General features: G+C 45.8%; 8 protein-coding genes across 12 annotated transcripts in view; 4 read left to right on the forward strand and 4 right to left on the reverse strand.

Annotated features, from left to right (window-relative positions):
* Nucleotides 1–4698: 4698 nt before the first annotated feature.
* Nucleotides 4699–6549, forward strand: LOC311321002 (muscarinic acetylcholine receptor M2-like; the record flags this gene model as incomplete). Its single annotated transcript, XM_084452869.1, has 3 exons — nt 4699–4863; nt 5141–6169; nt 6259–6549. The coding sequence occupies 3 exons, from the start codon at nt 4699–4701 to the stop codon at nt 6547–6549; spliced, it is 1485 nt and encodes a 494-aa protein (XP_084308995.1).
* Nucleotides 6550–30407: 23858 nt separating this feature from the next.
* LOC311320880 (putative adenosylhomocysteinase 3) lies at nt 30408–52182 on the forward strand (the record flags this gene model as incomplete). Its single annotated transcript, XM_084452748.1, has 14 exons — nt 30408–30508; nt 30635–30737; nt 30950–31044; nt 31295–31401; nt 31706–31822; nt 31970–32033; nt 32395–32483; nt 33233–33303; nt 33927–34021; nt 34144–34242; nt 34370–34438; nt 36565–36643; nt 38123–38247; nt 52063–52182. The coding sequence occupies exons 1-14, from the start codon at nt 30410–30412 to the stop codon at nt 52180–52182; spliced, it is 1332 nt and encodes a 443-aa protein (XP_084308874.1). The 5' UTR covers nt 30408–30409.
* Nucleotides 52183–57420: 5238 nt separating this feature from the next.
* On the reverse strand, nt 57421–66187 carry LOC311320717 (ubiquitin-conjugating enzyme E2 H-like). Its single transcript, XM_084452532.1, has 7 exons — nt 65975–66187; nt 62649–62725; nt 62473–62547; nt 61934–61973; nt 61737–61789; nt 58972–59100; nt 57421–57934 (listed from the first exon to the last, which is right to left on the reverse strand). Exons 1-7 carry the CDS (start codon nt 66025–66027, stop codon nt 57810–57812), a joined length of 552 nt encoding a protein of 183 aa, XP_084308658.1. The 5' UTR covers nt 66028–66187; the 3' UTR covers nt 57421–57809.
* A 940-nt stretch (nt 66188–67127) lies between these two features.
* On the forward strand, nt 67128–77033 carry LOC311321012 (kelch domain-containing protein 10-like). 4 transcript variants are annotated; one of them, XM_084452880.1, is made up of 11 exons: nt 67128–67224; nt 67733–67860; nt 68593–68688; nt 70396–70617; nt 71095–71249; nt 71611–71759; nt 72002–72086; nt 72263–72329; nt 73363–73410; nt 73594–73733; nt 74809–77033. In XM_084452880.1, exons 1-11 carry the CDS (start codon nt 67220–67222, stop codon nt 75016–75018), a joined length of 1305 nt encoding a protein of 434 aa, XP_084309006.1. In that variant the 5' UTR covers nt 67128–67219; the 3' UTR covers nt 75019–77033. The 4 variants fall into 4 exon arrangements, with proteins under 4 accessions (XP_084309006.1, XP_084309007.1, XP_084309008.1 ...); XM_084452881.1 differs by having other exon boundaries at nt 68596–68688; XM_084452882.1 differs by having other exon boundaries at nt 67171–67860; nt 68596–68688.
* A 133-nt stretch (nt 77034–77166) lies between these two features.
* LOC311320791 (uncharacterized protein) lies at nt 77167–90278 on the reverse strand. Its single transcript, XM_084452625.1, has 20 exons — nt 90182–90278; nt 88199–88366; nt 87917–88011; nt 87675–87783; nt 86654–86770; nt 86436–86497; nt 85880–85990; nt 85368–85559; nt 84776–84875; nt 84515–84656; nt 84218–84401; nt 83474–83573; nt 82917–83044; nt 82778–82815; nt 82531–82643; nt 79094–79242; nt 78854–78948; nt 78483–78561; nt 77690–77798; nt 77167–77561 (listed from the first exon to the last, which is right to left on the reverse strand). The coding sequence occupies exons 1-20, from the start codon at nt 90252–90254 to the stop codon at nt 77488–77490; spliced, it is 2238 nt and encodes a 745-aa protein (XP_084308751.1). The 5' UTR covers nt 90255–90278; the 3' UTR covers nt 77167–77487.
* An 8166-nt stretch (nt 90279–98444) lies between these two features.
* tmem263 (transmembrane protein 263) lies at nt 98445–102502 on the reverse strand. The gene is made up of 3 exons (XM_084453012.1): nt 102418–102502; nt 100130–100194; nt 98445–99931 (listed from the first exon to the last, which is right to left on the reverse strand). Exons 2-3 carry the CDS (start codon nt 100188–100190, stop codon nt 99630–99632), a joined length of 363 nt encoding a protein of 120 aa, XP_084309138.1. The 5' UTR covers nt 100191–100194; nt 102418–102502; the 3' UTR covers nt 98445–99629.
* A 2565-nt stretch (nt 102503–105067) lies between these two features.
* Nucleotides 105068–127885, forward strand: LOC311321300 (NAD-dependent protein deacetylase sirtuin-3). 2 transcript variants are annotated; one of them, XR_014630886.1, is made up of 9 exons: nt 105068–105216; nt 117205–117436; nt 119178–119381; nt 120436–120668; nt 120772–120872; nt 124981–125142; nt 125596–125808; nt 126914–127478; nt 127538–127885. XR_014630886.1 is itself a non-coding variant. In XM_084453250.1 (8 exons), exons 2-8 carry the CDS (start codon nt 117213–117215, stop codon nt 127145–127147), a joined length of 1371 nt encoding a protein of 456 aa, XP_084309376.1. In that variant the 5' UTR covers nt 105068–105216; nt 117205–117212; the 3' UTR covers nt 127148–127885. The 2 variants fall into 2 exon arrangements, 1 of the variants encoding a protein (XP_084309376.1); XM_084453250.1 differs by having other exon boundaries at nt 126914–127885.
* A 1046-nt stretch (nt 127886–128931) lies between these two features.
* Nucleotides 128932–144179, reverse strand: part of ric8b (RIC8 guanine nucleotide exchange factor B) — an 18116-nt gene continuing 2868 nt past the window's right edge. Inside the window, exons 4-10 of the mRNA XM_084453008.1 lie at nt 143459–143553; nt 141325–141475; nt 141015–141110; nt 135726–135870; nt 134128–134272; nt 133598–133717; nt 128932–130539 (exon numbers count right to left, since the gene is read on the reverse strand). Of these exons, the coding sequence (XP_084309134.1) occupies nt 130431–130539; nt 133598–133717; nt 134128–134272; nt 135726–135870; nt 141015–141110; nt 141325–141475; nt 143459–143553 (861 nt within the window). The 3' untranslated portion in view covers nt 128932–130430. The remainder of the gene's footprint in view (nt 130540–133597; nt 133718–134127; nt 134273–135725; nt 135871–141014; nt 141111–141324; nt 141476–143458; nt 143554–144179) is intronic.

The raw sequence follows: 144179 nt of genomic DNA on the forward strand, positions 1-144179 counted from the left end.
CTCCCTATAAATTGTGCATGGTAGATCAGATAATGCCTCCTAATATTCTCTCATTAACTCTGCTGCTCCTCTTCCCCAGGGGATCTTGGCAAAGATGGACTCTGTAGTTCCTCCTCCTAGTCTCCTATCTACACTCCTCTCTCCCAATTAGCCCCATTCCCTCTTCTCAGTGCTCCCTCCCCTCCTCTCTGCTCCCAGGGTGCGGTGTTGTCTGGTGTTGTCTGGTGTTGGTGGGTTGTTTCAGTGGGTTGTTTCAGTGGGTTGTTTCAGTGGGTTGTTTCAGTGGGTTGCAGCTGCTCTGAGAGGCAGGAGTCTGTATTTCTTCTCTATCCATTACACTCCTCTGCCGGGATGATGTGAAATGTCCCACTCCTCTGAATGTAGGACTGACAGCCTTCTGTGGCTACTAGTGGTGTAATGTCAGGTTATTCATTAGACTAGAGCATGTCACACACTGATTCTCTTACTAAAACATTACAGTATACACACAAGCACACAAACACACACACATGCGCAAAGGTGTAATATAATTTGAAAGCTTGTTTGACGTAATGTCACATGACACTGTGGTGGAGTCTGTCCAGGTAACACTGCTAGATTGAATGTTTCAGTCCTGGTCAGCCCCTGTAGTCCCCAGGGACAGACAGACAGAGAGACAGAGAGAGGAGCAAAGCAAAGCATTACCGGTACAGCTGTTGCAGTTTGCAGCTGTTGAATTTGATTATGCAACGCCAGGGAAGGGAGAGAACTGCTGTGTACTTTCCAAATGCCTGGCATAACGACCAGGGCTGCTGGTAATGGAGGTGTTCCTGGTGTGATTGAAGGGGGGGGGGGGGGGGGGGGGGGGGGGGGGGCAGAGGGGCAAAGGGAGCAGGGAGCAGAGCTGGGAGCTGAAGATGCTCCCACCAATCAGTAATTATCAAACAAACGACTAACCCTCGACACTTAGTACACAACAGAAACTTCCCTGAAACTAACTTGACTCGACTCTGCTGGCTTTTGGCTTTTTCACTTTGTTTTCCACTGCAAATAGTAGGGAGTTCAGCCGCCACACCCCCTGCGCCAACCTCAATGGGAGCTCCAGAATTCATCAGAAGGAAATTGTAATTTGTTTAAATTGTAAATTGAATTTGCTCATTTGAACATATACTTAAAGGACAATGCTCGTTTTTGACAACCTGGACCTTATTTATGACATATTATAAGACGTTTGACTCACCGAGATCACTTTGGTGTAGTTCGGAGGCCTGTAGAAGAAATGTAAAATCCAGCGCGAGCCAGTATATCCATGTAATGGCGGTGATCGGGGAAACGAGAATGCAGCTTCTAAAAATCTATTTTCTGCCGCGAAACGGTTGTTTTCATCAATCTGTCTGGATGAATCGCTAGTTGTGCTTACATAGAGAGCATAGGCCTGTTGTGCATTCTCGTTGCCCCGATCACCGCCATTACATGGATATACTGGCTCGCGCTGGATTTTACATTTCTTCTACATGCCTCCGAACTACACCAAAGTGATCTCAGTGAGTCAAACGTCTTATAATATGTCGTAAATAAGGTCCAGGTTGTCAAAAACGAGCATTGTCCTTTAATGAGCGAAACAGTGTGACACTGGTACTCAGCAATGTTATCGTAACATTTACTATGGCATGGAGTCATTACATTTCTCTATTTCACTTAAGCTTTAGCACCGTTTTACAACCAGCATAGGACAGCGATCTGCGTGGGCAGCATCTGTGTTTAATTGTGTATATAAAAACATTCCACATGAATAGCTGTCAATTTCAGTATTTATTGTGACAGTAAATGACAAAGAAATGATCTGTCGGTAAATTTCATTATATACCTGCATATACCTGCATCTTTCACTCAATCACGCTACAGCTGTGGCTACTGTCTGAGGTGTTAAGGCCAATTAATACTTTGTCGTACGACACTTTTGAAAGTGTCGACAGACAGAAATGACGTCACTGTCGACACTTTTTTGTGTCGGACAGGGGTGTCTTGCACCTACCAAACCTTCTAATGTTGCAGACGCCGTCACTTTCGTCGCACAGCTGTGATTGGATAGCTAGATAGAAGGCAGGTTTGTTGCCATGGATCAGACACTTCGCTGAAGTGGAGGTGATCAGACAATTCGCTGAAGTATAAATGATAAATATCGGTCAATATTTTTTTTTCTGTCGACAGACATTTGTCGTACGACACTTGTTAACAGTATAAATTAAGGTTTAGAATTCTACTGTTGTTTTGGAAGCGAGACGGGCACAACATGTTTTGGCACTCCCCTCATCTAACTCAACTTGAGTTTTTCAAACTGAACACAATCTATACCTGTATGAATTTCATCCCCTATGTGTGTTTTTCGAGTTCCCGTAGAGTCACATACAGTGGCTGAGTTTCCTTTGTCATTGGCCTGACCAGTCAGTAGTCTTAAGTGTTTTCACATCACCTTTTGGTTCACCCCAGCTCACTTGGCCAACAAAGTAGTTAACCAAATGACACTGGTCAAGTAAATAGGTACTGTACTCAACCAATCCTGAAGACAAACAGATTATTCAAGACTGAAGGCAAAATGGCGAACTTCCCTATTATGGACATACGGTACACTCCAACATACAGTGCCCCTGTGAAATGGATACACACACAGACACACTTTCCTGTCACAACACACACTGAACAAATTGAAGTTTGCAAATAAGAAAGGCCCCACCAGGGCATTAGCCATGTACAGTAAGCAGTCCGAAAGGGTTTTTGAGGAGTAATGACAGAGTGAGTCCTGTTGTAATGTGGTTAGAGCAGACTGGAGGAGTAGGAGGAAGCTCTCAGGTATATGATGCTATCACTCAGCCTAATGGAGCGTATGGGCATCAGCAGAATGATGGCTCTCCATGGCTCTACTGAGTGTCCCTCCATTGATTTTCTGATCAGAATGGATCTGATAATCACATTCCTCCCTGGTTTGTATTGTTGATGGTTCTTAGTCCCATAACCTGCCGTTTCCAGCAGCACTCCATGGATGGGGGCAGGGTGGTGGTGGCGTTGCCTGTGTCTGACAGAGTTACCTGTGGAAAAGCCACGTACGGAGCTATGTATCTGGCAGGGTTAGGGTTCGAGACTGGTCTGGCCACCACAGCAAGATAACCCAACTGGAGAATCCAATCTACTGGAGAACCCAACCAACTGTATCTCCAGCCCAGAGGGGTCTGGGCTAGCGATAGTGACACTAAGGCCAGACATTCCTGTCAACATATATCTGGACATCCTCCCCAAAGCTAACACAGGCGGCTTGAATCAAAATCCAATTCTGTTCCAGGTGCTGCCTCTTCCTGGGTGTGGGGCAAAACAATCTTTAGGATATAATTTCCTCGGGCCTGCGGGGTTAGAGAGATATCTTGACATTCTATAACTGGCTCTTGTCCCCAGATTAACGTTAGTCTCAAATGTCATCTTGAGCCTCTCCAGTGAGGCTCCATGCTATTGTAATAGGCTCTGTGTGGAGTTGAGGCTGACCTGCTTACACAGTCATACGTGACCTGTCAGGTCAAATCCTGTTATGGCTAGTACGTCCAGATCACTGCCAGGAGGGCAGTACATCCTGGCAAAGACACCCTGCTGCTACCATGCAACCCAACACAGAGGGAAGAAGAGCAGAGTACAGATCAGAACAGACCAGTACAGACCAGAACAGTACAGACCAGAACAGACCAGAACAGACCAGAACAGACCAGTACAGTACAGAACAGTACAGACCAGAACAGACCAGTACAGACCAGAACAGACCAGAACAGTACAGACCAGAACAGACAAGTACAGACCTGTACAGATCAGTACAGATCAGTACAGAACAGACCAGTACAGTACAGACCAGAACAGACCAGTACAGTACAGAACAGTACAGACCAGAACAGACCAGTACAGACCAGAACAGACCAGTACAGTACAGAACAGTACAGACCAGAACAGACCAGTACAGACCAGAACAGACCAGTACAGACCAGAACAGTAGAGAACAGACCAGTACAGTACAGAACAGTACAGAACAGACCAGTATAGACCAAAACAGACCAGTACAGTACAGAACAGACCAGTACAGTACAGAACAGTACAGAACAGACCAGTGAAGACCAAAACAGAATAGACCAGAACAGAATAGACCAGAACAGACCTGATATGTGGTCAGGGGTGATAGTAATATGACATCTACAAACACATCAGCAGGTGAATACACACTTTAAACAGTTCAACACTGCTCACATGTTTGTTTGGTAAATACATTTCTACGTGCCTGAGTCTCATACATATAGTGTTCTCTGTTTAGCTAGAATTATACAGAATATTGATACCAGTGTGTACTCCACTCCACTGGACATATTACAGAATTCAACCTGTTGCTGTTGGAGAAGGCCTTTATTTGCTCACCTGTTCTTTTTTTTAACACCTGTCCAAAGGAACACACACACGCACACTCATACACACACACACACACACACACACACACACACAGACACACGCATACAAACACACACACGAACACAAACGCACACACCTGCTCACAGAGCAGACATCTGACATTACAAAGGAACTAGGTTCAGTGGCAGCAGTCACTTCATTGTGGCTCATGACATGATGACCTTTGCGGTCCCCAGGTGTACTACTGGCGTCTGAGCCGGAGCGTTCTCCGAGACCATGGACACAATGCTCAACTCCACCTTCTCCAGCAACCTCAGTGTTTCCAACGCCAGCAGCGTGTTCCACGGGAGCCCCTACACCACGCCAGAGATGGTGCTGATAGTCCTGGTGACGGGCTCTCTCAGTCTGCTCACTGTCATCGGTAACATCCTGGTCATGCTCTCCATCAAGGTCTGGAACTGATTTTTTTCATTTTTATGTAACCTTTATTTTTTTTTTATCATATTTTTTAAGAGAGACCTAGTCAGGAAAACAACACACAGAGTTTATAAGTTGCAGCGTAAAGCTTGAAAGCAATCTTCTTTACTTGGTGTAGTCTGCTAGTGCTGGTCATGGTGTGCAGTGGTAGACCACTGATCTATCCATATTGTGATGTTACTACAGTAAGTAAAACTCATGGAATGTTGAATGTTCCTGTCTCAGAATGTTTATCGCCCTCTTCTCATAGGTCAACAGGAACCTTCAGACTGTCAACAACTACTTCCTGTTTTCGCTGGCCTGTGCTGACCTCATAATTGGCCTCTGCTCTATGAACCTGTACACCCTCTACATCGTGATTGGCCACTGGCCCCTGGGCCCGGTGGTGTGTGACCTGTGGTTGGCTGTTGACTACGTGGTCAGCAACGCCTCGGTCATGAACCTCCTCATCATCAGCTTCGACCGCTACTTCTGCGTGACCAAGCCGCTCAGCTACCCGGTGAGGCGCAGCACCAAGATGGCTGGCCTGATGATCGCCGCTGCCTGGGTGCTCTCCTTCATCCTCTGGGCGCCGGCCATCTTGTTCTGGCAGTTCATCGTGGGCGGGCGCACCGTGCCTTCCGGGCAGTGCTACATCCAGTTCTTCTCCAACCCGGCGGTGACCTTCGGGACCGCCATCGCGGCGTTCTACCTGCCAGTCGGCATTATGATTGGCCTATATTCGCGCATCTCCCGGGCCAGTCGCAGCCGAGTCAAGAACACCAGCAGGAAGCCCTCAAGCACCAGCCTGGGGGAAGGCCCATCCCAGAGCCAGGAGGATGGGTGCGAGGGCCAGCCTAACGACTGCACTGTGACTGGGGAGGAGGAGGAGGGCGGGTGTGGAGGGGAGGAAGGAGAGATGGTTCAGCAGCAGAGAAACGGCAGGTGTCCAGGCACCAGGTTGGAAACTCGAGAGAGCTCCACCAATGAGAGCTCCACCACAGTCAGCGTCCCACTTTCATTATCCAACCGGAGGGAAAAAGAAGCTACGCCAAAGCGGAGATTGAATGGCGAGACCAAGCCCAGTCGAGCCCAGCGCCCTACCCAGACCCAGGCCACAGGCTGCGGGCCTGACCTCCCCTGCATCAGAGGCTCCCAGACCGGACCCAGCACCACAACCACCCCAGATAGAGCCTCCACCCCCAACACTGAGAGGCAGAGCCTGGTCGCCCGTACGCTCCTCAAGGTCACCAAAAACGAGTTCAAACTAAGTTCAAACATCAGACCACTGTCCATGCATGTATTCTATTCAAACATATAAAGGGCAAATAAAGTCTTAAAACTAATGTTTTTGTCACCTTCCAGGTCACCATACAGAGGAGTCCCCAGAGGAAGGCGAAGAGGAAGGGCCCTCCCTCCAGGGAGAAGAAGGTGACGCGCACCATCATGGCCATCCTGGTGGCGTTCGTGGCTACATGGACGCCTTACAACGTGATGGTGCTGATCAACACCTTCTGCTCCAGCTGTATCCCCACTTGGCTGTGGACGCTGGGATACTGGCTCTGCTACATCAACAGCACCGTCAACCCAGCCTGCTACGCTCTGTGCAACGCCACCTTCAAGAATACCTTCAAACACCTGCTGCTCTGTCAGTTCAGGAACATACGGACTGCACGATGATGATGATGATGTGATGATGATGATGAGGCCTGTAGCAGTATGAAGGGCATGGGGAGATGGGGGTGGGGGGGTGAGGACAAGCATGTGGGTGTAGAGGTCACTACTGGGTCAAATGTCTCATCTAAACTTATTTTACTCACTTTAATTAAAAGAGTCGTTTTTTGACTTTGAGTGATACCCAGAACATTTTTAGTTTATTTCCCTAGCGGTTTCATTCCCCATGTATGTCTATAGGAAAAAGTATTTTTGCCCTCAAATGCGTCAAGCGTCTTGCAATACCGAGCTTGGCCACTGCATTCAAAATGTTTCATAGCCTCAGCTGTTCTTGGGGGCCCTGGTCCTCTACCCAGGACTACACTATCAAATGGGAGGAGTCTTTTCTGTGCTCTCCTTACCTGCTGGTGTGGTGGGCGTGGCTCTGAGGTGTTGTTAAGGAAAGTTCTGAAGTGGGTGGGGCTCTGAGGTTTGTAGTATTTGTCCAGACAGTGTTGTTGTAGAGGTGTTGATGCTGTCATCAGTGAATTAAATATAACTACTATTACTACTGTAAATATGAACTAGGAAGAGTAAAACACATGTTAGAATTTCCATTTTGGAAGCTGAATATGATTAGCCTCACACTCAGTCTGAATTGCCATGCCGTTTCACTTCATTATTCAGTCTGAACAAGCTCCCATTGCAGCTGTTTTCTGAGATGAGCGTTGCCGACAGAGTCCACAGCGAATAGCTCATCCTCTAATCAATCACATTGCGCAGTATAATTCCATCATCACATTCAAAGGACGGTTGGCCTGGTTTGAATTCAAACTGAATAATCACTCCGGATGAGAGCCGTTCGCCCTAAATCGCATTTCGAAAATTCAGATGTGTGTGTGTGTATTTCTTTTCTAAGGTAGGGTAAGATAATGTGATGTTGTGGTATATGTAATCCCTGTAACTGTAAAAGGTGGCCTAATGTAATCTTCCAGATCCCTCCCCTCCATACTCCTCCCTCTGTCCTCCCTCCTCCTCCTCCTCCTCCTCCCATTTCCTCATCCCTCCACCTTCCTCCTCCTCATCCTACGTAGATCCTATCCTACTAGTATTAAACTCAACAGTAGTCGTTTTCATGAATTGAGAATAAATGATAATGTGAGAAATGTGTTCCTTGAATGAATCTGTTCCTTTGTCCTATAATGCTGAGAGGCGTGTAGAGCTCCTTTCAAATTAGAGTCATAACTGAAGTAACATCCTAGAGAAACACGGACAGAACACTAACTCACAGGTCATGTCCTGTTTTCTATGCTGTATGGTGCCAGACTTCCTCTAACAGGCTTTCATCAGGGGCCCGTGCCGAGCTGCCCAGTTCAGCCTGAGTGGGTAGGCGTCTGACTGCTCATGGTGGTCTGCCATAGGACAGACAGTCGTTGAGGGTCAGGGACCATTTGAGATGGTGGGCTGGTTCCCTGGACACACACACATGTCCACTAGCCAGACCAGCAGCTGCATTGAACTTCTAAAATCATGTCTTCCTTAAGAAGCACTAGAAGCACTGAATAGGAGGCACTTACAAGCTGGACTGTCCCACCCTAGGGATTCCAATGTGTTTCAAAAACAGCGTGCTAGATTGTGTGATTTAGTCTCCATAAATAATTCTAGGGTCTGTCCTATTTTAAAATATATTTTTGTTACATCTTAAAGCAATACATCGCGATATTTGGACCTTTACAAACATGTCTAGTGCTAATTCTCCAATTAGATTTACTAAAAGTAAGCTGAATCGTCCAAACAGTTTACTCAGAAAGATATTACATTGACATTTATTACCTTTTAAAACTCGCGCCCCCTGGACGCAGCATTCAGTGGAAGTGCACATGCGCAACGTTGTGCTGAAACAACACAGTAGTAGCTAACTATTCCGGAGTCTATGGATATCATGCGTTTTTTAGCTCAATTATATTATGGACTCGATTATGGGTTCACGATATCCTCCGTGCCTTCTATCCCACCTCCGTCATGATTGGTCGTCTGATAAAAATACGCTCCACGTCATAGCAGATTTCTCAAAAAGTTGAACTATTTTCAACTTCAGGAATCCTCTCTGGCCAGCGCACAGCGCAAATGCGTAGCGCATTTCAATATCCGCCAGCATTTTGATCTTTTCCCATAGCTTTGAATGGAAAATAAGCTGCCGAAATTCGCAGCGCATTTTAAAAATACCCAGAGTGTGCACGCAGCCTGGCTGCATATATTATATGTGGATTAAAATAAACATTTTTTCAAAAATAATACATCCATAGGGCTTTGCGAAGGCTGCAGAGTAAAAGTAGGCTATTGATTTTCCATAAAAAATGATATTTTGTCTGAAATTATTATGAAATTTTGACGGCCCGACAATGACACTCTTATCATACTGTACCAGCCAATGGTATTAGATAGTTTACACTTTAGATGCATAAAGTACTTCTAAATAGTTTGTCAATCATTAACTTCCATGTTATAAAAAACCTGATGAACCATTAACAACTCATAAAAAACTTTTTTGTAATTGATATGATACGTAATTTACAAATGGTAAATACATTGTTTATAAAGTATGAAAAAACAGTGAATAATACATTAGCTTATTAATGAAGAATAAAACCTTTATAAATGTGTTAATAAATTGCTTACTAATGTGTAATAATGAATGACTAACACTTATATAACACTTACTATAAATGATGACTTAAGTATTTACTAATAGTTAATAAATGCTTTATAGTGTGCACTTATTATAAAGTGTTACCACAACGGGATATTAATAAGTCTCTCCTCCCTGTTTTGTGCGCGTTTACACCCACCTTTCCCTCGACCCTCCCATGAATGCATATGCATGAGTAGGAAAGCGCAACTTGCCCTTCTGTGGGCCTGCGCCAGGCAGAATGCGTTTTGACCCATGTGCGGTCGGTCTGTTCATACATACCATGCCATGTTGTCAAGTGCACCGTGCGTCGAAATAACGCTAAAAACGAGCACTAACATATTAGTAGCCTACATCTGCCCCTAGGTGCACTGGTCAATTGTCCAGTGAGATCGACAAACCCCATAGTCTAGTGTCAGATTTAAGGCTAATGTTTGGCTCAAGATAACTCCAATCCCCAGTGTTTAAGAGAATAAGATTTTCCAGACTCCCCCTTAGACTATCAAACTCCACACTCACAGTGCTCTTTCTAAACGTATCAGCCCAAAGGCCAGGTCTTACCCAATAACCTGTCTGGTTCAGAAGAAAGGACGCAACAAACAAATTAACAAGTGAAAATTCGCAGTAGCTCCCCCTGCTACAGTATCCTCACCAGCTCACCACGCAATTTATGGAGGCAGAGGGATGCATGTTGCAGAGGGGAGGGAGGCAAGCAGTCTAGAGAGTTCTACCAGCAGAGCTTTAACCCACAAATGGAGCACCCAGAGATGGGGGGGGGGGGGGGGGGGGTCTGGCAGCAGGGTCAGGTGGTCCTGGTGGGGATGAGCTGCCCGAGGAGGAGGGACTACCTCCACCCGCCCCACCCCTTCCCCAAAGCTTCATGGTCATGGAGGGGCTGGATAGAGAGATGTGGATCTACCTTCTTCGTGACTGTGCTACCTGCCATGCTACCTCATCAAGCAGGATGCCAGTGAAATAACGTTATCCCAACGAGAGGCCCCTAGGACTGGCTGACTTCCCTCAGATACCGTTGATGTTTCATGTATTCTGGCGGCTGTTTTGCATACAGATTTCTGTGCTTTGTATTTTATATGTATATATATTGTCACAATGATATACATATAAAACTGGTTGTAAAGAAAAAAAGTGTCTGTTTTAATGCCATCAGTTGTAGTAAGCCAGCAAGCTGGTAGTATGCTGAATATGATTGGCTAGAAATTGATTGATTGAGTTCATGCGGTTGATCCTGTACTTAATAATAATAATAATGAATTTTATTTATATTGCACACTTTAAAATGCAGGACAAATCTCAAGGTGCTTCACAGAGTGCAGTAAAAAAACACACAAAAAAAACATAAAAACATAAAGGGCAATAACTGGTTAAAATAATTTAACATAATTAAAACTAGGATTAATGACAAATATTAAATATGAAAATAAAATACATTGAATAATAATAATGATAGTAATAATAATAATAATAATAATAATAATAATAATAACAATAACAATAATCAAGTAGAAGGCAGCACGGAACAGGTGCGTTTTTAGACTAGATTTAAATACAGTGATGGATTCTGAGGCCCGGATGTTTCCTGGGAGCTGGTTCCACAGGCGTGGCCCCAGGGTGGAGAAGGCACGGTCACCCATTGTAGCCAGCTTGGTGCAGGGGACAGCTACAGCAAAGCATGTAGCATGTTCAGTTCGCTGTCTGAGCGGAGGGACCTAGATGGGGGCTTGGGGGAAATGAGTTCTTGGAGGTAGGTGGGACCAGTGTGGTTGATTGCTTTGAATACCAGGAGGAGGAGCTTGAAGGTGATGCGTTGGTTGATGGGAAGCCAGTGGAGGGAGTGAAGGACGGGGGTGATGTGTTTGGTGAGAACCCAGGCAGGACTGTTTTGGACATAGTGCAATTGCTGGATGGTTTTGGTGGGGAGTCCTGCAAGCAGGGAGTAGTCAATACGGGAGGTGACGAAAGCATGGACCAGTTTTTCAGCATCACGCGGGGAGAGTATGCGTCTTAACTTTGAAATGTTTCTCAGATGGTAGAATGACGTTTGGCAGACAGCTTTGACATGTGAGTCAAATGACAATGTTTGGTCAAGTTTGACGCCCAGGCTGGTAACCAGTGATGAGAGGGGTATGGTGTGACCGTTGATGGTGTGACCGTTGATACTTCATGCTTGAGTGACAGAAAACAATAGCCATGTTGCCATAGCAACAGTATGACCTCACTAGCTCCAGTACAGCAGTCCCAAGCCTGTGGAAGGGAGTGGGGACCTCTGCTGGTGAGCTACTGAAGTTCATTCCCCTACCCCTCACCCTAACCCGGGTCCGTATCCTCTTCCTACCCCCACCCTACCCCTGACCCCTGCCTCTACCTGGACCAAGGCACACTCACACACACACTGACATACACCAGTCCTGGGCTCAGATCCCCTTCCCCTCACCCTAACCCGGGTCCGTATCCTTTTCCTACCCCCCACCCTACCCCAACCCCTGCCTCTCTCGGGGCCCAGGCACGCACACACACACAGACACACATTAGTGTTTGCCACACCTCTCCCATGATGCTCTTAGCCTTTCTTGCTCTGAAAATGTAGTTTGACGTAATGTATTGCTCTACATATGGCTCCGTGTGCTACTAACCCTGTTCTGCCTCCCCTCTCCCTAGTGCCTCTCTCTCTCCCTCCTATCTTCTAACCAGGTCCAGTGGATGCCCCACTGTCACCAGTAGACCACCCTGAGTCCGATAGATACCCCTGTATCTGCTGCAGATGTCGTAGCAAATTAGTTAACACACACACACGCACACACAGACATACAACAGTCCACTTCCGGCCTTAGGCCTGGGCCCAGTACCCCTTCCCCTCACCCTAACCCGGGTCCGTATCCTCTTTCTACCCCCACCCTACCCCTGACCCCTGCCTCTACCTGGACCCAGGCACACTCACACACACACTGACATACACAAGTCCTGGGCTCAGATCCCCTTCCCCTCACCCTAACCCGGGTCCGTATCCTTTTCCTACCCCGATCCTACCCCTGACCCTGCCTCTATCTGGGCCCAGGCACATTTATGCACACACAGACATACACCAATGTTTGCCATATCTCTCCTATGATGTTGTTAGCCTCTCTTACTCTGAAAATGTAATTTAATGTTATTTATTGCTCTATAAATGTTCTTAGCCGGTAGACAAACATACTCCAGGAGCTTGCTCGATCGCCTCGTTGAGAGGGGTCAGGGAAGAATTTTTACAGCTCACTTATCTGGCCCCCGGGTGATTACTGTTTTTTTGCTTCCCTCTGGAATATGTAGGGGTGGGTCGTATGCCCACCTCCCTTGTTCTCTGTAAAGCGCATTGTGTTGCCTCTGGGTATGAAATGCGCTATATAAATAAAGCTTTGATTGATTGATTGATTGATTCTACAGGTAGGCAGCTAAAGACGATGATATCTGTTCTAGTCGGTTTTTAGCAGCTTTGGGACACCAGGGGTCAGTCCCCCCTCATATTGAAGTGTGTGTTCTCAGCAGGACGGAGCGTGTGAGGTATCTAGGCTTCAGGCCTCGAGTGGATCACCACCCACAAAGCCCAGGTCAACAGCTCATTGGTTGCTCCGAGGGAAACCTTCTATTTGACCCTCCCACCTCTCCAGCTATGACTGGAGTTCCTGCACTGGTTAGTGGAGGAGCGCGATGAATAGAGGATGAAGTGGAGGGAAAGAGGGGGGAGAGAGAGAAGCGTGCTCCCCAGGGGGAGAGGGCTCTGGCCAGCCAGCCTCCGTTCCCTCCCTTCCCCTCCAGGATGAGCCCCCACACCCTGGCCCGGTTCATCTTCCAGTGGAGGCAAACACCCAGACACAACCAGGATCAGGGGGAACAGGGACAACCCTCCCCAGGTTCTGGACCCAGAGTGAGGGGAGAGGCTGCTCTGGCTCAGCCCCTGTGAGCTCCACCAGTGGACAGCAAGGGAAACATCCAGCATCCCTGTTGTTTCAAATATTATGTATGTCCAGAATAAGTGAATCTAGAATATACTTTCAGGGATAATTTCTATAGTTCTTAAAGGTACCCCAAGGAGTTTATTTTTGGTTACGAAACAGTCTAATTTTAATGTGGGTGAATCTACATTACCCACACTTGTTTATGTGTCCATTTTCGACAAATGTAGTTTTTTCTATGTAGTTTATTTTTAGATTATTACTTCGTGGTCGGGTCGTCCAGAACTTCCTTGGAATGATGAAACGATTTACTGCAGTAGCCTACGCCACTGACAAGAGACAGCGCGAGCAAATATGACCGTTATATATTGTCAAAAGTAACGTTACTAGTAAGACCTATGTTATTACCTCGTCGGTGGTCATCGTTCTGTCTTCAAAACACCCGGCTCAGGTAGCTAAGTTTTACGACAGTGCGCGGGGAGACTCATGGGAAATGTGGTCCTTTTGGGCGGAAAACACTTCCGCTTCCGAAACTCCTCGTAGGGCCTTTAACTTTAGGAATGTGTTTCTAAAGTGTTTGGTCTCGCTACCCACGATGATGAGTTGATGATGAGTGATATTCCCTTCTGAGCGTGAAACGGGCATTGAGCATTGACCATGGAGTAAGTGAACCGCTGTACATCCCAGTCATCGTCAGTAAAGCCTTCTATAAGAACAAGTGACACCAGCAGTCACAGTGCTAAATCACACACATACACTGTACATGCGAGGGTTAGGGCTTGGGCGGGGGAGGGGGGGGGGGTCATCTAAGTGGATACGAACCCGGGTTAGGGTAAGGGTTTACTAAACAGCTGTTGTGATGTTGTTGCTCTCATATACCTCCTGATGAGGTCTTCCGCCAGGAAGGTGGTCTTCCGTCAGCCTCTGTGTGCCATGATGACTGTGGGGTTTACTGTAAACAACCCTAACCCTAGCCGCTCACCAGGCCTGTTCCTCTGCTGAGTTACCTTCCTTTTGGCCCTGCTGGACATGTGTTCATTTCAAACAGCAGCAGGGTTCTATGGTTTACAGTAGCAGTGTGAGTACATACAACAGATGAGTGATATGTACAGTAAGCTCGTCAGAGAATGTAAGCCGTCAACTTCACTTGTGTGAAGCTGCTCATCACCTTACAATATGCATAGATAGAGTAATTGATTGAGGAGAACAGAGCAGCTTATCTTCTTTTGGTCTGATGGTAAATTGCTGGGCTTGACGAGCATGTGACCTGAGGTTTGGTCCCCTTCCTCAGGACACACAGCCTGCCTGACATGCTGCAATGTTGTCTCTGATAACATGACACCAAAGTCACCGTGCATGAAAAGTGGGTGAAGCTGGACTGTGTGGGCGGTGCCTCGGCTGGGCTGATGGTTCCCAGTCCTGAGCGGGTCAGGTGGTTGCAGCTCCCAGTCTGTCGCTCCGTCTCTGTGTCGCTGTCATGGCTGAGGGAAGGGAGTGGAAGGAGGCTCTTGGTCCTGAAGAAGAAGACCTCCCCTTACCAGACGTATTCCCTGAGCCTCACACAGAGGAGCGCAGACTGGGAGATGACGACTGGGAGTGGCCTGGCTCTGAGGACGCAGTGTTGGAAGTGGGGGCATTGTTAGATGAGAAGGGGGGACTGGGAGAAGAAGCAGAAGAAGACGCTGGTCCTCCACTGGAGGCTAGTCACAATGGTCAGTCTCCGACATACAGCCTCAACTTGCTGAAGAAGCTGCGGGCTGCAGAGACCAGGTGGGCTGTCCAGCCTCCTCCCCAGATCAGAGATGGGGAGGGAATCTCCACCACTGGGGGAGAGCAGCCAGTGACTGAGGCTCCCAAGATGGAGAGGGTGAGTGTCTGAAGTAACTTAACAGGAGTTTCTCAGTTAGTACCTTGTCCCTTTGTTCACCCTCCTCTGGAGGAACGTGCACCTGCATACACTTGCACAGTTAACCATATCACTTCCGCTGTGAGGTAGTTATGAATGATTTACCTAACTCCCACACACCTGAGTCCAAATAAGAGTTCTTCCTATCATGGTTTGTGGTATGCGTTTATTGTATATTACAAACCAGGCTCACTTCAGTGCTGCCAGTGTGTAAATATAGAACAAACCCAGTAAGCTGCTCTGTTTTAGAGGAATGATGTGGGAGAGTATGAGTCTATGTGTGCCCTGGCGTGTTTGTATGCTTGTATTTTTTCACTAAACATACTTTAGAAGCAATTCCTAGTACACAGACGCACGCACGCACACACACACACACACACGCACAAATACAGTGGGTCCAAATACTGGGTGTGATCCGTGCCAGCGCAGCAAACACTCGCGTAACCGCGCCTGAATTGCGTGTATAAAGGTATTTTGGCAAGCTGATGGATAGGCGTGCATATGGGCACACGTTACGAGAGTATTAGTAGGGGGGATTATCCCCCCAAAATTGACCTAATCGTTACGCGGCAGATAAAAGCACCAAATTTGGTATACACCCTCTTTAAGATGTATCTAACAATTCCAGATGGGGTGCCCAAAAATTTGACCCACTAAAGGCTGTTTTTGGTGGAAAATCCAAAATGGCCACCAGAAAAGACCTAGGATTGCTAAAAGGTTATATAATCCTGACAGTTTGCATGATTGTGCTGATTATAACTTTCACATGTATAGTAAATAGACTAATATTAACACACTCAAAGTAACCCATGAAACATGTCTTAAATACATTTCTAACAGCTTAAAACACCAAATATAGGCTAAAAATATATATCAAAATGAGAGGACGTTCCAAATAAGACCTTTTCTGAGTGATATTTTAAATGTCATGTATAGATAATTGCTACAAAAAAAACTTTCAAAAGACCCAAGGAAAGATTATCCATAAATTATATATTGTGAAAATATTCCATGTGACCAGAGATCAAGTCCTCTATTGGGGCATAACTCACTGCAAGTGAAAGGGTAAAATTGTAACTTATAGATATTATGTAACGATGCCTCGCGATGCAGTTAAAAATCGTTTTTTTTGTGTCACGATTCAAATCGGTGCAGATGAACGGGCATCGTGATGCCCTTCTTTGAACAGCAGAGGGCGCCGGTCTACTTTTGACTTCACTGCATGAAGCGTCTGCGTCATGCGTCACTTATTTCTGACAGAACGAGAAACATGACAGCGGCAAACATGGATGTATCGAGTGAGTTCGAAATCGAGGATGCACCAAGCCCCCAGGAATCGAAATCTAAAGTGAAGGCCTATTGAACCGCGCCATCTTGGCTAGATTTGTAGTCACTTGGCTATTTCCGGTTACTTTTGACTTGCGCAGTTGAGCTTCTCTGGCCGACGCGCGTCCACGCACGTTCCCGGCTCTCCCCGCTTTGATTTAGCAATGAAAACCGGCTTGCATATTAACCTGTTTTTGTCAAATATATCAATTGGAGAAATTATTTTTTGATCCTGGCATCTTAGTTTTAACAGGTTAAATATAATTGAACATGTTTTGTTTGCTAGTAGATGGTATTCATTCCGTTCGCGATAACGTTATTGCAGCCAGGCTAAATTCCTCCAGGGAGCCAGTGACAGGCGAGTTGAAGAGCTTCACTCCCCGCCAGCAGGAGCTCTGGCCGCGGCTACCGCATCTCGGAAAACCCGCTGAGTTCATGGCTGCTATTTCACACTCGCCCTTGATCAATCACAATACCTGCATGCAGCACTTCCGATCTGATCTGAACGATTGATTCATTGTTACCATGGATCGGTATTGGGATTGATCAAGGGCGAATGTGAAATAGCAGCCAGGAACTCAGCGGGTTATCCAAGATGCGGTAGCCGCGGCCAATGCTCCTGCTGGCGGGGAGTGAAGCTCTTCAACTCGCCTGTCACTGACTCCCTGGAGGAATTTAGCCTGGCTGCAATAACGTTATCGCGAACGGAATGAATACCATCTACTAGCAAACAAAACATGTTCAATTATATTTAACCTGTTAAAACTAAGATGCCAGGATCAAAAAATAATTTCTCCAATTGATATATTTGACAAAAACAGGTTAATATGCAAGCCGGTTTTCATTGCTAAATCAAAGCGGGGAGAGCCGGGAACGCGCGTCTACATTTCAGAGAAATGTGAACTTTTTCGTGGACGCGCGTCGGCCAGAGAAGCTCAACTGCGCAAGTCAAAAGTAACCGGAAGGCCAGAAAAGCACAACTGCGCAAGTCAAAAGTAACCGGAAATAGTCAAATGACTACACATTTTGCCAAGATGGCGCGGTTCAATAGGGCTTCATTGTTGATAGCGGCCAGTGAATGGAGTGGCTGTATCCAGTTTATATAATACATCCATGGGATGCACCCACACGTTTCAAGTCAGATGTGTGGATGCATTTTGGCTTCCCTGTTTTTAGAAAAGGGCGAGAAGTTAACAGACAAAACAAAAACAGCATGCAAGTCATAATTTGTCTGCAAGTTCATCTTGTAAAAAAAATCGTGAGAAAATCGCATGTCAACCCTGCATCGTGAATTGCATCGCATCGTGAGTTGAGTGAATCGTTACATGCCTAATAGATATCACTATGAAACTTTACCAATGATTTACATACATTAGACATATTTCTTGAAATGAGGCATTGTGTAGCTAAAGTGTGCACATTTACATAACTTCGGGGACAGAAGTCCGAACAATGGATGAAGCCTGATTAAAAAATAGAATCAGAACCTGTGGTAAACACTGACCCCAAGGGGCGTTTCTTGGTATGAAACATTGAGGCTAAGCCAAGCTAACGTTACTGTTAGCTACTGTAATGCTGTGTTCACACCGGGTGCTAATTTCTCCAGTGGCGCGGCGAGTTTACATAGAAAGTCAATACAATTTGTGCGAACTGGGTGGCAGGCGGCGCGAATCGCCGAACGCGGCGGCCAGGATTCGGTGACATTCGCAAAAGTTCAATTTTTGAACCCATTGATCCTGTGGCGAGATTGGGCGAACTGGGCGGCGCAAATTTTCTAGCCGCACCCGGTGGGAACACAGCATTAGGTTAGCTAACTTTAGCTAGCTAGCTATGTCAAATTACTATACCTCACTGACTTAAAATGTTGGCAATTATCAAACAAATCAAGATGGACATTGACAAAATCACTGTCAATAGACCTAGTGACTCTGTGTAATATGTATACCAGCAATGTCACCTACCAGCTCCTCCACCCACCAGCTGTGGGGAGGTCCGGGCCCTTGTTGGAATGGGGGTTGGGTTGATGGGGCTGTTGGGTAGGGGAGGCGGGGGATTGTTATTGTCAAATATGCTGTAGAACACATTCAGGACGTTGGCCAGGCGTTGGTTGTTAGTGGACTGGGGGGATTTTGGTTTGTAGTTGGTGATCTGTCTCAGGCCTTCCCAGACAGAGGACATGTTCCCCTCTGAGAACTGATGTTGTAGTTTCTCAGAGAAGTGTTGTTTAGCCTCCTTCACTGCCTCCCTAAACCCATACTTGGCCTTTTAAACTGTTCCTTGTCTCCACTCTTCCTTACTTCCTCCTTTTCCAGCCTTAACCTTCTGAGTTTGGCTGTGAACCAGGGCTTGTCGTTGTAGCTGATCTTGGTGCTGGTTGGAACACATACGTCCTCACAGTAGCTGACGAATGACGTCACAGTGTCTGTACTCATCCTGGCTGTTACCAGCCTCTGTGCCTGCCCAGTCAACATAGCCCCCCTCACAGCCAGCCTGTTCTAGCATCGCGTGTGATTCCTCCTTAGCTTCGCTGGTCCATTTCTTGAATGTCATAAAGACAGGCTAAGGGAGTTTTAGTTTTTTTCCTGTATTTAGGGATCAAGTGGACGGTTTCGTGGTCCGAAATGTCCGGGTGCAATGGTTGAGAATGTTGTCCTCTCTGGTCAAGCATTTGATCTGCTGACGGTAGAAATGAGCGTTTTTATCGTCGGTTTACATTTCAGACATGTTGTCAAGACTGCAATGCTCTTTTCTGTCAGCAGATGTCTCAGGCAGGTCATTTAGATTTATATTTGTAGCATAATGTAGATTTATATTTGTAGCATAATGTAGATTTATATTTGTAGCATAATGTATGGGTTATAATTATGTGGACAATGATGACAATCACCTAAATATATACAATAATAACAACAATAACTGAAGCACATTTATTCCTATAGTTCTTGACGTGGCTTGTAAGCAGTGTTCCCAACGACTTTGTCGCTATATCTGGCGACTTTCCAGACTCCCTTGGTGACTTAATTAGTGAAAAGTGACTAGCAACAAATCTAGCACGTTTTTCTGGTCATTTGGGGAATGATTGTCTAACATATCCTGTTCCATGGTTCACGTTACAACCAAACTCACGAGAGACGAGTAGCCTACAGCAAGGGCTGCTGTCTCCTCCCTCTCACCACTCACACAGCACTCACGTGGCCAGTCTGACTAGATAGCAGCCCCACAGCAAAGATGTAAATAGTTTGTAGGTCTACATTCATTAGGCCACTGCATACGTATCTGTTAAAAATAAAAATAAAAAAGCTAACGTTATAGTTATATGGCAACAAAAAAAAAGCTTGTAAATACATAAATAGTTAGTTTGTAAACTACCTGGCCAGCCTTTTTTATTAATTTTGCCTATTTCAGAATTGCATATTATGCCAATTAGTTGATTGTCATCTAGCTGCTTCTAGCTACTTTTGGGAGAGCCAACAGCTGCTTCCGTTACAGAGGGGTTGGCATCACTGCTTGTAAGACTCTTCAATGGTGTCATTATAAGCAAATCAATAGCCTACAGTACACAACAATTAATAAACTGCCCATAGACCCAATGCAAACATTCAAATGGCAATAGACATTTTGAAAAACAGACACCTAAATAATATTTATATTTTATTGTTGTTTTAACATATTTTACAGTATCTGTTGTTAGTTGTTTTTGTTTTTTTCTAATTTGTAAGATTGCTTGCTGTATGTTTTATATGTAGCCAATTCATTTAACTGTAAAGTGTACTGAGACCATGCTGCATGAGGATTCGGCACTTTAAATTAAAATTGATTGATATGTAGTCCACATTTTCCATCTAATGAGAGAAATGACAGGACATGACAATGAAGTCAGGTGCCTATTGTCAGGGCAATAGGAGTAATACGTAGTGCAGATGGGAAGTGAGTTTAATAGCATTCGTGTTTGAGAGTGACTTTTCTGTGTAAATTGAGCCAAACATTGAGCATGTTTAAATGACAATGTAAACATATAATAATCTGGTAATTGGGGATAATCAGGTAATGGTAATAATCTGATTTGACGTGTTTACATGCACCTTATTAATGCGATAATCGGAAAAACCTGGTTTACATGATTCGGTAAATACGTTGGATTTCTTTCCAAGTTCATGACGTTAAACTCAAACTTCCTAATATATTCAAAACTTCCTGTCTTGTTTTTAACATGACATCCCAGTCCCAATGTCCACCCTTACAGATTCACAGATTTTGAAGCGTGTTCACGCTAAGTGTGTGAGGGCTTAGGGCTGTCCCACTGTCAAATCGTCAAGTGCATGAGGGCTCTCTCTCTAGACATTCTGAGCCCTTTATGCCCCCTTACCGTACGTCTGCACCTATGCAGACTTTGCCTAAGGGAATTACCCACAGTTCATCGTTGTGACTTGATCTGAAACACAGGGTTACCTGATGAATGGCCAATAGTTTGCTTATGACCACAAAATGAAATGATTTCAATAAGTTGAACAGAAATGTTTGGAGGGTAACACAGAGGGTTGTGATAATGTAAAGGGGATTTGACTCAACCCCAAATTAATTTACATGTAGGCTTATAAGAAAAAACATCACATCAAATTGAAAAGTAAAATAAAAAGTCCCACACCCACAGTAGTAAGAAATATGTTTTGACGTCAACGTAACGTGATGTCACAAATGCTGTCCCATTTTTATACCATTTCGAGCCCTTGCAGCCTCTCACACTCAACCACTGATGTCAATAAGTCTGTGATGGCTCAGAGCTTGAGGATGGACATTGAGACTGGGCCGACCACGATGTCGCCATTTGTGTAGGCTTTCTCCCATCTAGGAGATGAAGGATGGTCATGCCCTTCATTTCATTGATCATGAAGTTTGTTTCGTCTATGAAGGAAAATGGATTTAATACATTAAATCAACTCGTTTATGGGGCACCACCCTTTTCTGTACAGGGAAACAGATAACCTTTATCAATAGTCTAATTTATCTATCAATCTCAGTCTGCAGGAGGAGGTCATGACTCAATCAAGTGACCTCAAGATCATGTGATGACGCTAGGATGTGATCAAAAATTAATAATATTTATTGAAGTTATACTAATCAATTATCAAAATAATATTATAACACAATTCAATAATAGATGGAAAAACATGTGGTAATATGAAAACAGTAGAAATTAAAAGAATGATGTCAGATTATCACAGCCTATCCTACATCCTCTAAGCTTAAACAACACTTGGCATCACACCACATCAAAAGAGAATGCTGGTTGCAACCTGTGGTGTGTGGTGGTGTGTGAAGCGCGGTGTCCTGAGGTGTTGTCGCTCGAAGAATGGAGCCTGCGCTCCCGTTGAAACAGTGATGGTAGTGTTGCGCGAACGTTGATGTTCGCGGACGTTAAAGTTCAGTTTCAGACTACAAAAGTTGCAAATGTCTCATTCAAAACCTCTGCTCTCGCCAGAGGTGGATCGTTTGAAGAGTTTGTGGAAATTCCTAAGACCCTGGTGTCGACTACAGAGATCTTGGCTAGAAGTTCAGCATTCCACGGATACAGGCTGATTTCCATCAACCAGGCACAAAGCTTGGATCTGGGGTCATGTGTTACTTGGAGTAACACAGACCCTGGCAGTACTCCCGGTTATGGTTTCAACATGATATTACATTTCCCCAAAATGCATAATCAACTGATTCATGGTTTTAGCTTAAGATTGATACCAAACATGGTTAGGTGAATTTAGCAGCATAGAATCAGTTTTCTACAACGGAGAGTTTGGATACTTGATTCTGATTGGCTAGCAGCCATGGTAAAATACTCTGTAACCCACGGCTGCGACCGCATAACAATTAGTATTAATGTGCCGTCAATCTCATTAACGAGGCCTGGCCCCGCAGTGGTGGAATGAACTGCCAACTGATGTCAGGACAGCAGAGTTGCTGCCCATCTGTCGTCGCAGGCTCAAAACTCATCTCTTCAAGAAGTACTACAACAATCCTCCCACCTAAGCACTTATTGTATTATATTATATTGCACTGTACTTTAGATTGCAATTCTTGCACTTTGCCTTCAGCACTAGATTATGCTCTTAGTCACTTGTTTTAGAAAGAAGATGCACTTGTGAGTTCTGGCAAGTAGTAGTACATTGGCTCTTCCTACGTTAAATGCAATTATTGTTAGTCGCTTTGGATAAAAGCGTCTGCTAAATGACTGTAATGTAATGTAATGTAAAAAAAATGTTGATTATATTATTATTTTATGTATAATGTGTGCATATGACCTTGATGCAATTACACTTTTGTAGTTATATTTTGTACAATAAATGGATAGAAAAGAATGTGTTGTTGCTCTGAGTGTTTACCTCGGGGGGATGTAGGCTACAGAGTGATGCCCCTGAGATGAGTGGTAAATGACCCGCTACCATTAGCAGGTCCCATCAAAATCCCTTCTCCTCCTCAAAAGACGAAGGGTTAGCAGTAAAAGGTTTTGGTCGTACTGCTGCTTCACGAACAGAAGCAAAATTAGTCCGAAAAATGCACTAATAATGTGGTCAACCATCTTGCTGCTATCTGGAACGAGGACTACAGTGTTTTCCTCTGGTAAACGTAAACCCCTGTCCAATCAGAAGACTCCCCAGCCCCAAACCTTACGCGGACCTGAATAAATGCGATTAAAAGTGTCTCCCATGTAAACCCTCATTCGGAATGACTATTTCCCATGTAAACTCGCAGGAAAAACTTTCATTCCGAATGATTTCATTCCGATTATTTCATTCTGAATGAAAAGCCATCATGTAACCGCAGCCACTGATAACCTTTAGCAATAGTCCTTTTTTTTTTTTTTTTCGTGGGATCATCTCTTCTTTCCTCCGCTTGGCTGTCTGTGGAAATCCTGCCGCCATCAATGCCTTGTGTGAAAATAATTACCTAAAGGTGAGTGTTTATTAATATGAAATAGTTTAAAATATGTTTTTGTGATTAATGAGGTGTAAAGTTTTAAAAATGTATGTAATTTTGCAGGCTTTGAAGGTTCACGTTATTGCTAGCTAGCTGCATTAGCTAGCCAATTTGTATGTATGTCAAATGCATTTCAGAATACATTTATTATTATTAAAAGACATTTACTTTCCGTATGGAATGAATGAATCTTTAGTGATCATTAATGATGTTTGACACTTGTCAAATGTGTCAATTTCAGCAAAGACCTTGATTTTTCAAGGTGCCCACCCACATCCATTGTATGACCTAAACGGTGGTAGAGCAATTATCAGACTTAGTTTTGTCAACGTTTTGATCTGAACCATTGTATATGACCATAAGTAACCTTAAAACAGGGCTAAACACGCATTTTCCCTTTACTACTCCTTTAATACAGCTTTCACTTATTGTTGATGAGCAGAGTAGCCATCTTGATTGACGTCAATGTCATGTCGTCAATGTCATGATGAAATCGGGGTATATTTGTTTATCCCAAGTAAAATGGCAGAAATCCCGAGTTCAGGTGACATATTTGATGACGACTTTGACGTCAAACCCGGGAATCCTGACGTTTCCGATACAAATGGAACGCAGCATAAAGTAGGTGCGAGTGACGCGTTTGAGTATGGTTTGCAAAAATCACACCCCATGTGTACAGCACCTTCTCCTCTGTACTGGTGCACAGCCAACTCTTGTAAGGGAAGTAGATGTTGGCTCTCCCAAACGTAGAAGTAGCTAGATGGCATAATCAACTAATTAGTATAATTTGCAATTATGAAACAGGCAAAATGAATAGAAAAGGCTGGGCAGGTAACTATTTATGTATTTACAAGCATATTTTTGTTGCCATATAACTACTATATAATGTTTTGCAGAGCTTTGTCAACACAATAATTTCCCAAATGACCAGAAAAACTTGCTAGATTTGTCGCTAGTCACTTTTGGCTAATTAAGTCACAGAAGGGATCTGGAGAGTCGCCAGATATAGTGACGGTCGCCAAGTTGGCAACACTGGTTTAGAGGTTTGATGTCATCATGTCATCTTAAGTAGGCGCCAGTGACGCGTTTGAGAATGGTTTGCTGGCACAAATTACACCCCATACAAATACACACACACATTAACTACTTTTGCATTTTCCATGTTTGGTCTTTGGTCCAAGTCATGTCAAACTTTATTTATAGAGCACATTTAAAAACAACCGTGGTTGACCAAAGTGCTGTACAGTGGGCTAAAACAATAAAATTTAATAAATAAATAGCAAATAACAAGACAAGAACAGAAAATACATACATAAATTACTGGGGTGCTAAGCTCATCATGTAATGAAGGCCACTGTGAAAAGGTGAGTTCCAGAGAACATTCATAATTCACATCACATTCATTAAGTACCTCACTTTGTTTGTACTTTGTTCTGGAAGTGTCTCCTCCCACCTCTCTCTCTCTCTCTCTCCCACACACACGCACACTCCTCCCAGCTGCTCTCTCCTCACAAAGGCTACTTTATCTGGCCTCTCCACCCCTCCAACCTCTCTCCTCTCCCTCCTGTCACCTGGGCTGGGAGATGAAAAGGGAGGGAGTGGCAGCTCTCTCAGTCTTTACCTATCATGCCGTTCACCTCTGAACCCTCCCAACCAGTCAGTCAGCGGTCCTCCAAGGTCAGGGCGGTCCATACGCAGGTCCAGCACGTTCGTAGTGTAGTCACTCTGAGGGAGATTGTCCAGCATGAAGAAGTACAGTCTTGTCAACCTGACCAGAAACAGGGAAAAACAGGAGGCAGTCCAGTCCATCTGCATGAAGGTATCTCTGTTTTATGCAATAACTAGTCCTTCTGCTTCAAGGTATCTGCTTTATACAATAGCTAGTCCATCTGCATCAATGTATTTCTGTTTTATACAATCACTAGTCCATCTAGGCAAATATCTCTGCCTGTCTGGTTGTACTCTCTCAGTGAGAAACATACTGGTCCTCTGTCTCGATCTCTCTGGTATAGGTAAAGGCTTGTCTTAATGGAGGTATTCATACATTAGTATTACTATAATCTAAATGCAGATGAGATGTAGATTATGTTATGTTAGTACGTTATGGACGTCCTGTACCCGTCTGCTCTCACAGTTTGTCAGCTTAACTAGTACTGAATGATCTCTGAGCCATTTCAATGTTCTACTACCTACATGTAAAACATTAAGCAGCAGTCATTTGCTAGAATGTTAAGCCTGCACAGGAACGCACCTAACACACTTATTATAAAGTAATGTGGTCCACCATCCTGATGCTTCAAATCTTTTCAAGTCTCAAGAGTGTTTTTTATTTGCTTTGTCCTGTGTCAATGGGCTGGTCCCATAGTCAGTTGCTGGAGGCCTGCAGCCTCTCTGGTGGGGTCAGGTAGGACTGGCCTCTGGCCTCCGCTCGACTATCCTAATGTAGGACTGAGGGGAAATACCGCCATGTTGTTGATCTGATCCCTTCAGAGGAGATGGGAGCCAGATCTGCAGCTGTTTCCATTGCGACCATGTTGTCTGTGAAGAGGAGGATAGAGACTTTGTGGGCTGTGAAGTGTTAGTGGCCTCCCTGGTGTCAAATAAGACAATTACACTATATATCTGCTCCCATACATTTAAGTAACCAACAATTTGAGCAGGTAGGTCCATCCTCAGGATGAAATCTCAGCACTATAGCTACAGTGCCCTCATGTGGTAGACCGGGCTAACTGCATAACCCTAAGAGATGTGGATGAGATGACAGCAGCTCTGGAAGACAAAGAAAGAGAGAGAGACCCGAGGAGGAGCATGGTCAGGAGGAGGAGCAGGACATCAGAGGAGGAGGAGCAGGATATCAGAAGAGGATCAGGACATTAACAGAGGAGGAACAGGGTCAGGAGGAAGAGCAGGGTATCATCCGAGGAAGAGCAGGGTCAGGAGGAGGAGCAGATCATCAGAGGAGGAGCAGGGTATCAGAGGAAGAGCAGGGTCAGGAGGAGGAGCAGGCCATCACCAGAGGAGGAGCAGGGTATCATCAGAGGATGCCTCCGGTCAGCTGACCAGCTGCTCCTGGAGGTACCGAGGTCAAAGCGGAATCTCAGGGGGGATAGAGCCTTTTCAGTCGCTGCTCCCAAGCTATGGAACGACCTACCCCTGCACATTCCACAGGCTTCATCACTGGCCATTTTTAAAACTAGTCTTAAAACCCATTTTTATTCCTTGGCTTTCAACCTGGCATGAGACTTTGCTCCTGTTTTAATTGCTCTACTGTCTTTTTTGTTTTTATTGTTTCATTGCTTGTTACTGTTTGTATTTACAGTATGTATTTATGATTACTCATGTACAGCACTTTGTTGCCGCCATGGTTGTTTTTAAAGCGCTCTATAAATAAAGTTGAGTTGAGTTGAGAGGACGAGCAGGGTCAGTAGGAGGAGCAGGGTATCACCAGAGGAAGAGCAGGGTATCATCAGAGGAGGAGCAGGGTCAGGAGGAGCAGGCCATCATCAGAGGAGCAGGTTCAGGAGGAGGAGCAGGGTCAGGAGGAGCAGGCCATCAGAGGAGGAGGAGCAGGGTCAGGAGGAGGAGGAGCAGGATATCATCAGAGTATGAAGAGCAGGGCATTATCAGGAGAGGAGCAGGGTATCATCAGGGGAGGAGCAGGACATCAGAGGAGGAGCATGGTCAGGAGGAGGAGCAGGATATCATCAGGGGAGGAGCACCACACGCACAGAGCCAGCAGGTGGTTAATTGTCTGTAAAGAGTATACAAGTAGATCCTGAGCAGCAGCTCCAGTCAGACTCCTGATCCCACGCTACTTAACCCCTTCCCAGCTGTTTGTGAGCAGTTATCGTTGCTTAACTTCCTTTCTAAAGTTTGGTTCAATTCCAGATAAAATAAGTTCTCATTCGTTGGACAGGGTCAGAATGTGATGTCATTCGTTAGGAGAATGTCCAGCTAGTCAAAGGGGAGTGTTATTGTGCTCCGATGCCATACTGATGACTGGTCAGTCCAGATATCTCCCTGTCCTGCTGGTGAGGGTGTGTAAAGGGAGTAAGAGGTGAAATGGAACAGGGCCAGGAGTCAGGAATTCAGCTCTACACTCCTGACTCACCTATGACCTCTGCAAGCTAATCCTATTAGAGGCTGCTGAGTCTCATATTACAGCAGCCAGCCAGCAGTGTTTGTAATGTAATGAGTGTGTGTCTGTGTGTGTATACGGTGGGTGTTTATAATTGCCAACCCTTCTGAAAGTATTAGAATAGTCTAGAGTGTGCATGCAGGACTGCATGTGTGTGTATGTGAGGAGGCGGGCAGGCAGGAGAAGGTCAGGCGAGATGAAACCAGGCTGGGAGGAGGAGCCCAGGAGGGACTGGGAGGAGGAGGAGGAGGAGCTGGGAGGAGGAGCCCAGGAGGGGCTGGGAGGGGGAGGAGGAGCTGGGAAGAGGAGGAGGAGCTCAGGAGAGGCTGGGAGGAGGAGGAGGAGCTGGGAGGAGGAGCCCAGGAGAGGCTGGGAGGAGGAGGAGGGGCTGGTAGGAGGAGCAGCAGGAGCTGGGAGGAGGAGTCGGAAGGAGGGGATGGGGGTGGTGGTGCAAGGCTTCTCTAGCCCGCAGGCTACAGTAGCTTGATTTATGAAGTTGAACTTCAAGACTTGAAAGGGAGTGAATGTGGGAGTGCGGAGCAGAGACCGGGACCGAGGGAGAGACCAGGATACAAAGAGAGGCAGAGGGAGGAGGGGCAGAGAGCAGCAGCCATGGCCATGAGGGACTCGTCCAGCACCTGCACGGCCTTCCAACCCCCTGGCTGGATGGTGAGAAAGGGATGGAGGGAGGAAAGGTGCAGCAAGAGAGAGTGGCTGGGGGTGCGGGAGGAGGAGGTTACTGGGAGAATGTTACAGTGTGTGAGGTAGTTAGGAGTGAGGAGGACTATGGTGTCTATGATGGTTGCGTGGGTATTTCCTTCTCTCAAGGAAAGACTAACAGCACCCTCTCTGTCTGTCTATCTCAATCTCTATCTCTGTCTGACTGTCTCTCTCCTCCATCTACACAGCAGATACAGTTGAATGATCAGAGGCAGGAGTTCAACAAACGGCCCAGCAACAGCAGACGCCACTCTGTGACTCACTCCACCTCTCAGTCCTCTACAGACAGCTCAGGTACACCCAGACACACACACACAGCTCAGTCTGATCCCAGCAGTAGGAAAAACACAGAGCTGACAGATTAGTCCTAAGCCTCTCCCAAGTTCAGCCAAATTTATAAAAGTTGAAAGTCTAGACAGAAGTGAACTCTGTTTGATATGCCAAGCAGCTCCCAGTAGTTTTTGTACTGCCTACAAATCCACAGCAAAAAACCTCACCTTTCATGCTGAGTCTAATCTGTCCTCTGAGCGTTTCAGACACGCTGGTCTCAGCTCTGGGGGTTCACTTCAAAGAGAGAGAGGGAGGAGACAGAGAGAGAGGGCAGTGTTCTGATCTGCACTCCTGGACAGAAAAAAACAATGGGACTAGAAGAAAAACAAATCAAATCCAAAGTCGTATGTACATTTGATTCCATTCCATAACAGGCTTAACACCATTAAATGCAACATTAACTACAACATTAACTATTGCAACATTAACTAGAAATGGTGCTCAGAGAGCACAGACCTCCGCCCATGAATGCATTTCGTGGCTCTGTGCTCGCGCACGTGTGCAAGCATGATGTTTGGTATTTTTGCATTCATTAGGGATTGAGAGCTTTTGCATTCATAAGAGATTGAGAGCTTTGTGTCCAACTCCATGTCTCTGTGACCTTCCCATGTTGATATATGGCCGTTTCAATTCCCCCCATTGACAATGGATGGAAGGAATTTACCAAAAAATGAATGGAGATGAATAGCCGGCTGTGTTTGGGCAGCTCGTGGACCCATCCTGTGATTCAGATCCGCTCCAAAATGTAAAGGGTTCTACGTTTGCCCATGCTACACCGCTACACCAAATTTCATGAAAATCAGTGTGATAGTTTTTATGTAATCCTGCTAACAAAAAAATAAATTAACAAACTCATGCCACCGAAAGTATTACCTCTTGCCCTGTACTGTCACTGGAGCAGAGGTAACTACAACATTAATAACTACAACATTAACTACAACATTCAGAACTACAACATTAACTACAACATTAACTACAACATTCAGAACTACAACATTTACTACAACATTCAGAACTACAACATTTACTACAACATTCAGAACTACAACATTAACTACAACATTCAGAACTACAACATTTACTAGTCTACAACATCATTAATAGCTAGCCTACAACATCAACTACAACTACAACAATATTAACACAACATTAACTACAACATGCAAGATTATAAGAAAGCAGCTTGTCAGCCATGGAACCCAAGTCTTGCTGTTACCTGTACTGTTCATGTCCTAATCTACACTGCGGTGCATGTCTGTGTGTGTGTGTGTGTGTGTGTGTGTGTGTGTGTGTGTGTGTGTGTGTGTGTGTGTGTGTGTGTGTGTGTGTGCGCGTGTGTGCGTGCGTGCGTGCGTGCGTGTGTGCTCCAGCTGGCAGTGACAGCTCTGAGGATGAGTCGTCCCCAAGGGCCCGGCAGCAGAGCACTTCTAAGGGCCTCGCAGACTTCTGCATCAAAAACATCAAACAGGCCGATTTTGGACGCAGGGAAATAGCAGCTGCAGAACAAGGTGAGAGAGAAGGAGGCAGCGCCTCAAGGTGAGAGAGAAGGAGGCAGCGCCTCAAGGTGAGAGAGAAGGAGGCAGCGCCTCAAGGTGAGAGAGAAGGAGGCAGCGCCTCAAGGTGAGAGAGAAGGAGGCAGCGCCTCAAGGTGAGAGAGAAGGAGGCAGCGCCTCAAGGTGTGGACGCTATAGTCACAGCAAAACTCACAAACAGGAATGACTGTAAGTCGTTGTCATCACATACATTATAACGGACTGATGAGTAAGCATCCACCTGCTCCCTCTCCTTCTCTCTCTCCTTCTCTCTCTCTCTCTCTCTCTCTCCTTCTCTCTCTCTCTCTCTCTCTCTCTCTCTGTGTAGAGATGCCAGCTCTGGTGTCTCTGAGGGACAGTGGGGAAGGGGAGAAGCCTCTAGCTGGAGCCAAGGTGGTAGGCTGCACACACATCACTGCTCAGACCGCAGTGAGTACTGTACATACACACACACTCGTGCACACACACATAGACAGACACACACACAGACCACACATAAAGTCAGAACCGTGTGTGTGTGTGTGTGTGTGTGTGTGTGTGTGTGTGTGTGTGTAGGTGCTGATTGAGACTCTGTCTGCACTGGGGGCTCAGTGTCGCTGGGCCGCCTGTAACATCTACTCCACCCAGAACGCTGTGGCTGCTGCTCTGGCCACGGGAGGTGAGACAACACCACACTTTCCATCTTCTCCTCCTCCTCCTCCTCCCACCCTTCTCTCCTCCTCCCTCTCCTCTTCTCTCCTCCTCCCCCTCTTTCCTCCTCTGTCTCTTCTCCCCTTCCTCCCGTCTCTCCTCCTCCTCCCTGTCTTCACTTCATCCCTGCTCTCTCCCCTCTTCTCTCATCCTCTCTCTTCATCTATCCCTCCATCTCAGGGATCCCTGTGTTTGCGTGGAAGGGGGAGTCTGAGGAGGACTTCTGGTGGTGCATTGACCGCTGTGTCAGCCTGGAAGCCTGGCAGCCCAACATGGTAGAGATCACCACACCTGGCATTCACTGACCTGAAGTAATGTAGTTCAGGGTATACGGAGATATAGAATAGACTATAGAATATAATCAATTATTTTATATATATATATATATTGCTATTATATTAGGCTATACCCACTTCACTTGAGTCAAAGGGTTACTACACCACTGTTTACCTGAAACTCTCCTGATAGGATGATGTGTAGACTACTACTGTAGGCTACTACTGTATGTGTCCCTCTGTCTGTCAGATTCTGGATGATGGAGGTGACCTGACCCACTGGATCTATAAGAAGTACCCCAGCCTGTTCAAGAGGATCAGGGGCATCGTAGAGGAGAGTGTCACCGGGGTGCACAGGTCAGTTTTTAAGAGGGTCTACCCTCTGGATGGTGTTGCCTGCATGCAGCAAGCCATAGTAGTCTAACCCTGTCCCTCTGCTCCAAATGCTAACCCAGCGAAGATAACCCCAGGCTAGCCCTGCTAAGATAACTCAAGGCTAGCTGTGCTAAGCTAACCCCAGGCTAGCTTTGCTAAGCCAACCCAAGGCTAGCTCTGCTAAGCTAACTGTTAACCCCAGGCTAGCTGTGCTAAGAAAAAGGCTAGCTGTGCTAAACTAATCCAAGGCTAGCTGTGGTAAGCCAACATGTCCCTCTCCCCCCAGACTGTACCAGCTGTCCAAGGCAGGGAGGCTGTCTGTTCCAGCCATGAACGTCAACGACTCAGTCACCAAGCAGAAGTTTGACAACCTCTATTCCTGCAGGGAGTCCATACTGGATGGGTATACCACTGTAAAAGTTAACAAAGCACACACACTCACGCACACACACACAGGCCTTCCCACCATGCACCATCTGAAAGGGAAGTGTCCCTGCTGAGTCCATGACATTGTTTAGGCTGTGACCTTTAACCTCTCATCCTGCTCCAGGCTGAAGAGGACCACAGATGTGATGTTTGGGGGGAAGCAGGTTGTTGTGTGTGGCTATGGAGAGGTCAGTTAACCCACATCTGTCAAATGGCTTGTTAAAGTGTCCCCTACCCCAACCAATGCCCACCCACACCAACGTTGGATTGGTGTGCCATATTTGTTGGTCACTGTGCCTGTTGATGTTGGTTGGATGGATTTTGCAGATGAAATTTAAACTTCCAACATTCTAATAACAACTGCCAATTTAGAATGTTGGGTGCTGGGAGTTGGTTGCCATTGGTTGGGGCCGTGTGCAGACACCTTTAGGGGTTAACCAAGGTTACAGCAGACAAACTCAGATTCCTTCACTCACACATTCTCGTTCTTATACAGTACCTTGTACGTATAAGTCCTGACACCCAGTGATTCACCCTCTCTGTCCTCAGGTGGGTAAGGGCTGCAGTGCTGCTCTGAAGGCCATGGGCTCCGTGGTGTCCATCACTGAAGTTGACCCCATCTGCTCCCTACAGGCCTGGTAAGACCAGCAGGCCCTGAGGACCTCACCTGACACTTTAATCAATCAATCAATGACTAGATGATGAAAAGTGGTCTGGTCTATAAAAGTGTTAAATCTGAACTGAAGCCTAAAGATGAAGAGCCATATCAGAGTCAGAATCCGTTTATTGCCATGCAGTTTTTCCAACGTACTAGCAATTTGCTTTCGGTCGTGGTGCTTAAGATGAAGACAACATTGGACAGGGTGCAGAGACGAGACAGGACAGTGCAAAGACAGGACAGTGCAAAGGGCGAGTACAAAATGCTAGTGCAAAAAAGGATTAGCTAAAAAAATATATATATATACAAAAAGTAGTGCAGTCAGTGTACAGTATGTACAGTGAGTATGCAGAGTGTTATGTGTAAGTAAGTGTGTGCACTGTATGTGTATATGTGTGTGATGTGTGAGTGCAGTGCGACCCATAGGTCATGTACAAGTGTCTATCGACAGTGTCTCTCAAAGGTGGTGGAGTATGTGGGGGGGATGTATATAAATGTCATTTACATTTACAGTTGTGTTACTGTTTTGAAATCTCAGTATCTTCTGACTTTTACATTAAAAGAGGGTTAAATACACTAATTAGAAGTTGCACACTTGCAAGTGATGTAAATCATTCACACAAAATATCATTAATATGGTCTGTACATGTGTTACTGATCAAGCGCTCGCTCCCCAAAAAATCTAAATCTGGCCTCTACACCCTCACCTTCCTCTCTCTCTCCTCCCAGCATGGATGGCTTCCGATTGGTCAAACTGAACGAGGTCATCCAACAGGTGGACATGGTCATCACTTGCACAGGTGAGACAGGAGCCTGGGACATGAGGGGGGGTCAATGCAGAGATCTTAACATCAGCGAGGCAGGATGGGTGGACTACATCTGGCATGCGGATTAGGAGGCAAACACCTCCAGACTGTGATTTCATCCCGGCCACCGGTCCTTCCCCTCCCGGGATGGACTTACCCAGACCGGCGTGGGTGAGGCTTAATCGCCTCCGGATTCGGCGTCGGACGCTTCCGCTCATCGATGCACAGATGGGGCTTGGCATCCTGTGCGGCGTGCGAATGTGGCACCGAGGAACAAACTGCAGACCACGTCATCCAGGACGGTCCGATATACCGGACACCCAACGGAATGCATGGCCTGATGGTTGTGGACGACGATACGGTGATATGGCTCCTGGAGGTGTTCCCAGATATATAGCCCGGGTGACCCTCACCCAGGCTCGGGGTGGTAAAAAGATAGCCCCTCGGCCAGCCTGGGGAAGAGAGGACACAACACCTAACCCACACGACGAAGAACAAGAACTCCTCCTAACCCTAACTCTTCCTGGTTATGATATGAGATGAGGGGATAGTGCTAGGATAGGCCCCCAGGAGCCTGTACTCTGCCTGGGTCTCAGTTCTGGGCTGTTCCTCCTCAGGTAACAAGAGTGTGGTGGGGAGGGAGCATCTGGACAAGATGAAGAACGGCTGCATTGTCTGCAACATGGGCCACTCCAACACAGAGATAGACGTGGTGAGATGCCTGTGTGTGTGTGTGTGTGTGTGTGTGTGTGTGTGTGTGTGTGTGCGTGGGTGTGCGTGGGTGTGCGTGGGTGCGTGCGTGCGTGTGTGATGACTGACTCTCTTGGCTCTCAGGCAAGTCTGCAGACACCGGAGCTCACCTGGGAACGTGTGAGGTCACAAGTGGATCATGTGATCTGGCCAGATGGGAAGAGAGTAGTCTTACTGGCAGAGGTGAGGAGGGTGACCCCATACTAACGCGCTGGCTAGTTCTTCTGGTTTTTAGTGTCTAGTTCCGTATATGAGAATAACTGTGTGTGCGTGCGTGCGTGCGTGCGTGCGTGCGTGCGTGTTCTCTCAGGGTCGTCTGCTGAATCTGACCTGCTCCACAGTCCCCACCTTTGTCCTCTCTATTACTGCCACCACACAGGTCTGTTGAAGCACACACACAAACACACACACACACACACACACACACCAAGCCCCCAGGAACAGCTCTAGTATGTGAAGCAATTTGAGCACAGTGGCCAAGCTTGGTATTGTAAATCATGTGATGTATTTGGGGTCAAAAAGACATATAATTATCAAGTTCTAAATCGTTGGGCATATTATTTGTTTTCTTGGTACTGAGCCGTACCAAGCCGTTTTTGATTTGCACTGTGAACGTGCCTCAGGAACACTCAAAGCACACTCCTTGCTACTCTTCCCTTTCTGACATCAATGCAGGCTGTGTGGCTCGTTATGTTCGAGATAACAGATCACGGTATGAAGTACCGCCTACTGGCCACTCAACATACCCAGGATATTTTGTCAGCTGGCTTCACTAAGCCTAACAAGCACAGTCACACATAAGTGGTGATGTCACAATGGTGGTGAGGTCCGCAGGTTGTCCCCACCCTGGGGTCTATTCGCTTTGCAGTTCACTTTGTGGTTTCTGGTCTAAGCGCATCTGGATCCCTCTGTCCAAAAACGCTCCTAGACCATAAACCTACGATGCTACTTCATTTGATATGTCCATGTTTTATTCTAACTCGTAGTGACTGGCGAGACTAAATTCTAAAGATTCATAACACACATCTCACCCTACAATAGAGTGCATTCACCATTTCTGACTTTCCTGATGGCATTTCTGCATTTAAAGCTTCTTGTTGGAGTCGTTCTCTTAGTGGCAGCGATCAAGACTGAGCCTCCAGATCTTGAGACGTTCACCCTGATGTCTTTCATGGTGCCTAAACAGTGGGCTGCCACTCCACCAATTAGAGAGGACTTTGTCTTCATCACCCACAACTGCAACGTACTTGACTTGACTTCGCCACCTTCACCGGCCTTCAAACTGACAAAGACACCCTGATGTGACACAGATGGAGACCAGCATGTCCTCTCAGCTAATACCTTTGCGACACCCAACACCCACCAGATGATGAGAGTAGCCCTGGTCATTCCTGTGATTGAAACACCGACAAGGACAAGGATCAGGGCTCTGGACAGTGGCACACAGATGGAGACCAGCATGTCCTGGGACCTCTCAGCTAAGACCTCGGCTGAAATAGTCTTTGCTGTGGGAGGACCGGCCTAAGGAGCAGCAATCTTCTGCCTTCTAGGAGGATTTTGGGATTATCATCAGGGCAGTCCTTCAGGAGCATCATGGAAGGGCACTGAGGATCCAGGAAGTGCCGACGAGGCAATGGGAGGTGGATTATTAATCAACTTGTCTTTAGTTTCATGACTTTCATGAAAGAGTAATTGTGTTCTCTCCTCCTCAGGTTAAAAGCTGTGTGTTGACACAAATTAAAATGACTTGGCAACAATCATTCATTTCTCCATTGTATATTGTTTCGGGAACACAATGTCGTCTGTAGAAATTGTTTTGTTAGTTTGTGGGTACTTTATCCATGCCCGAGGGGAAGTTGTTGAAATGTTGTGATTTCGTTATAATATTTTTCGCACTTGTGATTATTATTATTTATTTATTTATTTTAAGTTCTGAAATGTACGGAGCCTTGGAGTGGCCAGTGTTACTACATTGAAATGCATTCATGGGCGGAAGTCTGTGCTTTCCGAGCACCATTTCTAGCTGCTTGTGCAGCGTTCGCCACCATCTTGCCGATGATTCGCAAGCATTGATGAATTGCAAGTTATTGATATTTCTCATCATGGATGAAGTGAACGTTTCTCATAACTGGGTTTGCTGCCGGTACTCGTGGCAGCAAGTACTACACGCTCTAGTCACACAAAGGCTCATTCATTTGGGATAGAAAAACCCTACTGAGCAGGTGCTGTGTCACAGAGCCACACTTCCATATGTGCAGTGGCCTACAGGAAGTAAAAAATTCTTGATCAATTTGCTTCATGCGATGAGCGATCAGTGAGCGATTTTTATTGGAATAAATGAGTGGCCATCTTTCAATGCCACACCCAGTTCTTTTAATACATCCATGAAACACACACTCACACCAACCATACGGTAACTTACTGAAAATTAAAACACTGCACGTTGAGTTTGGCAGCTTGTGCTTGTTTGCCATAGTGACAGTGACTTCCTTCCTGTGCGTCCAGGCGCTGGCTCTGATAGAACTGTACAACGCTCCAAAGGGACGATACAAACAGGACGTCTACCTGCTGCCCAAGAAGATGGGTCAGAGCCTCCCTCCTCCTCAGCACTTTCACTCACTCATCTCACTCTCTCACCCTCTCATCTAGTACACACCCTCTCTCTCACTCTTTCACCCTCTCATATAACACTATTTCACTCTCTCACCCTCTCATCTAACACTCCCACCCTCTCATCTAATACTCTCACTCTTTCACCCTCTCATATAATACTATCTCACTCTCTCATCTAACACTCTCACCCTCTCATCTAACACTCTCACTCTTTCACCCTCTCATATACCACTATCTCACTCTCTCACCCTCTCATCTAACACTCTCACCCTCTCATCTAACACTCTCACTCTTTCACCCTCTCATATAACACTATCTCACTATCTCACCCTCTCATCTAACACTCTCACCCTCTCTTCTCACTCTCGCCCTATGTTCTCACACACTACCCTCAATCAATTGGTCAAACTTTTTATTTATATAGCACATTTCATACACAAAGGCAACACTATGTACTTCACAGAAAGGGGGCTGGGAATATATATAATACTGATCCTTCCCCTAATTTTCCAAAGGAAAGCAAAAAAACAGGTCACCCTTAATAACTGTAAAAATTGTATAAGACCTTATAACAATCAAACAGGGGATTTACAAGTTTGAGCTATAACTCAACAAGACGATCGCGCAAGCTCCTGGAATAAAACACACTGAACATTTATAACTCAATAGAAAATACTGAGTTAACTAGATATAACAACCAGACAAGAGTGAGCATCAAAGTTCAGAGAACAAAGGGGATGATAACTTGATTGGAGACAGCTGGTGACACACAGTGAGCTGGAACTGGACATGAGGGAAACAGGGGGGACCTCTACAGGAAACAGGGGGACCTCAGGAGGACCTCTAGCAGAAACAGGGACCTCTCCGGGACCTGAGCAAAATACAAAAAGGAGAGACACTAGGGAGGGCAAAGGGAGACAGGGTTCTCTCATCTCACATTCTCACCCTCTCATCTCACTCTTACCCTCTCATTTCACTCTTACCCTCTCATCTCACTCTCTCATCTCACGTTCTCACCCTCTCATCTCACTCTTACCCTCTCATCTCACTCTTACCCTCTCAACTCACTCTCTCATCTCACATTCTCACCCTCTCATCTAGCACTCTCATCCTCTCATCTAGCACTCTCACCCTCTCATCTCACATTCTCACCCTCTCATCCAGCACTCTCATCCTCTCATCTAGCACTCTCATCCTCTCATCTAGCACTCTCACCCTCTGATCTAGCACTCTCATCCTCTCATCTAGCACTCTCACCCTCTCATCTAGCACTCTCACCCTATCATCTAGCACTCCATCCTCTCATCTAGCACTCTCACCCTCTCACCTGGCACTCTAACCCTCTCTTCTCACACTCACCCTCTCATCTTAAACTGAAAGGACTACAGAGTAACTTGATTGTCATGTTTGGTCTGAGTTTGGCTCTGAGACACGATGCTGATGTTTTCAGATGAGTATGCAGCCAGCCTGCACCTGCCCATGTTCAATGCTCACCTGACGGAGCTGACAGATGAGCAGGCCAGGTACCTGGGCCTCAGCAAGCATGGACCCTTCAAACCCAACTACTACAGGTGGGTCAGGACACATACACACACATGCATGTGTGTACACACACAACCATGCGCAACATCCACCACCTATCATTATTGATAACTGTTTTCATGTAGGTATTGATCCATAGAGCTGAAGAGTAACTCAGGCATTTGACCCAGAGATGGGAGGCTGGCTCAGGTGTGGGTGGAGCCCCAGACTGAAGAAGAACTGGACAGTTATTGTTGAGTCACAAATCACCAATAGCCAGTTCTTTGGCGTGCCCTAGTGGTCTTGTGGAGTATTACAACCACAGACATTCTAAACCTTTCCTTAAATCAGAATCAGAAACTAAACTTCTATTATGACACCTTCCTGCTGTATTTATTATCCTGAATCTTGTCCAGTTTTTAGTTTGGATGATGATTTTTGTAACTTTTTTCTTAAATGTCATACATACATCCATAGCAGAGAGTATCAACTTACATTAACATCGAAATATCCAGATTACTCTGTGTGTACTCTAATTTAGTGAGAATCTGAATAATAGTTTTGATATTGTTGAGGATGTGGCCAGTAATTATGACTAAATGCATCTGTAGTCCTATAAAAGATAAAGAAATGAAACAATCTTGGCTTTGGTGAGACAACTTTATTATTATTATTATTATTATTAATTAATTAATTTTGTATTTGCACTGTTTTTTGCGTTGCATTTGCACTGTCATGTCTTTGTGCTGTCCTGTCCTGCACCCTGTCCCATGTCGTCTTCATCAGCGTATGCCTTAACCCTAGTCAAATTCCTAGTATGTGTAAACCATGTACATGGCGAATAAACAGATCTTGAATCTTGAATAAACAACCAGAGCCAACCCATCTGTGTCTGTATATTTATGCCCACCAGGGGGTGCACATAATGTTGAAAAAAAATCCTATTCTGTGTTGACTGACTGCTCGCTGTATAAGGAGTGACCAGCATAACAAATGGACTGGTGACTGTGTGCAAGTCTGGGTCTCCTCTCTCTAACCTGATGATCTAAATGTTAGAGAGAACACCCATTCAATTCAACTCACACACACACATTCACCATTCAACATTTCTGCAGCTCTCAGTCTCCCCTGCTCTCTTTCTCCCCCCATTAGATCAGTGTTACTCTCCACTCCTGTCCTTTTCTCTCCATCCTCACCTCTTTTCTATTCTCTTCTCGACTCCCCTCTCTCTCTCTCTCTCTCTCTCTCTTTTTCCCTCTTCACTCATCCATAATGACCCGAGAGGACTCAGACAAGTGCATTATTACATTATTATTCTTATTTTAACACAGTTCCCAATGTTTCTATAGATGTGTAGCTCAGGGAATGACAAGCTCTAACTAACCCTAACCTTCACATAGTTATAATGACACAAGACAGATATGGTATCCCATGGTTGAATTTCCCAGCCATCACCAGAATCCCAGACCCTTCTAGTTGATCACAGAGCAGTCATTTTCCTGGATCGATCCATCTCTGGGATGGGCACTGAGCCCTGGATACAAACCTAAAAATAAGCCCAGTCCCTGGATTACTGTAATCTACTGTATGAGTGCATGTGTGTGCGTGTGTGTGTATGTGTTGAGGAAGGCTTGACCCAGGGTAAGGGTTCAGGTCAATCCAATGTGATTTTATTTGTTTCCTGAGGAGTTGAATCACATGAAATAACACCTCTCAGTGACAGAATCCAGAGATCCACTTTACGGACATGACCGCAGCGTGTCATCCTGTGTTCATCACAGCCTCCTCCATCAGTAGCGTCAGAGAGGGCACGGTCACACTGTCCATTACCCAGCCTCCCTTTCTGCTATGCTGCACTGAAACTCCTGAGGGAGGTGGAAACGATCCCGTATGAACCAGGGCTGCTTGTAATGAACATGGGCTGCTTCTAATCCACTGGTTGCTAAGGCATCAGATGGAAACAGATGGATGGCGGCAGTCTACAGACCTGCTGGACCTGCGGTGGTGGTCTACAGACCTGCTGGACCTGTGGTGGTGGTCTACAGACCTGCTGGACCTGCGGTGGTGGTCTACACACATCACATTGTAAAGACATAGAAATAGAATTCCCCCTGAAAGTGAATTTCATGCTTGCTGCAGGAGAACTGAGAACTGAAATCTGAAAGAAAGCCACCACCCAGGTACTGTAGGTCCAGCAGAGTAAGTGTGTGTGGGGGGGGTGTATTAGAGTGTTAGAGAGAGAGAGTATGTGTGTGTGTGTTTGTGTGTGCATATGTGTGTGTACTGTATTTAAATGTGTGTGTGTGACTGTGTTTGAGTGGAGTGCAGTGTTAGAGAGAGAGAGAGAGTTTGTGAGTGTGTGTGTGTGTGTGTGTGTGTGTGTGTGTGTGTGTGTGTGTGTGTGTGTGTGTGTGTGTGTGTGTGTGAGTGAAAGAGTGTATGTATTACATTTCATTACAGTAATTTAGCAGACTCTTTTATCCAAAGCGACGAACAATAATTGTATTTAACGTAGGAAAAGCCAATGTACTAGAGAGAGAATGAATCTGCAGTATGCCCCCTCCCCCTCAGGGGTTCCCCCTAAAGAGCGTTGATCCCCCTCTATCAGTACCTGGTCTAATCACCAGCCGCAGCTGTCAGTATGTCAGAATGCTTACCCCCTCCCCCTCTCTCCCTGCCCCTCCTCGTCTCCCTGCCCCCCATCAATGCCCCCAGTCTCCGCCACAATCCACACCAGCCCTAGTCTCACCATGTCAGAGTTTTGAGATCTCCTGAGCGCAGCGTCTAGAGACTGACTCGTGAGTCTACTCCAACCCACCCTAACCCACCCAGTAGGCCTATAGACAAACTACACTCCTATTGTCTAACCCACCCAGTACAGACACACTACACCAGCTCAGTGGCCTTGTGGCTAGAGTGTCCGCCCTGAGATTGGGAGGTTGGGGGTTCCCTGCTTGGCACTCAGCATCAAGGGTTGGATTGGGGGTAAGTCCCTGCAACATACTACTTGTACATCAAGCTGCCTGACGTTAAGGAATCAGGAGATAGGCTCCTGCCCTATGGGCCACTAGGCTCCAGAACCAGTTCTCAATGGCTTACTTACTTACAGACACACTCCAACCCTACCCTAACCCCCCTAGTACATACATACTCCACTACACTTAACCCAACAATCCAACAACCTGGCATCAGCCTAATCAGCCTAATCCACATCTGTCCTAACTCTGTCCAGTCCAGTTCAGCCCTGTCCTACTGTAACCCAGCACATTAGTTCAATGGATTGATTGATCAGTAAGATTGATTAGTTGATGGAGCCAGCTCATTGAAGGCTACACTAATAGTGAAGTGGTAATGCCTAATGGTGTGTGTGCGTGTGTGTGTGTGTGTGCGTGCGTGCGTGTGTGTGTGTGTATCTCTGTTAGTCTCCAGTGGGGTCCTGTCTCCTCCCACCACCTCTGGGGTGTAGGGTTACTCTGACGGCCTGATGTCATCATCACAGACACCCCAGAGAGATGACATAGCTCCACCTGTAGGACCAGGAAGGGGAGAGGAGAGGATGAGAACTCCAGCCCTAGGACCAGGTGGAGGGGGCAATAATAATAATAATAATAATAATAATAACAACTTTATTTGTGTAGTACCTTTCATACAAAAAAAATGCAGCTCAAAGTATTTTAAACAAATAAATTACATGTACAGAGTGATTCACATAAAAATAGTAATACAAATAAAAGTGCTTCACATAAAAATAAAATGAACATAAAAACAGGGAAAATAAGATGGATGAAACCAAATAAAAATAAGATTAAAAAATAACCTTATAATCAAGTGCAATACAACATTTTAGAAAGAAGTGCAGCAGTAAGCAAGGGCCTATCAGTAATTACACAAGGCAGGCGGTAGCAATCATCTCTTTCTCGAATATAATTTTTCATTTATAAGGCTGAGCGATCAAATATTTCAAGGATAGACAGTGGTCAAATATTTCGAGGATAGACAAAACTGAGTCAGTTTCTATCCTTGAAATATTTGAGCCCTTAGTCTTCAGTTTAATTTAATCAGTGCAACATTAAATTATTTTTTTATTTGCAACTTAAAAAGCAAGTGCAAAAGAGCTTCCAGCCTGTATCAGGAAACTCATAGCTAAAGTTAAATAGTTAAAGGCTTACATGAATAGATACGTTTTCAGCTTTCTTAAAAAAAAAAAAATAGCATTAGGGTTCTGGTTCTGATTCTAACTGGTTCTGATTCTAAGCCATTCAGAGATGCTTCTTGGATGGTTGTCATCGCTGAGCTGTTTCAGTAGGCCCTGGTGGAGCCTGGGATCTGGGTGTTGTCATGAGCCCAGGGAAGCAGGGTGAGCAGGGGTCCACTTCTGGAGAGCGCCCCCTAGTGCTCTGAGACTGCAGGGGTGCAGGGGGGTATATAAAGATTCACCCCCTCTCTGCTCCTCCTACAGTCACTCACACACCAGCCCCCCCCCCCCCTCCCACGATCCCACACATTCCAGAACAATCTATGCAGCATTCAGTGTATTGTTTTGTAGTGTTAGTTGGAAGGGCATCAGGTTGTTTCCAAATGTAGTTTCTCAGCGCTGGTGCGTAAAAGCTCTAGGTCGGTTGTTGGCAAGTCTAGAACCACCGGATCCATCCAGCCCACCAGTGTGAGTTCTACCATTGCCAAACACCGTAGGAGAGCAAGGATCCAACAGGCCAGAGCCCCTTCTAGCTGGTCAGTCCTCCAGCTGGTCAGTCCTCTACCTAGCTGGTTAGTCCTCTAATCAGTCAGATTAGTTACTGATTAGCCCTAGCTGGTTCTATCTTGTATTTTGTATTTGTATTGTTTTGTACTGTTTTGCACTGTCATGTCTTTGCACTGTCCTGTCCTGCACCCTGTCCTATGTCATCTACAACAGCGTAACCTTAACCCTAGTCAAATTCCTAGTATGTGTGAACCATATACATGACAAAAGAGAGACCGGCACTCATGGTAAGCTATATTAAATTGCCATTTTAATGGGCAGAAAGAGAGAATGTTTCGACGTGGAGCCTTCGTCAGCAATGAGGTGTGTGAGAAACGTGGACATATATATACACAAGCCTCAAAAAAGGGCACCAATCAATAACACAGTTGTAATTGCAGAAGGCAGAGCACCTGTGGAGCACCCATGGGTGCGCTGAGTGCAGAAGGACCCATGGGCGTGAACATCAGCCGAATTAAAGGTGCAGGCATGAAAACATGTAGCCTACCTGTATTCTGCACATACAGCAAAACGGAGACATGTGAATACGCACAATGCAGATAAAGAAAGAAAATAAAACCATAAAAATCATAATCTATAGTATATCTATAATAATGCATAGAGAATGTATACACACAGGTTTTCAACACATGAGATTTATAGAAAACAACTGAGAACAAGTTCTTCGTTCAAGCCTTTCGGGCTCTCAGTTTGCAGTACATGGATCCAACGGGCTTCTTTCTGTAATAGTGTTTGATCTCTATTTCCTCCTCTCTTAGGTGGAGGGACAACTTCAATACCTTGGAATTTGAGGGAGCAAACATCACCCACAGGAGAAATTGCCACCTGGTAGAGTAGATATAAAGTTAGTAGGAGGTGTATAGCAGCCTGCTCTGACCAGGATGTTCCTGAGGTTGTCGGACCTCCTCTTAGCAAAAATAGAGGGATCTTGGAAATAATGTCCTACAGAGGGGTCGCTCGATAAAATGTGCCCGTGTTTCTGAATGACTGATTTGATATCCTTAGAGACAGGAGAGAATGTGTTGGCACAGACTAATTTAGAGTCCTTTTTGGACGGGCCCGGTTTTGGGGTTAGTAGGCTCTGTCTGTCCCTGTTTTCAACTTTATCTAGGCAATTCTACCATTCTACCAACTGGGCACCTGGACACTTACTTATTTAGGAGTTGTGCGCTTTTCTGTGCCTCTTTTTCTGAACCATATACATGGCAATAAACAGATCTTGAGTCTTGGTTAGTCGTTAGCTGGTTAGTCCTCTAGCTGGTTAGTCGTCTAGCTGGTTAGTCCTCTAGCTGGTTAGTCCTCTAGCTGGTCAGTCACCCAGCTGGTTAGTCCTCTAGCTGGTCAGTCGTCCAGCTGGTTAGTTCTCAAGCAGCTGGTCAGTTCTCTAGCCCTGAATGTGCCTCTGTCTGTGCCTGTTTGTGTGAGTCTAACTGCAGTCTGTTCCTGTGCCTGTTCCTGTGTGTGTGTGTGTGTGTGTGTGTGTGTGTGTGTGTGTGTGTGTGTGTGTGTGTGTGTGTGTGTGTGTGTGTCTAAGTTTGTATGTGTGTCTGTGCCTCTGTCTGTGTCAGTGTGGAGAATGTGTCAGTGTGTCAGTGTCTCTGTCAGTGTCTGTAAGGGCCTGATGCTCAGGTTACTACAGACAGGGCCTCAGAGGTGGAATATAGACCTCCATGGCAACCGGAGATATCTGAGTGGACCAAGACAATCGATCACATCCATAGATCAGTCCTGCCGTTTCTTTCTCTCTCCCCCTCTCTTTCTCTCCCTCTCTCTCATACACACACACACACACACACACAGAGACAGGGGAAAATATTCTCTTTCGCACACACACACTCAAACACACACACTCACACACACATTTTCTCTCTCTTTCTCTCCTGTTATAGAATAGAAGGAGGGAGAGAGAGAGTAAATGACTCCACACTGGTCTGGTCTCAGGGTTCTCCTGTCCGAGTAGTAAACGTTAAAGTAATAAAGTGCTATCTTATCTTAAACATCTGAATCACTGAATCTATCAAACCTCGTCCCTCATAAACAGGTTGAGTGTCTGTCTCTTCCTATATTGGCACTACACATGATTGCTCAAACAGACGTACACAGAAGCAAAAATGTGCCAGTGCCAAAATAGGCAAAGAAGAGAGAGATGGAGAGGGGGGTGAGAGGTTCGGACCTGATCTAGCTCAGCGGTCTGGATTGTGGAGAGGAATGGAGATGGTGATGGAGTTTGCCATGTGCTGTGGGCAATGTGGTTCTTTCTCTACTCTGTTTATGGCCCTATGGTAATTCACTGATAGTGAGCTGTCACAGTGAATTCTACCAGTGCCATACACAGAACAGGAGGAGTGATCAGGCCCAGAGCCACTTTGCAGGCTACCACCAGGCCACTGCTGGACCAGGCTGGCAGATCAAACAGTAACACAGTCAGAACCCCTTCTCATGTTGCTGGTCAACTCTGAGGAATAAGACACCCGGGGATTATCATACACAACCTGAATCTCCTTTGCTCTGTTCCCAGCACAACCGGGATTATAAGCCCCCTATGCCATCTGCTCAATTGAGTGGTAGGCTGGTAGGCTACACTCTGCCTAACCCCGCTGCCTTCTCCCAGCGCAGCGTGCCCTCCCGTTCCCCAGGGTACGTCCCAGGGGCGGACGTGGAAACTGTAGCAGTGCTGCGCGCCTAGCCCGCTGTCCGCAGCTCGCGGATTGATCCCGGCGCTGTGGAATGATGCGCTAAGTGATTTTTGAGACGCTCCAAATGGGTCCCAGAGCTAGGGTCGTCTTCCCGTTTCCGGGAGAGATCGATAGCGCTAAAAAGCAAAGTTGATTCGGAGACGAGAGAGTGTGTGTGTGGGGGGGGGGGGGGAGGAGGGGGTGTATCCTTCTCGTTTTGAACATATCTTTCAGGGAACCATGCAGTGTTCCAGAACATTTACAGGCATGTGGGCGTTGCTTCCACACCTGTCAGAGCTCCCGATCCTGCTCGATAATCGCATTTGTCTGTGATGCTTATAAGCCTGATCTCCAACTTCCTTTATTTCAGGAACGGTTTGGAAACACAACCCCCGAGAGAGGGCACGAGATCGATCAGGAAAATAATCTGAGATTCAAATCAAATTGATAATTGTTTGTAGCCCATCGAAGAGATCATTGTCGAATCTATCAAATAGATTATAGTTTCAATGCTAAATAGGCCTAAATATTTGCCACAGTCAGTCAGGGTAGCCTAATTAGGCTAATTGCATTCAATTGAATCAGTTTATTGGACAGGCAGTTTACACATACTAGGAATTTGCTTTGGTCAATGGTGCATAACACTGGTGGTGACAACATTAGACAGGGTGCAGGGACAAGACATGACAGGGCAAACGAGCAGTGCAAAAAGCTGTTTAAAAAACACACAAAAAAACATTCATATTATGGCCATATGCTCTCAATCTAAAGATCAAGTCACATTTGAGAAATGTTATATACATGGAACATTTTTGAAGAAATGCTAGCCTTATAAATTGAAGAAATGCTAGCCATAAATCATTGATTTTTCTGATGTCTGCGCTTACCTTCAGCGAGCATCAGTCCAGTAGGCCTACAACAACTTTTCAGCGTTCCATCCATATGCAGAAAGCGCTCATAAAAATGGATGAACCAGTTAAAGCGTCCTGTAGACGAGAAAAAAACTACTGAACTGAACTGAAATTGAACAGAGGGCACAGCGCACTAACTTCGAGCACAATTCGTCTCGCCCTACAGCCCCTCCTCTCTCTCTCTCTCTCTCTCTCTCTCTCTCTCTCTCTCTCTCTCTCTGTCTGTCTCGCTCAATGATGGCCAGTTGCATACATAAGTAAAGCAAACCCCTCCTGACTTCAAAGCGATAAATGGAGAACAAGACTGAGCGCGTCCATATCTCCGTCTATATCTGCCCTCCGCATGGTCTGTCTGCGTGGCTGGGGATTTGCAGATGGAGAGGTAATTATGTGGTAAGCATCTTAACCCAGTGCCACTACAGTAATCCTCCCCCTCTCCTCTCTAGCCTGCCAGACCTGCGGCCTGCGCAGAGTGCAATGCTGTAGCACACAACACCTATGATGATCTATGAACGATATAGCCTAGTCTTTTACAATGAACATTAAATAACTATGCGTAGCCTAATTCATGGCCTACACTTTTGCTGCCCGAATTCTTTGCAGTGAACCTGAAAAGGCATAGGCCTGAGATATCAGAAGATCGAATGACGCTCTCCAGATGGTCAACACACCGACCCCGCACACAACAGCGTCATAGCTCGAGCATCAGCATAGCCTATAAACGTTCCTCCAGAACCCATCCATTCCCTGTATAGCTCTCTGTTCTCAACTACACGATTAACACATTTTCAGCAACCCAGACATTTGGCCTTACCTGCATGTGTTTCAGAAGAGGCTGCAACCAGCCACCCTGTGGGGAATGCGGAGCAACCATCCGAACTGGCGGTCGACAGGACATGCTCCTTGCAGTCCCTGAAAAGCTTGTTCTGTGTGGGCCTCACCCCCTCTATATACAGGTGAGTGCCACCCACACCGCCGGACGGCCCCGGATACCTGCTGTTGGTGATTAGACAGATGCGGAGGCCCGGGTGGAAAAACAGGCATCATCCTTTCAGCTGATCCAAGTGGACCTCGTCAGAGGGGAGAGGGTTCGGGTGACATCTCTTTTAGACGGGAGAAGAGGCGCTGAAATCCATCCTTCGCCCTATTGTCCCGTCCATACATTATAAAAGAGGCGCAGCCGGCGAGCTCGTGCAGCCACCGTGACCATCTCAGCCCTCAGCCCCAAGCTCGCCGGACACTGGACGCACAAATTAAACTCAGTGAAAAGTTGAAATTCGAAACGCAAATATGCACTGATAGATTCCACAGACAAAAGAACGGATATTTATAAATATTTCACGCCTTATTGTCTCCAATAACGAGCTGTTCGGGTTGTGATGCGAGCGTCCCTCCCTTCATCTGTCAGCGTGGTCTTCAGTGTAGGCCAGCGGAGAGCACCTGACACCGTGTCGAGTGTAACGCGATAGGGTCGGACTGGGCCAGAGCTGTGCGCACCGGGAGATGCTGCATGTCATGATATCTTAGACATCACGAATATTAATTTGAGTAGGCCATCTCATTTTCGTTTATTTAGCTTATACACATCAGTCAAATGCGGACAAGCCTAGTTTATATTTATAATTTGAAAAGGACTGCACATAAATATTCTGGGTGCCTCCTCTTATTCTCCTCTCACTCATCTTCTTCAATTATTATTTACGATGAGGACAACAGTGAAACCCCACGGCAAGAAGGATTTGCTGCTGGTTCCTAAAGCTCTCCTTTCTCAGCTCAAACCCTGCAACATTGCCGTATACGGGAATACAGTTAGCCTATATCACCACCAGCATCTGAAACACGTGTCAGGGCCCATCATCAATCAGAACCAGAAAAAGCAAATAAGTTAGTCAATATTAGCAATAATAGCAGCAACAGACATATCACAGGGTGGACTCTGTTCCTTCTAATAATTTTGTCATGGTTTGTTGGGAATTGGCCTAAACTAGGTTATTCATTTAAATTGCAGTGGGTTGTCAATAAGTGTGGCCTACTATTTTTCTATTTGCGTGTTTACTTGGTTTGCAGTGAATTAGATTTCTTTAAATTGCCATTTTGCCAAATGTTATTTTCTTCTCGTTGTGCGATTAAACTTGTCCCTCTTAACCCTAGCTAATTGCGTGGCACCAATTCACAATGAGAGACAGGACTATCAGCCAAGGAATGCGTGGGCGTCGGTCCGCTGGACCTATGGGAGTGGGCTGGGGGTTGGTCATTGTTTTGTACCAGAATATAGGCACTCCAGCGGGTTTGGAGAGGAAGAAAACGGAGAAACCGCTGACCAGAGGACCGGACCGCTACTGCAGAGTAACCGTGCACCCACAAGGCTTATCGATGCACACCTGGGCCTGTGTAGTAGGCAGCCGCGTAGGCTACTCAGATGCACACGACACTTCAGACGTTATAACCTACGGTGGTCGTATGTTGCAGTGGGTTCCCTGGGGATAGAGTGCTGGCTGTGTGGGTCTCTCGCGCATTAGCCTCGCGGCACCATTCGCTTGGTTTCCGGCGTAGAGCCCGCTGGTATCCTGTTACACAAATGCCGAATCGACCCGCCTAGTCTCGCTAGTCGCTACGAATTAGAATAGCCTAAAACATGGACATACCAAACGAAGTAGCCTATTCTAGAATAAGTTCTTATCGCATCGTAGGTTTATGGGTAGGCCTGTTTTTGGACAGTATCCACATAGACCGAAAACCACAACTGCTATATTGGTGGAACGTGTGTGTGTTAGTGGTAACCCTCAAAATTTGGAGATACCCCTCCCCGGGGTAGAACAAAACGGGACATTGTTTTTTCATATCTTTAATATGTCTCCTTCATGAAATGGATTGTCCCAAGTTTTACTTTTACTGCAAAAGTCATGAAATTCATCAATGAAGTGACTTACCCCATAGGCCAAAAAAGTGCAAAAAACGCCTTAGGCCTACCTGAAAGAGGGAATTCCAAGATAATCCTTTGTCATTTTCTACCAGATGGTTGTTTTTACATCATACTTGCACAGATGGTCTACAGGTAGTGTCCCTACTTCCCAAAGCAACCAGGATGCCAATATTTGGTTCTATTTTGAATCGGCAGCCTCCTATATAAGGCCTTATTATATGCGGAAAGAGCAAAATGTTATTTTGTATGAGGAATATTCACATTTAATCCTGGTCCTACTGTTGTATCAGGGATAGAACAAAACCTGACCTTATTTTTCATAACTTTGACTTATCCCCTTCATAAAATGAATGATCAGACTTTTTACTTGTTTTGAAAAATCCATGAAATTCTTCAATAAAGTGATTCACCACATTTGCAAAAAAGAGCCACTCACCCAGACTGGATATCCCGATCATAAAGAACCAATCAGTAAATCTAAGAATACCACACATAGTCTCTCAACACGTAAAACAAAACCAGTGCTGGATGTAAATGTATGTCTATATGTCGCGACATGTCTGATGTTTGTAATGCTAGAGTACCTGCCACGGTGCTTGCATGTGTTTTGTTATGTGAAGTAGACCACTTCTCTATGTGTAGCCTTTAAGGACAGCCTGTGGGAGACAGGGAATTGCCTTAAAGTAGACCAGCAGGATATTGTACATCCTGGGGTGCCTTCTCACATGTAAAACTGTGAAAGGTATACGTAGGCCCTTAGGCTTTACTAAGGAAGACCAGCAGGATATTGGACATCCTGGGGTACCTACCACATGAAAGACTGTGAACAGGTGTATGAGGCCCTTAAGACTTTCTTAAGGAAGACCAGCAGGGTTATCACCCTGGGGTTGCCCGCCCACGCGAGAGATCGGTGGAGGGTATTTCACTTCTAAGGATCGGCCGGTCCTTGAGAAGGCCCCCGTGAAAGACCGGGGTTTTGGGTGTGCTTGTGATTTATGCTTATTGCTGGGTATGGAAACTGGATGTGTATGTATGTGTGCATAAGGCCTGTGCGTATGTATATATATAGTCTAGGGAAGCGGTTAGGTCACTGTGATAAAATCATACTGTGTGAACCAAGACCTTATCTGCTCCAGCGGAGTGCTGGAGCCGTTCCTTCTCGCTCCTGACTCAGCCCCTCCCTTACACAGCCACAGAGCCAAACTACAGTAAGCCAGTCAATTGACTATCAGCGAGAGCAGAGTAGGCTTAGGGAGTCGGAGGAGGAGATAGAACACCGTCAATGACGGTCCGAGGTCTGTCTCATCTTACCAAAGTGAGCCCGTCCCACTGAGGGGGGCGGGGCTGACAATGCTGTCAGATAAGGACAGAAATGACGAGAGGTTAAAGGAGGAGCCCAAGTTTTCCGCCCCCTCCTCACAAGCTCAGGAGAGAGAGAGGAGGGATCGTACTGTAGATGTAACACTCCCACCAGCTGTTTCAAACTGGCGCCCCCTACAACCGGGGGGTGTTACTGTCGGTGCAGATGGCAATCTAGAATGCTGGTCGGCTAGTGTAAAATATCCACGCGATGTAGGTGATGTGAACATGGCTCAGGCCAGTCACCCGTTGGTCGGTGACACTCTAACTAAAGCAATCACCACCAAGGTCAAGAGAGTAGAGGAGAAAGCAGAGCTCCACAGATCCCATTCAGAGCTAGGGATGACATACGAGAACGCTGTCATCTTTGTGGGAGCAGAAGCTCAGAGAACAGCTTTCACCCTCACACGGCTCCCCCATTATTCAGAAGCTGATGCCGCTCCATGTCCGAGGCTGCCCTGTTACAAAAACCAGAAGGCCTGTGTGTAACAAAAACCTTGGACAGAAGCCAAAACATGTAGAGTTCCTCCTTGATGCGAGGGGGGGGGGTGGCTACCGTCACTCCTCATCGCTGTCTGGAAGGAACCGACACCATGGTGAGAGAGCAAGGCAGGCATGCATTGGTGAAGGGGGGGAGCCTATTTTGGGTAAAGAAAACCAGGCCATTCCTGCTGGAATTGGGATCTGTGTCTCTCACGACCTCTGTGTGTGTGGGACCGGTAGGATTACCCCTACTGGGCCTTGAGGTGTTAACAAATAGATTCATCCCCTCAGTTCCCACAAGGGAAAGTTAAATGGAGTTGGAGTTGGGTAAACAAACCTGACTTAGCAGAGTTGCCAATCTGGGCAAAAGACAGAAGTGATAGAAGGTTTCTGAAGAAACTCACAGGGCCTCCAAAAGTCCAGCGTGGCCTGTGTTGAAACCTTCAAGTGAATGGCGCCTCTGTGTGAACTACAGAGTGGCCAATGAGTATGGGGATAAGATAGAGCCCTATACCTGTGCCCACTGCTCGGATGACTGTAGCGCTGCTAAAGGGACAGGAGAATGGGTGTTAAGACCACAGGCAGGCTTAGAACGGATCTTCTAGAAATTAGTAATGATAAAATTAAGGATTTTGTGAAACCATAACCTCTAGGTCTGGTTTGAATGAGGGAGCGAGTGAGAGATATGCTGTTACAAACTGAGTTTTGGAATACATGATACTGTCGCCGTGTTCTTGTGTTTTCCTGTGTTCACAGGTGGAGTTGGAGAGAAGTTCGTCTGGGCTGACTCGGGACACGCTGACCGCGGGTGCTGGAGCAACAGGGAAGACCACACCATCTCGGGCGGAGGCGTCGACAGTCAAGACGGACACTTGAACTTTCACACCACACACCATATGTCATAATCTTTTCATCCTACATTTATAGCTTGCTGGTCGGGGACAGGACGTCAATGCTAGCAGTTGTGAAGTGTATGAGTTGCTGTTACACTGTGAATAAAACTCCACAGGTTACACTCGAGGTATACTCATTAAAATTGAAACAAAAGTGCGGTAGGACTGTGAAGCTGATTAATCAGTGGACAGGGAGAGCTACCAGCCGAGTTTAATATAGGGACGTGTATTTTGTTAAAAAGGTCATTTATTTCTGGGTCGGGGGCACTCGGATCTGGAGTAATTTTCCTTTCACAGCAGAGATACACACAGCAATTAAAGATCATCTCTCAGGGAGAAGACACTTCGATTTCGAACTAACAGACTAGGTTTCAGGTTGCTATAATGAAGGGTTTGTGTTTTATCATCCTGTGGCTCTCCGTGGTTGGACTCACAGTCAGCCGTGGAGAACCTTGCTTTGAAGTGGGCTTATGAGGTAGCTACGTCAGTGAGGAATGTGTCATCATGTTTTGTGTGTATGCAGATCCCAGACTCCAAAGCGAGCGGGGTGCCTCAGATGGCACATCCCTTTAACTTTACCCTAATGCGACGATACATCAACCGTCTCAGGTTATTGTCAGATGCAGAGCTGGAGAGAGGTATTGCTCAGGTAATGGTGTGTCTCCTCTGGAGGGTTTTACGGAAGACGAGGAGTTAGGACCGCAGAGATGGGCTCAGATCAGTCCACCAGTGCCTCTCCCGCAAAAGACTCAGGGTTATTTCTGTCTACAGAGAGGGAGGAGCAGTGAGTGTAGGGCACAGTCAGTGTCTGCACACTAAGCTTTGCTATACCCAGAAATGTGGAAAATTGAATTTGCGCACTCTAGAGGGTGTTTACTGGGTCTGTGGGGAAACGGCCTATTCGGTTCTACCAAGGAACTGGACGGGTTCCTGTTTTCTGGGGTTTACCTTGCCAGGGGTGGTTATTCACCGATATTGGGATTCAGCGTTGGCGGTACATGTTAAAGGGTTAGTCGGGGAAAGATCCACTCACCATTCGGACACCCGCCGTACTAGGAGAGAGGTTAAGGCGGGGGTTGTGGACGGCCTACTCACTCAACACGGAGTGTGGGAGGATATTTTACTTTTCTTTGCGCCGAGTGTGGGGGTCGAACTATTAGTGACGGACATTGAGAAACAGTGTAGTGGCATTCGGAACGTTGTCCAACAGAACCGAGGCTTTGGGTTTGATTAATGAGGAGATGTCTGGTATGCGGAAGGCAGTGATCGAGAATCGTATGGGATTGGATCTGATATTTGCACATGCAGGGGGCCTATTTTAGAAATTAAATCGTACATGTTGTTTCACCATCGCGGATAATCGAATTGCGTTGCAGAATCAGATTGAACAGATTAGAGCCATGACTAATTCTCTGCACATCAGCGGTGTCCCATCTCACAGATTTGTTTGGTTGGCTGCAGGGCAGTCCGCTCATCGCTTTCTTACTGCAGATAGCGGCACCGTTTGTTGTGGCTGTTGTAGTGATAGCGACACTATAGAGGGCCAGGGTCTCTGGTAGTCAGAGGGCTCTATAGAATGGGCATCAAAAAAGAGAAAAGATTGTTGATGGGCTTTCGAAACGGGGCCCCTGGTATTCAAGGGCCCCCGGGTGCCGGCCCCATCTCTGTTGATAGGTTACAATACTTTCAGACCTCCTGCTTCTGTTCGTTCACGTAGCTCCGATTCTAGAACTCTTATGTAGAACTCCCAAGTATGTGTGAACCATTACATGGCTTATAAAACAGATCTTGAATAGGTTGCTGCCACACAGTGGACAAATTATGTGATTTCGATATTTTTTGTTTGTTACAAAACAAGACTGAAAACAATTCAAGACACACTGAATGTAGGAGAAGTGTTCTTGGATGAGTGGTGGGAATTAATGGTTTATTTGTGTGTGTTTAAGGGAAGCACATTTAGTGCTTTTTAAAATGTGGGGAGTTCTAGACAAGTCCTCAATGTCATTGTCAGAGGTTCAAAACAAATAACAGGCTCCGTATCATCATTTCAAAATCATAAAGTATAACTAATATCCAGATACTGATGAACAGCTCCACACGATGGTCATTCTCCTGTTTCAACATCTTAACCACAGTGGTTAATCCTTTGAAGCCTACCACATTGTATTTTAAGCTTTAAAATACAATATGGTAGGCTTCAAAGGAATAAATAGGAATAGGAATAAATAATATTAATATTTGGAATCTTGGCACCATGTGCTGTAGGCCTATTGGGGGTGGCTGTGGCTCATGAGGTAGAGCGGGTCGTCCAATGACCGCAGAGTCGGCGGTTCAATTCCCGGCTCCACCTGTCCACATGTTGAAGTGTCGTTGAGCAAGACACTGAACCCCAAATTGCTCCCAATGAGCAGGCTAGCACCTTGCACGGCAGCTGCCGTCATTGGTGTGTGAATGTGTGTGTGAATGAGTGAATGATAGATCATTGTAAAGTGCATTTGGATAGAGGTGCTATATAAGTGTAGTCCAATTACCTTTGCATGTACAAGAATGAGACATAAACAATTAAAGGATTACATCAGTTTGGATCCAACTTTACTTTTCGCCAAGTGTCTCATATACAAGACAAAAAAACATCCCACTTTGATAATTGTGGTGTAAGGTTGTGATTTGTTCTAACTGAAAAACACACTTGTAACAGAGGGCTGTACATCCGTCTTCTAGCTCTCCAGGACAGCATTGGGACAGCTCCTCTCTGAGAGGAGACATACACTAAGACACTTTCAATTATGCTTCTAGATTTCAGATTAGATTTTGGCCCCAACTTGCTGAAGGAATGGGCCATCAATACTTAGCCTGAGCCTCAGAAACCCTTCTAGAAGACTCCCAGAATGCCTCTCCTGTCCTGCTGGGTTAGACAGGCGAGACCAGGACCAGCACTGTGCTGCTGGGTTAGACAGGTGAGACCAGGACCAGCACAGTCCTGTGTTACAGCTACAGCACACACTTAATGCCGGTTTATAGTCAATCGACCGACATGATGTCCAACAATAGAATGTTGATGATGTCAGTGGGACACACAGCCTGACATCACTGACTATACACCAACATAACAATGGGATAGAGGAGAGCCATGGTGACCAGAGCACATCTGCACAATAATATAATAACGAGTTACATTTGCATAAGAGAGAGTAGAGATGGGGGTGTAACTGGTCTTTTTGGGATAAAGGTGTATTCACCACCTCAGCTTTCCACGACAACTTGTTATCATACTATAATGGAAGGACTCTCTGTATGTTTGTCTGTATTTCTATATTTTGTCGAGAATCGGGCACTGTGTTAGGTTGTTCGGCAAACATATTGCTCAGGACCCAAGGAAGCGCAGTGTTGAGTGTGAAGTTGTCTAAATGTGCGGTTCTCAAGAAAGCTACAAGCAGCAAAATACCAGGGGCCAAGCAATTGGCCCGTTCCCAACAGGCACGTTTTGAACGGGCACTGCACTAGTAGAACTAATAAAACCAAGACATTAGAATATGGATTAACCACCTGGCAAACTATCTATCCCTACGCAAGTCAAACACCTATTATAGTTTAACACGAGCAATAGGCAGAGTTCAGACAGTTTAACAAGGACCTGATTTATCCAGTACACTGGTACATCTGAACACCACCCAGCACCACTCTCGCTAAACCAGCCTCCAGGCGGTGTCCTCTATCTTTTCTACAGCTATAGAAAGAGCCCTACAGCACTCTGCTTCACCATGCCACAATGTACAGAAGGACGTTCAGAATAACACTTAGAACGGAGAAGAGGAGGAGGAGTGTCAGACACCTAAACAGAACGTCTTGTGAAAGGAACCCCCTCTGACCATGTTCATCTCTGGTTCTCCCCTCTTAGGCATCAGTGGGTGGTGTGTGTGTGTGTGTGTGTGCGCGCGTGCGTCTGAATTAGAGAGTATGTGTGTGTCTGTGTGAGAGAGAGTGTGTCTGTATGTGTGTGTGTTGTAACTTATGAGGAGGGACTATGGTCCCAGTCTGGGCTGTATGACAACTTTGCACATGCACACTATCTTTCTCATTTACACACACACACACACACACACACACACACACACACACACACACACACACACACACACACACACACACACACACACACACACACACACACACACACACACACACACACACACACACACACACAGTCTGGCTGAGTACAGTAGGTTTGTAGGTTTCTGTTCATGTGCTGGTGTTTATGTTTACATGGTGAACACGGCATGTTCTCATGTATGTATCAGTTTCAATGACCTCCAGTCAGGTGGGTTAGCAGGTTTGCATGCTGGGGCCTGGAGGGGGAGGAGTCTCAGTCAGGACAAGTCATCGGGGGGAGGAGTCTGTCAGTCTGCAGGAGAGGTCATCAGGAGGAGGGATCTGTCATTCTGCAGGACAGGTCATCAGCAGGCGTCCTGCTATGCGGCCCGGAGTGAGACAAACACGTCCTGGGGAGGGCGTGGTCCTGGGATGGTGATGGCAGCTTCCCATGCAGTCCCGAGGGAAGGCAAAACAAAGATGAAAACGGATCCCGAAAAAGCAGCTTCTCTGCAGCGAACGATTTTAAAATGATAATATAGTATTGTTAAAAAGAGGGGTGAGGTGAGACGGGGGCAACCAGGGGTACAGCTGGGGCGGAGGGACTAAACTTCCTGCCTTCGCAGTCACATCCGTGTCTTCCCATGATGCACCTCACATTGCCAAGCTGGCGGCTCCTCTCATTTTAGAGGCTTGGAGCGTCCAGCGGAGAACTACCTGACCAAGAGAAGGGCTAGGGGGGAGGAGGGTTGGGGGACTAGGGGGGAGGAGGGTTGGGGGAGGAAGGCTGGGGGACTAGGGGGGAGGAGGGGAGGGGGGAGGAGGGTTGGGGGACTAGGGGGGAGGAGGGTTGGGGGCTAGGGGGGAGGAGGGTTGGGGGACTAGGGGAGAGGAGGGTTGGGGGACTAGGGGAGAGGAGGGTGGGGGGAGGAGGGTTGGGGGACTAGGGGGGAGGAGGGTTGGGGGACTAGGGGGGAGGAGGGTTGGGGGACTAGGGGGGGTGAGGGTTGGGGGACTAGGGGGGAGGAGGGTTGGGGGACTAGGGGGGAGGAGGGTTGGGGGGAGGGGGGAGGAGGGTTGGGGGACTAGGGGGGAGGAGGGTTGGGGGACTAGGGGGGAGGAGGGTGGGGGGAGGAGGGTTGGGGGACTAGGGGGGAAGAAGGTTGGGGGCTAGGGGGGAGGAGGGTTGGGGGACTAGGGGGGAGGAGGGTGGGGGGAGGAGGGTTGGGGGACTAGGGGGGAAGAGGGTTGGGGGCTAGGGGGGAGGAGGGTTGGGGTGCTGGGGGTCTGGAGGGGGCTAAGCAGGTAAGTGAATCCCTAAAGCATGGCTAGCGTTAGCAGGGTTAGCGTTAGCAGGGTGATGCTGTAGGCTGTCACCCCACCACTTCTCACATAGCGATAAAAATCCTTGTTTGTTTTCTTTAGTAATAAAAAACAGCCTCATTTAAATATAATAGTCTGCTTCTGGTCTTTAGGAAATTATAGTCTGAGTGGTGGAGGGGGGGGGGAGTCTCCCCTTCACTACAACTCCATGTCCTGAGCTTCGTCCTCAGAGAAGTCTGACATGGAGCTCTCTGACGAGGAGTCCCCCGCGCCCTCCTCCTGCTCCTTCAGAGCCTCCTCGGTGGCGTACTTCTGGATGTACTCTGGAACAGGGAGAGGAGGAGAGGGAGTCAGACAGTCATCTCATCAACAGTACTGTATACTCTGCTGTCCTTCGCAAGGGCCTCATATGTAGGGCTGTATATCATCTTGGATTTCGCGATACGATACGCATCACGATACACAGGTCACGATTCGATACGTATCACGATACAGAGGTCACGATACAATACGATACGATACGTATTGCGATATTGCATCATTTACTGAAAGATTTTAAGTGTTCAAGACTGAAAACTGAATGGCTCAAATGCACTATATAGATAACTCAAACTCAATGACTGGACAGAGAGCTAGCTAATAAATATTTTACATTTGATATCCATGCTTTTTAAACTGTCATCATTGTAGTATTTATGGTTTTTCAAAATTATTTATATGTATGCTTTTTTAACCTAATATTGTAGAATATGCTTTTTAAACTGGATTTAAAATTTTAAATAAAAATAAAATTAAAATTAAAATAAAAAATAAAAAATTTACAGCGCCCGGCTGTATCGATACTCCGGGCTGAAAGATCGATACAGTATCGCGAGACTACGTACCGCGATGCATCGTTGTATCGATACAATCCTACAGCCCTACTCATATGTAGTTTAGCTGGGTAATGTAGTACAATCTTGCTCTGTGATTGATATCATTTTGTACCAACATGTTTGTGATAGTACTAACAATGGTAGCATGGTAGCAGACAAGAGGATCCAGGGTGTCTGGGAAATGGCCAAACATGGCAGACACAGGCAAATGTATTCGGGTTTGATAAACAGACCTGGGACCGGCAGTAATACAATACGACCTGACCTGGACCCTATTGACCATAAAAAATGTGGGCCCTAACCCATACAGATCCGGGGTCGGGTCTCGGATCTACAGTTCAGGTAGACCCATGAAGATCTCTAGTAACTATAGGGCCTCATCTGTAGTTTAGCTGTGTGACTATAGCGTTACAGTACTAGGTTCCAGCAGCCATTTCCCTCACAGAGGACCTGGTATCTGTAGTTTTTATCAAGCAAAGGCCCACCTTTGATCTTGTGTTTGTAGTCCTCTGGCCGGTGTAGGTACATGGCTGCGGCGTCTCCGTTGAGCGGGTCGATGGGGTTGGGGTAGGCCAGAAGCTGGGGCAGGAACGACTCGAAGATGTTGGTGAGGTCTGTAGAAAGGAGTGTAGAGGAGGGAGTGAGCTAGTCATCAACATATATGTATGAAGTTCATCAGAGAAAACCTGACTTTCCCTTCTCCTATCAAATACACCTCAGTGACTACCTCTAGACATCCATGTACTTGATGCGTAGACCTTTGTGTCTGGGCCTGTTATTACTACAGCCAACCACCAGAGGTCTCTAATCTGCCATAATAACTGCTAGTCCTATTGGATCACAGAGAAGAAGAGGCATCTGCCCCTCTAATATTAAGTAATCAGGTATCAACCAGGGTGTCTGGGCTAGATAGCAGCAACTCCCCAAAACTAAAAACAAGGCACTTCCATGCCATCTTCTAGTCAAGTGAGTAAAGTTGTGCCAACTGCCCCACCACACTGACATAATATTACAATGTGCTCTCTGCTCTGCTTAGCGACCTTGCAGCCCGAGGCATGGACACGTGTTCAGTTATTACTGAGGACTGTAAGAGGATTAGGTTCTCTGTACCTGCACCTAAAGAGGCGTACAGTGAAGTCCAGTAGTACAGTGGAGAACATTACACTTGAGTGTAGTAGTGTACTTGAGTACAGTAGAGTACAGTAGAATACTGCCCAGCCTAGCCCATTCACTCACATACTTACCCCCTTACTGACCCTCAGTGGCAGAGGCTGACAGTGTCACTACTAAACCATCATGTCTGTCTGTCTGTCTGTCTGTCTGTCTGTCTGTCTGTGTGTCTGTGTGTCTTTGTGTCTGTGTGTCTGTGTGTCTGTGTGTCTGTGTGTCTGTGTGTTCTCTGTGACATGGCAATCTTCTGAACCACCATGGCTGGCTGGCTGTCTGTCTGTCTGTCTGTCTGTCTGTCTGTCTGTCTGTGTGTCTGTGTGTCTGTGTGTTCTCTGTGACATGGCAATCTTCTGAACCACCATGGCTGGCTGTCTGTCTGTCTGTCTGCGCTGTGGGTCATGGCCGATTCCATGCCAGTAGGGCACCATCCTCAGCAGGACGGGGCCTTTCAGTTCTGATCTGCAGGACGCACTGCTATGAGTCAACGCCTCAGGTTGCCTGACATTGCAACTCACTTGCTTTCACATGCGAGTTGAAGGAATGCAATTCAATAATATGACCATGAACAAAGTTAAACGAATTGTGTGATGACATGCATGGATATATAAGCTTCATATCAATTTACAGATCAGTCTTTGCAGCGGGATATAAGCATAATCTATTCACTTGAAGCACAATCTGGATCTATCCTCTAAGCATGGGAGTGTATCACCACTAGTGCTGGATCAATCGTCATCATTGCATAACTATTCAATGCTGGTATGGTCGACGTATATGAATTCCTATAGGGCTATATCCCCATAACAGATTTGGCCTACACACAATAGTAGTATCAACAGTATCAACATATATACAGTAGGTAGGCCTAAAACATGAGATGGAATAGCAATAATAGTAGCAACAATGTATAGTTTTGGGATGTTGTTCATCTTGTGCATGTTATGGCTTGGTTGGTACTGGACCCAAATGCACAACTCAGGAGACCGGAGAAAAAGGTAAATGCCCAACAGGCGTTTATATCAAAAATGTCAAACATGTCCACACAAGTGCTATAATGCACCAACATAGGGGGATATGATGACGATAAATTCCAATGCTTATTATTATTATTATTATTATCATATTCGACTTGTGAGTGTGCTTAGCCGTATTATCATTATTGAATTGCATTCCTTCGGCTCATGAGTCAGGCAATGTCAGGGGATGACGCATGGCCCTGCGCCCTGGAGATCACACGCCATGGCAAGGCCCGCCACGCTGGAGGATTGAGCCATACGAGCATGTTACGGTCATGGCCATCTACTGTCCCACCATGGCTGTCTGTCTACTCTCTGTGACATGCCCTGCTTCTCTCTGTGGGTGTGTCTGTCTGTCTGTCTGTCTGTCTGTCTGTCTGTCTACTCTCTGTGAGTGTGTGTTGGTGCAGGATGCCCTGCTGTCTCTTTGACCCTGTTTAGACTTGGTTTTAGAATGCATTTTGGACGATCAGATCACAAGTGGACAGCAAGACACATCGTCATTTACACCATGCGTCTCCAAATGTGTCCAGCTGACCACTTGTGTTCATATAGTAACCATAGTAACTCACTCACTCCTGCCTGCATGCGTGTCGCACAGCTGTTCCATGTAAACAAATCAATAATCAGCCGCTTTGACTTCGAGCAGATTCATACAAAAAAGTGTGCATGAAAGCAACTGAAGATGTTTGAAGACATAATAGTACATAATAGGACTATTCCATCGGTTTAGATTAGCGACTTGCAAAAGGGCACAGGATAAGGGGAAAAAGGATAAAAATTATCCTGCATTGATGACATGTTTTCTGTCTTTGTCGGGGACGCATCAGGATGCATTAGCGTTTAGATGACTAAAGATATGTGGACAAATGCATCCAGACAGTCTCGGCAAGTGGTTTGAGGACACATTTCACAATGCGTTTTGGTGGCCGTTTACACTTGTATTTAGCACTGTCCACTTATGATCTGATCATCCAAAACACATTTTGTGTGTGTGTGTTTAGGATGGCCTTCTGTTTCTGTGAGCGTGTGCTGGGTCAGGATGGCCTGTGGCTGTCTCTTACCGTACAGAGCTGTCCATGTCTGGTTGATCACGTCCAGACACACAGTCCCTGACCTGGAAGACAGACAGAGCAGCACTGGTTAGCGTAACGGAGATCCAGCTAATATAGAGATCAGGATATGTGGTTCGTTTTCAGGCATTATAAAGATCAGGATTCGTATCAGAGGCCCACGACCACAATCAGGTGAAAACACTTACGCTTCATCGATGTTCGGATGAAATATTTTATTCATGAATCCTGTGAGCAGAAGCACAAGAGAATCAGTCCCTGAATGACACCCGTGTCTGAGAGGGAAGACAGATGGAAATCACCCTAACCCTCACCCTACAAGCTATTACTGTACTGTACAACATATGGCTGCCTACCATTCTGGTAAAATATTTGTATTTATTTACTCATTTATTTTTGATAGTGTTATGTTTCTTATAATGTAGTATTTACACTATGCATGTGGTTGCTCGATTTTTTCCTGTTTCCCTCTAGAATATTAGGTACATAATCAGTATACAGTATGTACCCCCCCCCCCCCCCCTCTCTCTCTCTGCATCAAGTTTGATTTGATTACTGAAACAGCCTAACCCTAACCCTACAGACATCTACTGTAAGCAGCTTTGGTGACTTCCTCAGGACTTTACTGTGAGACAGTAGCAGATCTGTTCATATGCAATACCTATAGATTGTGGTTTTGAATGGGTATTTTTCTGGTAGGTTAGGGTTACATGTGTTCATACAGTACCTATAGATGGTGATTTGAATGGGTATTTGTCTGGTAGGTCCACTCGGACCTTCCACACTCCTCCCTCATAAGAAGCTGAAAGACAAACTTTGGATTAGGAACACATGAGCACAGCGTCTCACACAAACACACAAGAAAATAAAGACTCTGACTTAAACAGCAACAACAGTACTCACTTCCTTGAGGTCCGTGAAACTTGACTACAAACTCATTGAGTCCACTAAGGATGGTGACCTCGTGCTTGCTCTCAATGCTGGTGGATGGTTAAGGAAAGAGACATCACAGAGGAGAGACAGAGGGACAGACACTGGGGGGACAGAAACAGAGGGACAAACACTGGAGGAACAGAGACAGAAGGACAGACACTAGAGGGACAGAGACAGAGGGACAGACACTAGAGGGACAGAGACAGAGGGACAGACACTAGAGGGACAGAGACAGAAGGACAGACACTAGAGAGACAGAGACAGAGGGACAGACACTAGAGGGACAGACACTAGAGGAACAGAGACAGAGGGACAGACACTAGAGGGACAGACACTAGAGGGACAGAGACAGAGGGACAGACACTAGAGGGACAGAGATGGAGGGACAGACACTAGAGGGACAGAGACAGAGGGACAGAGACTAGAGGGACAGAGACAGAGGGACAGACACTAGAGGGAAGGACGCTGGAAACACAAGATAGGTTGAATTCACTTAGACACACTGCTGACTAAAGCAGAATAACAGGGACTCTGAAAAAGAAACTAGAGTGACTAAACTTGTATTTCCTCACAACCGTGACGATCTATTACAGCATCAGGGCTTTGACAGAGAGCGACACCCACTGACCCTGACAAACTCTCTGTCAACCTTGGAGAGACTGCCTTTCTCACTGTCTGTCTCTCTGTAGGTCTCCCTCTCTCTGTCTCAGTCGGAGTGTGGCCAGAGGTGAGCTGCACCCGTGTAATACAGTAGAGAGCTCCTCAGGGTGGAGGAGGTCAAAAACAGGATCAATAACAGCTATCCTCAGATCAATAATGCAGTGACCTGACCAGCGGCGGACCAGGATCACCATCCCACCTCTGTTCAGCTCTGCTTACAGCCTCACCATCTCCTGGGCTTCACTAGCCTTATCAGAGACATCAGACACACAGAAATCACACAGGAAGAGCACCGATCGTCTGGGAATTAGGCCTCCGGTTCAAAAGTGTCATTCTATGCATGCGAACAGCCCTGACAAAAGCGTTTCATGTCAACACATCTGGGAGTGGTGAGGACCGAGAAGGTGTCTAACAACAGCCCTGAGACCAGACCTGTATGAGAGGGTGATTGGTCACAAACGATGACACACACACACGTTACTCTGTGTTTCATCACCCTGAAATAACATCCCTGACGCCTCCTCTGACACATTTCCTCATGTCTCTTTGTTACAGGGTACAAAAGGTGCTGATCTTGAGAGCGAGACTTAGGCCCGGGGCTCTGCACACACAGCTCTGGGTGATATAGGCTATCATATGCGGAAAACCAGCTAAGCACAAACAGTCCACCCCCACTTTTTTTGAAAATGCACATTCACTCATTCTCTCTCTTCCACAAACATGTTCTTCATATATGTGGTCCAAGTGTGTGAGTGAGCCTGCTCCCAGCTCTGTGTGTCTGCATGATGTGCATGATGTGCATGTGTGTGTGTGCATGTGTGTGTGTGACCCTACTGAGAGGTCTGTATGAATGAGCCTGCTCCCAGAAAAACCCACCTGTGGCAGCAGCTCAGAGAACCACAGATGCCTGTCAGTCAGGAGACAGAGTGGCCCTCCTGTTTCTGGACACATATAGGCCTAGGAGCATGCTCCTACCAGGTTTTGATCTAAACAACCAACTATGTAAATATCTAGGCCTAAACATATATTACATATTTCCATGCAATATTAAAACCATAATCATTGTAAGCCACAGTGGCCTCTTTAACACAATACATTCAGGAGGACATGGTTCACACTCTGCCTAACCTCAGGAATGTCTCCTTCGAAACTAGCCCCTTGTGTAATTCTCTAAGAACGTACCTACATAGACCAATGTAGACCAAGTGTAGTGGAAGCATCACTACAGTAAGTATGGTCTGATTGAGGAAAATATAATAATCTGACTGTTCTCTAATGTCAGGATTTGGGCCCCAGCTTACGGCTCGAAGTATTTGACTGACACCCCACTGGTTGCCTCTAGTCCCTCCCCCCTCCGCCCGTGCTGCACGTTTGTTGGTACTCGATCAGCTGTTCCCTAAGTCCCGCCCTCTACCAGTTTCCGGATGGTAACAGGCTAACCAATCAGAACGCGAGCTCTCGCTGCAGGAGGACAAAAACAAAACAATCAGCAGCCAGAACCTTTCACGTCAACTTCAGTAGATCATTCTGATAACTCCCCCGTTTCTTAAAGGTTTGTCAAGCTGACAATACGTTGAGAGATCTGGTTATTAAGCTTGAACTTTAGTCAGAATTTGATATTTTAATCAAATTAGACAACATAAGCTACATTAATTAAACCTGAGTTCAAACACGATAGATGAAAGCTGAAAGCCTTTTGCAGGTTGACGACATGATGGTAGCAATAGACATCACCTAACATCAAGTACCATCGACATTCAAAACAATCATCCACACAATAGCTAACTAACATATTGTCAGCAATAAAACGTTATTCTCCCTTGTTATTACTCAATGTTGGGGAAAGACAGCTCACAGCTAGGCTACTACTGAAATCAAAACAGGATCACAATCTGGACAAAGGGAGGACGACCTGTTAATGGCTTGTAAACAAAATGCAGCAATCGAGCCCTCTGGGCTAGCTGCTCAACTGCTCTGTTGGAGGACAGTAGCTAAGCTAGTCTGTCTAAGTTGAGACATCGGTAGGAAACGTTGGCCAAACATAGTGACTGTGTCCAACGATGACTAGCGTCATATTCAGTTATTGTGATGTCCCTGTCATGCCACATGATGTAGCTAACATTAGCCATGATGATCGAATTGAGCTGGGCAGCTAATTAGCTAGGGCTAGCAAGTAAGCAAACCAACTGAAACGTAGTCTAGCTAACGTATGTCTAGCTAACTGCGTTGAGTAATGTGCAATTGTCTTATGTGATTCATGTTGAATAAGATTTTTTTTTTGTGTTGAATTTAGCACCTAGCTAGTTGTCTTGTTTTCTTTAGCTAGCTAGCGTCACGTTAGCAAAACACAGAACTGGCCGAGACTGGCTCGACCAACAGCAGAGATCCACCACAGATCCAGTATGCGGTGGAGACCATCATCAAAACATTTTTCCACTTTAGTTGTCAGAAAACCCAACAACATCCCATATGTTATTGTTTGCTCTTACAACACAGTCTGATAATGAACAAGCTCCCGTCAGTTACCAAACAGTAAATGTCACTTAAGTAAATGCTACAGAGCTGTCAAGAATAGGATTGTGCATGTCTGTGTCTGTTGTTGAGCTATGTTCTCAGAATAATCCCGAAAAGGATACAGTTTCACCACGTCGGTATCCATTCGCCTCTTGCCCGGACTTGGAGACGACATTTTTGTATCCTTTTACGAAGTGACAATATGAAAATTGCCTCCAATGCTATCGCTATACTTCACTTCGATGACACCAGCAACTGTAAATTAATCGTTCGCCTTTTTGGTTTGTCCATCGAACGAAATCTTGTAGATATTCTTCCAGCACTTTCTCTCAACACTACCGTCTGTCTGTCTCTGAACCCCTGTTCTGGAGCTTCTATCCCTCCGCCAATGACATCAATCCCAAGCGACATCGAGTGGGTTTGGAACATAGAAATACGCTAAACTAGAACGACATAGCTCTGTTGAGCTTTGTTTTTTTTATGTTATTATCTAACTGAAACGAATGACGCAAGGATGGTGCTATACAGTTGTTATGCACTTAGTTAGTTAGTTCACTAAGTAGCCTATGCATGTAGTCATAATTTATCGCCATGCTAATGTTGGATAGGTTCTAGATGTAGTATTTCTATGCTCGAACTGCAAAAACAAGCGCTCATCCAAAACTAGTCTTTTACATGCTGGCGTTTCTTAAGTGTTCGGACCTAAATGTATCTATAAAAGAAACTTGCAAGTGCATTAATTTCAGTTTATCATAATTCTAGATGCAGATTACCAGCAGCCATTACAACCTGCTTCAGTTTGGCACAGATGGCACAGAAGTCAAAACAGCATCATTGCTTTTCAGCATTTATAGATTTTAGGATCGTTTCATTTCATTATGGCATTTGATTAAACCCATTCGCATTCTCTGTTGAGTGGATTTAGATTAATTAGATTTAGAGGCTCTTATTAGCTTTGCTAGGCTACTGTAGATGCACTGTTTCTCTCTCTCTCTCTCTCTCTCTCTCTCACACACACACACACACACACACACACACACACGCAGGAGAACAAGTAGACTAAGCAATACTTAAGTAAGCCCATGCTTTATCTTGTGTTGCACCTCATGTCAATACGGCCATTATAGGTAAATGTAACCGTTGGACAGAGCATGTGAAGTAACAACGCAATCAAGAGTGATATCAGAAAATTGATATATTTGCTCTGCTTGTTGTGGCCTATCCTGTTGAGCTTTAAATCCAGATCAACACGTCAGCAGGCCTCATTCAGCAACTCAGGATCTGGAGGAAAGATTGGTACGGCATGTTGGCTGAGGGTCATTAATCATTTATTTCCAAACCAGTGATAACAATATCTAGGATCTAGCATGAGGTGAGTTGAATTATCGTGTTATGGGCTATAAACGGCAATTCAATTTAAACGCAAGTTTTAATTTGTAACTTTTTCTAAAAGCATTATTGTTTTGTGTAGTCACATGAAGTCTAAACTGGGGTATTCCACAAAGTTGGCTAATCGAGTAAGCCTGCATGACATTTTTTCTATGTGGCCTATTTGAAGACTATCCAGGTTTTACTCACTGCAAAAGTCAGGCTGGCTTACCCAGTTAGCCAGCTTTGTGAAATACCCCAAAGATAACTTTCCATTTAGATGTTATGTGCAAATAAAGTTCCCCTATTATATTATGTTCGCTTGTGGTATTTTTTTGCAAGGAATTTTAAAACCATTACAGACTATTGTGGCTCTTGAATGCAACCTTTTAAATTCTGATTGGTCAAGAAGCCCAGCCCAGCTGGCCTCCGGTTGCATGTGTGTTTTGTTTTGTTATTTTGGTCTTCGACCTCTGGGTTGATGCCACAATATTTATACTGGACTTTCGAAGTCTCCTTTTTAGACTCTACAATATTTCGATAGCGATGTCCCCTGCGGAAGAGGCTGAAAGTAGCAGCGGCTTGAATCAGCTCATCAAATTCGAGAAGCTGTCGGGGAGGCCTTACATCAGAGATTCAGGTAAACAAACCAACTACGTTACTAGTCAACGGAATATAAATGAGCTAGCTAACGTTAGCTAGCCACCGAATTTAGATACTGGCAAGGAACTGATTTTAGGAGAAATAACAAACCGACCTAAAAGGCAACGTGTTTTGCAGAGGTAACCGTTAGCTAACGTTCGTTAGCAAACTTCACAGGCCTGCAACGGTAGCCAGCAGTTTGCTGCGGAAGATCTTCTTCTCGCGTGTCTGGTGTCTCATTTGCTATGGTATAACTGCGAATATGCGAAATATGTTCTCAAATATGCCAATTTATTGGTTGGTAAATTCGCACAATGACATTTATTTTGAGTTTTGGGTAGGCCTAATATTGTGAATTTCCCCCCGAGGATTAATAAAGTAGGCTACCTAACGTTACCTACCTCCCTACTACCTTTCATTCTTGAATAGGCCTACCCGCCTGGTGGATGCCCCACTTGGTCATGTTGAAAGATCTTGGCCAGGGCAGTCAATGGTAGGCTGTGTGTGTCAGCTCCTTCAATTGGTAGCCTCTCATGTATTAGTGGTTGTAGAAAATTTCAGCAGCAAATCATCATTGTTTAATTGTCCTGGTTATGTATGGTTAGACCTGTAAGTAGCCTACGTTTTAGTTTTGTGATTGGCAATCATCCTCCATCTTTGTGTGTGCGTGCGTGTGTGTGTGCGCGCCCCTGTGTTTGTGTGACTCGTTGTGTCTGAATGTGGCGACCAGCAGGCACTAAGAAGAGGGCGCGATGGCTTCAAGCTCGGCGGATCTTCTCTCCCTCGTGCCCCAACCTGCGCATCCCTAACAGGTTTTTGAGAGAAGGTGGGTAACGCCCCCCCCCCCCCTAACCCTTCTCCAGATCCCCACACCCTCCTCCTCTCAACCCCCCAGACTAACCACACCCCTTTGGACTCGAGTATTGCAACATGCCCGATCTTCCATTCCTCTACTTGCTCTCAAGCTCTAATGTTCCTCTCTTCCATTCTGTGGCCTCCTTTCTCCTGCTCCTCCTGTCCTCCATGCTCCCTTTCTTCCTCCTCTTTCCACGACCACAGGAAGTGTCCTCCTCATCCTCCTTCTCCGCCTGTCACTGCTCTTTCTCTTTGAGTGACCGGCTCTCAGAAGTGTCTACGTGTCTACTCCTTCTCCTTTATCCTCCTCCTAGAGATATCTCTTCCCTCTCCTGGATCTCTCTTCCATCTCCTGGTGATAGTCCAGGGCCTACCTTCTCTCCTGGCTCCTCCTTTCTTTATATTCAGACAATCTTTCCTTTTGTCATCCTCTGAATGGCTCTGTTGTGTCCTCTTCTCTCTAGATTCCTCTGTGAGACCCCAGCTCTCTCTCTGTCTCTCTGCATGTGTGTTTGGGGGCTTGAGTGGGACCATCTGTCATCAGTGTTGTTCTGCCTAGAAGCCTGGCTTCTTGGAAGCCTGTTGTACTGTATTCATCTGGAAAGCTCATTGTATTTTGAATATTAATGTGATGGTAGGTATGATTATTATGAAAGTGTGAAGATTGAAGAGTAGTCCCCATCATCATGAATTCAAATCTAAACTGTTAGAGCCAGTACCAATAGAATTCCTGTCATTCTGTCAGGAGTATCAGGGATCCCATAGAGCTGTTGTCTGTCTCAGCGCAGGGCCTCAGTGACTCCAAAATACACACACACACACACACACACACACGCGCACACACACACACACACACACACACACACACACACACACACACACACAGAGGCCTATAGCATTCCTACTGATGATGACATTGAGGAACCTCAGGCCTACACTGGTAGTCATTACACAAACTGACCCCAGTCACTTAGCCTGTGTGCTGGCACCTGCACATCCACAGAATTAGGTCAGGTTATAACATACAGAGCTCGTGACGGGGGGGGATCCATGGTTCATAACCAGAGTTCAGAGCTACGATGGGGAAATCCTCACATGGGCAAGTGAGAGTAGATGAGCGACACAGTGACACCTGTTATAATCAGACATTCACAGCACAGCCATGTTCTCTGTTACAGTCTGATATTGCACAGTACTGCCATGTTCTTGGTAATCTGTGGAACAGATTATGGAATTACTGGAGGGATTATGTATTTAGGTAGAAATCTGGTGGAGACCTGCTTAATTACCTCAGTGTCCTTCGCCATTTTGTCCTGCGTCACCAGCTATGCTCTCTAAAAGTCAGAGAGAGCTTTGGAGGAACACATGGTGTATCTATTCAACACAATGTTTCTATTTGACCATTCTATGACACTCCCTCTTCATAGCAACTCCCGCAAGATAGATTTCTGAATCTGAACAAGCCCCTGTAGTCTCTAGTCTCAGTAAAGTAGTGGGTAAATCCCTGTAGTCTCTGTAGTCTGTAAGACTCTAGTCTCGGTAAGTAGTCTGTAAGACTCCGTAGTCTCAGTTAGTCTGTCAGTCAGTCCCTGTAGTCTCAGTAAGTAGTCTATAAGTTCATGTACTTAGTAAATTCTGTTCTTGTTCACCTCACTGTCCAACCCCCCCCCTCCCCCAGGTCACTCAGCCCCCCCAGCCCGTAGCGGGCACCGCTGTGTGGCAGACAGCACCAACCTCTACGTGTTCGGAGGCTACAACCCCGACTTTCACGAGGCGGGCGGCTCTGAGAACGAGGACTACCCACTGTTCAGAGAGCTGTGGAGGTTCCACTTCGCCACGGCAACCTGGTCTCAGGTCCGCACTGAGGGATACATGCCCACGGAGCTAGCCTCCATGTCAGGTGAGTTAGATACATACCCAGAGAGCTAGCCTCCATGTCAGGTGAGGCGTCAGGTGTCAGCTCTCTGCTCGGTCTGTCAATAAGACGATGCATTGATTTCTATATGACTAGTCCTGATACCTGTTGGAGCACACAATCACTAATTGGCCACATCTCTGTTCACTGCTTTCCCGTGCACGGTGTTGTCGATGTGTGTGCGTAATATACCGATGTGTGTGTGTAATAGCTCTCCTCTATACCAATGTGTGTGTGTAATAGCTCTCCTCTATACCTGCTGGCTGCTGGGGGTAGTGCTATCACTATCACTAATTTGCCATTTTGTCGGCCCTAATTACCAAATATGGAAAGAGATACAGAGGTTTGCTCATTTATGTGTGAGGTGTTGGGAACATCGATGTGACGTATGGGTCTGCCTGAGCTAACATACATGAGCCAGCAGTGAGACTAATGACCCGTGTGCGTCTCTCTGTCCTTCAGCGGTTCTCCATGGCAACAACTTGCTGGTGTTCGGCGGGACTGGGATCCCGTTTGGAGAGAACAATGGCAACGACGTCCATGTGTGCAACGTTCAGTACAAACGCTGGAACCTGCTCAACTGTCGGGGGAAGAAACCCAACAGGATCTATGGCCAGGTGGTCAGCCCCCTCCTCTTGGACAGCTCCTTAAGGCCCATTCACATGATAAACACAGATCGGCTTCACACAAGAGCACATTGTTTTTCAATGGAGGATGTGACAATCTTATTTTCAGTTCTGGCGCTCAAGGTTCTGTTTATTTCAACTTTGACCCTGTGCAGGCGCTCGCCTCTGTGCGCCAACCAACAGCACTTTCAACCCGACAAAATTGAGGATGAGCTATTTTTGTCTGTTTGGGACTTGACCTCTACTCGATACTGTGCTGACTCCACTGTTCTTTTGTCTTTCAATCACTCTCTCTCTCCCTTCATCTCCCCTCTACCACTCTCCCCCCCCCATCCCTCTCTCTCACTCCCAGGCGATGGTGATAATAAACGGCTACCTTTATGTGTTTGGAGGAACGACAGGCTATGTGTACAGCACCGACCTGCACCGACTGGACCTCACCACCAGGGCCTGGACCCACCTGAAACCCAACAACCCACCAACAGACCTGCCCGAAGAGAGGTGGGCAAGTCCCTCAGGGCCCAGACTGTCTGTAGAAAAACTGGTATTGATAACGTACCTCAATGATCAGCACTTCTCCAAGGAAATCATTAATACATTTTTCGGGGATACATTTTATATTTCTACAGCACAGTATTCTGAAAATTACAGCAAACATTGCTCTGGCACATTTGGAGCACTTACTCCCCACAGTGTCAGTGTGATAAAGCCAGGTGTGTGTAACATTGTCTCTGTTTGTTCAGGTACCGACATGAGCTGGCCCACGATGGGCAGAGGATCTACATCCTCGGAGGGGGTACCTCCTGGACCTCATACACACTTGACAAGGTAGAACAGAATTCTTCCTGGGGGATAGCTAGCAGGAGGTTGGCAGAAACCACCCCCTGGCTAAAACCCAGACACCTCAGAAGCAGACTGCTAGTCTAGCTGCTGTCAGCCTTTGGTGGAAACCTTCTCTTAACAACTACTTGTATTATATGACCTGATGTTCTCTCTCACACCAGATACACGCCTACAACCTGGAGACCAACTACTGGGAGGAGATAGTCACCAAACCTCACAAAAAAATAGGTGTGTGCTGTCATGTCCCAGAATGATGGAGAGAGGGAGTGGGTGGGGGTGTGGGAGAGGGTGGGGATGAGTTGGTGAGTGAGAGGGTGGGGATGAGTTGGTGACTGAGAGGGTGGGGGTGAGGGAGAGGGTGGGGATGAGTTGGTGACAGAGGGTGGGGGTGAGGGAGAGGGTGGGGATGAGTTGGTGACTGAGAGGGTGGGGGTGAGGGAGAGGGTGGGGATGAGTTGGTGACAGAGGGTGGGGGTGAGGGAGAGGGTGGGGATGAGTTGGTGACTGAGAGGGTGGGGGTGAGGGAGAGGGTGGGGATGAGTTGGTGACTGAGAGGGTGGGGGTGAGTTGGGACTGAGGGAGAGGGGGTGAGGGAGAGGGTGGGGATGAGTTGGTGACAGAGGGTGGGGGTGAGGGAGAGGGTGGGGATGAGTTGGTGACTGAGAGGGTGGGGGGTGAGGGAGAGGGTGGGGGTGAGGGAGAGGGTGGGGATGAGTTGGTGACTGAGAGGGTGGGGGTGAGTTGGGACTGAGGGAGAGGGTGGGGATGAGTTGGTGGGGGTGAGGGTGGGGGTGAGTGAGAGGGTGGGGATGAGTTGGTGACAGAGGGTGGAGGTGAGTTGTTGACTGAGTGGTTGGGGGTGAGTTTGGACTGTGTGAGGGAGGGACTGGTTGGGGGTGAGTTTGGACTGTGTGAGGGAGGGACTGGTTGGGGGTGAGTTGGGACTGTGAGGGAGGGACTGGTTGGGGGTGAGTTGGGACTGTGAGGGAGGGACTGGTTGGGGGTGAGTTTGGACTGTGTAAGGGAGGGATTGGTTGGGGGTGAGTTGGGACTGTGAGGGAGGGATTGGTTGGGGGTGAGTTTGGACTGTGTAAGGGAGGGACTGGTTGGGGGTGAGTTTGGACTGTGTGAGGGAGGGACTGGTTGGGGGAGAGTTGGGACTGTGTGAGGGAGGGACTGGTTGGGGGTGAGTTTGGTCTGTGTGAGGGAGGGACTGGTTGGGGGTGAGTTGGGACTCTGATGAGTGTTGTTCTGGTTGCAGGTTACCCTGCTGCTCGGAGATGTCACAGCTGTGTGCAGGTGAAGGACGGTAAGTGAAACACCCACCTCATCTCTGCCGCCAGGCTGGAAGGCTTTACTGATGATGACCGGAATGGACAGTCGGTTCACTTACTCTAGAGACAAATGTACTTATTCTAAGTCGGTTGGATAAAACTGTCTGCAAAATGAGTTAAATGTAAAATATCTTGCTTTCTATTCCTGCCTCCTCCAGAGGTGTTTATATGTGGAGGTTACAACGGGGATCTGATCCTGGCTGACCTGTGGAAGATCAACCTGCACACCTACCAGTGGACCAGGCTGCCAGCAGTGATGCCTGAGCCAGCCTACTTCCACTGTGCTGCAGTCACCCCGGTTAGTCCACACACACACACACACACACACAAGCACACACACAAGCACACACACAAGCACACCTTAGGCACAAAAACTCTCCTACCTTGTCCTTTAGTTCCATTCCTTACCTCCCCCTCTCCCCCTTATCCTCTCTCTCTCTGTCTCCCTAACACTTCCTCGCCCCCTTATCCTCTCTCTCTGTCTCCCTAACACTCCCCCCCTCCCCCTTATCCTCTCTCTCTCTGTCTCCCTAACTCTCCCCCTTATCCTCTCTCTCTGTCTCCCTAACACTCCCCCTTATCCTCTCTCTCTGTCTCCCTAACACCCCCCCTCCCCCTTATCCTCTCTCTCTGTCTCCCTAACACTCCCCCTCTCCCCCTTATCCTCTCTCTCTCTGTCTCCCTAACTCTCCCCCTTACCCCCTCTCTCTGTCTCCCTAACACTCCCCCTCCCCCTTATCCTCTCTCTCTGTCTCCCTAACACTCCCCCTCTCCCCCTTATCCTCTCTCTCTCTGTCTCCCTAACTCTCCCCCTTACCCCCTCTCTCTGTCTCCCTAACACTCCCCCTCTCCCCCTTATCCTCTCTCTCTGTCTCCCTTACACTCCCCCTCTCCCCCTTATCCTCTCCCCCTTATCCTCTCTCTCTGTCTCCCTAACACCCCCCCTCCCCCTTATCCCCTCTCTCTGTCTCCCTAACACTCCCCCTCTCCCCCTTATCCTCTCTCTCTCTGTCTCCCTAACTCTCCCCCTTATCCTCTCTCTCTGTCTCCCTTACACTCCCCCTCTCCCCCTTATCCTCTCCCCCTTATCCTCTCTCTCTGTCTCCCTAACACCCCCCCTCCCCCTTATCCCCTCTCTCTGTCTCCCTAACACTCCCCCTCTCCCCCTTATCCTCTCTCTCTCTGTCTCCCTAACTCTCCCCCTTATCCTCTCTCTCTGTCTCCCTAACACTCCCCCTCTCCCCCTTATCCTCTCTCTCTCTGTCTCCCTAACTCTCCCCCTTATCCTCTCTCTCTGTCTCCCTAACACTCCCCCTCTCCCCCTTATCCTCTCTCTCCCTCGCCCACTCTCTTTCCCTAACTCTTCCCCCCAGGCCGGCTGCATGTACGTCCATGGCGGGGTGGTGAACATGGGGGAGAATCGCAGGTCCAGCTCCCTGTACAAGGTGTGGCTGGTGGTGCCCAGCCTGCTGGAGCTGACCTGGGAGAGGCTGCTCAAGGCCTTCCCCCGCCTGGCTCACCTCTCCCCCCTGCAGCTGCTCGGCCTGGGCCTCACACACACTCTCATCCAGCGCCTCAAATAGGCACCGCAGGGGTACACCGGGACAGAGGTCAGAGGTGAAGGGACGTGGATGGACCACCACCCCACTGACCCTCAGGCCACCAATGGGTACACAGACTGCCTTGTTAACGGACCAATGGACACCTGCGTTGTCGGGAGATCTGTGAACGGACCGAGGAAGTGGACAGGGCGTGACGTACGGTCACCCGAGAAAACCAAAACTCTTGATGCCTTTTACATTTCAGATGTGTTTAAATGATTTTAGCTTGCGTTTTAAAAGCGGCTGTGTGTTTAATGTGTTTGAGAGAACACACTGTGAGATGTAGTGATTTGAAGGAGACCCCCCCCCCCCCCCCATCAGCAGGCAGCTCTTGGATCAGGAGCCTCTTCACCCAACGCTGTCTTTTCTTATGTTTTTATTTCATGCATCACATTTCTCACACCTCACTAGTACTATTTCCAGCCCAGTTAGCACACATACCACTTACACAAACACACACACTCACTCACTCATGAAAAGGATATAGCTTTACTCTTGATTGCTTCTCGTTGGAAGCTGTGAGGTGAACGGTTGTTCGAGGTCTCTCTTGATGCTGTAATCCTGAGCTGTATGCGTTCTTCTTTTTTTTCCCTCTGGTGAGGATCCCCTGCAAACAGAAACCTCTACACCACCTATCTAACTGATGTGACCTGTACAGTGAACACAGACAGCAGCTTCGCTGCCCACTGTCACAGGTCAAATGTAAACGGCAATGTCTTAGCTAGGGGTTGAAGTTCAGTAGCTTCCAAGCAGGAGGGATTGTTTAAATGTGCGATCCTTCCCTTAGAATGCATTCTGGTGGTAGTTATACATTTTTTGGGGGCCTTGCTGAACTAAACCGTGGTCCTGTCTGTTAAGGACAGGGAGGATCTCTATAGCCTGTTCTCCTGAGCTTGAGCCTTCTGTGGCATCACTGTGAATCCTCAAGAGCGTGTGTGTGTGCGTGCGTGCGAGAGTGAGAGAGAATATGTACGCATTTATTCTCATGTCTGTGTTGTATGTGTTCTCGATCTGGTGTCATACTGAAGCTCTCAGATGATGGAACCATAACTCCACACAGAGTGACACCTAAGATCATGCCATTTATTTAATCTAGTGCCCTTTTCAGATCATGTCTTAAATGTCATGGATCTTTTTAAAGATTAAAAATGTATTTCTTTGGAGTACTTTTAAAGTTAATTTTTTTGAACAGTTGGGAATGTAAATCATCATTAGTTTAGATTGTGAATATGAGTTCTACTCAACTCTTTCTACGTACTGGCCTTTCATCCAGCCACGGGAGAGAGTAGCCTACATCGGTAAATGGGTATCTGATACGCTACTACACAAATATTTATTTATTCAAGATTGATCATGATTGGGTGCTATAGACTTGATCCTACTTTGTTTTTAATAAATTGTTACCATGTCCTCGCTGCATCTAACTAATTAGATGGAGTGTTAAACCATTGGGGTTGTCCCCGGTACCAATGGAACACTAGCCTGAGAAGATGATTGAAGACGATTTTTTTCCCATCGTTTACTTATACAGTGTAAGTTGTTACCCAAGTTCATAATTTTGTTCAAATAGACCCACATCAACACCATGCGTCTGCCATACTGTCCACAAGCAGGGCTATTTGGTACAATGACGTCTGAACAGGTTTTTATTTGTGCATGTTGCCTTACCTATGAGAAACTGGTCTACATTTCAATATCTTTATATTCTGTTTCATTTTAGTTTTGTGGAAGCTATGGATGGAACTCTGCATGTCTGCATGTTGTCACTTTACACACTCCCATGGTAGAACTAACTTAAGTTTTCTAATTTAATTGTTTAACTCAATAGATTGTGTTTGGATTGTTTTTTGTAATTGGTTGATACATTCACAATGCTTGTTTGGCTGTTTGACTGAAGTAGTATGTTTATTGCTTTTACAGTACTGTACTAAAATGATACCATTGCATCATACAACACTTGATTGGAAAGCTACAATACAGTATTCACGAATTCCTTTGACAAAATATTAGTCTTTATGTAAAACCTTTAACAGTTGTCTAAAATATACAACAATACCTTATTTACAGTCTGATTCAAAAGTCCCTCACCCTCTCCTAACCCTCCTAACCCTCTTCCTCATAACCCTAACTCTCTCCCTACTCTAACCCTCACCCTCCTAACCCTCACCCTCTCTCAGCGTTCTGAGAAGTCCCTCTCTTTCCACAGTCATCTCCCTGTCCTCCTAACATGATTCTCAACGTGATGATACAGGTGGATAGACTGGCATGAATTATTTAAATATAGAAACATAAACGACTGCAGTTCAATCAGATCGTATACAGACCCAATCTTTACAGATGGAGTTATTACATGACTTCAGAAGGCCATTTTAGAGATCTGGTTCTCGTCACCAAATGTGCAGTCCATTTACCATCCATTTATATGAACCATGTCTTTAGGGCCCTCTGCTGTCAGCAGCCAGCTGGGGACGGAGCGAAGAAGTAGAGAGCCAGCAGGATGAGATACACCACCACCAGAGCTGTGCCTGGAGGGACACCAAGGAAAACAACATGAACACTGTCCCCTAGAGGGCAGTGGTGTATCAAATACCTTAAACCTAGTTGTGGCTGACGGTAAACATGCTTGATTATCGATGATGGATCAAACCCTCACCCTGCAGGTAGTCTGACTTCCCATCCATGAAGATGTAGTTGACCAGAATCACACCAAAGATACTGGACCACAGGTGCAGGTCGCTGAAGACCAACACAAAGCCGACATCCTACAGAGACGGAGACAAGAATTGGCAAATACACAGATACAATCTGATTGGGTTTGATTGCTCTTGTAGGAGCCACAGTGTGTATAGATTCTGGTTCCAACACAAATTCCGACTGATGTATTTGTTGATACAGTAGTGTGTAAGGGATAGGTGGGGTGTTACAGACACACTGGGGATTAGGGAGGCTGTTACAGACAGGATGGAGGTTAGGGTTAGGGAGGATGTTACAGACAGATTGGGGGTTAGGAAGGGTGTTACAGACACTGGGGGTTAGGGTTAGGGAGGGAGACAGGGTGTAGGTTAGGGTTAGGGAGGGTGTTACAGACAGGGTGGAGGTTATGGAGGGTGTTACAGACAGGGTGGAGGTTATGGAGGGTGTTACAGACAGACTGGAGGTTAGGGAGGGTGTTACAGATAGATTGGGGGTTAGGGTTAGGGAGGGTGTTACAGACAGACTGGGGTTAGGGAGGGTGTTACAGATAGATTGGGGGTTAGGGAGGGTGTTACAGACAGACGGGGGGTTAGGATTAGGGAGGGTGTTACAGATAGATTGGGGGTTAGGGTTAGGGAGGGTGTTACAGACAGACTGGGGATTAGGATTAGGGAGGGTGTTACAGACAGACTGGGGGTTAGGATTAGGGAGGGTGTTACAGACAGACTCAAGGTCTATCAGGAGGCTCTTACATAGAAAACGTTGAACAGGACCAGCAGAGGGATCTGCAGCATGCAGACCTGGACGGCGATGCAGCTCCCCACCTCCAGACTGGACCCACACCAGACAGAGAAACCACAGAGATAGAGGAGAGAAAAAGAGAATTAGAGAGAAACAGAAAGACAGTGTTATGCCTTCTTTGCATGTACTGATCACTAGATGAGCTCATCACAGCTGACTACCAGGTGACACCATACATCCATGGGTGACACAGATATCCGCATGGTTTTGTGTCATCATGATGGCAGCTTCCATAAGTAGACCCTGGTTATCATCCACACATATCCAGGTCATTATTACACATGTTATAACACTCCATAAGGCGTCATGAAGGAGGACTTGCCTCAGGCTAATGTTGTTCTGCAGAGCGAACTGGATCCCGTTGACAATCTCGGGGATCTCGGGCACCATGGCCAGGATAGTCACCCCTATGAAGTACTGAAGAGACATGGGACCATGATCACAACACAGTCCACTGAGTAGGTGTGTGTGCATTCATGTGTCCACATGCACTTATGTGTATACATGAGGATCACCGTCCGTGTGTGTGTGTGTATTTGTGTGTGTGTGTGTGTGTGTGTACCTGGGAGATGTTGGGCTGACTCAGTATTGGCTGGATGTGTTCTGTGATGAGGTCGGCACAGGCAGACATCAGCAGGGTGGCCATGATGAGGATGAGCAGCGATCGCCAGCGTGACCAGTGGACAACCGCCCCCTGGTGGCTTGTTTCTCCTACAACACACAACATGATATCGTTTGACATAATTTGTGTATTTTTTTGTCCTCCACCCAGTGAAAGCCGAAGGGGGGGGGGCTTAAGGTTGGCCGGTGTCACGTCGTGAGTGAGTGAGTGAGTGAGTCCTTCAGTCCCCCCGTAGTACCAGAACCCACCACAAAAGGGTGCCTTTCCAATGCAGTTTTCCATTGACAAGTACATTTAGATTTTTACATCAAGAACTATGCTTGGTGTCTCAGTATAGTCTCAGACAAGTTTACTCAGGAAACCATGTACTTTCTACATCCGCATAGAGTAGAGCTTGAGGTGTTTAGTAGAGCTAGATATGTCTGTATTTCAACCTTCATTATAGGACTTTAGACCATACAGGTGCATGGACTTGTTTGCCCACTAGATGGAGACGTTATTGTACTCTTATTCACTCTACCATGGTTTGTAGAGAGCTTACTTTGGTCAATCATTGATACAAATGATGTGACATTAGTAGCGCTAGATATGTCTGTATTTCAACATTCATTATAGGACTTTTGACCTTACAGGTGCATGGACTTGTTTAACAACTAGTGAATGTTGCATCCAAGGGTCATGCCTCTCGATTCTAGATTGCCGGCATGCTATATAAAATCACATATTATCCTGTCTTTCTTTGGTTCATTATAAACAAACAAAGCCAGAAAATTGAGGGGTCTTCTATAGCAGTGTTTTTCAACCGGTGTTCCGCGGCACACTAGTGTACCGTGAGAGATTGTCAGGTGTGCCGTGGAAAATTGTCAAATGTCAGTAATAATATTAAAATTATAATAATTATTATTTTGAGAATGACTGACATGACTGACTGACAATTACTTTTTTAGCCAACATGTAGGCTATGCAATCGTATGCAATCAAGTAGAAATCGCTTGACATGTTACCTCTCACTCAAAAATGTCATGTCAAGGACATGCAGCGTTGTACGAGACAATAGGGGAACATTTGGAAAGCCTCGAGGAGATGTCATTTTATTTCCTCTTAGCCTCCACTGACTCATTGGACTGGGTGAGGAAGCCATACAGCTCAACTGTTCTTTTCGGAAAGGACATGACTTTGCAGGAGCAAGCTGAACTAATTGAACTGAGACAGGACCTTTCAACTCTGCTTCCCTTTTCCACAACATATCTTTGCGAGCTCAGCTTCTCAAGCCTAACTGCAATTAAAACAAAAAACAGAGAGACAGAGCTGTTGAACAAGAGCTGCGCGTGTGCCTGTCAGCTATTATATTAAAAGTGTTAAATGCTCTTTGTTTTGTAGGCCTAAATGGTGACAAGTTTCATATTCATGCGCTCCATTTAATAAAATTTTGGGATGGTGGTGTGCCGTGGGATTTTTTTAATGTCAAAAATGTGCCGTAGCTCAAAAAAGGTTGAAAAACACTGTTCTATAGGGCAATATAGTGGGATCTCTGTATAAAAATGCCTAATGAGAAGCAGGGTGCTTGATACCACAAGGGAACATGCATAATGGGTGGGGGACAACATGTTTACATGTGTACAGTAGGGCTGCACAATTAATCGTAAATTAATCGAAATCGCAATTATGACCTCCGCGATTAACTAATCGCAAAAGGCCGCAATTAATGTGATTAATAATTTTGCTTTGAATTGAGTGTGCTAGGACTACACGGACGAATCAGAGGCACTTATGCTGTCTGACCAATTACATGCGTTCCCGCTGAGTGCGCTGTGAGCAGCAATTTCACTGAGAAGACAGATAGCAGTAGGTCAAGACAAGTGTCACAAGAGTACCTGCAGCCGTGAGTAGTGAAAAAATGAGCGAAAACGAGGTCAGTGAGTTAGTAACAAGAAAGGGATCAACGTCTGTGATTTGGGAACATTTTGGTTATTATATATTAATATTATCTAATAAATATTAATCACAATTATTAATCGCAATTACCATTTTGAAGAAAATAATCGCAATTATTATGTTCTGTCATAATCGTGCAGCCCTAGTGTACAGTACTTGTTAAAAGTGTGAAAACTAGGCCCAGGGAACATTGAGGGTAGGAAAACCACATTAATTGTGACATACTGCCAATTTTGGAACGATACAAAGCTGATTGCTAATCAGGGGAGTCCTCCTTTAATGATACAATGTCTGTTTGCTATTGTTTATTGCCATTATTGACTTATGATATACCCCTTTTGTATTGTATAACCATAATGTCTTCTTGCTATGAATAATATTTGTATTATATGAGGTTAGTGTCAATGATATTTACAGATGGTGCTTGTTCTATTTGCTAGTTGCTTGCTTGCTTTGTACTAGGGTTGCAAATTGTAGACATGTCCCTGAATTGATCATTGGTAATGTTAACGATCAATCAATCGATTAATTGTAATTAAAATACCAACATTTCCAAACAATACCAAAATAGTTTTTTTCCGTAATAAATGCTTCATTACGGATGGACTGGGTTATTTTTTTCTGCCTGCTGCATGTCACAGCTCCTCCAAACACTGAGCCGATGGTGGGTTTGCTGCAGGTGAGACGAGGAGGAGAGCCAACTTATCTGAGTGAACCTTCTTCAAGTGATAGAGAGCTGTTGTCGTTGTGTTGTACACGGCATCACAATATTTGCAAGTGGCTTCTTGTCCTTTCTTTTCGAAGTGGTCCCACACAATGCTTTGCTTGGCCCACTTCATTTTACAAAATATGCCGCTGTTGATTTCTCTGCATTTCTCCCGGGATGGCTGCTTCGCTACCACGTTGTTTGATAGTAGATTGAGTAAATTTCATGTGCTCGAACAAATCCTTAATGATCAATGAATCGTGTGCTAAACGTATGTAGTGAGGATTTGTACCTATATTTTTAACTCATGTATTTTCTATGTATTTGCAACCCATAGACATTGTATTATATTGATTTGTCTTTCACAGACAGTTTAAGATGTTACACTAGGATATTGCTGTTTAAGGGTTAGGGTTAGGGTTAGGGTTAAAAGTTGTTGAAATGATTCCATACTGTCCATCAGTACTTATTGAAAATTTTCAGCATATATAAATTTTAAAAAACGTAATAATACCGACGACCACGGTAATTTTGGTCACTATAATCGTGGTATGAAATTTTCATACCGTTACATCCCTATGTGAGAGAGAGAGAGTGTGTGTGAGAGAGAGAGAGAGAGAGAGAGAGAGAGATTGCATGTGTGTGTGAGAGAGAGAGAGTGCGTGTGTGTGAGAGAGAGAGTGCATGTGTGTGTGAGAGAGAGAGAGAGAGAGTGTGTGTGTGTGCGCCCCCTCACCTCCCCCCTCTCCTACGTGGATATCGTAGATGTGGGAGTGTGTCTTCAGGGTGAAGATGAGGCCTATGATGTAGGCAGCAGGCAGGAGGATGGACACTGTGTATACCAGTGGCCTGGAGGACACACACACACACACACACACACACACACACACATTTAAAAGCACAGATGTTTGCTACATACTGCATCACCACACAGATTGTGCAAAATAACAAGAATGAGGATGTCTTCCAACCCTCCAACTTACTCAATATGGGTGTGGAACAGTGTGTAGTTGCTCTCACTCTGGAAGAAAGCATAGAAATGAGTTTAACCAGACACGGTTTCCTGTGTCGCAGTATGAGTGCGGTTGTCTGTGAGGTTGTGTGCGTGTGTGTGTGTCTGACCATGTCATAGTGGCAGTTGTGGCAGATGAAGCTGGCGTTGCTGCTGGAGCGTCCTCCCATCTGATTGGTGCAGTCCTCACACACCAGGCTCCCGTACGCCTTAGAGAACAGGGTGGGGGCAAAAACACCTGTAGAGAATGAGGAGAGGAGAGGGGAGGGGGGGTAGTGGAGAGAGGAGAAGGGAGAGGAGAGGAGATGAGGTGGCATGAAGCATGGTGCTGGTTCTAGATGGTTGTAGGTGGTTCTAGATGGTTGTAGGTGGTTCAAGATGGTTGTAGGTGGTTCTAAATGGCTGTAGGTGGTTCTATGTAGTTGTAGGTGGTTCTAGATGGTTTGAGATGGTTGTAGGTGGTTCGAGATGGTTGTAGGTGGTTCAAGATGGTTGTCGGTAGGTCTTGATAGTTGTAGGTGGTTGTAGATGGTTGCATGTGGTTCTAAATGGTTGTAGGTGGTTCGTAGGTGGTTGTAGGTGGTTGTAGGTGGTTGTAGATGGTTGTAGGTGGTTGTACTGTAGGTGGTTCAAGATGGTTGGTCTGTTCCCAGTTCCAGGTCCTCACCCCCCACAGAGATGAAGAGCAGGGCAGAGCTGACGCCCGCCGAGCGGCTGTTGAACCTCTGCTCCCGGTGCTTCAGCCCCCCGACGATCATAGACACCCCCTGAGAGACAGACAGCACACAGTAACCCTAACTCTGACCTACAATGAACATACACACACCCTGAGAGACAGACAGCACACAGTAACCCTAACTCTGACCTACAATGAACATACACACATCCTGAGAGACAGACAACACTGACTGAGTAACCCTGACCCTAACCTGCAATGATCATATACACTTCTGAGAGATAGATAGAGGGCACAGTCCTACTCAGTCTCCAGACCAGGAAGAAAAACTAGACCTGGCTCAGAATACTATTTGAAATACTTCCATTCACTTTTCTGTGCATGATTGCTCCTGTTTTGCACAGCAAGCTGAACCAATGGGCTCCCAAATATGCAAGCTCAACCCACCTGACACTCCAGACAGACTCAAGCAAACGCTAAAGCGATTAAATAGTATTTAGACCCAGGTTTGCAGTCAACCCTACACTAGTGTCCATGTTTAATAACACTAGTGTCCATGTTTAATAACACTTGTGTCCATGTTTAATAACAGTAGTATCCATGTGTAATAACACTAGTGTCCATGTTTAATAACACTAGTGTCCATGTTTAATAACAGTAGTATCCATGTGTAATAACACTAGTGTCCGTGTGTAATAAACCTAGTATCCATGTGTAATAACATATCAGACTGACAGGGATGAAGAGGATGCAGCCCAGCAGAGTTCCGGTCAGAGCGGCTTTGACGATCTCCTGCAGACAGGTGTTTCCAGCACGGTGACCGCGGAGCAGAGCGGTGATGTAGAAGGTCATCTCTGTGATGGAGCCAAAGGTGGCGTTCACCAGCGCCCCCACCGCAAAGTTACTCTGGGCAGAGACACTGCAGATATGTGAGGTCCCAGAGATCTGTGTTACTGTGTATCTTTGGTTTGATTAAGTGTTTTCGCATGAATTTTGATGAGTGACAGCACTGTGTGGTGTGTGTGTGCTTACCTGGCGATGCCCATGCCAATGTAGTAGGACAGGGGTATGATGGAGCAGACTGCGGTGGCGAACTTGACCTCGGAGCTGGCAAACTGGTTCTCTTTGTCCACATAGCCGATCACCAGGGCAACGACAACCACAGGAAGTAGGTCTGAGAGGTTAAAGTTATCAACATGAGTGAAGCCTATACTTACACACACACACACACTCACACACACACACTCAAACATGCAAACATACACACACGCACAAAAACTCAGTAAAGGATACTGACAGCAAAGACATTGATCCCGTCCACTGTGTATTTGTAGTAGTACCAGTTGACTGCGTGGTAGCAACACAGGACAGCTCTGGTGTCGCTGCTCTGAGGCTGAGAACACAGGAGAGAGACAGACAGAGGGGTGCTTAACACCCGGTCCAGAACCAGAGAACACCCAGTTCACAGATACCAGCTAGGGCTGGGTATCGATTCCAATTTCAAGAATCGATTCGATTCCGATTCACAAGGTTCAGAATCGATTATCACGGTTCGATTCGATATCGATTCGGTTGGTGTTACTAAAACCTGTTTTTTGTTAGCTGTAACCTTAATTACATGACTGCCAAGTTATGCAACACATCAATACTAGGGCTGGGTATCGATACTGATTTCCAAAAATGAATGAATGAATGAATTAATCATTAAATGAATTAATGAACTATTCATTCCTTCATTTAGTCATTCATTCATTAAATAAAAGATCGATTTTGGGATGCATGAATCGATTCTGAATCATTTGATTCAGATTTTTTTTTTTTTTTAACCCAGCCCTAATACCAGCCCAGCTCAGGCCCACTGACAGCCCAGCTCAGGCCAGCTCACCTTCCTTGGGGCGGAGGCAGAGATGGTAACGTCCTCCGGGGGAAGGAGCAGGATCACGGCCAGTGTGCGGGCGTTGATCTTGGCCACAGGGATGGTGAAGACCAGGGTCCAGGAGAGCAGGCAGGCCAGGCCATGGAGCAGGACCAGGGGGGGGTAGCCCAGCACCAGCCACACGTAGGTGCTCGCACGACGCTACACGCACCAAGCACAGGACACACAGCAGACATGACAGGGAGACTTGTTCGATTGTTACCTCACCTTCTATCCACCTCTTTTCTCCAGGAGACAAAGGTAAAAATATGAACATCAGTTCCACTGTGAGATCCAACAGTAGCCTCTGGATGGGTGTTATTTTGTTACTGCAGTACGGGACTGGGAGTTTGAAGACCATGGTAAAGGCTACTGTATGTGGGACCCTAAGCGAGATCTTAATAATAATTTACAATTTCACATGAGTCAGATGTTATCATTTTGGGCCCACAGTGCTTGGCCCGCCCGGTGGAGCTTCTTACCCAGTAGGGCTTCCGTGGAGGTGCTGCCGGCGGGTCTGGTACAGACCCCTCTGTCGGTGAGGGCAGCAGGATGGGGCAGATGTCCTCTGGGACAGCCTCACCGACTACCACCTGGGAGAGACAACAGGAGAGAGACCAGGAGTCAGGCCTGCTTCAGACACAGCCTGACAATCAAACTCAGCAGGACTCTTTCATAACCTGATGGTGTCAGGTGGTTTGCGTCGCATAACCGTCTGGGAACTCTCCGTTGGAAATTGTTTGGAAAACGGGCAGGCACTTTCAAAACTACTTGGCAGGTGATTGGAAAAAATCTGAAAAGGATTTGGCAGGTGATTGGAAAATCTGAAAAGCTCCTCGCTGTCATAAACCCGCCCAGCGTAGCTTTTTGTAGTCGCTGATTGGCGAGATCGTTTTCCGATCAGGCTCAAAACCTTCTCTGTCGAGAGCCACAAGGAGAGAGGGACACAAGGAGAGAGAAACAGGGAGAGAGAGGGGAGACAGGGAGAGAGACATGGAGACAGGAAGCAAGCCTAAGATACAACATAAAACACCGTACCTCCAGTATGGACTTCCCAAAAGGCCACAGGAAATACCATGACAACTGCCAGCAGAGCTTCCCTGCAAATCACAGACAGAGGGGTGAAAGGATGAGAGGTCCATCATCACCATGACCACATGTCGGATGAGAGGTCTGCCACCACCATGACCATCAATATAACGCGTTGCTAACATGTGGCATGTTTTTGCTACAGAAACACAGCCAGGCCTGCATACCGTACGGCGCTCCGATGACAGAGGTGAACATCAGCATGCTGACCAGCAGGTAGACCAGAGACACCCACCAGCCGAACACCAACACATAGACCACGTTACCACAGGAGACCAGGTGACCTGACACAGGAGAGCGGGAGGGAGAGAGAGTGGGTAAGAGAGAGAGAAGTTCGGATACACACCTGTGTGTGGTCTAATGAGGCTCGGATACACACCTGTGTGTGGTCTAATGAGGCTCGGATACACACCTGTGTATGGTCTAATGAGGTTCGGATACACACCTGTGTCTGGTCTGATAAACACCTGTGTCTGGTCTGATACACACCTGTGACTGGTCTGATAGTGATACACACCTGTGTCTGGTCTGATAGTGATACACACCTGTGTTTGGTCTGACGAGGTTCGGATACACACCTGTATGTGTTCTGATAGTGATACACACCTGTATGTGTTCTGATAGTGATACACACCTGTATGTGTTCTGATAGTGATACACACCTGTATATGTTCTGATAGTGATACACACCTGTGTGTGTTCTGATAGTGATACACACCTGTGTGTGGTCTGATAGTGATACACACCTGTGTCTGGTCTGATACACACCTGTGACTGGTCTGATAGTGATACACACCTGTGTGTGGTCTGATAGTGATACACACCTGTGTGTGGTCTGATAGTGATACACACCTGTGTGTGGTCTGATAGTGATACACACCTGTGTGTGGTCTGATAGTGATACACACCTGTGTCTGGTCTGATAGTGATACACACCTGTGTGTGGTCTGATAGTGATACACACCTGTGTCTGGTCTGATAGTGATACACACCTGTGTGTGGTCTGATAGTGATACACACCTGTGTCTGGTCTGATAGTGATACACACCTGTGTGTGGTCTGATAGTGATACACACCTGTGTGTGTTCTGATAGTGATACACACCTGTGTTTGGTCTGATAGTGATACACACCTGTGTGTGTTCTGATAGTGATACACACCTGTGTGTGGTCTGATAGTGATACACACCTGTGCGTGGTCTGACGAGGTTGAGCTCCGAGTACAGCTCCTTCACCACATCTGATCTGTCTGAGAACGGTCGCTCTGTCACATGGCTTTTCCACTTCCTGAAGCCAAACTGAGACGTCAAACACACACACACACACACACACACACACACACACACACTATGGATCGTAACACAGAATCGGAGAAAAAAACCCAGCTTGGACTGGAATGTGAAAATCATCACTGTGCACCCATCTCTGTACCCTGTAGTTGTTAGCTAGCTTGTTAGCCTCCACTTTGTTCTCTGCTATGAGAGTGGTCCTGATCTCCTCTCCTCCGTCCTCAGGGACAAGATGTCCTGAGAGGAGACAGACACAGTCTCACTTAGGAAGAACAACACACGTGCCTGTCATGCTTTAAAGGGTCACAGTCCAGGGAAGAGTTATTCTGTGTTCACACAGGCTGAACTGAAACACTCTACAGAGGTGAATTACAAATGAATAAACAAACAATAGATTAGGAGCCGAATGAGCCGCAGTGCTCACGTAGGTGTGTAGACGGGCATTTGGGTGAGTAGAGTCCAGTGCGGCGCAGGGAGGGGCAGGACGGGGGGGCATGGGTGTCCACCAGGTCCGGGGACAGGCTGGACACAGAGCGCCCGTCCCAAGGGGCCCCCTGGTGGGGGCCCTGGCCGTCCCAGTCCTGGGGAGGATCTGCACAGGGACAGGAGAGACATGAGAGACAGATGACATCACAGGTGACATCACACTGGACACCTAGCTGTGAAGGGAGGTAGCGAGAGACAAGCCAGGGGGCGGCAGGGCAGACCTTTATACCTTTGCTACAACGATAAACCCAGGTCAGATCCCGTTCAGAGAAAACCTAAGACTCAAAATCATTCCATTATCTTTGTTACAAGAGGATATGTAATTTATCAGACCTTTTGGGAGGTATTGGAATCAGAATCAGAATTAGTTTTATTGCCATTGTAGTTTTTCAACATACTAGGAATTTGCTTTCAGGCATGGTGCATATCAAGGAGACAACACTGGACAGGGTGCAGGGATGAGACAGGACAGCGGCGTAGTCTCACACGGTGCTGGTTATTAGTCTTCAGTCCCCCCCCCCCCCCCCTCCCCTCCCGCTGACCACCACACAGACAAAGACTGGGCCTGTTTCCCTCAGCACAGCTGCCCTGAAGGCCTGAGGCAGGACTGGGGGCCATTCTCCCACCACGCTGATCTCTCCTACAGGTCTTTCTCCAGCTATCGTTGTTGTTCACAGGTGTCTGGCACATGAGGCCAGCAGCACACATCCTCAGATGCCTGGCCTGGGCTGGAACTGGCCTTTATAGACAGAGGCCATGAGGGATCCCTGATAGGCCTTAGCTGTTGGTCACGACTCAAATGTGGGGTATAACACATAATTGAATGTGTTATGTGTTTTATAATGTGCTGGACATGATATGTGTTTTAAAATGTGTTACTACACTTTGCATAACATTCAGGTATAGGCGCAAATACTGTAGACAGGTAAGTATAAGCCTCTACAGTAGATAGCTCAACATTTTCCAGGAGTCTTCTGTTTACATTTTGTTTGTGTTTTATAATGTGTTCTGTGTCTTATAATGTGTTATTTAAGTTTTTTTTTTTTTTTTTTTAAAGAATGTGTTATTATGATATAATCACTACACTATATGCATTTTATTTCCCCTTTTCTGTGAAGCGCATGGCGTTGTCTCTATGTATGAAATGTGCTATATAAATAAAGTTTGATTTAATTTTATCTGATTTGATCAATTTCACCTTGCCACCGACAATAAGGACGGTGAGGCTAGTCCCCATCAATGCAGACCGGTCAAATCCCAACCCCAACCCCCTAACCCACCCTAACCTTATCCCTAAGCCCTAACCCAGCCTTAAACCCTAAATGTAACCCTAAACGGCCTCTGGGTTAATGGGAACTAGCCTTTACCCAATAAGGACCTGAAGGTTGGGAGTTCAGAGGGGAGAGCCTTGCAGCTGGTCCATATCGTCAAAAGCACCTTGAACTGTTTCTTAGTGGTCTGTCTTTTTTCACTCAAAACAGTGGTGAGATCCCATGACTGATGTCTGACCAAGCCATCCTTAGTGCATCACTCCTCCTTTCTCTCGACGTGATTGATAGAACAAACATAAGCAGTTTTGTCGCTAATAAGATCTGGGTGCTGGTAAGAGCGGAGACCGTGGTGGATGTCTCAGCAGGTGTTAGTAAACTATAGTCTGTGGGACAAGCAGATGGTCCTCGTATGCGGTGGTGCCAGCCGGGTGACAGGTGTCTCTGGGTCTGATAGTTTGACCAGTGGAATGGAAATTGAGACCGTCGTTGTCTCATTGGTCCTACACTCCCTAATGATAGGCTATGTCGCGTTAAACATTTGTTGGTTGAAGACGTGAACTAAAAGGTGGGTCTTTCTGTGGTTGTTTACATAATCACAAGTTTCATGATCCGATTTTTAAGGCGTATAATTTAGGCAATCTGTCCCTTACCTTGACTGTAGGCTGCTGATCTCCGACGTCTGCTCTCGGTATCTGTGGACAAGCATGTATTCGAGAGAGACATTGTGGTGTGGATTATATTAAGGCAGGCTATAACTGGCCCTGCTCATTGCCATCACGCGCTTTCACTCGCTGCGCAGCGACTCCTGTAAGAGCAGAACCCGATTTACGGATTTGAGAACTAGGAATTGTGGGAAGCGTAGTGCTATCATGCTGCTACGTCGAAATGAGTTTAATTTATCCCTTCTATGCATTGCCAAATATTGTTTGGATGCGTTTAGCTCCCTCGTGATTTGTGTTGGAATTAAGATGAGAAAGAGGTCACTATGTAGGGTCCGTGTATCATCCGATCATTCAATTATTCCTTATTCCTTTCAGTCTGGCAAACGGAAGGTGAGAAAACGACTCAATATTTCGTTATTCAGTTTTTCTATATGTACCAAAAACAGGAAGCCGTTGCTTGTTTTCCTGTTTTCAGCCCTAAACGGAAAAATGCATAAACAAGGAAACCAAAACGAAATAATAAGTCTAATTTACGTTTTCTCTATTTCTTTCGATTTGCGCATGCGCAGTTTTACATACGGTGAGCGCTAAAAGTGGAGGGGCCAAACCATGGATGTATTGGCCAAACTTCTTCTGCCCTGGCCTGATATCTTTTATTATACAACGGTATAGATCCGGTCCATTGTCTCTATTGGTCAGTTTGCATTCCAGCCGTGGCGATAACCACGATATCCCCACGCTTAAATGGAATGTTCGCACATCTTTTAATATCAATCCACTTCTTATTATTAGCCGTGGCAGTGTCCGATCAATGTTTACATAGATCTGCTGTAGCATTGTCGTTGCCTGGCAACGTTCCCTTTTCAGCGGAAGTATCCGCAAATTATTAACAAATAGTTCCATTAAATATACATTTATTTAAAGTTCGTATTGTCTTTCTTTTTGAAATATTGACGGATAAATGTGGCAACCGTTGTATAAAAGCATTATGGAACTCGAAGCACTGCTTCTCGTTCCATAATGCTTTAATATAGCCTACTTCATAGGACAAGCTATGGCTCATGGCTGCCATGGAAACCAAGCTAAAGACTAATGTCCAGGCATTCCATTCCATGGCAACCAAGAGCCACGAGACATGAAAGCATCTAGGCTTTAAGTAAGTAAGAAGCTTGATGGTTCTCTCCTGATTCTGTAGCGCAAGGCAGCTTGATGTACACCCCCTGGACATGACGCTACTAGGCTTTAAGGATAATAATAATAATAATAATAATAATAATAGCCTAAATGTTATTTGTATTGCACCTTTCATACAAATAAATGCAACTCAAAGTGCTTAATGGGATTCTGTTGGCTTTTTGTCATTTTCTATTGATGATGTTTCTTTGGTGTGTTTTCAAGTTCAATAAAAGGTGCAGCGTCACCTAGCCTACAGTTACTATAACCACAGTCTTGTCTGACTTCTTGTAGGCAAACAAATTAGGCTACTGAAGAAATCACTCCAACACGGGATTTGAATCAGCGATAAAGACAGGTTTATTACAAAGTTAGCATAAAATAGACACTTTCAGTCTGGTCTAATTGCCCTCTCACACATATGATTAGAGGGTGCAGCATGTGAGGTTGCAGCATGTTTCTCTCCAAATGGAGGCTATTATTGCCACATTGTGTTTGGCCGGTATGAAGTGTATGGCGACTGGCGACTTGGTCACGGATAGGCTACTGCATCTGTGTTCAGAGATGCGAATGTTGAGTGAACGACTATTTGAGCAGGTGGGCTAGCCTATTACATTCGTCATGGCGCAAGTAGATAGCCTAATGCCCTTGACTTCCAAGCGTCTCCCCGTGAGGGGGTGTTTAAAAGTGTGGCTTTTGTGCACTTGGGCCATAGTTTCCATTGAGGATATGGTCTAGGAATTAGGTCTAGGCCTACTGGTTTTCGGGGAAGGAGATCTGATTTTCCTTTTTTGATTAGCCTTTGTAAGGCGTTTATAGGCTATTCAATCCTATAGGACATAATTATGTCTTTGAACGTCGTGTAGTACGGTTTTGGGTCACAGAGGAGGTGCCAGTGTCAATCTGCCCGAACTCCCTCCCAAGGGATGAATAGCCTATGCAAAGGGGACTGTTCTTGGAGATCTTGTCCTTTGTACATTTCTCTCTAATCAGAGATAAGTATGGCTCGAGTGAGACCATTGCGAAAATTCTGGCTTTGATTCGGGTAGCTGTTTCCCTTTGGCACTCACCGGATGTAGCAAATTGCGCATGCGCATGGTACGGTGGGAAATGTGACAATTAATAAAGAAAAACGTAAATTAGACTTATTATTTAGTTTTGGTTTCCTTGTTTAAGCAGTTTTCCTTTTAGGGCTGTAAACAGGAAAACAAGCAACATTTTCCAGTTTTTGGTACATACAGAAAAACAGAATAACGAAATATTGAGTCGTTTTCTTACCTTCCGTTTGCCAGACTGAAAGGAATATTTGAATGACCGGATGATACACGGACCATGTAGGCCTAACTCTTCAGATTTTCAGAATGTATGAGGGGGTTGTGTCACAATTTCTGTAACAGAGGAAAAGCAAGAGCATGGATGCACCCAGAAACCCAACAGACATATTGAATGAAATCACATTGACAAAATAAATGTTCAGACTCAGAGCGCACCGTAAGGTCAACAAACTATCAACAAACAGGCATGTCAGGCCACCCTGAGCTGAAGTCACAAGCAAGCTTGATAGGAAAACTCAAAAACAGTATCTGACCCTAGATACACACACTTGAGGCTGGGCCAGCCTAACCATCATACTATAATAATGTCTGTCTGCATTTTGATTTTCTCGAGAACCGCACTGTTGAAACTCGGTAGGTATTGGGACCAAATGCCGTGTCGAGTGAGTTGTTTGCACGGGCGGTTCTCGAGAAAGATGGAAGCAGCCAACCGGTCTGCTCTGAACAGGAATATTTTGAATGGGCACTGCACTACTACCCCAAAATGTAAAGACCTCTACTCCATAAATCATATTTTAATTGTCAAAACAGACCATGTACTGCAAACAATTGATTATTAGTTCTACAATACTGTTTGTGTTATTGTGAATGTCTGTTCTGTTGTTCTCAGTTACATAATGGGTAGGATGCAGCAGTGCTTGACGTGGACAAGAGCTCAATGGATTTGAGGTGCCTGCACCTCAAATATTCTACTGATTGAGCTCCTGCACCTCTTACAGAAAATCAGCTCAAAAGTATTGTTCTTGCATCTAAATATTAGTAGCGGCGAGTTGAGAATTTGAGGTGCCTGCACCTCAAATATTCTACTGATTGAGCTCCGGCACCTCTTACATAAAATCAGCTCAAAAGTATTGTTCTTCTTATTATTAATATATATATAAGTATTGTTCTTCTTGCATCTAAATATTAGTAGCGGTGAGTTCTGGCACGGCACCTAGTTCAGTCCAAGTCAAGCACTTGGTTGCTTGCTGCAGTAAAACTATTTACTCTGTTCAGGATGCATTGAATGAGAGTCGAACATTCTGACATGTCTTAATGTTGAAAGTTGAATAACACTTGTTGATGTAATGCTTTTATTTCCATGTGTTCTCTTGTGTATGTGAGAGAAGACTATAAAACCAGTCGAAAGTTCTGAACACTCTGCACCAGAAAAATAAACATTTATTAACAAACAAAACATTTAGGTCACTAAGACCTTTGTGAAGATAAGTGTCTTTGTGACCGTAATACTGCATTTGTCAATAAATGTTGAAATGTCATGCCATTGCCCACCCCCAGTAGCATGGTCCATCTGATAGGTAGGGGTTATTTATACAACCCCTTGTCCCGCCCATGACTAAACTCAAAATATAACCCCAAAATGTAACTGCAGTTGTACAACGTATGATGCATTTCAGACAGTGATTTATGAGTGGTCAGGAAGTGAATCAGTATTTTACTAAGGAGGCGGGAACTTCAACAGTCCTTATAATGTATCAATTTGGTGAGCTTTGAAGATTCCTCTGGTCACCTCTCACTGTGAAAACATGATGTTGCGCTGGAGAGCCACCTGCCTCGTGGCAATGGCCCTGCAGGTATGGCTGACTAATGCTCAATACACGTACTGGGAATGGGACGACATTGACCCTGTGAGGGTCCTGATCGAGAGGCCTGTGAGGATCCCGATCAAGGAGCCTGTGAGGGGCCATATCCAGGAGCCTGTGAGGGGCCCAATCCAGGAGCCTGTGAGGGTCCCAATCGAGAATCCTGTGAGGATCCCGATCAAGGAGCCTGTGAGGGTCTCGATCGAGAAGCCTGTGAGGGTCCCAATCCATCAGCCTGTGAGGGTCTCGATCCAGGAGCCCGTGAGGGTCCCGATCCAGCAGCCCATGAGAGTTCCGATCCAGGAGCCTGTGTGGATCCCGATCGAGAAGCCTGTATGGGTCCCATTCCAGCAGCCTGTGTGGGTCCCGATCGAGAAGCCTGTGAGGGTCCCAATCGAGAAGCCTGTGAGGGGCCAAATCCAGGAGCCTGTGAGGGTCCCGATCGAGAAGCCTGTGAGGGTGCCAATCGAGAAGCCTGTGAGGGTGCCAATCGAGAAGGCTGTATGGGTCCCAATCCATCAGCCTGTGAGGGTCTCGATCCAGGAGCCCGTGAGGGTCCCGATCCAGCAGCCCATGAGAGTCCCGATCCAGGAGCCTGTGTGGATCCCGATCGAGAAGCCTGTATGGGTCCCATTCCAGCAGCCTGTGAGGGTCCCGATCGAGAAGCCTGTGAGGGTCCCAATCGAGAAGCCTTCGAGGATCCCGATCCAGGAGCCTGTGAGGGTCCCGATCGAGAAGCCTGTGAGGGTGCCAATCAAGAAGCCTGTGAGGGTCCCGATCCAGGAGCCTGTGAAGGTCCCGATCGAGAAGCCTGTGAGGGTCCCAATCGAGAAGCCTGTGAGGGTCCCAATCGAGAAGCCTGTGAGGGTCCCGATCGAGAAGCCTGTGAGGGTCCCGATCGAGAAGCCTGTGAGGTTCCCGATCAAGGAGCCTGTGAGGGTCCCGTTCGAGAAGCCTGTGAGGGTCCCGATCCAGGAGCCTGTGAGGCCAGTGATCCTGCCACCCCCACCGAGTCCCCTGAACTGTGAAGTAGAATATAGTTTGAGGATAAACTGTGGAAGCGAACTTACAAATGCAGATAAATGTGAAGCCATGGGCTGCTGCTTTGATGGGCATAATTGCTTCTATGGCAAGGCAGGTGAGTGTTCGAGTCATACCATTAACACTGACTCCTCATGGTCATTATCTATGATACAGTGTATTTCCTCAATGCCTGTTCTCCTTCATCAGTGACTGTCCAGGTGACCAAAGATGGTCAGTTTGTGGTGGTGGTGGCCATGGATGTAACTCTTCCCAGCCTGGATCTGGACTCCATCCATTTCCTGGATGCCAATGACCCCCATTGCAGGCCTGTTGGCTCCAACTCTGGCTTCGCCATTTACCAGTTCCCTGTTACCGCCTGTGGATCCCTCGTCGGGGTATGATGAAGTGAATGTGGCTGCATTTCATCACATTTAATTACCTCTAGCAAGGGATTGTCAATATCATAGACTTTTACATTAGTTTGAAGAGCTCCTTGATACATTCTTGTAATATAGGTACAATGTACTTTGTTACATCTTGCAGGAAGAGTTTGGGATTATAATCTATGAGAACAGGATGATCTCCTCATATGTGTCAGTCGGACCCCGGGGACTCATCACAAGGGACAGCCACTACGAGTAGGTGCTCTTGGCCCAGAATAATATCCTACTCTGGGGTCAGACTGTAGTCGCGGGTATACAGAGTATTCATACTTATTTTTTTTAATGGACATACAGTAGAGTATAAACAGTTCTTAACCAAAAAATGTACAATTTCAGCAAATTAACTATAATAGTATTTACATTTCTTCAGTCACCACTATGCCACTCGCATCAACCATGAACAGTAACTGAGCCAGCTCACTCCCTCTCTCCAGGCTACTCTTCCAGGGCCGGTACAGGGGGATGCATACGGAGACCCTGCTCGTCAGTGTATTGGGTCCTGGTCTTCCTCCAGGCTTTTTTGCTGGAGGACACATCAATATGGAGCTCAGACTGGCCAATGGCCAGTGCCACACCAAGGGATGTGTTGAAAGTACGTTCTTTTGTCCATGATGATGCTGTGTGGCTTCTTCAGGCAGTGCTTGGAGTAGATGTAGATGATCTCCTGTAGGTTAGGGTGAGACAGCCTCCAGTGATGGACTGGGCTGATTCCAGTACCCTCCAGTGCTTTAAGTGCAGCAGTTGTCATACCATTGTGAGGCACCCTGTCAGCAAGCTCTCCACGGTGCACCTTAGTAGTTTGTGAGTAGTGCCGTGGACATACGTAGCACATATCCTCAGCTGTCTGAGGAAGTACAGATGCTGGTGAGCCTTCTGGATGATGGTGTTGAAAGGTGGTCTGGAACAATGCTGCGACTGAAAAACCTGAATATCACCCCTGGTTCTCCCAGAAGTCCTCTTTTCCAACCTCACTTCACTTTTTGCAGTCGTTAATTTCATTATGTGTGGCATGACACACTCTCCACTCCTACAGCGGAGGTGGCCTTCTCCTCCTTCTACATAGAGGCAGAGTACCCGGTCTTCAAGGTCCTGATGGACCCTGTGTACGTTGAGGTTCGTATGGTGGATAGTTCTGACCACAACATTGTGTTAACCCTGGAAAGATGCTGGGCCACCTCCAGCCAGGAGCCTTACAGCATGCCCCAGTGGGACCTAATCATCGATGGGTAACTACTCTACAGTACATCATTTTGCAATTCACATTTTTATAAAATGAGATGTATTGTTAAGACCTGGGTCGAAATACTATTTGAAATTGTATCGTTTTGTATTTCACCTCATCATGTAGCCTACTGTATGTTTTCAGTTTCCTCATATTTATCTGTTTTGTATTTGTTTTTTTATTTCTTATGTGCTAATAAATTAAACTAAGACTAAACTTTAGCGTTAGCTGGAGTCTGCCTGGAGTGTCAGGTGGGGTTTGCATATTTGGGAACTGCTCATTGGTTCGGTTGTGCCAGACAAGAGAAAACAGGCACAGATAAGTAGATCAAAGTATTTGAAATAGAATTTGGACCCAGGTCTGTATTGTATGCTTTGTTGTTACCACTATCATTTGAAGCACTAAGTTTGTGAGGTTGTCCAACCCCCATGATGACCTGGCTCCCTTCCTCTCCAGTTGTCCCTACCAAGCCGACCGCTACCAGACCATCCGCGTCCCTGTGGGAGCCAACTCTGGCCTAACGCACCCCACACATCACAAGCGCTTCATTCTCAAGATGTTCGCCTTCGTGGATGACAATAACTTCCTGAGGAACCACGTAATAACAGCAGCCTAAACTGTGTCTACCTACAGTCCCGATCTACTGATGGTCATCAAGCTAACATTTGTAGTCCAGATCTACTGCTGGTCACCAAGCTAACATTTGTAGTCCAAATCTACTGCTGGTCAGCAAGCTAACACAGTCCTTCTCCCTGCAGCTGTACATCCACTGTAGCACAGCCATGTGCAACGTTGCAACTGCGCCCTGCGTGAATTACCCGCAATGCTTCAGAAGAAGTGAGTGATTTTCTCTAGTGTTAGGGAATCTTGCGCCAGTAGCCTATCTAATGTCTGTCCCCAGAGGCTCTAACTGGATGCCAGCGTTAATGTTCAGGGGTGGTTAGGGATGCATGATATATATACATGAAACTATAAGCTATTGTCGTCAGCCCCTGACGCTACATTGTTTCAGATATTTGATGAACTCAAACTTTGCTTCACTTTACATCTATGCTCAAATGCTTAAAAAACTACATATTTGGTGAAATTTGCAAGGAAAATATGGCTATGAGGCTGGACTTTGACTGCCTGCCTGTCTGTCTGTGTTCTCCAGGGAGATCTGCAGCGGTCCAGCGGAAGAGCAGTGGAGGGGCGGTGGTCTCTAGCGGAGCCGTGATCCTAACCGAATACAGCGCTACCTCCGAGCTTGGGTAGAAAAGCACTGCTTTGACTTGCATCAAGTAAAGAACTTTCAACACCTCCACAGTCAGTTTCATGAGTTTTTTTTTTTTTTTTACAAGGGGTAAAAAAGCGCAGAAAAAAGTGACTACCTGTGTAAAACGTACTTTATTTTGTATATATATATATTTATCTTATCTTATTTTGCACTAGCATTTTGTATTTGCTCTTTGCACTGTCCTGTCTCGTCCCTGCACCCTGTCAAATGTCTCCATGTTATGCACCATGCCCGAAAGCAAATTCCTAGTACGTTGAAAAAATACAATGGCAATAAAACAAATTGCAAGTTGAAGTAAAAAAGTGAAGTAAATAAAGGAAAATGTTTATTGAGACGAGTCTAAAGCAAACAAGAGAATGAGTTAACTTCCTACACTGCTGTGAAAACGTATACCACTGGTACTACAGTAGTGTGAAAGAATCCACTAGATAAGAACCCTCTGTTTCACCTTCCCTTACATATGATAGAGACTAGGATGGGACTTTCAGTTGGCTTCTATGATGTCAGAGGAAAAACAAACAAACAAAAAACTCTGGTCTTTAAAATGCTGTTTCTATGAACTAAACCATATTGTCTTTAGGCGGATGATGGGCACGGTACACAATATAAGTTAGATTTGTTTTCCCCCCATAGCAATAATGTATATTTTGAAAAGAAATGAATAGTAATGACTAATCTGTAGATCTCCAGCAACAGAAGGAGCCTAGAGCCCATACAAGACAGAGGCTCTGGGAGAGGGGTTTGAATTTTCAATGCAGGCTTTGAAGGCACTTAGTCAAACAATCAGAGGGTTCAGCCATTCAGACTGGCCTCAGGCCGTGCCTCTATGGTTGGGTCGGGTCAGTACTGAGCCCGCCCCCTCTCTGGATAGCTTCAGCTCAAACCACACCTGAGATCAGTCTTTAGCTACAGTCAGTTACACAGGTCAGCTTCAACCACTGATTGTCACGCATGTGGATTCACAATAAAGACATAAATCAACACTTCCTAAACATTGTGAAAATGCACTTGGGTTGTTCTTCTCTTTAACAAGGGCTGACAGATGGCATAGGTACCCAGCAGTGAAATAATAATGTCTCTGCTTTTTATAGAAACGTAACAACCATAAAAAGTATTTTCGAGCTCCAACAGTTTGTGGTAGTGGGTGGTAGTCCCTGGGCAGGAAACTCCTCAGCAAGTTTCCCTGTGGTGGCCAGGCCACATAATATGAGTGGTCCATTAAGTGAACACAACTTGTGATTCCTCCGTTGCCCTTCGGGTGCCTTCTCACTGCAGACTAAAACAGATGGACACAACGAGTAAGAAAGGCCCAACAACACGCTGCCTCCTCGTTCAGACTCCAACATCCTGCCTCCTCGTTCAGACTCCGACATCCTGACTCCTCAGTCAGACTTGTCTTTCTTCTTGCCACCTCCTCCAATAGGCACTTTGCTGGCCACCGCAGAGCCCACCGCTGTCACCCCGCTGGCCACGGCACACACTCCCCCCTTCACCAGCCCCACCCCCATGGCGGGCACGGCGGCCACAGAGGTGACGGCGGTCTTGGTGAGGTCCAGACTCTTTCCTCCTATCCAGGCTATCCCCCCGACTGTGGCTCCCACAGCCCCCTTAGTGACGCTGAACAGGCCTCCGGTCACCCTGGAGAACATTCCGGGCTGGGGCTGGGGGTGGTCCTTGTTGATGTCTGCACAGCAGGAAATAGAGATTGAAAAAGAAGCAGAAACGGAAGATATTGTAACTGAAATCAGTGACGAGGAAGAGGAACACACCACAACTTCCCCTGCACATTGAGAAGATCTTAGGTCATTGTTGCGTAAAAATATCTGTTCAGCATAACAGTCCGACACTGCCTCCAAGTGGTGACAGGAAGGACTGTACTGACCTGCAGGAGATTCATCTCCCAGGTGCGTAGGAGTCTCCTCCTGTGGTTCACCTTGATTCATCTCTCTAGGGAGGAGACGAACACAACACGTTAGACCATTCCCGCTGCTTCATAAAGTAGCTGTGACCTTAATGCTCTCCGTTTTTCCTATGACAATACATGACCTCTTTAGGCTCTTACCAAGGACAAGCAGCCAGAGCTCACAACGAGTCTCCATGTAAAGAGATAACACATTACTTAGGCCTAATCTTAAATGAACTTCTGGCAGCCAAGTCTGGTTTGAGAAGGGCACGACCTCACCCTTGCGCCTCAGCACACAAAAACAAGACAGACCTGTTTTATGTTTAAACTAAGGGGATAGAGCCAACCAGCAGGAGTTACACTCCCATTGTTCTGTTCTCCAAATTAAGAGAAGGGAAATTATGTCGGTATGTATCCACTTTCTTCAACTGATAGAATATCATCCGTCTTTGCCTGATAGTTCACACTTTTTCACAGAAGACAATCTTTTAATGTCTGAAGAAGATCAGGATTGGGCCTCATAAGCTATTATGCATCTGAAGATAACATTATGCTACAAAAAAGACCAGGACTAGAGGCTTTAGTAGTGTAGCTTTCAAACTGAAACCCTGATTCATCACCTTCATTCACTCCTAGGCTGCCTTGCTCCACCATGTACATGTGGCAGGTGACAATGATGATCTCACAAGCCACCGGCTGCTTCAGAGGGACTGCAGTGCTATCTCATGCAAACTTTGCCCTCCACATCGCTCATGTTACTTCATACAACCCTGGACACTGTACCGATCTACTCATCCTGGCCAGTTACGACAGCAACTGGAGTTAGGAATAATTACATCAAAACGCCTCGTAATTCAAAAAACAATTTGCTATTTGTATAGATGTGAATCAAACCGTACAAAGCCTACTCTGAGTGGAAGTAGAAATGATCTAGCTACCTGCCCCATCAAACAATAGGGAGGGAAAGTAATCTCATCGCCCCCTAGTAGCGTTCCTAATGCCGAGAGAGTGAATGGGATTTCTCAGACACGTCTTTTGAAAAATTATCTTGGTCGACACCGAAACGTTAGTAGAATGTCTTAAACGGCAAATATTCTGGTGATCATAGTTGATTTTCAATCACAATCCGAATTATGAAAATATTTTTCTTAAATTCCATTGACTTTGACTGGAGGGATAGAGCAATTTCGAAATTTTGAAAGAAGGAGAAATACTGTTTGAAATTCTCACAGTTGGTAGTGTAAAGACACTCACAAGGTTTTGTTTTGATAACTTAACCGAAATGGCTTCGTAGTAATTATTAGAAAATCCGGTCTATGGGAGTTTACATTGAAACTCCTCTCCGATAGGAACAAATCCGCTAGGGGCGCACGTTTTCACTTTCCCTCCCTATAACAACATGATACGTCTTTGATGTGTTATTTGTGAATACATAGACAATTGTATCTATCTACTAATTCCATCATATAGTCCAAAAGTTAGTTTTGTATACTACTGCAGCCTACTGCTACCCACGTTCGCTATAGTATATATAATATACTGACGTGGCACATGACTGATGACGATGCATCCTATACTGTAGGTGCAACAGCATTGATTTATATGCCAGTCAATATATATAGATAGGCAAGATGAGGACACTAACAAAGTAACGTTATTCTTTATGCATATGACTGGAAGGATAGATTACACATGCTTTCATAGTTACACACTCTCTATATTCTAGAGTAATTTAGCTAGCGAACGTTAGCTAAAGCTGACTTTGCGTCGCATGATCATTTCAATCTTGCTGGACTATAAATTCAAAACTGCATTTAAGAGGCGTATGCTAGCTGCCTAGCCATATAGATTGCTTGCTAGCTAGCTAAAGTTACTTTTGAAAAAGTCAAACGTTAGCTAGCTAATAAGATAAAAGTAGCTAGCTAGCTAGCTAAAGTACTATCTAGCTAACGTTAGCTATCGTTGGACTATACTTCGGCTAACTAACATTAGCTAGCCTAGCTAGTTAGCAGTCGTCTTACTCAATAACTTAGCTATCTAGCATAGGTAACGTGCTCTTAGTGGTTAGCTAACGTTAACGTTACAAAGATGGATAGATATATAACGTTAACGTAGTGCGTCTCATAGGCTAGCTAGCCCGACTGACAGGCACGTCACACATTTGACAGTCGCGAGCAAACGATTATTCCCGTATAATTAACAATCACAAATCTCAAATGATCAAATCAATATTGTTGATGTGATTCAGTTTGTTTGTCGATGCTTACCTTGTTTCCTCTAGTTGAATAAACAGTAGCTATAAACTCTAAACTGACGCTGGAACTACACTATACCAGCAAGCAAGACTGAGCAGCGTGAACTCATCAGCCTAACGAAACACACATCCGGTAGCGTAGCGTGCTTGCCAGGATTTTCAAAATAAAGGTCAAGCAAAAGCAATGTACTTTATGAGATTTTACTGTGAAAACATGTCAAAAGAACACACACAAACCAAAAATAATAATTAATTACAGATACAAATACCATAAATAATTCATTTGAACTAAAAAAGATTTGCATCAATCAGGTTCAATTTGTAAGGCAGGCTAAACTACAAATTGGGCCCCCTCAATATGGGTTAAATAGATTCAGGGCAGTGAGAGGAACAAGAACATGTAATAATATTGGTATGTTTATCATCTGCATAGGTGTGGGAGGCCTTTACCTATGTCCTCCATTCATATCAACTACAAATTGTGCCCCCCTCAACCCTCTCCAGGGATAAGAGTTAACATCATAGATTTTTATAATATTCAGCATTATTAGTTCCAATTCCAGTATGGCTAGCATCACGTCTACTTTTGCGTCCCTTCTTCCTGCCACTCTTCTGGATTTTCCTGACCTGACCCTCATCACCACAGTTCTCATCTCATATAATCCTTCCTTGTGCATTCTCACTGGGTTTGGTAGGCTCACCTTCTCTGTACCACAGTTCAACAGGCTTGTCTCAGACCACATCAGAAGGTTCTGTCCACACTGGTCTTTCTACTTAATCTCTCTCCTCTGGTCTGGTTTTTCTAGAGGGATGGCAGCTCATCTCTCCTCTGGTCTGGTGAGTGTTGGTCTCCTCGGGGCATGTTTTGAATCCAATCTCCAGCCAAGTTCTCCTTCACTAAACAATATGAAACATTCTGAATTCAAGTTGGTTTATTTGTCATTTACACCTACCTACTTCTTTTTCTTCTTCGTGTGGGTCAAGTTGTTTCTCCTCTCCCCCCAGGCTCGGGGCCGAGGGGCTATCCTTTTACCCCCCTGAGCCTGGGTGAGGGGTCACCCGGGCTATATATCCGGACACACCTGCAGGAGCCATGTCACCGTTTCGTCATCCACGATCGTCAGGCCACACATTCCGTTGGGTGCCCGATATATTAGACAGTCCTGGATGACGTGGTCTGTGGTTTCTTCCTCGGCGCCACACTCGCACACTGCGCGGGACACTGGTCTGAAGATGATTAAGCCTCACCCACGCCAGTCTGGGTAGGTCCCTCCCGGTAGGGGAAGGACCGGTGGCCGGAATAAAATCACAGAGTCTGAGTCAGTTTGAGTAGGTAGCGAGTTGTTGGTTAAACTCACTCCCCAGTATAAATACCATCCACCCGCACCAGTGAAGAGCTAGATTTTCATTGGCGCAGCTGGTTAAAATGGTGTCTGTCCCGTGGGAGACCTGGGTTCGATTTCCACCCAGAACATGCTGAAACACATGGGTTACACGAGCAGCCATCAGACTATAACAGTGCCTGAGTGTTGTGTGCGTGTATATATGAGTATTACTACACATATCTATATATGTATGTATATATTCTATATGTTATGGGTATGGGTGTATATATTCTTTGTTCTATTGTTCTATGTTTATTCGCCACTACCAGTACGTACATTCTGCATTTCCAACCTTTGCTGTAATTTCCCACTGAAGTAGTTTCAAATAATTTTCAGTAGGCCTAGTTATTATTTTTGTTTTAACCCTCTTTGCACAGCCTACGGCCTGTCTTCTTCCTGTTAACATGGCAGCCGTTGCTAGGAGCGCTGGGTAGAGAATCTATCGTAGGTGGATTGGAGAATATAGCGCAGGAGTTCAACGAATTCGAACGAAAATACTATAACATGAAAACTTGAAAATTATTTGAAACTAACTGGGACGAGTTACTTTGTCAGCGCAATTTAAAAATACGCTTTAAAGCCATTATGTTCAACTTTTGAAATGTAAGTAAAATACGAAAATGCAAACATCTTTTAACATGACCTTTAGTTCGGAAAATTGATTGCGATAATGTGATATAGGCCTACGTTGGGTGACTAGATCAAATCCTATTTAGACGGTAGGCTATGGTCCCTTAAGATCGGGCTCCTAGGGCGGGATTCGAACCCCTCGCTGTCATGTGAAAGTAACCAGTTGACCAATGGCCTTAAGCTGTTGGAGGGCTCGAAAGTGTTCACTCCCTTCTAATATGGTAATGTTTTGAACTGAATAAAATAATGTGAGAAAAGGCCGTCATTCTGGCGGGAGAGAACAATCCCAGTTCCAACTCGGTCTACAAGGCCTACACCGTGAGCATTTGTGGCGATCTGACTCGACAATTGTGTAGCTGACTGCAACGTCAGCTTGCCCTCTGATTGGATTCGCAGCCATATTGCTTACACCGGTTAAAACGGTTCAGATCCACAAAACTGTAGCACATGGTGATTTGGAATGGAATAACAAGTCCTTTTCGTGAAATCAGCTCCAAGCATGTTTCTCGACTGAAGCTGGAAGGTACCGAGGCTACTTTCCTTTTATATACCTACAAGATGCTGCTCAAATGCATGTGACAGGATACAATTAGGGACACAGCCAGGATTCAATTATTTAACCTATTTTAATAACAATGGGGCGGCAGAAGTTGAGCTGTTGTCGGAAGGGTCACAATTGCCTGTTTGATGTTGCTCGCTAAAACGGATCCAGAACTGACCGTGCGATCGAACTTTGCTCTCATCAGCCCGGTTCATATCCCACAAGCCTTCACAAATTCACGCTTCTGGGAAGACAGGTAACGTTAATATGATTTGCATTCAGACATAGGCCTAATCTCTCTCTGTAAAACACTCAAACCCATTTTCTAGCGAACTTGACTGGTTGGTTGATCTGAAACGCAGTTTACTTCCGTCCGTAGTTGTGGCTGTAGCCTACTTCATGCAGATCGTTTGGTAGAGTAGTAGGCTAGGCTACTTTATAAATCTCCGGGGGGAAATTGCACAAGAGTTTGAACCACTTGTTTTTTTCCCACCGTATTTCCAGATGTTGACGTGACTGACATCGAACTTCTCAATGTTCTCCATCAGCATGCAATGATCTCTGTATTCCCATCAGCGGCTCTAGACGTGCTGTGGTCTTGTGCATAGTGTTTTTGTGCGTGGCTGGAAGCCAGCGCACCTAGTATAGCGTTTGTCCGGTTATCACTCTCTCCCTCCCTCCCTCCCTTACATCCAATCCTAACATAACGCGAGCAGGTGAAGCGAGCGTTAGAAAATTGTACATTCTCAATAGACGTGTCCTAACCAGCTGCGAACAGCGCTAGCGACTTTCGCTTGCTTGGAAGATGGCTCGCCTTGGTTCTATTCTTGCGACATTTCGCGGGCATGTCCTGCCCCCCAAACTGTTTTCATTGGTTAAAATCTGTCCTTTGCCCAGTTTCCGGTCACCTAGTCTTGGGCCTGTCTCTTTCGCAGTTGTTTTGCCGGTCTAGAGAGGAAGCGCCTAGGGTGACGCATCGCATAATCTTCCGGTCTGGACCGGAAGAAGAACAGTTGTTGTATCTATAATTTCGGAGGCTAAGACGCTGCAGTGGCTTCAAATGTGTGATATTATGTATCCGGCACACTTCTTCCATGACTTCTTGAAATATTTCTTCAGGTATGTCCATGTTTTCTTCCATCGATGTAAATAAAACAAGCGGAAGTAGGAGGCGGGCTCTACAGGCTCGAGCCGGAAGAAGGGGCGGACTTAACCCTTTAAAAACGGCCATGTCGGCGCCGACAGGATTTTGCACGCGTCACTCAAATCACCATAACTTTTCAACTAAATGTGCAATCGAAAAAATTCCAACAGTTCCTGCAAGCAGAGATGTTGCACTTTCTATCAAAATAGGGTTATTACGGTAGTTCACCCCCCAAAAAAACACGATGCTCGATAGTGCCGGTGCAGAGTTGAGGAGATTTGAAGAGATTGTTTGTGAGAAAATGTCACGAAGATAATCTAGGGTGATCAACCCACCGAAAAGGTTCATTGAGGAGGACAACGACGAAGACATTTATTCTGAACTATGGTATGTAACGTTATCTCTAGCTAACGTTAGCCTGTAAAACTCTGTAGTTTGTATGGTTTTGTAACAAAATCTGCCACAATAATTTATCTCAGGATGAATAAAGTTACCTCAGTATGAATATAGTTAATGTTATCTTATTACATCTCAATTATTTGCAGCATGCCTTCTGCCAACGGGGCTGCAGAGAGCCAACCCAGTTGCTCTGGAGGTGGTGATGAAGTGTTTTCATCTGAACCAGGGTATGTAACATTAGTAATATTGCAGTCTGTAGTAAGTTAGTACAGCTAGCTTGTAAAACTCTGTAGTTTGTATGGTCTTGTAACAAAATCTAGGCCTACCACAAGAATTTACCTCAGGATGAATAAAGTTACCTCAGTATGAATAGTTCCATGTTATCTTATTACATCTCAATTATTTGCAGCATGCCTTCTGCCAATGGGGCTGAGAGCCAACCCAGTTGCTCCGGAGGTGGTGGTGGTGATGATGAAGTGATTTCATCTGAACCAGGGTATGTAACAGTCAAATTGAAGTCTGTAGTAATACAGTGTGTGTGTGTGTGTGTGTGGTGTGTGTGTTTGTGTGTGTGTGTGTGAGTGTGTGCGTGCTTGTGTGTGTGCGTGCACGCGCATGGAACCATATGATCTATATTGTGTAATGTTGTTTGTCATCAATTGATGCTATTTATTGAGTTGTGCATATGCATTATAGATACTTACAATAGCCTACCTGAGAACACCTGTCAAGAACATTTACCTAGATACTCTGAATGTTTACCTGAACACCTAGCACTTAGGGCTCAGGTATCAATCATGTCTGAGTGCACACAGGGCTAAAGTGGGAGGCACATATTTTTCCAGCTGCAGGCGGATATTGATATCACTTTCTTATCATCCACTTTTAGGATGTCTTCTGCTGGGACAGAGAATGGACACAGCCGGGGCCGTAGGCTCAGTCGAGCCGTGGAGGTGCTGGCGATGCTCGTAGCAGGTCACCACATCACCCTACAGCATGGAGAAGTGAGGCGGAACCTGACATAACCCCCCAGCAACCCAGGTTCCTCCCCAAAAGAAACCCTGGTGTCCAACCACCTCTCAATGTAGGAAGACCATCGCCAGGGGAAATCTTCTCACACTTTTTGGATGTGGATATCATCAACCTATTGTGTACAAACACAAACAAAAACGCTGCGAGAAACAAAGCCAAGGGCAAGAAGTTCTTCTGGAAGGACATAGAAGTGGAGGAGATGAAAAAGTATCTGGGCATGTTGCTGTACATGGTGCTGGTGAAATTGCCGAAGAGGACTGACTTCTGGCGGAGGAGCAGCATTTTTCACATCCCCTTTCCTGGCACTGTCATGCCCAGAGACCGGTTCATGGCCATCTCGGACAACCTCCACATGAGTGACCCTGAGGAAGAATGACGCGAAGAAGGGCACGCGAAGAAGGGCACAGTGGAGCATGACCCTCTCCACCGCCTCAAACCCCTGCTGGAGATGATGAGGAACCGCTGCATGAGCTTCTATCATCCAAAGCAGCACATCTCTGTAGATGAGCGAATGGTTGCTACAAAGGCACGGGTGGGCATCAAGCCATATATGAAGGCCAAGCCCACTAAGTGGGGACTTAAGTTTTTTGTCCTCGCAGATGTCAACGGCTACACCATTGACTTCCGCCTGTACACAGAGAAGAACAGCTTTGCGTCGGGGAAGGGGCTGTCCTTTGACGTTGTGGCATCCCTCGTCAACAAGCAGTTCCTGGGGTCTGGCTACGTGGTACAGTATACTGCGACAACTTCTACAGCAGTCCCCTCCTCTTCAGACACCTGGGCCAGCAGGGCTTCAGGGCCTGTGGTACGTACAGGCAGGGAAGAGTGGGCGTTCCGTCCCTCTGGAAAACGCCCTGGAGAAGAGGTCACCAAGGGGAACGATCCGGTGGACCAGGGACGGTGACCTTCTGTACGTGAAGTGGATGGACACCAGAGAGGTCTCCATCATCACATCCATCCACCCTGTGTACAGTGGGGAGACAGTGTTGCGGTGGCAGAAGACAGGTATTGTTATTGTGCATACCGTAATAGGATTTATTTTGTGTTATGAATATTAATTATGATTACTTACCATAGCCTACCTGAGAAAACACTTAGTCTACCTAGATATACTCACCTGAACCCATGAAGGAGAAAACACTTGCCTAGTCACTCACCATGTTATCTATTGAGTTATGAATATGAATTATGAATACTTACCATAGCCTACCTGAGAACATGCTGGAACTAATCTCTCTCTCTCTCTCTCTCTCTCCTCTCAACTCTCTATGTGATGGGCAGCTCCAGAGGGTCCCTATCCCCAGACCCACAGCAGTTTCGGAGTACAATAAGTACATGGGAGGAGTGGACACATTGGACCAGATGCTGGGGACCAATTCAGTCCACCGGAAGACCATGCGATGGCCCATCACAGTGTTCCAGCACTTCCTGGACATCGCTGTAACAAACAGCTTCATCCTCCACAAGGAGCTCGCCAGCCAGCGGCAAGAGAAGCCCATGACACGCCAGGCCTTCCAGGAAGAGCTCTGTGCACACCTGCTGGGAGTTGCAGTGGTGCCTTTTGTTTTAAATGTCTATAATGTCTTGCTTTTTGTTTTAATGCTTTTAATGTCTCATGTAAAGCACCTTGAATTGCCCTGTGGCTGAAATGTGCTATATAAATAAACTTGCCTTGCCTTGCCTTGCCTTGGTGTGCCAGCCAAAGAAGACCCCTACTCACGACCACTTCCCTGTCCCGACCACGACGGGACATGACAACGGGAAACCGCAAAGAGCCAGCATGGGACGTCGCCAGTGCGTTCTGTGCAAGAGGAGCACACCCTGGCAGTGTGAGGAGTGCAATGTGGGCCTGTGTCTGCAGCTGGACAGGAACTGCTTCAGGAAGTTCCACAAAGGCTAAAAAACGCCTGGACATTCATGGACTAAACAGTCCATGAAAAAAAAACTAAGGCCTAAACCCACACAATTTCTTGTACATTTGTAATATAGTTGATGTTTCAAATTGAACATGATAAACCTTTTGTGTATATATGCATTCAAACTTCTGTTCACTAAAAGCCTGTAGAATCTAATTCCGTTTTTGTGTTATAAGCTGTTATTACACATTAATACACATACAGTAGGCTAATGTTAAACAACTGCCAGATCTTGAAAGCTGAAGTCATCTTGGTAAAAGGGGCAAAAGCACATTTTCTGACATTTTCACAGCCAAAGGAATAAAATAAATCCAGGCGGAATGTTTGATGCATATAATTAATCAGGGTTAAAAGGGTTAAGGCAGGGAAGTAAATGACACCAGGCTCTCCTCCCCGAGGAGAGACTGGTGACGCGAGGCTACCAGTCACCTAGTTCCCGTAACTTTAGTGTATCAGATTAGCTAGCGTAGCCTAACTATCTATGACAGAATCATTCCAGAACCTAATATTCAGGTGAATTTGACAAACTAGCAAACTACCTTGCACATTATCTGTCTCATTTGGCAATCCTGCTTTGTGAATAACAGCCCTTGGCTCTAGTTTACCTTACTCTTGCTAGGTGCCAAAAGGCAGGTGTCTCTCTTTAGGCTACAGACATCAGACATTTAGGCTATGCCCAAGACACTCATGACACCAATTTGTACATTTGAATAACAATCATGTTGAACTTGTAGATATTCCACCTGCAGTTATGATTAATTACCAATATGTTTAGCTTCTGTTGACACTGATGTGTCCTTTTTTTTTATTAACAGGAGCAAAATATCACCACCATGCTCAGCGCAGGAGAGCAGCTGCGGCTCTGCTGAGGCAGAACCAGAGGCACCGCTCGCTCACTCGCGTTATGTCAGGATTGAGTTGCGAGCGATGTCGCAGTAAATTTGCTCGCTCGCGTTATCTTAGGATGAGGTGTAACGCCTTGTTCACACAGGAAGCATGATTGCATTACGTTACACCGGAGGTCCAGTCCTTGCGAGACGACTGAAGACCTTGCAAGCCAACATGTGCTTGACTGCCGGAACTCCGCTCGAGTCTTGCGTGACATGCAATGCAGTCATGCAGCCTATGTGAACACGGCGTTACTCCGGACAATGTTGGACTGCATCTCTCTGTTGGCACCACTAGAGGCAGTAGTCCCAGCACTCCAAAATCGAGAAGGACACCAAAATCTCCACTGCACAAGTAGAGTAGTAGTGGTGAGACCTCCATACATTCATCCTTTCACTATCCCTTGCCTAAATTCCACACGTACAGTAGTGGTCAGAGCATTGGACTCCCCACAGGGACATTCTCAGAGATTACCGTCTATGCTGAGCGAAACTCCTCTAGTCTATGTAGCTAAACAAACGCTGTTGTTTACGTTTTATACATCCGGTGGACTTTCGTTTCCCCCTTAATCTACTACCACCTGGTGGTGTGAAGTTATTTCATCTCACACAAGCGCAGATCGGAGGTTCCACTTGGCTACTGGCAAGGCAGGGTAAATAATTGAAGAAAACATTTATGTAAGTCGCTCATGAAAATGTTAGTACAATAATAGTGTCTAAATATATACAGAATAGCAAAATACAAAAAATATACATGGAATCATGTATAATGTGAAGTGAAATACTATGTAATTAACCACAAGAGGCAGTAGTCCCAGCACACGAAAATCAAGAAGGACACCAAAATCAACCCGCTGATCTCCACTGCACAAGTAGAGTAGTGGTGAGAGCATTGGACTCCCACCCAGGAGACCGGGGTTCCCGGTGGGGATGACTTTATGTTATCATCAGTGTAACTGCTTTAGCCACTGACCGCTACCATTAATGTTATGGAAGCTGCTGCTAGTTGTTGTGAGCTCATGAGCTAACTGGCTATCCCGCTCTTATTGTGCTGGATTAGCACTGGAAGCATTGGAACTCTTCTATCTTAATTTATCAGACAATATTTCATGTAATTTCAATTCACAGCTATTTCAGTGGCATGACTAGCTTCCGTCCTACCAGTCCTGAACAGAAATAAGCCAGCCAAGCACATAAGCCAGGCTGGACCTGGCCTGGTTTTCATCTGTGTGTCTGTTCGTAGCATGAGAAATACTGTTGCACACGAGCAGAGGGACCAACAGAGGGCAGTAGAGATTGCACCGTTACTTACCTGGGTGTGATTTTACCAACATCTTCAAGACATAAATCATCCAAATATTGTCCTCCTACCAGTAATATCCTCAGGAGCCGTTAGATGGCGGAACTGCCCTCTTTATTAGTGATCTCTCTGCAGTCCCCCTGACCAGCGATGTTTGGTAGGTAGTCCTTCGGTAGGTAGGCCTTTGACTTGCAACTTGACACATTTCATGCATCGAATAGCTGTCATACTGTTGGGAGCTCATCAACAAGTGCTTTCTTCTCTCTATTAAAGGACAGGATATAGCTGAATTAAGACAAGCGGTCAGTCAGTCATTACATTCCATTACAGCCATTTAGCAGACACTTTCATCCAAAGCAACTTACAAAAATTCCATTTAACGTAGGAAGTCAGTGTACTACTACTCACCAGAACTCACAAGTGTACAAGTAGCCTAACTAAGCATGTAACGAGGAGGCTAAATTAGAGTAGTCGTCGAGTAGTGAAACTCACTCCCCTAGTATGAAGGATGTGCTAAGGACCCTTCTGAGTAGCATATATCTCTTGGCATAGTCGTTAGCACATCTGATTTGCAAACGCAAGGTTGTAGGTTCACGTCCCGCCCTGGACAATCCCTCAACATGGGTCAAAGGAACGAGTGACAAAAAAACAATGCAGAGCGAGTGAAATGAAGTCCGTCACATAATCTAGTGCTAAAGGCAAAGTGTAAGAGTAGCAAACTAAAAATGCAATGTGTACTTAAGAGGGAGGATCCTGGTAATACAGTACTTCTTGAAGAGGTGAGTTTTGAGTTTTGCCGGCGGCGAATGATGGGCAGTCCTGACTGCTGTCCAGACGTCAGTGGCCAGTTCATTTCACCACTGTGGGGCCAGGTCAGAAAAGAGCTGTGACTGCACCGATCGACGGCAGTGGTCTCAGAGTGATAGGGCAGCCAGTCGCCCTGAGGTAGCAGAGCGTAGTGGTCGGGAGGCGGTGTAGGGCTTGACCATGGCCTGGAGGTAGGAGGGAGCTGTTCCATTCATTGCCATGTAGGCTAGTGGATGTGAGCTGCTACAGGGAACCAGTGTAGGGAACGGTTTCAGGGGTTTAATGGCTGACGCCGGGGCCCCAGCCAAGAGGGAGTTGCAGTAGTCACTCCACAACATGAATTTTGATCTGAGGAAATTGCTATACTTTTATGATCTCACCCTCATTTTAAAGAAAAATGGAAATAAGAAAGAAAAGTGAATTATCTTTTTTTTCTTATTTCCATTTTTCTTTAAAATATGATAGTTCACTCAGAATCATCCCTAACAACATTATTTTGTCTTCACAGATCCTTCCGCCAAGATTTCAGCTATGCTGTTTGGCTACATTAATACCAAAAATGTCGTACAATTTCAAGGAAAATGCAAAGGAAGAATGTATTTTTGAGTGAACTATCCCTTTAACAAACTCTTTATTCATGGCAGCGCTTCTATAGATGAGTAACCAGAGTCATTAGTTGCCGTCATTTGTGTTGACTTCACAGATAGCCAGCCACCCCACTCTCTTTGACCAAACTATACCAACACAAATTAGTGGCTTTGTGTCAATTGAGAATCCAACAAAGATGCAACACTTAGTGATATGTCATTAGTGAGTGTTGAAGAGGTCACCATGGTGACCATACTGACAGTTCCAGTCCATAAGGGGGCGATAGAGGACAGGACTCTTTGTTTTAGCCAATGGAGCTACAGTTCACTGCTGTTAACTGGTTTCTTTGTACCTTGCGATTGTGGTTGTTGTGTATTAACTTTGATGATTTTCTCCCTCCAACTTACACTCTAGAACTTGACACACCAGCGTCCAGACTGAATCTTCCTGTTCATTATTGAGCTCAATTCTTTATGTCACGGTTCTCAGCAGGGCTGTGATGCTGTTTGTACAGATAGTGGGAGTGGGCTGCCTTCTGGCTGTAGGAGATGTTTTGCACTCTTCTCCAGAGTTGTAAAAGGATTAGGCATTTGGGTGTTTTTTTGTGTGTGGGAGGGGTGAAAGTGAGAGTTGTGGTAGTGGCAGCCAGTGTTGTGGGACGGCTCTAATTAGATTACTGTAACCCCCATAGGTGGGACTGGGCTGCACCCCTGGTGGTCCGAGGGGCACTGGGTCAGGAGGGGGCTCAGCTCCAGACCAGGAAGATGGGGGAGGGCAGAGCCCTCTGAAAGACAAGCCAGTGGGAGGGTTCTCAAATCCTCTCTAAAGCTTTTGTCATTTATACAGGGATTTATTCTTCACTAAAGAACAATCCTCAGGATCAGAGCAGCGTCAAGTAGCATCATTACACAGAAGAAGAGTTTTACTGATTGCAGCCCAACCTATTAGATAACATGAACGCATTGTAAGAACTTAGCACTGTGGACCTGAACATTCAAATTCTGTTTTATATGGATGATGAGATGAGCCATGAATACAGTGAATCGTCCCCTTGCACTGACTGTCTGTCCCAGCCTTACTAAACTAGTCTAATTACAGTCAATTTGTCAACATGGAGACCAAAAATTGCCCCCTCATTACTCGTGTATTTCCCCAGCCCCACTCCTGTCTGGCTGCACATTCTGCTAATGACAGCCTGTTGCTACCCTTGGTTCCTACCTTTTTCACCATGGTTTCCTCAGGCCAGTATGACCATGTTGTTTTTTCTCCCCCTGGAGTTGGGCCCCCATGTTAAGGCTAGTTAAGTCTCTGTTTAGCAGAGGACAACATGGTGGTGGGGACGGTCCTGGGATGGTGTTGGGGACGGTCTTGGGACCTGGATGGTGTTGGGGTCCTGGGCTGGGACCTGGATGGTGTCGGGGTCGGTCCTGGGACCTGGATGGTGTCGGGGTCCTGGGCTGGGACCTGGATGGTGTCGGGGTCCTGGGCTGGGACCTGGATGGTGTTGCGGTCCTGGGCTGGGACCTGGATGGTGTTGCGGTCCTGGGCTGGGACCTGAATGTGTTGGGGTCCTGGGCTTGGACCTGGATGGTGTTTGGGTCCTGAGCTGCAACCTGGATTGTGTCGGGGACAGTCTTGGGACCTGGATGGTGTTGGGGTCCTGAGCTGCGACCTGGATGGTGTTGGGGTCCTGAGCTGCGACCTGGATGGTGTTGGGGTCCTGGGCTGGGACCTGGATGGTGTCGGGGACAGTCTTGGGACCTGGATGGTGTTGGGGTCCTGGGCTGGGACCTGGATGGTGTTGCGGTCCTGAGCTGGGACCTGGATGGTGTTGGGGTCCTGAGCTGGGACCTGGATGGTGTTGGGGTCCTGGGCTGGGACCTGGATGGTGTTGGGGTCCTGAGCTGGGACCTGGATGGTGTTGGGGACAGTCTTGGGACCTGGATGGTGTTGGGGTCCTGGGCTGGGACCTGAATGTGTTGGGGTCCTGGGCTGGGACCTGGATGGTGTTGCGGTCCTGGGCTGGGACCTGGATGGTGTCGGGGACAGTCTTGGGACCTGGATGGTGTTGGGGACAGTCTTGGGACCTGGATGGTGTTGGGGTCCTGGGCTGGGACCTGGATGGTGTTGGGGTCCTGGGCTGGGACCTGGATGTGTTGGGGTCCTGGGCTGGGACCTGGATGGTGGCGGGGACAGTCTTGGGACCTGGATGGTGTTGGGGTCCTGGGCTGGGACCTGGATGGTGTTGGGGTCCTGGGCTGGGACCTGGATGATGTCGGGGACAGTCTTGGGACCTGGATGGTGTTGGGGTCCTGGGCTGGGACCTGGATGGTGTCGGGGACGGTCCTGGGACCTGGATGGTGTCGGGGTCTCTGCTAGCGGCACCATCTGTCCTGGAGCCTAATAACCAGGCTTGTGATTTATTGCTGTTCTCAGCAGTGTTCCTGAAGGAGCCAGAGACAAAGCTTTCCCCCACCACCTGCTGGCTTTAATAGCACTCCAGGAACGTGTGTGAAGGCTTCTGATGTGGAGGAGATTGAGCACCAAGGAAAATGAGCTTGGACAATTCAGGACTTTCTTTCTCTCTGTTTAAAGTGCAGGTGCTAGGCCCACTAACACACAGACCGTCTGCAGGTCCAGCATCAGTTCCCTTCATACTTGTTTCAGTTGTTTTCTTCAATACCTCCTGTCTAGATCTTCTCCTTTCTCTGACCGTCCTCATCCTCCCCATCCCTCACAGAGCCCTACATGCTTTTATTTCCTTGTTGTGTGCGGCTGAGCTGACATTCATTGATCCTCTGGCGAACCCTGATCCTAATGCTGGCCTCACACAACAGGATATTTAAAATCCTAACCGAATTTTAAATAGGGTTGCATCACACATATAAGGAGAACCTTTATTCATTATGCACATACGACAAGATTTTAAAATAGCGGCTCATCACACACTACAGGATCTTATCGTGCCCACGGGAACAACAAACCACTGGACTCTCCGTCTTGCTTGTAAAGTAGTGACGTAATAATCTTAAATATCAAACATGTTTTATATTATCGGGGCCGCCCTGATGGGTCTGCGAGACGTTGGTATAAGATTGGATCTGTAAACCCCTCACATTACAACATCATCTGGGCCGAACATCGGTAGCCTACCGACCAACGTCCCAGACCAGATTTCTCCTCCAACTGTCGGGAGATAAATTGGCCCAAAAGTCCTGTAGTGTGAGCCCGGCATTACACAGCTCTCCTCCAGTGAGAGGTGGATTTATCCTGCAGCTAGGCTCTGATGCTGGCCCTGGTTTATGGCTTGTAGCTCTTTTGTCTCCATCCTCTGTCCCTTTCCCCAATCACTCTCACTCATTCCTCATGGAAGTTGTTTGAAGGCCCAGAAAAGCTTTGGAACCGACCCCCCATCCACCCACCCATCTCATCTCTCTCTCTCTCTCTCTCTCTCTCTCTCTCTCTCTCTCTCTCTCTCTCTCTTCTCTGGTCCCTCTTTATTGGATCCCGCCTCCATATCATTTATCTCTGCCCCCCCCCCTCCTTTCTCCTCCCTTTGTGGGGGCTTGAGGGGGCATCCTCCTTTCTCTCCCAGCTGGGTTTGTTGACACACAGTCAATCCTGGGTTCTCTTTCACCCCAGCCCTCCTCTCTTTCTAACATGCCCCCCTCCTCTCCTCTTCGCTCCTCTCTCCTTCAACACTAAAGCTGCCACAGCTGTGGACTGTATTAGCATAGCTGCTGAAGGGGGGGGGGGGTGTAAATATATTACAGCCATTACCTTTTGTTCCAGCGGTGACAGTTTTAAAACATTTCAGCTTTTCACCGGGGCGAAAGGGAAAGAGCACAAAGGAGCGGCACTATAATTTTATTGTAACTGCTTTTTAAATATGGGTCAGAAAGCGGGCAGGGCAGGGAGGGGTGAGCAGAGCTAGTGAAGCCACCTGAAACCTGATGAGACCAGTATTTATAAAGACCAAACAACTGACAAGTGTTCTGAAGGTTGTTTTAGCTTTGGCCTAATTGTGGAAACTGAGTTGGGAGTTTTTATGTAGTTTACTTCCCATACCAGTTTTCCTTCTACTTCCAAAAATGTGAACTATTTAGTTTTACTCAAACAAAATAAACAGTTCTTGATATTGTATTTACCAATACTGTATGCCCATCAACAGGTGGAAAGATGAGCAAGTCCCGGTCCAGCTGGGACAAGAAAACCTCTCAACCTGCAGTCACCAGGCTCACCCGTAGCTCCACCAGCCAAGCCAGGCAGACCAAGCCAATCCAGCCCCAGGCTTCTGGGCCTAGTCCCCACGGGACCCAGGAGAGGAAGCAGACTGACTCTGGTCTGGCCCAGGGCCTCAGCTTGATGACTGTGGGTGGACAGGAGGAGCCTCTGCCAGCGAGGTAATGAACAGACATCACACCGCTGCTGCTGCTGTTGTTCTTGTACGAGCACGCTTTCTCAGACTGCATCTGTTCAGCAATTATCCGCTATCTGTCATTCCATACGGTGGCACTAGATCACAGTTAGGCTACAATTTCATAAAATATTGTACCGAAGAGATATAATGACACTCTACCACACACACACTCTGCAATATCAGAGGTATAGACTACTAAAGTCCAGTCTTCCGGTCATACCCCTTCCACTAGAGCAAGGGTCGGCAACCTTTACTATCAAAAGAGCTATTTTTGACCACTAAATAAATAAAAAGCCTTATTAGGGCAGTGTTTCCCCTAGATTTATTTTCAGACTTGGTGAATCTTGACAAATCTTGCCGTCAAACACTTAATCTCTTGCATTCTGTTGAATTTGTATGCCCAGTTTGTGCTGCATTAGCTTGTCTGCTGCCTTCTAGCTGGTTAACTAATACTAATAAATGTAGGTATTAATTTCCATATAATTTTAGTCCAAGCCAGGGGGCCACTAGAGAGGGGCTAAAGAGCCACATGTGTCTCTGGAGCCACAGGTTGCAGACCCCTGCACTGGAGGTTCAGGCCTAGACATGGCTAAAAGAAATACAGTTGTGGAGACAATTCAGCAGCTTGCTACTGGCCATTTATCTGGGACATGTAGTTTGATTTCGCAAGTTTTATATGGCCAACATGATGACAAAAACGCTGTATCTCTGTTATGTAATAGCTCTGTGTCACAAGGAATGTTAACTTGAAGGATTCAAGATTGTAACAGTTTTATTTTGGAAGGAATGCTTGATGTTGTGTAAATTACAATCCCATTTCCGGGTCGGAAAACTGTAGGGGTGTGACTTCACTTTATAGCCATAGGAGAGTCTGGAGATACCCCGATATTACATTAGAGACTCATGTACATCACTGATATTACATTATAAACTCATGTATACATCTCTGACATTATAGACTAAGAATTATTATTATTATTGTTGTTATTTATTATTATTATTATTATTATTATTACAATAATAATGACTTTATTTGTATAGAACCTTTCATACAAATAAATGCAGCTCAAAGTGCTTTACAACAGAGAATGTACAGTACATGCACGGAGTGCTTCACATACAAATAGACATAAAATAAACAATAAGCAGGAAAATAAGATGGAAGATAAAACACAATAAAATATAAGAGAGAGAATATAAGAAATCAAGTCAAATACAATGTGAAAATAACAGGCCTGCCCACACAGTGTAATCAAGGTAGGCGACCTCGCCCGTAATACAGTAACTCACATCGCGCCCCTACTTGATGTCCTTTCACTGACGTATGTGTTTAGGAACATACTCAGTGAAGATTTATCAGACTGCATCTGTTCGGCGATTATCCACTATCTGTCATTTGATACAGTTGCACTAGATCACAGTTAGGCTACAAATGAATAAAATGAATAAAATATTGTACTGAACATATATAATGACACTATACCACACACACACACACACACACTCTCATATCACTGATATTACATAATAGACTCATGTCACTGATATTACATTATAGACTCATGTATATATCACTGATATTACATAACCTCCTCCCCCATTTCGTCCTGGGCAGAGGTAATCACTCTGTCATTATAGACTCATGTCACTGTCATTATGAGTCTTGTGTGTGTATTTATCACTGTCTGCAATTACCTTATGTATATCACTGTCTGCTGATGCAGGAGACCATCCACAGGCAGCAGTGAGCCCAGTCTGTCCTCTGGGTCCAAGCCCAGGCAGGGCGCTCCGTCTGGGGCCGTGGTGAAGCCGGTGTGCAGGGGGGGGCTGGCCTCCGTGGCCCGTCTGGTGAAGCAGGGCCGCTGCAGGAACGTGGTGGTGGTGGCGGGGGCTGGTATCAGCACAGCCAGCGGCATACCTGACTTCAGGTGGGGGGGACTGGGAGTGTATACCCTCCGTAGTCTACCACACACACACACTCTCTACCACACACACACACACACACTCTACCACACACACACATACACACACTACCACACACACACTCTCTACCACACACACGCACATACACACTACCACACACACACACTCTACCACACACACACACTCTCTACCACACACACGCACATACACACTACCACACACACACTCTCTACCACACACATACACACACTCTACCACACACACACTCTCTACCACACACACACACACACACTCTACCACACACACACATACACACACTACCACACACACACTCTCTACCACACACACGCACATACACACTACCACACACACTCTACCACACACACTCTCTACCACACACACACACACACACTCTACCACACACACACTCTCTACCACACACACACACTCTACAACACACACTCTCTACCACACACACACACACTACCACACACACACTCTCTACCACACACACACACACTCTACAACACACACTCTCTACCACACACACACACACACACACACACACACACACACACACACACACACACTCTACCACACATACACACACTACCACACACACTCTCTACCACACATACACACACTACCACACACACACTCTCTACCACACATACACACACTACCACGCACACACTCTCTACCACACATACACACACACTACCACACACACACTCTCTACCCCACACACACGCTCTACCACGTACACACACACGCTCTACCACGTACACACACACACTCTCTACCACACACACACTCTACCACACACACTCTGTCACACACACACACACGCACACAAACACATATACACACACACAACCACATACTCTCTACCACACACACTCTCTACCACACACACGTACACACAGACATGCACTCTACCACACACACACACACACACACGCTCTACTACACACACACAGTCACACATGCAAGAGCACACTCTCTCTCAAACACATACAGTACACTCGGCCTCTTTCTCCGTCTGTCCGTCCCCCCCAGGACGCCGGGGACGGGACTGTACGCTAACCTGAAAAAGTACAACATCCCGTATCCGGAGGCCGTCTTCAACATCGACTTCTTCTCCAACGACCCGCTGCCATTCTTCTCCCTGGCCAAGGAGCTGTACCCCGGCAGCCACCGGCCCAACTACATCCACTACTTCATCCGCATGCTGCACCACAAGGGCCTGCTGCTGCGCATGTACACGCAGAACATCGACGGCCTGGAGAAAGGTCAGCGCGGGGGGAATCGGTTACATTTATTACGCGCCGGCTCTAGCTGACGATGCCGTACGCCGGCCGGCGGTGAAGGGTAACGTCCCGTTTCCTCTCACAGCATGCGGCATCCCGGACGACAAGCTGGTGGAGGCTCATGGGAGTTTCGCTACTGCTTCCTGCCACTTGTGCTACACGCCGTTCCCTGCCGAGGAGGCGAAGGTGAAGCTCAAAAAAAGGTCACCGACGACATCATCCTCCATGTCGTTGGATTGACTCGCTGTGTCCGAAATCACATACTTTTTAAAAACTTTTTTCTTTTTACTATTAGTACATACTACAGCTGCCCTTACAAAGTACCTATGTTGCATGCAGTATGCATACAGTTGAGACATACTGTACTATTTCCAGCTAAGCATCCCAGAATGCATTTCTCGCTAGCCAGAGGCGATAGTGGGGATTTTAAAGCAGGCTAAAAGCTGTTATTGTACATTTTAATATATTTTCAGGCAAGAAAGTAACCATTTAGAATAACCCCTGTTTGTAAATCCATAAATCCATAACAGAAGAGCAGTACAGTGGTACAATAATGTACCACTACAGTACATTACAGTACCTTAACTGCAGGGTTTGACAGAAATGTCAAACAAATAAACAAGAAGTAAACTGATTTGGGGGCAAATATCTCTAGCTAGCTAGGTAAAGTTACTATATAGTAACTAGCTTACTATATTTTTGTTTTAACAGTTGGTAAAAAAAAAAAAAGTGTTCCAAAAAAACAAACTTGTTAGTTCATCTGAAATGCTGGGATCGTCATTCGCATCTGGATGGTGACAGGCAGACAAATAACCTATCAAACAAACATAATATTTACCGTAAAAAGAGAAAAACTAAGGCAGCTTTTCTGGTTAAAAAGTTAAAAAGCCTTTATTGCTAAGCTAGTTCATCATTAGAACATTAAAAAACCGACATGTTTGGGCCTGCACAGGCCTTCATCAGGGCACAGATAGTCACAAACATTTCACAGCAGTCTTAAATAGGGACACACAAAAGGGTGGGGTGCAACTAAAGGGTGGAGCCCAGCAATACTTCAATCATTCAATCAAGTAAAAGTCACAACTATTACCTGTTGCAAGGATGAGTATCCAAAGAATAGACAATATCCAAATGAGTATATAGTACATAATCATAAAGTACATAATCATAAATTACATAATCAAAGAAAATACACATGATACATGTCAGGATCACACAAGGGAGAAGTCCACAGCAATAGTTTACAAAAAAGGAGTCAAATCCAACTCCTCATAAATTTCTGGAAGTGTGATAGCATTGCACCTAAAAATCCACTCCGATTCTTTTTGGTTCAGACGTTTCAGGCCCCTCCTGTCTGATACCGGAACAAGGTCAATACCTATGGCTAATAGAGAAGAGGGATCATTACCATGATGCTGTTTGAAATGTCTAGCCATGGGATATTCCAGATTGCCAATCCTAAAGGTGTATTTGTGTCCTGCAAGTCCCTTGTAATCTACGTTTAGTGCGGCCTATGTAGAAGACTTGACAGGCTGTACACTCTAATTTCTACACAACAAAGGTAGATTTACAGTAATGAAATGGTGAATGCGATATGTTTTATCTCTAGCTGCAAAAGATTTAGATCGCACCACATTGCTGCAATGAGGACAATTGTCACATCTATAGCACCCCTTAACTTCAGATCTCAACCAATTACTAGGTCAATCAGCTGGTAGATGACTTTGTGACACTTTTGTCTTTTAGAGTTGGGGCCGTCTTGAAGGTTACCAAGGTTGGTTCGGGGAATACCTCCTTCAAAGCACTATCACATTCAATAATATTCAGATTTTTTCTGTTTTGATCTCATGTGCTTCAGTGCTATATTTAGTAGTAAAATAGACTCTCCTATGAGTCTCTTTCAGAGGTTTCCTTTGTAACAGCATTCCCCTGTCTAGTGCTAGCTCCTTTCACTACCTCCGTCTTCTACCCTCTACCCAGGAAGGGGGATTCCATTTCTACACTTTTCTCTTAAAAATCTTTTGGCTGATCACAAATATGGCGCAAGCTCTGGAACTGGCCAAATGGGATGTTGTCCTTTAAAGATTTTGTATGGAAAGATTTAGCATGCAGGGTAGTATTTCTATCTGGCTGCTTCCTAAAAATGGAGGTACGAAGCTGTCCGTCTTGGTGATATTAACATCCAAGAAGTTTAAGCTATTCGGACTGTCAAGACAGAGTTTAATATTAGCATTAGTGCTGTTAATATATTGATGGAATTGCAACAATTCATTTTCATCACCCAACAGAATAATGTCATCAATATATCTACCCCACCAGATGATATTCTGGGCAAAGGCATTTCTCTCTGTACTATAGACACAATCCTCCTCCCATTTACCCATAAAAAGACCAGCAAAGCAAGGACTAAACCAGGTCAGGTCCAGCCTGGCTTATGTGCGTGGCTGGCTTGTTTCTGTTCAGGACTGGTCAAACGGAAGCTAGTCATGCCACTGAAATAGCTGTGAATTGAAATTACATGAAATAATATCTGATAAATTAAGATAGGTCTTGTCGCATGGACACATCAGTTCCAATGCTTCCAATTCTAATCCAGCACAATAACAGCGGGATAGCCAGTTAGCTCATGAGCTCACAACAACTAGCAGCAACTTCCGTAACATTAATGGTAGCGGTCAGTGGCTAAAGCAGTTAATCTAATAATACTAACATAAATGTATTTTAGACAGTAGGCTAGGCATTTTAAGGAGTAGGCCTAGGTCCCAGCACTTATTTTGGCCCAATTTAAACACTGGTTAACACTATGGTAATATTTGAGTGTCGATAGTCTACCTACCTTCCGTTGTAACCTCATGCGCTAACTCGGCGGGTTGGTTTTGGTGTCCTTCCAGTCCCTAGTGTGGGTTGAGGTTAGAGTAACGGTTGGGGTTAGAATAAGGGTTGGGGTTGGGACAGGATCTGACCTATAGGTAAGGGGGTAAAGGTTGGAGTGAAAGGATGAACATGTGGACGTTTGGGGTATAGTCCCATAAAGTCATCCCCACTGGGGCTTTGAACCCCCGTCTCCCGGGTGGGAGTCCTATGCTTTCACTGCTACTCTACTTGTGCAGTGGAGATCGGCAGATTGATTTTGGTGTCCTTCTTTATTTTGGTGTGCTGGGACTACTGCCTCTTGTGGTGCCAACAGAGAAATGCAGGTCAACATTGACCGGAGGGAGGGACTGATAACCGGACAAACACTATTCTAGGTGCGCTGGCAAAAAAACACTACCTCTTGTCTAGGTGCGCTGGCTTACAGCCATGCACAAAAAAACACTGCCTCTTGTGGTAGGTGCGCTGCCTCTTGTGGTAGCAACATAGAACTGCAGGTCAACAACCCGACAGAGGAACTGAGGACAACTGGACATTTGCTATCTTTGGTGCATCGCCACACACAAAAAGAGATCAATGATCTCAATGGGACCACCTGGTAAAATAAAGGTAAAATAAATAAATAAAATGCAACTTTTATTATCATTAATTAAACTCAATTTCCCACAAATGTCTCATATCCTGATCCCGTTAAGACACTTTTGGTTAATTATAACAAGTGAAATAGTCCTGTGAATGAAAGAGGTTGGCAATTTAGTGTAACTCTAGTTTATTCTGATCTTGGACTGCAGAAGGATAAATACACAGGAGCTTAAACTTCCCCTACTTTATTGATCCCGGTGGAAATTGCACAGCAGCACTAAACAAAGGATATCAAAGAAGCACTATCAAGACTAAACAGAAATTTGCAATAAACCAGATATTTGCTGTCTTTGGTGCGCTGGCTTACAGCCACGCACAAAAAAACACTGCCTCTTGTGAACACATGATCCCGTTGCACAACCTTTAGATTGCCTGAAAAGTTTGTCCTAGAAGATAAATACAGAGTTAGTCAGGCTTAATATTTATTTGGGAACACTGGCTGGCACAAGCAGTTTGTCCGCATTTAGTTTTGACAATTGATAAGTTGATAATGACGATACTAGTGGAAATATAGAAACAATCAGCTGTCATCTGAGGATTGCCAGAAAAGTATGCTGGCTTGCATACTGCAAAATGTGACCGGATGTCCTGGTATTTTTGGCATACTACATTTGACATACTATGTATTTGGACATACTAAATCTTTTTCTGGTATACTGAATAGTATGGAAGTATGCGATTTCGGATGCAGCCACGGTCATTTCTCCCCTCCCCTCTCACCGCCTCTCACCCTCCTCCTTCTCTCTCCTCTCTCCTCCATTCCTCTCTCCTCCTATCTCAGAGCAGCATTATGAGTGACCGTGTACCCATCTGTGGGTTCTGCGCGGGGACGGTCAAACCTGACATCGTGTTCTTTGGAGAAGACCTTCCTGAGAAGTACTTCCAACATACTACAGATTTCTCCAAGGCTGACCTGCTCATCGTCATGGGCACCTCTTTACAGGTAAACACCTCTTCACAGGTAAACACCTCTTTACAGGTAAACACCTCTTTACAGGTAAACACCTCTTTACAGGTAAACATCTCTTTACAGGTAAACATCTCTTTACAGGTAAACACCTCTTTACAGGTAAACACCTCTTTACAGGTAAACACCTCTTTACAGGTAAACATCTCAGTTCGACCACATCAAAGTTGATCATTCTTTAACGTAACAGCCGTTCCTTTATAACAGCATTCTAACAGAGCATTGAGATGTACATATACAGTACTTGGCAACTTACATGACAAACACAGGGCCAAGAATCACCTGTTGGTCCCCAGAAACGGGTTCTGAATCACAGAATAATTAATTTAAGAAAGACATTGATTAATACATTTTATTTCAAGCTCATGTGTAGTAATGTGACACAGTGCAGGATCACGCTTGACACGATGGTTCTGTCCCGCGCGTCAGATCGAACCCTTCGCCAGCCTGGTGAACACAGTGAGGCCCGGCGTTCCCAGGCTGCTGCTGAACCGGGACCCCGTCGGCCCGTTTCAGACGACGCCGCTGCGCAAGGGCGACCACGTGCAGCTAGGAGACCTGCAGGAGGGCGTCCGGAGGTTGGCTGAGATCCTGGGCTGGCACGCAGACATACAGGACCTGATGAGCAGCCTCGAACCCGGGGTAGGTGAAAATCTCGTACCGTTAACCGCTTTGTTTCTTTTTGGGGGGCCAAGCAGCAAAGCTCCAGGGCCACCATTGTGATTCTACCTTTTCATATTATTTGGGGGCCAAGTTTCTACCTTTTCTTTTTCAAGCTTCTATGGAAGCCCCTAGAACCGTATGGTAAAAAGTTATGGAATTTGGCACACATTTGGGACAGTCCCATGACCCTTGTCACCATTCATGTCGGCACCTCAAACACTCAAGTGCCACAAATGTGTCAAATGTGCTTTTATGTGTGCAACTTTCGAACTGTATGCCAGATTTTCCAAAATAGATCACAAATATTGAATTGTATGCCATATTGGATTTTATGAAAAATGCTTAACATCTGTCTTCTCCTAGGAATTTAACCAATCTGCATGAAACTCTGTAAACACAATCTAGGGACTAAGTTCCATGTCAGCAAAAGTTTGAAAAGTACAAAAACAGAGCCACTATGAGTCAATGAAGATGGTCGAGGGTGTGGATTTTCACATAAAGGTGTATCACTTCTGAACGGTTGGACCGAACTCCACAAACTTTTCTATGCATATCACCGCACATAAACAGAGGCTAACCATTATTGGCCCAAACAAACAAAATGGCAGCACTAGAGAGCATTTCCTGTTGGCCTAACTGCCATGCCGATTTTTCCAAAACTTCGTTCAGTAGTAGAAGGGCATGCCTAATGGCCACTGGAGAAATATGAAGCTGATTGGCCACAGGTTGGCGCTATAACAAGCTCAAATGCCTATAAGTATTGGACCTTTGACTTCCGCCTTAAGGATTTTCCGTAAATTACCATAATATTACGTTGACATAATCGCTATATTGATTTTGCCTAGAAGGTCACTCCAAAGTCCCTTTGGCTGACCAGAAGCTGTTGTTATGGCGTCTTGCACTCTCACTGCCCCGTATTGCTGCTAGCAGCTATATATTTTAATTAAATTGATAAATATTTAATGAAATGTAATTAATTAATTGAATTGAAAAGAATCAGATCTAATCAAATCAAACTGAACTGAATTGCGTAATGTAGTCTAATGGTGCAGTGCATTGATGTCATCCTACTGTCTCCACCCAGACCATCTCCACCACGCTGGTCAGCAGCTGTCCTCCATCAGGGAGCGGCGGTCAGAAGCTGAGCCAGACCAGGGCCACAGGGCTGGGGAGGAGAGGTGCCTCACAGCCCCCTGACAGGCGGCCCCCCAAGTCCAGGCCTGGGGCCCGAGGGCCCACCACCAGCAGCAGCAGTGATGAGGAGAGTGACTCCGACACAGACAGCAAGAGCACAACGTCGTCCAGCCCCAGCCACTGAGACGGAGCCACAGAAGACAGGGTCTCCTCTGAGGTCTTAGAAATACACTCACTCCTTTAGGAGACTGGAAAGGTTTGTGACGTGTCTGCTGTTGTTGCTTCATCTTTTGTAAGTGTTCCTTGATCTTAGTGTCATTGTGTCTTTTTCCCCAAACACAGATTTGTTAAAGACATTATGTAAAACTGGACACCTCAACTGTGGGGGTTTATGTTGTGTAGATGGTTGGGTTAGTGAGGGTTGTATAGATGGTTGGGTTAGTGCGTGATGTGTGTGTAGATGATTGGGTTAGTGAATGTGTGTGTAGATGGTTGGGTTAGTGAGTGATGTGTGTGTAGATGATTGGGTTAGTGAATGTGTGTGTAGATGGTTGGGTTAGTGAGTGTTGTGTAGATGGCTGGGTTAGTGAGGGTTGGGAGGTGGTCCACTGGGTGTGCAGTCCTGCTGGGGGGTGCCTCCAAAACTCTAATAACTGTCTCTGCTCCGCAAGAACCCATGTGTGTGTGTGTTTGTGTGTGTGTACATGCGTGTATCAGAGAGTGTGTGGTTGTGTGCATTTGGATACTAGGAGAGAGCTTAATGTTAGCCTAGAAACAATGCTTTGTCAATGTTGGCAAAATGCATTTATTCCCTTTTGAACAGGCACAGTTAGTGCTTCTTATGATACACTGAGGGCAGCTCAGCACTTGGTTAACTAAATAGAGTGGTCTTATTGGTTACATAGTCCTGATAAAAACTATTTCATAACTGTTATTCATTATTATACCAGTACTGATGTGATTGTAACTGAATACTTGTATTTTTCTTGTTGGATATATTTTTGATATCAGTCTTTCCTTGTTATATTGTACAAAATAAACTATTTAATAATAAAAGTCTCACTTTTTCCTTATATCACTTCAAGGTTTTTCACAACCCTTTAATGGCCTGCTCAATTGTTTGATAGAGCACATTTTGAGTCTTGATATCTTGTTGAAGAAAAAAAATAATATTACCTAACCATGCTTCAACTTGATAGCTGATATCATGTCGAGGAATAGATTCCAACGGTTGCGCCGGTTTATTCATTTCAATGATAATCAGCAGTGCAACGACAGTCCAGACCGATTCTACAAAATCCGCCCACTCTTCGATATGCTTCGTCAGCAGTGTCTCCAGATCCCCTCCACCTACAAGCACGGTGTGGATGAGGTCATGGAGGCATATAAGGGCACAACGGCTGGCACTCTCCGTCAGTATATCGCCAACAAGCCAGACAAGTGGGGCTTTAAGTTGTTCTGCCGGGCCAGTTCCTCTGGCATCATTCATGACATGCTTCTTTATCAAGAAGCCTTTTTCTTTTATTATGCAAAAATGAAAATTTTCACTACTTTTTTATGTTTTTAAATATATTTTCTATTATAGTTTCATCCTTTTTATGATTATACCTGGTTTTGTATATTACTCTTTTTCCATTAAAGACATTTGTGTCAATAAAAATGTTTCATTTCAATTTAAGCATCTATGATTAATCTTGAAAATACACTTTTACCATAGAAGGCCGGCTCAACCATCGGTAGAGGCTCATAAAAAAAAAAGTTCAGTAAAAAAAACATTTGTGTCCATTTGTGTCCTACGAAATTTTCCATAGCTTTTTTCTTGGTCTGGCAATTAAAGTGTTAAAATGTGTATCAGTGTGGTACTAGAGTACAGAATAAATAGTAATACAAATGAATTACTGTGAAACTACTGAGCCATAAAGCAGAGAAAATGAGTCACATGACAGCAGTGTTTATTAACGTTGCAATAGAGAAGCTATACTACACATAGAAAACAATAATTTCCTTTGTGTTTAAAGTGTGGTTACATTTTCAGTCAGAAAACAATGTACAAAAAGAACACATTCTCCTTCAGGAATTGGAGAAATCTCCAATTCAGATCAACATGCAGTCTGTGACATTACTTTCAACAGTAATGTCCCGGTCATTAATACACAGCTGTCTGGGAGGATTTTGCACTAAACTATTGTGTCAATGTTCAGATGAGCAGGCTAGTGGCCATTTACAAAAAGGTAGACCTGCTTTGTTGTGATGGTCTCTGAGCAGGGTGACCTGGCCTAAGGCCAACCAATAAAGAGTGCAAATAAATAAACGCTTTCTTTCCTCATAGGAATATTGTTAAAGTCCTAGCATGTTACTTGGCAATAAAGAGGATTCTAATTTCAAAATGCCAGTACATACGCACACTACACACACACGTGACCAGATCCAATTGCACTGGGAGTCCAGAACCACTCTTTCAACCATGCAGCCTTCTTCAAGCATTCTTATCAAGACCTATCCAGCCTGCAGAAATATGTTCATATCTGTACATATACTTATCTTACATATATAATAAAATCAATTGAGACTCCAAAATAAATTAAAAAAGAAAAAGATTTAGAGCAAAACTTTAACAGCATGCAAAGTTGGCAGATGGAAGGTAGAAATAGAAAACAGTCATTGTGCTATAGACATTTCAAGAGTCCACAACAAGTAAGGCAGTAACCCTTTGAATACTAGTCCCCAGCACGGGGTCTGGACAGCAGCCCACCACCTCAACCCTTCCCAGGACACTACAGCCATGTTCATTTGTCTGCTGACAGCTGACTCATCTACAGGGGAATTTGACCCTAAGTGCATCAGCGACAGAAGAGAGTCCCACCTCTTCTCTGAATAACTATTCACCTGCACGCAAGCACTCACTCACAAGCATGGTGTTGAGGACACTGCTCCTAGCACTTGTTCCTTGTTTTCAACATAGATTATCTGTGTTAACGTGTACGTACAGTAACTTCATATAGATAGTAGGCAGATGGATGATTTACTAGAAGTAAAAACAAAAAATAAAACATAATATATAAGGAATGATTTCATGTGCTAATCCAATTACACTTTGGTCGAACCAAGGCAATTATGCTTTCCGTATCACATTCATATAGAATACAGTACAGTACAATTTGATGAGCTATCTAGCAACCTTCCATTATGTCAAATTATATAGGCGTGATCAGAGGGAAAAAATACATAAAAAAAGGCAACAGAACAGAAAGAGAAGCAATGTGGGTCAGTGGGCTTCCTGTGTGTCATACAGCAGAGCCTCCTGATGGGCTGTCCCACCACACCTGCTCCTCCCACACCTGCTCCTCCGTCAGGTCAGGCTCATTCCGGGAGCTGGTCCGTGGTGGCCGGGGCCCTCGGGTCTCAGTGAGGGGGCCCTTGGGGGCCAGCAGCCCCAGCCTGGGTGGAGGTGTGGGTCAGGGGCAGCTCTAGTCTGAGTCTGAGTTGCAGCTGTCCTCAGCAGGCAGTCTCAGGGCCTCCTCTAGGGGTGCTAGCGTACCGTCCCGCCTCACACCCATAGGACGGATCAGCTGCTGCCTGTGGGGGAGACGCACACGCATACATCAGTATCACTCTCTCTCTCTCCCTCTCTCTCTCTCTCTCTCTCTCTCTCACACACACACACGCACACACACACACACGCACGCACGCACACACACACACTCTCTCACACAAACGCACGCACGCACACACGCGCATACATCAGTATCACACACACACGCACATGCATACATACATCAGTATCTCACACACACGCACACACAGACAGACAGACAGACAGACAGACAGACGTCCCGTCTCCCTACAGAACATGCTGGGCTGAGAGGCAGCAGCCATCAGTTACAATACAAGCAGAGTCACAGTTATGATCTGTGACTCTCCCTGGGTGAGGGTTAGCAGAGTGTAGTCTGTGCAAACAGAACGGCAGCAAACATGGCTGGCCAGCCGCGCAGCTAGTATAGTGTTTGTCGAGTTATCACTCCCTCCCTCCCTTACTCCTGACAATGTTGGCCTGCATCTCTCTGTTGGCACCACAAGAGGCAGTAGTCCCAGCACGCCAAAATCAAGGAGGACATCAAAATCAACCCGCCGATCTCCACTGCACAAGTAGAGTAGTGGTCAGAGCATTGGACTCCCACCCGGGAGACTGGGGTTCAAGACCCGGTGGGGATGACTTTATGGGACTATACCCCAAACCTCCACACGTTCATCCTTTCACTCCAACCTTTTTATCCCTTACCTAAATTCCACAAGTAGAGTATGAGCGCATTGGACTCCCACGTGGGACATTCTCAGAGTCTATGCTGAGCAAATCTCCTCTAGTCTATATGTAGCTAAACAAACGCTGTTGTTTACGTTTTGGAACTGATGTGTCCAGGCGACAAGACCCATCTTAATTTATCAGATATTATTTAATGTCATTTCAATTCACAGCTATTAAAGTGGCATGACTAGCTTCCGTCCTACCAGTCCTGAAAAGAAACAAGCCAGCCACACACATAAGCCAGGCTGGACCTGGCCTGGTTCTATTACATCCAGCAAGTGCTCAAGAACCCCCCTCCTCCCCCTTCTCTAGTCTCTAGCGGTTTAATTACAGGATCAGTGCCCCATCTAATCTCCTCAAAGCTGTGGCTGCCTCTCCGCCCTAATCCAGTTATATCTGCACTGTGTGTCACCAGCTCACCCTAAGATGATTTATCAGAGAATTATCCAATCAAAGACTTAAAAAGGGCCCATTTGCATTCATTTGAAGGATTCAAACACAAATGAACATGTAATTCCTAGTTCCTACAGAACCTGAGTAGGTAATTTTTGATTCTTACGAAGAAGTCTTCAGATGAGTCGGAGGGAAAACATTTTGTTGATGAAGTGTAGCTAGTTGGAGGGAAGACATTTTGTTTGCTGAAATATAGCTAGCTAGCTAGTGCAAAGATCTTCAGTGAGCAATGTTTGACAATAGCAAAAGCTTAACGCTGGTGCAAGTGGTGGCGGCCGGACCACGTACTACCCTAGCCCACGTACTACCCTAGCCCACGTACTACCCTAGCCCACGTCCTACCCTAGCCCACGTACTACACTAGCCCACGTCCTACCCTAGCCCACGTCCTCTCTGCCACGTGTCACTACAACCTCTCAACATCACTGGATGAGCAGGATCTGACTGCAGCCTGTGATGTGATATGACTGGTCCTCTGCATGGAGGTCATCAGGTCAATGTTTCGGTTCGAGGTAAAGGAGGATGGCGATGTGAGTGGTTAGTCTTTCACAACCATTTTGTGATCTTGCACTACATGAGGGAAGGCTTGGTATTGTGGGCGTGTTTTCACTACTTTAAAAAAAGGTTGAGTCTCGAAGAGCCAGTCTAAAGAATGACGGTGATCGTCTGCATATCTTAAAAGAAAATCTTCTCTCCCACCTGTCCCAAGCCCCACCTGCTAGCCCCGGGACTTTATAAGGGGCAGTAACGAGGTATCGAGGTAAGGTGGGTTAACGAGGAGATAACAACTGTACTGGAAGCAAAACAGAACGGCAGACCCTCCCAGCCCATCCCTCTACTCCTCAAACACTGTAGGTAGTATACTCTTCCCAATTAGCCCCATCACTGTCCTGCCCCCCCCCCCCTGCAACACAGAGGCCCCAGCCTGGCAGATGTATGTGTGTGTGTGTGTGTGTGTGTGTGTGTTTGGGGGGGGGGGGTCAGAACATGTGCTAATTGGTGGACCAGTTAAGCATCAACGGAAGCACATTCTTGCGAGGCTATGAGAGATCTCCTGAGCGCCAGTATTGGGGCTGCGCCGGTGTCTGGAGCAAAGCCCTCTCCCTCTCCAGTACTTCTCCCCCTCACAAGCACATAGAATAGAGGAGGAGAGGAGAGAGGACAAGGAAAGGAATCTGCCTCTCGCCGGGCACACGTGTCTCATTACAACTCAACCCCTCTCTCTAGCTCCACAATGACAATGTCAGCTTCCTTGTGCCTGTAAACGCAGTCACCCACCCCCTCAAACATCCAAGGCTGCTTTCTAATTGTGCCTGTGTCTCAGTCCCCCCACCCCCCACTCCCTGGCTGGGGACAATGTTTGGCTTCCAAGATGAATGTGGGTGAAGGTGAATATAGGCGGGACACGTATATGTTATTAAAAAGCTGAATGCAGCACAGAGAGGGGGATAAAGGACTGCTGGTCTGGCGCCCCACCGTGTGGGCCAATTAGGAGGTAATTAATGGTGTGCCGGTAATGATTCTGCAGGGGTGTGCCGGCGGCTCCATTGACTCCTGCTGAATGCGGCGGTGCTGGAAGGCTGGCCCTAATTGAAGCAGGGGGCTGACGGCGGGAGATTCCTCCTTTAATCAACTGGTTGGCAGGGAGCGCGCTCAGTATCGCCTCTCCGACGAACAGTATCTCTGAGCAGCGCTATCGTCTGCCAGCCGAGGAAAGGTCAGATTGAATACAGCAGGCCGTCGCACTGATCATTCACACTCGAGTGTGTAAAAAAGGTTAATTATCTTGCCGGGGTATGATAAAGACGTGTCGGCAGACGGGTCATTATGTGTCTACGCTGTTGTTCATTACAGACAGGCTGGGAGACGCGTGTTTACCTTGACAACTTGTCAAACATGTTGACGAGTTTCTGGGCCTCGTACTCCTTCTGCTCCTCCGTCATCTCTTCCAGAGGGTTGGGGCCCGGCTCCTCGACGTGGCCGGTGATGGGGTTGATACTGGGATAGGGAGACAAGGTCAGAGAGGTGGACAGTAAAAGCCATTCAACCAAATGTGCCGGGTGTCATAGTACAAGAGCGGAGCATGAATGTCCGCCTGCCGGAATATGCTCCTTTGCAGTTTTGCTCTTGTGCAACGTTACGACCGATAGGGAGCATATTCCGGTGTGTGGGTTTTTATTTCCAATTTCCAGTCATGCAGGTTAGGGTTAAGACATGGAGAGAGAATGCTTAACACTGTCATAATAATGTCATAACATTGTCATAGAAATGGCTAAACAGATGCCAAACAGGCAAGGACAATTGAAGTCAGATCATTGAAAATCTTTTAGAGGGACTCGTTGAATTACACCCCGTGGCTCCACAGCTAGAGGTCCTGCAGACACCGCTCTCAAACATCAAGAACTTACAAGGGTTTGGCAGATTTGTACTCTTCGGTGTCGGAGTCTTCGTCGTCGGAATACTGGGTCTCTCCCCTGCCCCCAGCCAGGAGGCCGCGGGCCACCAGCAGACCGGCCGCGTTCCCGTAGCCGGTGTACTTCAGCAGGCTGTCCACTGCAGAGAGGATAGGGTTACACACACGCTCTTCATTCTGGCGGCCATTTTAAATGTTGTCTCACTCTCTACTGTTTTTAATGGGGATGTCATCACGGATGCAAAATGAACACTCGACATGCCCACATCAGACAGTCCTACTCACCCTGTGGGCCTCTAGTCACTAGTTCATCAACAGGCCAATACTGTTACACACGCACTAGGCGCCACAGGTAAAGTGGCTGTGAGTTAGGAGTTATGATGAGGTATGGGTTGTTGTGAGTAGTTACGAGTCGTTAGGCGTCACTAGGCAAATTCATCAAAGGCAGATTCATGTGTTTCTGTCAGTAGTCTCTGTGTCAGTAGTGTCTCTGTGTCAGTAGTAGTGTCTGTGTCAGTAGTGTCACTGTGTCAGTAGTGTCACTGTGTCAGTAGTAGTGTCTCTGTGTCAGTAGTAGTGTCAATGTGTCAGTAGTAGTGTCTCTGTGTCAGTAGTGTCTCTGTGTCAGTAGTAGTGTCTCTGTGTCAGTAGTGTCTCTGTGTCAGTAGTGTCTCTGTGTCAGTAGTAGTGTCTCTGTGTCAGTAGTGTCTCTGTGTCAGTAGTGTCTCTGTGTCAGTAGTGTCTCTGTGTCAGTAGTAGTGTCTCTGTGTCAGTAGTAGTGTCTCTGTGTCAGTAGTGTCTCTGTGTCAGTAGTAGTGTCTCTGTGTCAGTAGTGTCTCTGTGTCAGTAGGAGTGTCTCTGTCAGTAGTGTCTCTGTGTCAGTAGTAGTGTCTCTGTGTCAGTAGTAGTGTCTCTGTGTCAGTAGTAGTGTCCCTGTGTCAGTAGTAGTGTCTGTGTCAGTAGTAGTGTCTCTGTGTCAGTAGTAGTGTCTCTGTGTCAGTAGTAGTGTCTCTGTGTCAGTAGTAGTGTCTCTGTGTCAGTAGTAGTGTCCCTGTGTCGGTAGTGTCCCTGTGTCAGTAGTGTCCCTGTGTCAGTAGTGTCACTGTGTCAGTAGTGTCACTGTGTCAGTAGTAGTGTCACTGTGTCAGTAGTCTATGTGTCAGTAGTGTCCCTGTGTCAGTAGTGTCCCTGTGTCAGTAGTGTCCCTGTGTCAGTAGTGTCCCTGTGTCAGTAGTGTCTCTGTGTCAGTAGTGTCTCTGTGTCAGTAGTGTCTCTGTGTCAGTAGTGTCCCTGTGTCAGTAGTGTCTCTGTGTCAGTAGTGTCTCTGTGTCAGTAGTGTCCCTGTGTCAGTAGTGTCCCTGTGTCAGTAGTGTCTCTGTGTCAGTAGTGTCCCTGTGTCAGTAGTGTCCCTGTGTCAGTAGTGTCCCTGTGTCAGTAGTGTTCCTGTGTCAGTAGTGTCTCCGTGTCAGTAGTGTTCCTGTGTCAGTAGTGTCTCTGTGTCAGTAGTGTCCCTGTGTCAGTAGTGTCCCTGTGTCAGTAGTGTCCCTGTGTCAGTAGTGTCTCTGTGTCAGTAGTGACAGCCGTCTCCCTCACCACTCTCCTTGCAGAGGACGAAGAGGAACTCTGCGGCGCTCTGCTTCACGCCCATGTCCACGTGGGTCATGAGGCGGACGAGCTTGTTCCTGATGGTGCTGCCGATCTCAGGCCTGACGTTCACATCCTTCAGGGGGGGCAGCACCTACAATAGAATACAATAAAACGTTATTGCTCTAGGCTGAAAACTTTGTCCTCATGTCAAATAGTTAAAAACATCATCACACACAGGACATACGATATTTGCAACATTCAAGAACAGCATAGCTATCTGGGGACAGTGTGTACTGGGGACCAGTCCATAGCTACTCAGAAATTAGAGTACGACAGGGTTCACGTGTGATTCATGAAACCTTCGTATCCCGCCAATCACGGGCGTTGATAAATGTGGAGGATGAAAACAATCGCCATTTAGATATCACGACCCTTCTGTACATATTCTGGCCTCGCCCCTACAGTTTACAACATGGACATGTGTAATATAGCCAAGAAGAGAAATTCCTCAGACCACTTGTCCAATAGCAAATCGTCACTCTCCATGAAAAGATGAATGAATGAATGAACTCATTTCTAACCTTTATTTAACACTCAACAAATAAAAGCAATGAGCGATAAAATCAATGAACAATCAATAAACGCAATTACAATAAGAAACAGTAATGTTCAATTAGAAAGTACATTTCCTGGAGAAAATGTGAGGTGGGCTAGCTGCTGCAGCTGTATGCTACTGTTAGAACTACTACGGACCGGGCAATCTCCATGCACCCACCGGCGAAGACCGTGCGTCTCTAGCCCACTCAGGGGCTGAATTGTGGGGTCCAGGGCGTGGACAGTGGCGTGGTGGCGAGACACCACCCCCTCAGGTCAGAGCTGGTCAGGGACAGTGTACGCCTCTCTGGGCCACCTACCCGCCCACACCGGTGAAGACCATGTGTCTCTAGCCCAGTGGTTCGCAAACGGTGTGCCGTGAGGCAAGTCCGGGTGTGCCGTGCAATTTTGTGACAATTTATGTAAAATAATAATAATAATTATTAAATAAATATTATAATGGTTATTTTATTATTAGTTCATGGCCTGGGTAAATATTCGATTCGGATTGGCTGGAATAGTTCATAATCAAATTCGAAATGTTCCCACTGACATCAGCCGCGCCCCAGGCAGACGGAGAGCGCGCTGTATTTGCTGTGCACCTTGATTCATAGTCGACGTAAACAACGCAAGCTACGTTGTGAACGCAAGCTCCAACATGACTCGAGAGCTTGCGTTCTGTGTTTTGTTTTGTGGAAACGCAAGGAATTGCACTATTGCTTGCGTCAAGTGACAAATTTCGGCATGACATGCAAGGACGCAACGAGATCTTGCGTGGCCTTGCGAAGCTTGCGTTGCTTGCGCTTATGTAGTTTTCGTCGACTATGAATCCGGCCTAAAAGAGAGGTTTGAGCGCTACTTCCCATGTGTGGACGACTGGATTCGAGACCCATTCAACTACAGTAGGAAGCATCAACAGAAAATCTCACTTTGAGAGAGAGAGAGAGGAATGCGCAGAGCTCCGTATGGACCGCACACTGAAACTCAAATTGAGAGAGCTCCCTCTGGATCAGTTTTGGTTGGCTTCTGCATCAGAGTACCCGACCATCTCCAGCCACTCCAGTCTCACTAGCTTGTAAGTAGGCCAAACCTATTGATAAAAGTAAATGTTACTGATTAAATTTTAAATTACACTTATAATTTCTTTAACATCATCTCCTATGATGTTATTAGCCTCTCTTACTCTGAAAATGTAATTTAATGTTATTTATTGCTCTATAAATGTTCTTAGCCGGTAGACAAACATACTCCAGGAGCTTGCTCGGTCGCCTTGTTGAGAGGGGTCAGGGAAGAATTTTTACAGCTCACTTATCTGGCCCCCGGGTGATTACAGTTTTTTTGCTTCCCTCTGGAATATGTAGGGGTGGGATGTCTGCCCACCTCCCTTGTTCTCTGTAAAGCGCATTGTGTTGCCTCTGGGTATGAAATGCGCTATATAAATAAAGCTTTGATTGATTGATTGATTAACACATTATAGGCTAATTAGGCCTACAATTTGACAACACATTATAATAAGGATCTGTTAGCCTAATTTCAATAACTATTCATTCATAATTAAATAATCATCAAGGTGTATATACTTATAAATGATGAATAGATAATAAGATATTATATTTCTGAAACTTTCTAAAAGATTAATAGACTTTTTTCTGTGCTTTTGTGCTGTGCTTCCAGGATCCCATTCCAGTTCATCCTGCTTGCCTCACCTGCACACTCACAGCACAATTTTAGACTAATTTCTTTTTTTTAACTGAATGCATACTCAGTTTAATTGTGTTGAGAAGTTCCTGTTATACAAATTAGTTTTCATTCTCAGGTCTTCTCTCTGTAAAGAGTGATTACTGTACACCTACTGTAGACTCTCTCTCTCTCCTTCTCTCTCTCTCTTGCTCACACACACACACGCACTTCTGTCTCTTCCTCTTAAGTTCCAGGACCTCACTTTAATGTTGTGACCTGTCTGGTTTAATGGGTGTATTGCTGCTTTGATTTAAATCTATAAAGCTTTAGTATCTACAGGATACCCACCGGCCCCCACCAGTGAAGATCATGTGTCTCTATTCCACTTTGGCTGAGTTCTGTGCTACCACATTAGTTATAAAAGGGTGCCTGTACCTTTAAGAGAGGCTGCACATGCACACAAATTCAAAAAAGCAACAGCTGCCACCATTCTAATCCCAACTGACACACTGATCCTAGACATGGCCTGATTCAGACAGCTCTATCGCGAAAACTATACATGTTACAGCTTATATATTGCCAACATAGGAATCCTGAGAACTAGCAGAACATTTCTATGTATAATATGGCCGTATAGCTTAAACACTGTAGGCATGGCGACAAGTTAGAAAAAGGGTAAAAATGCAAAATTAGCAGCTCAAAGGTTAGTGCGGCACCATATGTTTCAATGGGGAGCGCAGTTGCTGAACAAATCGCCATACCTCAAAAACGGTAACTCACACAGCATAGATACTTACATCTTATGAATCAGCACAGTAGTGTGAACGTTTTGATGTATAATATGTGTATGAGCTGTTAAAACTGTAGGCATGGTGACAAGTAAAAAAAAAAAAAAAAGGTAAAAATGCAAAATTAGCAGCTCATATGTTTCAATGGGGAGCGCAGTTGCCAAACAAATTGTCATACAGTGAAAACTATAAATCACACAGCTTAGATACTTACATTGTACGAATCAGCACAGTTGTGTGAATGTTTTGATGTATGTGTGTGAGCTTTCAAAACTGTAGGAGTGCAGGCAGTTTACAAAATATGTGAATATTTTCAAAGCAACAGCTGCCACCACTCTGAAAACATAATGATAATGAACATTCCACCAGCAGTTTCAAAGTCACAAAAATTACTATAAAAAGTTAAATTACTAAAAAAAACTATAAAAAATATTAAAAATCTGAATACATCCGGGAAACTGCTAAAGACGATGAACATTTTAAAGTTTGAATGAAGTTTCTAGCACAAAGTATGAAGAAGTATTTAAGGGCCAAAAAACTGAGGAGAATAATAAGAAAGAAAGAAAGAAATAGTGGGAATATCACAAGTTAGGATAGCTTTTACAAGCTAGCCCACCTAATAATTGTGCTCTGAACTGCCCATAGGAAGGTAGAGCGCTATATTGGTTTTGTAGTTCATTCCATGTGGAAGGAGCATTAAAAAAGAAAGCTGATTTCCCAAGTTCAGTGTTGGCCCAGGGTACCTTAAGCATAAGTATGTCCTGCGAACGGGTTGAATAGCGACTAGAATTCCATTCCAACATAGAAGAAATATGAGGGAGCATTCTTGAAATGGCCTTATAGATGAATAGAAACCAATGTTTGTCACGCCTTTATGCCAAGGAGGACAAGATAACTGCGGTCCAGGGAAACCTACTGATGGGCAAGTACTGTAGAGCTCTTCTCCAGAGCCACATCTGCCATTGCCGAGATTTGATGACTTGTCAAATCTCGTTTAAATAAGTGACTGAATAAGCATCTAACCTATCACATTGCAAATCAGTTAGCCGACCCATTGCTTTTAATTTGTTCATTTTAATTCCTTGTAATTATGTCACCAGTAGCCTTGCCTAACACGTAGGCCATCTCAAAATGAAAGAGAAACCGATCGAACAAGCGCGAAGAATCACAGATTAGGCCAACGGCGCAACCAATCATACGATGAGCCAGGGTAATTCACAGAGCTCTTACATCTCAGCCACCTGAACATTATGGAGTGAAAACAGGCTGTCACCATTACACATGGGAGCTTTTTATACAATGGCTGTTCATGCTAGCTACCGTAGGCAACATTACTATAGTGTTGGTAGTGTGTTGATTATTCATTCAATCATTGCTGTTTACATTCATATTATATGCAGAGTTCATTAGGAACAGCAGCATTACTTTAAACAGTTAAGTTATTACAATATAATATTCAGCCTACATACACACAGGTTAATAATTGTATTTCTAATGATGTAATAGACGAGCATAGGATGCCTTTGTTGTATAAACATTTGTAATATTATGGCTACTGTCACGTTAACAACGCAACAGTTTTCTTACCGTAGGACTAGTAGCATGATGTAGGGAATTACTGAATTTTGGTTTTACTATTGTGAAATAAGATTTCATTTGGGACATATTTTGTGAACTTAGAATAAAGACTTTTAGTTCATCTCTTTTACACCGGAGTCCTGAGGGAGTTACTTGGCTCTACGTCTCTCTCTCTCTCTCTCTCTCTCCCTGGAGTGCGTACAGGCTTGTGTTTACAAAATCACATCTATGCTGGTTGTGCGGGGGTTCTCATTGTTGTCGGATTTACAAAGCTCTATTTTCGCTTTCTACTTCTCGGTCCAGCTGAGTGAGCTGCATTCTGGTCTGCGTACTGCGCCTGTGGATCTCTCGATGTTCCGCACACAGCGTCAACGTCTGAGTGACCGATCTGACTTCGTAGCGCACAGACCACGGCTCATGGTAAAAACTGTTCACCCCGTTAATTTGAAAATACCTATTTATGTTAGGGATATATGAAACATAGTCGAGGCCTTTTGTCAGACTTGCGTACACAAAGTGAGACGTGAGATTTGATCGTAGCCTCCGCTCAAGTCCAAACTGATAAATGTTGAGCTTTGTGTGGAAATTAGTTTTCTGTCGTAGGTTAATTTGGTAAATGAGAGCAGAAGTGTACTGGGGACCAGTCCACAGCTACCTGAGTCTTGATGTATCTGCGGATCTCACGATGGTGTCTGGAGCCCTCCGTCAGCAGACTGAGCACGGGTGTCAGCCCCTCTCTGTAGTTGGCACACTGCTTGGAATGAGACACACATGAGGCAGGTGACAGCTCACACACAACACCTGGTAGTGTACCTTTCCCAAAAAACAAGTATCACCCTCTTATTTCGCTCTTCGAATGCACTGTTTTTTCAACTCCACTTGTGTAGAATAATTTCAGATAAGCGCCCATCGTGTCAAGGTGATACTGACCAGCAGGTCTTAGTTACAGGCTGAGTGACCGTTACCTTGTCTATTCTCTTCTCCATGAAGTCCAGCAGAACCTGCACTACAGCCATGTTCTTGCCGCCGTACTCCTTTTGGCCTCCCTGGACGGGCGTGTTGATCAGCACGTCTAGACAGGACACCGGCAGGTTGCTCAACAGGTTGATGGCATGGCTGAGGAAAGAACAGCCACCAGGCTTATCAGCATCCTTGAATTAACACTTAAACAGGGGTGATCTCAATTGTGGACCACTTAGTGGTAAGTGACAGTATTCAAGGGAGCACGTCAAAACATTTCTTCTAGTTGTATTGTTACCTATATATTATTTTCCTAAACCAGCTTGGAAATTTAGCTTCAATGTGGCTATAAAGTTTTATATTAAAACAAATATTAGGGCATTTTATCAGTATCACTATACCCTGGTCCAGTCTGAATGAGAGCCGTATATTAGGGGGGAGAAAAACAAACATATAATATACGTATAGTACTGTGCAAAAGGCCACCCAAGACAAAGCTATTTAGCTGGGGAGTAAGTGTTTAAACAGCATATACTATTAGAATAAATACAACTTAACTAATACAGTAAAAAGTAACAACAATTTTTTTTATTTCCAAAAAGTTATTGATATCTTGCGAGATGACTAGAAGAACACAGATTCCCACCCTCATCCTGAGTCGCGCCATTTTGATTAGCACCATTTTGATTAGTGCCATTTTGATTAGCGCCATTTTGATTAGTGCCATTTCGATTAGCTCACCACTCCATTGCAGCGCATGCTATGTTGCGTGCCAGGTTTTTGACATGTGAATGATGATTTTATATGAAACTGAAAGATACTTGTTGTGATCTGTTTTAAATCAATGAATCAATCAATTTACTCAACGAAAAAGCCAGTTATTAAACGAATTAAACTTTTTATGACAAAGAAACAGCGTATACAATTTTGTTTAGCCTACAAGCCAATAGAAACGTCACGGCATAGAAACTTCAGATAGCAGGCTTATTACATTCACCTAGGCTATACTGTAGCAACACTGTCTGTAGTCCTTCAAATTAATTTAATTACGTACTGGCAGCCATGAACCTCTCTTCTCCCAAGCAACTTTATTTCTATTTTATTGACCACAAAATAGCCTATATATATATATATATATATATATATATATATATATATACACACACACACACACACACACACACATACATACATACATAGGCATATATAGGCATGTTGAAGTGATGGATGTCCACCACTGTCCTGCTGTGGGAGTCTGCTGCTGGGGTCCTCTGGTCATATATATATATATATATATATCTCATATATATATATATATATATATATATGACCAGAGGTGTATATATTGTGTATATATGACCAGAGGACCCCAGCAGAACTGTCCCACAGCAGGACAGCAGGGGACATCCATCACTTCAACATGCCTCAGCCCCATTCACCACACATTCCTCACACTTCTGCATGTACACCAGAGCAACTCCTTGTCCTTGATTGCAGCCACAAGCATCAGTGAAACAAGCAAAATTATAAAACAATGAACTTCCAAGAGTCACTTATCTTTAACAGAAACACCTTGCCTATACGATAGACAATAACAATTGACTTGCTTATATAATAGGTAATAACAACTGACTCTGCACAGATGTATACTTGAATGTTATTTAATTGCACTGCCTATATCACAGACACAGTCACAGTCCTCTATGATTGGATGGGATAAGTAGATGAGGATGATACTGCTAGACTAAAGACAGTAAATTGCCCGTTTGGGAACCTTTAATGTTTAGCTGCGTACCAAGGACTGGAATGAGGAATTAGTGCTGATAATATACTGAAAGGACAAGTGATGACAATTATTCCAATGTACCTGTACCTTATATAAGGCAAGAATAAACTTCATATTCTATTCTCAGGAGATTGATTAATTGCTGGTAGTAAAATGTGTCTAATTCAAATGGTCCATTAATTCCAATGATATGGCCAGTGGAGAGGACAGGATAGGAGAGGAAAGGAGAGGAGAGGAGAGGGAGATGAGAAGGGAGGAATGGAGAGGAGGGGAGAGGGGAGGAGAAGACAGAAGAGCACAGGAGAGGAGAGGAGGACAAGACAGGAGAGGACAGGAGAGGAGAGTTGTCCAACCTGTGAGCTTCCTCTGTTTTCTCCTCTGTCTGAGTCTTTAGCATCAGGAGATGGCGCATGATGGCAGTGAGGAGGCGGAGCTGGGGCTCACTATCCTATCAAATGGAAGCATGTTACAACAGCATGGTCATTAGGGAAGCATCTTACTGATTAAACAAAGGGTATGAAGGGCAGAAACTAGACAGGCATGGGTAAGGAGGTTACACCTAAGGGAAAAGAAGAGCAACTTATAAACTCAACAGGTTTCAGAAAATGAAGGTTAAGTCTTAAATTAGCAAAGAAAGATAAGATACATTGCATATTTGAGAGTTTGAGATAGTGTAAGTAAATCAACTGTAAACATAAGTGAATTTTAGCTACAATCAAAGTTATGAGAGTGTAAAAGACAGAGCATGAGAAAGAAAAGGATTCTGGGAAAAGAGGGAGAGACATGATGCGAGGGGGTGAGAGGGATAAGGGCGCAGCAGTAACTATGGTGACTGAAGAAAAATGAAAGGAATTCTAAAGGAGGGTCAATTCTGGACTCGCTGGTCACAGGCAACAAGCATGAGGTGAAGAAGACGAGGATCTGAGACAGTACAGGCCAGCAGTTACAGCTGTTCTCCAGAGACACTGTCCAGCCTTGCCTTAGCTGTTAATCGTCTTCTCATGTAATCTCATATAATGGCTGGTGGATCTGCAGGTAGCCTCTCCCATGACGGTGGGTCAGGCAGGACTGACT

The sequence above is a fragment of the Borostomias antarcticus genome (genome assembly GCF_949987555.1).
Source record: "Borostomias antarcticus genome assembly, chromosome: 18".
Classification (NCBI taxonomy): domain Eukaryota; kingdom Metazoa; phylum Chordata; class Actinopteri; order Stomiiformes; family Stomiidae; genus Borostomias; species Borostomias antarcticus.

Bases quoted from the DNA above. Each gene is read 5' to 3' on its own strand.
- LOC311320717 (XM_084452532.1), bottom strand. From the start codon at position 66,027: ATGTCGTCTCCAAGTCCGGGCAAGAGGCGAATGGATACCGACGTGGTG. The intron at 61,974-62,472 runs GTACTGTATGAA...TTCTGCTCACAG, and splicing joins ATTCAAATCACCATCTATAG to GATTCATGAATAAAATATTT. The intron at 57,935-58,971 runs GTGGGCCTTTGC...TCCCTGTTCCAG, and splicing joins CTACAAACACAAGATCAAAG to AGTACATCCAGAAGTACGCC.
- LOC311321012 (XM_084452880.1), top strand. The intron at 68,689-70,395 runs GTGGGTAACGCC...CCCCTCCCCCAG, and splicing joins TAACAGGTTTTTGAGAGAAG to GTCACTCAGCCCCCCCAGCC. The intron at 71,250-71,610 runs GTGGTCAGCCCC...TCTCACTCCCAG, and splicing joins CCAACAGGATCTATGGCCAG to GCGATGGTGATAATAAACGG.
- LOC311320791 (XM_084452625.1), bottom strand. From the start codon at position 90,254: ATGTCTCTCTCGAATACATGCTTGTCCACAGATACCGAGAGCAGACGT. The intron at 88,367-90,181 runs GTAAGGGACAGA...GTCCCTGTGCAG, and splicing joins ATCAGCAGCCTACAGTCAAG to ATCCTCCCCAGGACTGGGAC. The intron at 78,949-79,093 runs GTACACACACAC...ATGTCTCTTCAG, and splicing joins GTCAGCCCAACATCTCCCAG to TACTTCATAGGGGTGACTAT.
- tmem263 (XM_084453012.1), bottom strand. From the start codon at position 100,190: ATGAATCAAGGTGAACCACAGGAGGAGACTCCTACGCACCTGGGAGAT. The intron at 99,932-100,129 runs GTCAGTACAGTC...CCTGCTGTGCAG, and splicing joins GGGAGATGAATCTCCTGCAG to ACATCAACAAGGACCACCCC.
- LOC311321300 (XM_084453250.1), top strand. From the start codon at position 117,213: ATGAGCAAGTCCCGGTCCAGCTGGGACAAGAAAACCTCTCAACCTGCA. The intron at 119,382-120,435 runs GTGGGGGGGACT...CGTCCCCCCCAG, and splicing joins AGCGGCATACCTGACTTCAG to GACGCCGGGGACGGGACTGT. The intron at 120,669-120,771 runs GTCAGCGCGGGG...TTCCTCTCACAG, and splicing joins CATCGACGGCCTGGAGAAAG to CATGCGGCATCCCGGACGAC.